This window comes from Molothrus ater, chromosome Z (genome assembly GCF_012460135.2).
Source record: "Molothrus ater isolate BHLD 08-10-18 breed brown headed cowbird chromosome Z, BPBGC_Mater_1.1, whole genome shotgun sequence".
NCBI lineage: Eukaryota > Metazoa > Chordata > Aves > Passeriformes > Icteridae > Molothrus > Molothrus ater.
In genome coordinates, this window is record NC_050511.2 from 20,458,468 (window position 1) to 20,598,258 (window position 139,791).

Consider the following 139,791-nt stretch of genomic DNA (forward strand, 5'->3'; position numbering starts at 1 on the left):
TCCTGCTCATCTCTCCAGAGCTATACAGCACACTTTACATGAGGAGAAGGATCAAAAGAGCTCTTCTTATGCTCCAAATCTTTTCTTTCTGTGAGTCCAACTGCTTTTGCTTTTAGCTTCTTTTCAGGGTACACTAGTCTAAGAATGATGAAAAGATAAAACTGAGGAAGGATTGCAAAAGCAGTTACATAAGTGGCTGTGTACTTCTTCTGAGGTATTTATTATTTGTGGAATATATGACTTGCAGTCATTTTGCAATATTTTTGCCTCCCTTTCTGTCAAATCCAAAAGAAGTAATTGTATTTCAAAAGACTTCCTAATACCTCATCCCTATGCAATTTTAACATGACTTTAATTATAAGGTGAAATGATGGAAATACACTCAACTTAAAAAAACAAATACAACATAGACTAAAGGCAGATACAGATATTGTCAATGAACAGACACCACACTAATATGCAATCCTCATTCCAGTTTTGTCTATATTTTGTATTAACTATCTTTAGAGGGAAGGAAAAAAATTTTGAAACTGGTATCTTCAAACAGATAATCCTTGAAACTACTGAAGTCTTCAAAACAGTTTTCCAGACAAGACAAAGAAATGCTGTTGAAAAATAGTCCCAGATCTCCTCACATATATATGTGGGAAGGTATAAGGCAGTAAAGTTCTAGCCACTCTTAATTCTGTACCTTCATTATTTGGCAGTTTGATTTTTTTAGCTAGAAGCTGCAACACCACAAATGTAGTATATGACAAGCAGAATACTGTGCTATTCAGGAGGAAGGATGAGGCTGCTCCAGGATGTAAGAAGGCATCAGGAAAAGGGATAAAGAATGCCTTAAGAACTAGTGATTACAAAATGAGACTGGTGTCTTAAAAAAGGAATTCTTTTACTATCGTTGGCAATGACATGAAATGTTTGACTACTTATCTTGGACTTTTGTAGAATCTATTTAACTTTGGCAGGTGTGATTAACTTGTAAATCTCTTTCCTTCTATATGCTTAAGAGTTTCTTTGATACCTTTATATTTAAGCATGTAGGAAATTGCCCTTGAGAATATAAGTTAATTATTTTCATTCAGCTACATCATTGTATTAGCAATTGTTTCTAAAGAAAACTAATTTATCTCCCTCACGTCAGAGTAGCTTGCAGTTTGATCATCTTCAGTAGTTGACCTAAATTGGATGGGTACGCACAGAACAGACAGGAACCTGTTTAAAAGTGATATTCAGAAACTTAGTTTGTACACTGCCTGGCTTATGTCTTTGGGATTTCTCTCTTATATGACCCAATGAACTTTCCTGCAATAACCTATATTGTCTGTTATTTTTAGCGTACATTTTCAGTTTTAGGTTGGTGTTTTCTGCCTAGTTTGAATGAGAAAAGGCACTCACAGATGCAATTTAAGAAGCAGGATTACTACTTTCACACTAGTAAATCTTATGACTAAGAGCTGGTAACTCTGTAACAAGGTTTCTTGCACCTTAAAAAGCATCATCACTTCTAGTTGAGATTTGAGGGAAGGAGATAAGACTTGTGTATCAGTGGTCTTAAGACACTCAGCCAGACATCAAGGAGACAAGGTCATTCTGGCTGGCTACTCTGAAAGGGGGAATAAGTGAGCCTTACAAAGTGAGATTGTTACTAGCCCTTCCTTATGCCAATGAAAAAAATCATGTAGTCTCTCTTGAGACTTTTCATATACTGCAAGTTTAGTTAAATGTGCCTGAGTTATGGCTGCTGACACCAAGTAGGAGAGAACAGCTTACTTCCACACTCCTAAATAATTTTAGCCTATAAAGGTGCTTGGGGGCATGCAAACTGACTAGTGGAAATGATCCATAATATATCACAAACTGAGCTTGGAAATTATTTGGAACAGTGCAATCTCATGTGGGAGAAAGATACACTAAAGACTTGTGCTGGCTTTGGCTAGGGTAGAGTTAATTTTCTTCATAGTGATTGCATGGGGATGTGTTTTGGATTTGTGCTGAGCAGTTAAGAATATAGGGATTTTTTTACCACTGAACAGTTCTTTGTCAGCACCAAGCGCCTTTCTGCTTTTTGTAGTGCCACACTGCTGAGGATGTTGAGGGTGCCTGGGACACTGGGAGAAGACACAGTCAGGGCAGGTGACCCCAACTGACCAAAGGGACATTCCAGACCTTATGACATCATGCTCAGTATGCATGTGGGGAGAAAAAAGGAGGAAGTGGGGGGATGTTTGGAGACATGCTGTTTGTCTTCCCAAGTCGCTGTTACATATGATAGGGCCCTGCACTCCTGGACATGCTGCCTGCCCTGCCTGCCCATGGGAAGCAGTGAATTCATTCCTTTGTTTTACTTTGTGTGCACAACTTTTGCTTTTCCTATTAAGCTGCCTTTACCTCAACCCATGAGTTTTTCAGCTTCTACCCTTCTGATTCTGTCCCAGATTCTGCTGGTGGGGAAGTGAGCAGGTGGCTGTGTGGTGCTTTGATTGTTGACTGCTGTTAAACCCCAACAGAACCCCAGCAAAAATTTCACAATATGTGCACTTGAATTTCAGCTCTCAGGAGCACTCCCCAGCACAGTTCAATTTACTAGAGGGTTTCAAAAAGACAAATCATAACAGTGATGTTCTTATGTCCCTTAGAACTGTTTGAGGTGGTTTATTCAGTTATTATAATTATTAACATAATCTAGACAATGATGCCAATGTCTCTGTGTATGAAGAGTAATGGCTACACTTTCTTCTTGTAATAACAAACACTAAGACAAGGCGTGTGTTAGGTAGGTATCACAATGAAAGAAAATGGTTTTTGTTTTTCTCTACAAGAAATTGATAGGTATAATTGCATCCTTGTTTGAGCAATTCCACACAATTTCTGTGCAAGAATACTAGTAGCTACAAGGTAAACAGTATTGAGAGGCTTTTTTTCCAACGCTCCTATTCACATCTGTGCAAAGTGCCAGAGAACCAGGCAGTCTCTGATACAGTAACAGTTGTCCAGACTTTCCTCAAAATTTAAGGAAGAAAGAAGGGGAAAAAAGCCTAGTCTGAAACATTCAGAATTCCCAAAGGTATTCTAAGCAAAAGAAAAGGGTTGATATTTAAGAAGTTCAACTTTTAACTGACTTAAGTATGTCTTTATGATCCATGCCCTTGCTGCTTATCTAAAAGTTTAAAGTGTTTGGGGTATTACTGCTAAAGCTGCATTTAGAAGGAAAAAGTATCTTAAAGATGAAAAGGATATACTCAGAATGAATTTTTTTATTCCCATCCACCTTCTAGGCCATCTCCTATATTCATATGAGCCTAAGAATTCTCAGACCAGGAAAAAGTAGAACTAATGAGCTTTCCAGCAGAAACCTTCAATGAGACAGAAAAAGGAATAAAATAATCTTACTTATGATTCTTTCACTGAGAAAATACTTTAAGAGAGATAAATGTCAAATGTTATGAAAATCCCATTCAACCAAACAGATCAATGGTCTATCTGTGCCTTTTTATTATATCTTAAAATTCTACCTAGTACCTAAGCTTTCTCACTTCCTCTTTCCTTTTGTTTGTTGGGGGTTTTTTCCCTCTTCTTTTTTCTTTTTTTTCTTTTTTTTTCCTTGTTTTCTATTTTTTTTTTTTTTTACTGAAGATGAGAAACTTCTCCATGTTTTCTGAATTTCAAAGATTTCTATCAGGACTTCCTTAAATTTTGTGTGCTTAGCAGTCTTGCAGATCAGGCCTTTCAGATTCTATTTCCTCTATATGCAGCTGTGATTCTGGGCTTGAAATGTCTGTGTGATCCAAATGAGAATGCAGATCAGTGATGGGGAACAAAAGTCCCAAGAAAAGACTTCAAATGGCTCATTTATGTCTGAGGTCTTAAATGTGGAGTCAAATGTAGACTTTTGAAATACCAATTTGAAATACCAATACTGTTAATTATGTTATATTCAGATGAGAAAAATTAATCCAAAAGGGCATTCTCGGGGTGGGGGAGGGATGATAAATCATTAGGCCTTCAGGGTGTTATGTCTCACTAAGAATACAATTACCAGCTCCAGAAGTAGAGGAAACGTGGATGTTACACTGGTGTGTTTGCCCAGGGCTGGGGACTCCTGTCCTCTGGTGAACTGTGACAGTTAACAGAGGGTAGAAATGGAAGAGTTAAGCTTTAGATATACTGATCAGATTTCTTCTACAGCACTTAGATTATTCCACATGTTTTCAATAGTTCTGGCAGCAAACCCATGCACAAGGAACAGGATTCTGTGAAAGGCAAGTAGCAACCACTTCTGAAGAGGTAGAAAATAGCTTCCTTCTGGTCTTGCTCTGCTGCATGAGCCTACCTCAAAAATAAGGAATTTTAACTGAGGCTTTGGAAAGTACAAAGCACTGAATGGTCTTTTTTTGCACAGAGGTAAATATTATATAGAAATTATGTTATATAAATATTATATAAATATTTTATGTAGAAGCAATCACATTATATTGCTGGGCAACACCTAGAACAAAAGGACTCTACTTTGCCATGATCCCAGTTTCAAAAAACAGCCACAGCAAGGTGAAGTATAACTTAAACAAGACACCAGTGTGCTTTCATTCTTGCATTTTCTAAATTGTAAATGTGGGTTTACAGCTGATTTGCCTTATTGCTAGATACTTTTGCCCACCTTCCCTTTCACCATACTTTAAGGAAGCACTAGCTGTTACAATGACTTTTGAGTAACACCTTTCATTGTGGGAAGGGAGACTGTTGTCTAAAATTAACATGTTAAACCTCTTCCATCCACTGAGGAAGCTCAGGTGACCAAGCCCAGGTATGAGGCAAATTTCAGCCCAGCTAATTTTATAACAAGACAACAGAAAAATTCTTTTTGTCATAGGTTAATAGGGTGGGTAATCTGTTTGCCATCCAGTTACCAAAAAGGGAGACTGTAAATCTTAGAGCAGATGGTAGATTTATGCTATAGCCTGTTTTCTTTTCAGGGGATTTGCTACCATATGTGCTTCTTCAATTTTACCATCCTTCTGTTTTGATTACTGATACTACTCTACTGGAATGAAAGAAGGTTTAGGTCTCCGTGTAATGAATCCAAGACAGGTTCCAAAAGAGCAATAAGCAGTGCACTCACTCCTAACACGAAGATGATATCCAACCAAAAGTTAAAATAATATTAAAGAAATTATCAAATTGATTTAGTTTTCTAGTATTTAATATGCTGTGACCTGGGATTTGAAGTCTCCAAAGAAGTGGGGAAAGGCAACCATAAGCTTTTAAGAATATTCATGTTAAATTAGCATTAATTAGCATTAATATCAGCATTTAGCTACACACTCAAATCCATAAGACAGCTGGCAACTTCAAGAAGCCTTCTTGGGTGCACTGTAAGACAAGCATCTCCTCTGTGCTTCTTCATTCCAAGCTGCAGTATTATTACTTCTACTCTTTCTCAATGCCTTCATCCTCTTCTTGTCTGTGCTGTTCTTCATTCAGGTAGTTGACTTCTACAGATGAGGGAGGAGCAGCCAAAAGGCAAACTCATTCCACCAAAGATAAAGACAAATACACCTTTATATCTATGAAAAAGTAAGGGCCTTTCATTGGGTTTCAGAATAAGAAAAAGAATTGGAATATCTCACTTAAAGTCAGAAATACTCTTGAAATAAAAATAGCCTAGAAGAGCTCTGTGATCTCCATATCAATTTTAGAATTTTAAGAAGGGCTCTATTTGACAACTTATGACTCAGTGTTCTTCTGTATATCTTCAAAATGAGGAAAAGGATGACCAGTATCTAGCCCTTAAAAAACAATGATGGTTGTGGTGCTATTTGTTTTGGGCTATGAAGTGTTTTAAGATGAGGCATAAAAGCCATCACCCTTCCTGATAGCCACTTGGTTTACTTTCATTGAAGAAAATGGGCATCCACCTTTAGTTTTTTTTTCATCAGCAATACTCTGGAAGGAAAGAGGTTCATTGAACACTATTGATGGCTCATCATGGTCTTTTGCTATTTACATAAAAATATGTGGCTTCTGGGCAGTATTGAAGAGCTAATAATCAAAATGTATGTGTTGATTTATTCTGCATGTTTGATGTGATGTAAATTCTAAAGTTATGGTAGGCATGTTGGGGAGGCCAATCACAGTGCACCCAAATACGCACACACTTCCCACAGGAAACCAGTCTGAACCACTAAAATTAGTAAATACACCCTTGGAGCACCCAGTACCAAGGCACATTCCAGTTGTACTTAAAGAGACACACTAGATAATTAGAGGTGTCCGAAGAAGATTTATTCTTCAAGTTTTTTATATTTTTGATGTCTAACATGTGAAAGTTTGGTGCTTGGGAAACCTCACATATACATGTCTGTGAATACTGATCCCCATTCAGCATAAGTGCTAGCAATCATCACGACAGCTTTAAAGAAATTAGATCAGGAACCTTTGACAGTCTAGCCGCAGCCACACAGCTCAGCAGAAAATTAATTTACCCTGGCAAATACTGGTTCTTAGCTTTCAGTGGACAGTTCTTGATTTTCAGGCTAGTTTTGGTATACCTCTACAGTTTAGAGCAGGTCATAACCTTTAAGAGCCTATGGAAAGAACCCCAGAATGATCAGCGCAGTATGTATTCCTGAAAGATACTCCACAAGAGGACACAAGTGACTTTTTGTAATGGACTGCTAACCCATATCGCTTCTTTTCATGGACATGCAGGAGTTTTGGTTGACTGATATCTATGTGTGATAATATTTGTTTACCATAATTCACACATTGAGCATTTCTTTGAGTGTTTCTCATTATTGGACTTAACTTCCTAAACATTGTTCCCTTAGACTTTTTAGAAACTACACAATTACCATACTTTGCAAACATATTGCTACTACATGATACTCCTACTAACAGTGTGCTCATGGGCACTAAATATTTTAAATCGCCATAAAAGTCAGTATCTTTTCAGGAATAATTTCTTCACTGAAAGGTTTGTCAAGTATTGAACTGGTCTGCCCAGGGAAGCAGTGCAGTCCCCACATAGCACTTGGTGCTATCATTTATTTGATGGTGGTGTCAGTCAGAAGTTGAACTCAATGATCTTGGATGTCTTTCCCAAACTTAATAGTGATTCTATGGCTGCATGATACAAAGCAAGCAAAAGCATCCATCTTCTTTTAAAGCTACAACAAGTTCTTCTCGAGGTAAATACTACTGGTATTGAGCTGACAGCTAAATATACCAAATATAAATGATAACTACAGAAAATCTAACAAAACCCACTAAATACACCTTAGGTAACTATCTAGAACAATGCTTGACAGAGCAAGGAAAGCCCTTCAGAAAGGTCTAATAGGGAAATAACACTTCTGAAAACACCAATTTTTACTAGTACTTGTTGCACTTGGGAAGACCTAATTATAAACACTAGGTTTTCCCATTTCTTTCATTAGATTCTGCTATCCCTTGAAGCCTGCCACAAGTATTTAATAAATGATATGTTATTAATTCCTGGGACTGGGGGGGGGGGGGGGGGGGGCAGGGGGAGGGGAGGGAACCACATGAATAATAATGTGTTGATCATTTCACAAACCATACATTTTTATTTCCCCTTGAAAGTATACAAAAGTTGAATACATGCTTTTTGGTCAATTTGCAATAGCAGTCTGCTCCAACATACACTATTTTCCTTGGAAAAAGTATCCCTAGAATATAAACATATAAACAATGCCATAATGCCAGTGCACTCTGTATTTCAGAGGATATTTTGGAGACAGTTTGATGGTGAGATGATGATGGGTGTTAACATATATGATTAAAATGTCATGATATATGTCACATTTTAAAAAGGTATTTCATTACACAATTATCAAAAACTTACTTAACCTTCTGGTGACACTGCAGGAGATGATTTTTGAGGATGAAAAATCAGTGCAAATTCATACAGTTTGTCAAAATATCCCTGTGGATGAAGATGAATTAAGTATAGATACATGTCTGAATAAAGTCTCTGTCTTGATCTTGTCCTCATATACACCTAAGCCATTTACATCATGCTATTGGGATGCTTTCCTCAGTCTGTTTATATCTATTTTTAAAGAAGAGCAACCTTCTGAAACACTGCTTAGTATTTTTTCTGATCATATCATTTAGCCTAAGATAAGCTATGAAAATGAAACCCTCCCTCAGCAACCTGTCCCCCCCTCCCCTAAAAAAAAGGAACTCTCCCAAATATAAAAAATATCCTAAGAATGACACCTGCTGCCAAAACACTTCCAAACACTCACTCTGTCAGAAGCATTCCTTCACATACTAATATCATACTATGTCTTTTAAACTCCATATTTATATTAGGAAAAAAAATCACAAGAATTGCTTTCCTTCATTCTATATAAAAATAATTACAGAGAAGATAGAGTCAAAAATAGCTAGTGGATCACCCACCAGTTATCACTCTGTCAGTATTTCAGTTTGCTCTTGTGAATGTTACATATTGTCCAGACCCAATGGTATAATGCGGAAATCTTCACGGAAATCTCAATAATCATCACATACTTTTGAGAGTTCCAGTGCATACAGTCTTTGCCATCTCTTAGTACTTCAGTTTTATTGTTTTTCACTGCTAAAAACTTCAATTTCCCTTATTTTTTTAAGTTTTGATTTTCTGTTTAGATCTAGATTATAGGTATTCTAGTCAAAAAAAGAAATAAAGAAAAATATTATCTAGTATCACCTTGCTTTCTGAGAAGAATACAAATTTGGCTAATGTTATCAAACCACTAAATTCCAAGCCTTATTTTCAGACTGCAACAGACTGTGAAAATAAGTCACAGGTGTTCATCACTTGATATCATGTTTCTATTTTATTAGATGACAATACCTGTATTACTCACTGATGGTTCACAGTTTCAGATGAGATTTTTGAGAAATATTCTGTCTTGATGTGGAGTGAAGCACAATCTGCCTCCCCGCCTCAGCTCTGGCTACTGTGAAATTACCACAATATTTTGCAAATAATTATGGTGAGCAAGATGCTTCTGAATTCTTCCTTTGAATTTTAATACCAGATATCCTTAATGTAGCTCCTAAAGATCAAAGCCATTCTGTGTTCTGTGGTGGCAGGTGCTGAACAAAAACATAGCAAGTCAGTAGGCAATGTTGATAATTTCCAGATAAATTTGCTGGGGGGTTCCATCTGCTTTGTGTTGAATTCTAGAAGTATTTCCAAATATTAAATGAGTAACATTTGTGCACACTTTATAACACGGGTTTTCATAAATTGAGAAAATGCTATAAAAACAATGTAATCCATTCTCCAACCAATTAAAATATCTTTTTGCTACCCATCCCACTGACAACAGTGTAGGTAAGTATTACTTTGGCATTTGGCATGACCTAAAGATCAAAAAGACTAAGCCTCCTTACTTTGCCCAAGTTTCAATCAATGGATACATATTATAGATTGGATTACTTATCCAGAACTCAACTAGGTGTGTTTTAAGTTGTAACTTAGCATTCCCTATTGTTAGCAAACATTGCTGCCTTATGCTTTTTGAAAATGGACACACTGTTCTATAATTTATTTTTATCTTGTGTTTTGATCTAAAATGTTATCCTAGAACATGGCAATCCATACATTAAAATGTTATTCGATTGATTAACAAGTTTGTATTTTTTTCTAACATTGACTTTTTTTGAATCTTGAAATTTACATCTGCAAAACAATTTGAATATTTTTTTTTTAGGTCATAATAACCAAGTTTCCAATCCAAGTTTTTTTTTCCAGTCTAGAGGTACTAAAGGATTGTTGCTCAGCAGCCTTTTTTTTTTTACAGAATCGAAAACTAATTTCAGTAAATTATGGAAGGGAGGAAGGATATCAAACATAATCAAAAGCTGCTTTGGGTAATTTAATTGCTGGGTTGCTTTTCAGGTTAGTTCACTTTTTCTGTCTCATCTCTATTCACCCTTGTCTGCTTCCAGTCAAAACTGAGAGAAAGCAATAGCTAAATACTTCAGTATAGTCAACACCTTTCTTAATGCTAATTACACCTAGAGATCAATGACTGCTTTCAAAATGTTGACAACTCACGGATAAGTCAATTTGACTTTTCTGTTCATTCCCAGGACGTTACCTCAGGAAAATCTTTGGAGCTATTAATAACAAGCATTATGCAAAACATTCAGAGATTCTCGCCTTGCTACTTGGTCAGTACAAACTGAAAAAAATCCAGGCACTACCAGTAAATTAATTTCTCTTTACAAACATCAGTTTTTATATGTTGGGGGTTTTTTATAATTTATTTACATAATTATCATAGTTAGTGGTAAAATTTTTGTTAACCAGTAAGTATTCCAACAAAAAGAGGTAGCATTTCAGTTTACACTTTAATGAACTGGTATGATAAATTATATTTTCCAGTAATTAAATAAATTTCCCTTTCACAGACTGAATATCACTTCATCAATATTTGATTTGTGGCAATCATGAAGACAAATATCACCACAACTGATTAAAAATATTTCTTGCACAATACTTCACACTTCTAGTTAGCTGGGGTTTGGCTGGCATAGAATGATTTTCTTCTTAGTCACTGGTTCAGCGCTGTGTTTGGAGTCAGCATGAGACTAATGCTGGCAGCACACTGATGTTTTAGCTGCTGCTGAGCAATGCTTACCCTTAGCCAAGGACTTTCAGTGTCCCATTCCCTGACAGTGACCACATGCACAAGGCACTGGAAGGGAGCACGGCCAGGACAGCTGACCTGAACAGGCCAAAGGGACGTTCCACAGCACAGAACATCGTGTCCAGGATGTAAACTGCAGGGAGCTGGCCAGGAGGGGCTGACTGCTGCTGGGGGCTGGGCTGGGCAGTGGTCAGCATCTTGTAAGCAATTGTATTGTGGGTCACTTGTTTCTCTTGGCTTTTATTCCTCTCTCTCTCTCTCTCTCCTTTTTGTTGTATTGTATTCTGCTAAAGTTGGACTGTTCTGTTCCCCCCATGCTTGGTAATGGTTCTGCCCTGGTTCTCTCTCCCCTCCCTGTTAGTGTCTGTCACCCTAACTCCACCCCAGTTGTCATTGTATCTTTTAAAACTCCTACCCAGTTTCCCTACAAACCAATGTATCCTTTCCTCAACCCCTCCCTGGTGCCCTGCCAGTCACTCTCCATTCCCACCTTTGTTGCTAGAAGTTTCCAGCTGGAGAGTTGGATAAATGGTCCAGGGACCGGGGCCCCTCCTCAGAATTGTCCCCATTGGTGTTTTCCCCATGTCAGTCCTTTGGACCCCACTCCCCACTGTGTCTTTATTGGTCCAAGGACTAGCACCTCCCTTACATTCTCCACCCTTTAAAAACTGCTGTAGCCCCCCCCCCCTCCCCGTCCTCTCCTGCTGGTTCCTGTGGGATCCATTAAAGCCTGGATTAACCACAGTTGGAGTCCGCCCTCTTATTCCACTGGTTGCAGCTCTGATACGGCCTCGTCCTGCACAAGGCAACGTCTACAGCCGCAACGCTGGGCATTGGCCTTAGGCGCTGTCCTGAAGCCGAGCTATCGGGACAAGTGCCCCCCTGTGCTGCTAGCGGTGCTGGCCAGCTAGCCAGACGTCTCTCTCGCAGCTGCACTGCTGCAGTTCCTGGCGCCCAACGTGGGGCCCGAGAGCATCGCTGGACCCTGCGGATGAGATTTTTAATCTCACTGGCCGCCAAACTACCCCTGTGGGAGCAGACCCCTTTCTGGTGGGTGGCGCTCCAGGGGACCGAGAACGGCGGCTCCTCGCACCCAAGGAGTCATTCCCCCAGCGGAAACCACGGTTTTCGGATTTCTTTTGGCCTCCACTGGATTTTGTAAGTATTTCTCTTTTCTCTCTCTGTCTTTTTAACCAGTTAGTCTCCAAAGGGGTTTTCTCTTTTCCTCTGCTGTGCAGCCCTCTCTTGACAGGGACTGGTGTGGGGCTCCTTCTTGTTTTCTTTAACCTTTTTCCGAGGCAGAGGGTGTTCTGAGTCGCGCAGTTTAAAACCTTTTTAATATGAGTGCTCGCTTGTCGGCGACTCAAAAAAGGGCTTCTGCCCAAGTTGTGGGGATCCTTGCAAGGGGGGGTTTTGTTATCCCAAAGAAAGAGTTAAGAAAATTAATAAAATGGATGTCTACCCAATTTCTGGAGGTTTCCCCGGACCAAGTTTGTGATCCCAATTTCTGGGACGTGGTTTACCTTAAATTACAAAATGCGATTAAATCAGGGGATTCCTCTTTGGCAGAAATCACCTATTGGACATTTCATATTGTATCAATATTAAAATCAGCATTGAAATTGGGAAGACAATCCTCAGTTACCAGTTTGTCCCCCAGTTCTCCTTGTTTCCCTGCTCCGAGCCCTCTTCCCTCCTCTGCTTTCCCTAAAGCTGGGATCTTGAGAGGAACAGCTTGCCCCAGCACGGCACAGGGTGTCCATTGTTCCCTGGCTCCCCTCAAGGTTCCCAATCCCCCCGCCTGAGGAGTCCTGGCCAGACTCCCCAGTGCTCATCTCCTTTCCTCTCTATCTAACAGTTTGTAAGTCCCCAGTTAGAAGACCTTCGGTTCAGTTTCGGCTCCCCTCACAAGATGGCTCCTATGGAGCTCAAGATGGAGGGACCCACATGGTTTTTCCCGCCCTTGCCACTTCTTCTTCCCATAACCCTTTTCACTCTCAAACTCCTTCCTGTCCCCTGACTCCTCCCAACTTCCCTCTGCCCCTCCTCCCTCGTTGGTCCCTCCCATTTCTCCTGCCTTGTACCAAGCTCTGCCTCCTGACTCCTCCCTTGAGGTGGGAACCCTAACATTTGAAATCCCCGCCCAGTTCTCTGCCCAGTCCTCCAACCACTCCCCTTCCCCTCCCTCTTCCAGTTCCCACGCTTCAGTGTTGGGGGGGTGGGGGGGGGACGACTGTGATGAGAACCCGAAATCCAGAGCCGGCTTCCATTCCATCTGCGGCTCCGGTCACCTACCACCCTGAGGGGAAACGAAGAACCCGGGCTCAGTGGACCCCTTTCCCCACCTTTCCCCACCACCAGATAAAGGAGCTCTGCAAGGCACAAAAGAATTTCTCCCAGGAGAGTGAATACTTCTGGGGGATCCTGAGGGCCACCATAGCAGGGTTGGAGGTCACTCCTTGTGATCTCTAGAGCCTTTTTTCATGCCTCCTCAACCCCACAGAGTTTGTAATGTGGGAGGTGACATGGAAAAGGGAGGTGGTGGAGGTCCTCCCATCTTTGTGGGAGAACCCCCGTACAGGACATGATGTAAACGGGGAGATCATTTCCATCGATCACCTGTGCAGGATGGGAAACTGGGCTGACAGGCACACTTAGGCCAGGGTCATCCCGCCTGAGGTCCTAAAAGAAAGTGGCAAAGTGGCTGAGAAGGCCTTCTTGAGGCTGCCATCAGCTGCACCTCACGTTTCATATTCTAAAATCATTCAGCACGCAGACGAGCTATTTGTTATTTTTGTCGAGCATCTTTGAAAAGCCATTGAGTTGCAGGTGAAGAGTGAGGAGACCAGGAGGGAGCTTCTTAAAGATGTGGCCTCTACGAATGCCAATGCTGCCTGCAGAGATGCCATCCTTAACCTTCCACTGGACCCTCCGCCCACTCTGCAGCAGATGCTCGATGTCTGCGCGTGCAGGGTCTCCTTAACACCAGGTGACCCCGACCACAAGGCCCGGCTACCGCCTCGGCGAGTTGCTGCCGCAGATACTGTGGATGTCTCACCGGTAGACTCTGCCACTCCTGCAACCAACCATCTGCCACAACCCAGCACCTCTGGACCGTCTAGGAAGACAACTTCCCCATGCCACCTGTGTGGAAAGTTGGGGCACTGGATGCCAGACTGTCCCCTGAGGCTGGAGTTTTTAGACTTTAGGAGAGGGAAAAGTCATCGGGGGAATCCCTCACAAAAAAACTAATATCCGAGCGCAGTCCCCCCCCTGCACAACGATACAAATAAGGTGGGCCTGGTAAAATCTTGCAGGGAGGGGAAAGGAGGAGAACCGCCTGCGTCCACAACCTCACACAACTTCATATTACCGGACTTGACTTGTTTGGATTGTGTCAAACCTAAACCGATTTTAACCACACTCTCAAAATCTGCTCCTTTCAGGTTGCAGCTTTCTCGACCGCTCCACCTAAGGAACTCCGACTTCCACCTCATGACTGTGTGCCCAGAGTGCCCAGGCCACTGCAGACAGATCAGATGCTGTAGGTATGTCGTGGTTGGAGACACAAATTTCACTCCACTTGAGATTAACGTTGTCCCGGATCTCCTAACATCAGACCCAGGGAAGTTCTCAATGGGGCTGTACTGTGTCCGCCCTCCCCTCTTCCTCCCCAGAGGCCAGGTGGTGGCTCAAGCCATCCCGCTGCCAGAACTAGGTTTGAGTCCAGAGCTACCTTTCCCATTTCGGCAGGGTAACCCTCCTACGGTAGCCTGGGCTCTGGTCTTGGGGAGAGAAAAACCTAGAATCACCTGTCAGCTTTTGAGGGGAGGAAATCAATCAAAGGTCCTCTGGAAAGAGGGACAGATGTGACGATCATTCCCTCTCGGGAATGGCCGTCACATTGGGAATTGCAAGACGTGGTTGGATGCGTGCAAGGTGTTGGGGGCATGCAATTGGCCCAACAATCGAAGAGCATCGTACAAATTCAGGGTCTGGATGGGCAATTGGCGTCTGTACGCCCATTTGTTTTAGACTACATGGAACTCCTGTGGGGGAGAGACCTCCTTGCCCAATAGGGAGCCAGAATTGACCTCTCAACAGCTCCCCAGGTTTTCGGGCAGTGATCACTGAGGAGCACTTTACCCAGAAACTGAATTGGAAGTCGGATGAACCAGTATGGGTAGAACAGTGGCCACTCAACAAACAAAAATTGAAAGTGCTCCATGAGCTCATCCAGGAGCAGCTACTTAAAGGAAACCTGGTGGAGTTCACGTCAGCCTGGAACTCTCCAGTGTTTGTAATCAAAAAACCTTATAAAGATAAGTGGCGGCTCCTTCACGACGTCCGCAAAATTAACAACATCATTGAAGATATGGGGCCTCTCCAACCAGGGATGCCGTCCCCACCGATGCTCCCACAAAATTGGAATCTGGCCATAGTGGATATAAAGGGTTGCTTTTTCCAAATTCCCCTACACCCTGACAACGCACCACGTTTTGCCTTCACAGTTCCTTCCATCAACCATGAAGCCCCAAGGAAACGCTACCATTGATATGTTCTCCCGCAGGGAATGAAAAACAGCCCTGTCATCTGCCAGTGGTACGTGGCTTCCTTGCTGCTTGCTGTCCCCAATTCATACAGCTGTGGAGGATGTCATCATTTACCATTACATGGATGACATATTAGTTTGTGTTCCGACTGACGACATACTTACCCACGCGCTTGACCTGATAATCAATGCATTGGTTGCTGCAGGGTTCGAGCTCCAACAGGACAAAATTCAGCAGATGCCACCCTGGAAGTACCTGGGTTTGGAAATCACTAGGCGGACCTTTGTTCTGCAAAAATTGGCCATCAAAACTAATGTTAAGACCTTGGCGGATGTCCACCAGCTGTGTGGATCTTTGAATTGGGTAAGGCCTTGGCTGGGCATTCCAACTGATGACCTAGCCCCCCTTTTCAATTTACTGAAAGGGGGAGAGGAGCTCAGTTCTCCCAGGTCGCTTACCTCGGAGCCACTGGCAGCACTAGAGAAAATCCAGGAATCCATCTCGACCAGGCAGGCCCAGAGGAATCAACTGGGTCTGCCATTTAAGTTCATTGTTCTGGGGAAACTGCCACACCTACACGGCATGATTTTTCAATGGGACAAGTCAGCTAGGGGCAAGGACCAAGGCTCGAGAAACTCTCTCTTGATTATAGAGTGGGTTTTTCTCAGTCACCATCGGTCCAAGAGAATGACACAGCCACAGGAGCTGGTGGCAGAACTGATCCGCAAGGCAAGATCACGGATCAGGGAGCTTGCAGGTTGTGATTTTGACTGCATTCACATTCCCATTCAATTACGATCGGGCCAGTTCAAAAAGGAAGTCTTTGATGGACTGCTGGAAGAAAACAAAATGTTACAATTTGCACTGGACAGCTACACTGGCCAAATTGCTGTTGATTGGCTGGCCCACAAATTATTCAATCAGGATGTCCAATTTACATTATCATTAAAAAGGGTTCAGAGCCGAACCCCTTTGAAGGTTTTTACTGACGCATCTGGATCATCCCACAAGTCTGTGATGACTTGGAAGGATCCTCAAACTCAGCAGTGGGAGGCTGATATTGCTAAGGTGGAGGGTTCTCCACAAGTAGCTGAGTTGGACGCAGTCATCAGAGCTTTTGAGAGGTTCTCCAAACCATTCAATTTGGCTACAGACTCCTCATATGTTGCAGGTGTAGTGTCCAGGGCAGAAAATGCAGTTTTTCAAGAGGTGTCCAACATCCCCTTGTTGAACTTGCTCTCGAAATTGGTTACATTAGTCTCCGGCCGAGAGCAACCCTTTTTTGTGATGCATGTCAGATCACGCACCGGCCTACCAGGGTTCATTGCAGAGGGCAATCGAAGAGCTGATGCCCTTGCTGCTCCAGTCCAGATGGCCCCGCTCCTGGATGTGTTCAGCCAAGCAAAGATTAGCCACCAGCTATTCCATCAGAACGCCCCTGGCCTCGTTCGTCAATTCAACTTACACGAGAACAGGCCAAGGCAATTGTGGCTACATGCCCCCAGTGCCAATCCCATCAGCTTCCGTCCCTCAGCTCGGGCGCAAATCCCAGAGGCTTGTCCAGCTGTGAGGTGTGGCAAACAGACGTGACTCACGTCCCTTCTATCGGCCGACTGGGTTATGTTCATGTTTCCGTGGACACTTTCTCTGGTGCAGTCTATGCTTCTGCCCACACAGAGGAGAGGGCAGTTGACATGGAAAAACATCTTTGGGCAGAGGGCAGTTGACGTGGAAAAACATCTTTGCTGTCCTGGGCATCCCCAAGGTCATCAAAACTGACAACGGCCCAGCGTACAAGTCCAGGGAGCTGAGGAGCTTCTTACAGCAATGGGGAATAGAGCACAAGACAGGCATCCCCTATTCCCTGACAGACCAAGCTGTGGTGGAGAGGACCCACCAGAGCCTAAAGAGGGTACTTGAGCAACAACGAACGGCTGTGAAGGTGGAGTCCCCTCACGTCCGGCTGTCAAAGGCACTTTTTACAATCAACTTTCTAAATTGCTCGTTTGATAACTTGAAGCCTCCTATTGTGCGGCACTTCAGTCACCATGAGCAGCTGCACCTAAAGGCCAGGCCTCTGGTCCTAGTTAAGGATCCAGAGACCTGGAAGACAGAAGGGCCTTATGTCCTAATTACTTGGGGGAGAGGGTACACTTGCGTATCCACTCCCTCAGGCTTAAAGTGGGTACCATCTAAGTGGGTCAGGCCCTTCCTCCCTAAGAAATCCAAGCAAGTCAGTGTTGTGGCACAGGTCGAGGAGGTCTGTTGGAGGAGGAAGCGCAAGCCTTTCACTTAAACCTCGACCTCCTCTAGGGGCAGAACCAAACTTATAAATCCTGTTTTTGTTAATTCTGTTCTCTTATCGTTCTAGTAACTCCCACCGGATGGCTCCTTTATCGGCTGTTCTGCTGGTCACAGCCCTCTGGTCCATTATTCCACCATCAGACCCATGGATCATCCCCCAGCCGAAAACCAGTGTCTGGCAGACCTTTGCCAAAACCCTCGGCCAGGACCATATATGCCTAGACACCAGCTCAGCAGAGGACCCGATGTCGTCGTGCCTTGTGGGGATCCCTCTCCCTCCCGATGACTTTCCCTTTCCTTTGGCCACCTCATTTTCCCCCTGATCTCTTAAAGAGATCATCCTCCCGTTACACTTAGATTACAGGGTGGCCTGGAGGAATGGAGTCAAAGGGCTGACCCCTTAAGATTCTGATCCCCTGGAATTTGAGTTGCTCGGCTCCGCCAACGCCTCTCTTTGTTTTCAGTTTCTTCTGCCCTTTACCCCAATTCCAACAAACCATAGATTTCAGGTGGTTCGGCAGTCTAAGAATGAGTATGATGCTGAGAAATGGTGTAGAAGTACCATCAAAATCAATGCACCATCTGCTCCTGGAAGCAAGCCCCTGGCTCTCCCCCGAGGTGTGTTTTTCATTTGCGGAGACTGAGCTTGGGCAGGCATCCCCTCTCACCTGGTCGGAGGTCCCTGCACAGCTGGGAGGCTGTTGCTGTTTACACCCAACATGACCCAAATTAGAGACTGGATAACGAAAAGTGTCACACAAAATTTGGCCTGTTCTAAAAGCAATCTTAAGGATCTCAACCCGGAGTGTGACTCTGAAATTAATCATGGGTCGACGGCAAAAAACGGTTGCAGTTACATTGTTTTTGCCCTGGGTATCTGCAGCTAAGTCTCTAGGTGAATTGGCCCACCTAGAGTGTTGGGTTGTTAAGCAGGCCAATCTTACATCAGCCACTCTATCGGACCTCCTAGCAGACGAGGAAATAACAAGGAAGGCGACTCTTCAAAAGAGAGCGGCAATTGACTTTCTACTCCTTCTACAGAACCATCATTGTGAAGAATTCGAGGGCCTCTGCTGTTTGAATTTGTTATCAAAGGCCGAGGACGTGAGAGCATCCATCAAAAGAATGCAGGATCTTGTCCATGACATTAAGCAAGAAACATCAGACTGGCTAGGGGACATTTTCAAAAATTGGGGCCTTTCTGGTTGGGTTGGTTCAATTTTAAGGACTGTTCTTTTGGTTCTTTTAATTTTATTTGTAGTTTCAGTTGCTGTTTCCATTATTTGGAGCTTAGTCAAGAGACTCTTTGTTAAGTTGACATCCTCCCCAGACATCAACCAGGTGATGGCCTCAGAGGATGGACAGCCAGCTGAGCTCAGGATGCTGAGGAAGAACAATGGGCGCCAGTCCCGATGAGCCACCCCTGGTTTACAGATCTCTATGCCAACTCAGAACTTGATAATCAAGAGCAGTTTGCTTCCTTTTAGGCCTTCATTTATTTTTCTTTTTTTTTAACGAAAAAGGGGGAGATGTTGACCTGTGTTCTGCTAAAGTTGGACTGTTCTGTTCCCCCCATGCTTGGTAATGGTTCTGCCCTGGTTCTCTCTCCCCTCCCTGTTAGTGTCTGTCACCCTAACTCCACCCCAGTTGTCATTGTATCTTTTAAAACTCCTACCCAGTTTCCCTACAAACCAATGTATCCTTTCCTCAACCCCTCCCTGGTGCCCTGCCAGTCACTCTCCATTCCCACCTTTGTTGCTAGAAGTTTCCAGCTGGAGAGTTGGATAAATGGTCCAGGGACCGGGGCCCCTCCTCAGAATTGTCCCCATTGGTGTTTTCCCCATGTCAGTCCTTTGGACCCCACTCCCCACTGTGTCTTTATTGGTCCAAGGACTAGCACCTCCCTTACATTCTCCACCCTTTAAAAACTGCTGTCGTTCCCCCCTCCCCGTCCTCTCCTGCTGGTTCCTGTGGGATCCATTAAAGCCTGGATTAACCACAGTTGGAGTCCGCCCTCTTATTCCACTGGTTGCAGCTCTGATACGGCCTCGTCCTGCACAAGGCAACGTCTACAGCCGCAACGCTGGGCGTTGGCCTTAGGCGCTGTCCTGAAGCCGAGCTATCGGGACAAGTGCCCCCCTGTGCTGCTAGCGGTGCTGGCCAGCTAGCCAGACGTCTCTCTCGCAGCTGCACTGCTGCACCTTTTCATCATGATGATTATTATTATTAGTAGTAGTAGTAGTAGGAAGAGTAGCAGCAGCAGTACTTGTAGTAGTAGTTGTAGTGTAATAATATTTTATTTTGTTTCAATTATTAAGCTGTTCTTATGTCCTAACATGAATTTACTTTTCCTTTATTCTGATTTTCCTCCCCACCAGGGGAATGTGGATCAAGGAGTGAGCAAGCAAGCAGCTGAGCAGTACTTAGTTGTCCACTGGGGTTAGACCACCATGCCAGTTAATCATTATTTTTGAATCTCCTCTTCTAAATTCTTCAAACTTTTTTACTAGTTAGATAAAAATTACAGCCATTTCAAGATAGTTCTTTTTTTCCGTTTAGGTAGTTTACATACTGTGTTTTAGCTCTCTGTTTTTGCTGCACATTTTACAAGTTCTACTCTCATGCCTCTGCCGACACGCTGATGCTCTGTCCTCGAGGCTGGAGTCAAGGCATGCCGAGCAGAGGGATATTAGCTGAGGAAATTACTCCCTCTGCTGGATATTCGAGCTTCTTGCACTTATTGCAATCTCAGTGCAGTGTTTATCAAATGGATCTCAGCTGAGGTTTTACATTTCCTCATGTGTTGGTGGCCCGCTGAAACCACAGCCAGTAGTCATCTCATAGGAATTCCTGTAATCAGCAAAAGATACAGTCTACATGTTTCTGCTCGGCTCAGAAATTAAGAGAGAAAGAGAGAAGTCTGATGGAAAGAGAAGATACTTTGTAAATAAATGAAAGAAAAAAGCACAGACAAATTAAAATAAAAAATAAAAATTGAATGCAAATAAGAAAATGGTAGGTAAAAACCAGAACAAAAGAATATTAGCACCTTGTGAAAATGAGAGATATATGTGCAAGTGGAATAAATGTTTTAAAATAGATACTGCAGAAAACACACAGAATCTAAGCAGGTATCAGAAGTGCCTAAAAAATGCAATTAGGTGAAACATGGAAAATTTAAAAAAACCCAAATGCACATACCTACACTGGACAGCAGACTCCTAGAACTTAGAGGGGCCTACAAGAAAGCAGGAGAGGGACTTTTTGCATGGGTGAGTAGTGATAGGACAAGGGGTAATGGCTTTAAAGTGAAAAGAGAGTAGGCTTAGGAATTTAGGCTATTAGGAAGAAATTATCTTCTGTGAGGGTGATGAGACACTGGAACCAGTCACCCAGAGAAGTTGTGCATGTCCCATCCCTGGAAGTGTTCAGGACAGGGCTGGAAGAGTCTCTGATCAACCTGGTCTAGTGGGAAGTATCCGTGCCCATGGTGGGGAGATGGAACTAGATGATCATTGTGGACCCTTCCAGCCCAAGCCATTCTGTGATTCTGTGGCTACCCCAAGCCTGTGCTTTTTGCAAGGCAAGGTTAGAAATGCATGTATCCTGTGCAGTGCAGGATCCTAACTGTGCAGGACCATCAGCTTACATCAAGGCTGTACTGCTGTCATTCACTGACAATCCAGGTTCTGGGAAGAATATGAATAGCTGAATTCAATTCAATTTTCCTGGCATTTATATTTCAAAATTGTAATGTTAAAAATATGCCAAAGCATACATCTAATTTCCCATCTTAGAAGATGTGTGAACATGGTTATGGACATGACTCAGACAATAAAATCTATTTGATGCAGAAGTAGCATCTTTGGTTCTTTTGGTCAGTGATGCAATATTTCAAGGCCTCAGCACAGATGGGTTGCTTCAGGAGGTGCCTGTGTCTCAGGATCATTCAGATGCATCCAGAGCAGTGTCAGATGTGCTGCCCACACTCAGAAAGAGAAAACTTTAGGGCAAGCATGTGCCTAGGAGGGAGAACTCCAGTCCACAAATTTCTCCAGCTATTCTCCTGGAGTACTAAAAACAATAATACACTCTACACCCTACAATAATACACTCTACAAACATTACAAAGGTGGGAAATGTGACTCTTTGACACATCACTGGTTTCAAATTGAAAGAAAGTAGGTTTAGATTAGATATTATGAAAAAATTGTTTACTGTGAGGATGGTGAGGAACTGAAACAGATTGCTCAGAGGATATGTGACTGCCCCATCCCTGGAAGTGTTTAGGTCTGGTTGGATGGTGCTCTGAGCAACCTAGGCTGGTGAAAGGTGTCCCTGCCCACAGCAGGAGGCTTGGAATTAGATGATTTCTAAGGTCAGTTCCAACCCAGGCCATCCTGTGATTCTCTGATTCTTTACTGTGAGGGTGACAGAGTTGTGGAACAGATTGCTTAGGGAGGCCATGGAGTCTCCCTCCCCAGAAATACTCAAAATCTGACTGGATGCAATACTATGCAACATGTTTTAGGTTAAGCTGCTTTAACAGGGCATTAGACTAGATGACATCCAGAGATCCCTTCCAACCCCAGCCATTCATTCTGCTCTTTGTGATTCTGTGAACAGACTCAGTTTCCCACCTATTATTTGCAGCAGGTATTTATGAACTCAGATATTTCTGGGGGCGTTTTATCTGTCTAACATAACAGACTCATATTCTCTTGTGGGGCCACTTCTCAGTCTCATTCCAGCTCCTCTGGATGACTTCCCATTTCTCAGGTGTGCCAGTCACACCACTCAGCTTGGTGTCATCTGCAAATTAGCTGAGGGTGCACTTGCTCTCTCTGTCCTGGTCCCAGTATGGACCCCTGGGGGACACCAGTCACCACTGATCTCTGTACAGACAATGAACTCTTGACCCTTACCCTCTGGATGCAGCCATCCAGTCAACCTCTTAACCACTGTCCACCCATCAAATCCAGCTTGGAGACAAGGATGATGTGGGGTACCCGGCCAAAGGCTTTACAGAAGCCCAGATAAATGACATCTTCTCTTATCTACTGAGTCACTCTATCATAGAAAGCCAGTGGGTTGATCAGGCAGGACTTGCTCTTGATGAAGCCATGCTGGCAGTCTCAAACCACTGTTGTCCACAACCATCCCTGTTGTCCGTGTGCCTTAGCACAGCTTCCAGAAGGATGTGTTATCATCTTCCCAGACACAGAAGTGATGCTGACAGGTTGGTAGCTCCTTTCATCCTTTTTAAAAATGGATTCCATGTTTTTCTTTTGTCCACACACCCAGGACATCACCTGACTGCCATGAATTCTCAAGTACCACAGAGAGAAGTTTGACAACTCCACTGGCCAACTCCCTCAAGACTCTAGGATGTACCTCATTGGGTCCCATAGACTCAAGTATGTTCAATTTCCTCAGGTGGTATCAAAATTGACTTTCTCTTACAGTAGGTATGACTTTGCTCCTGCAGGTGCTGCCTTGAGTTCCATCCACTTTAGAGATGTGAAAAGAGAGAGTTTCAGAGAAGGCTGAGGCAAAAAGTCTGTTAAGTACCTCAATTTTCTCCTTGTCTACTGGATGTGTTAACACATATTTTACTGATGGATTTGTTTTTCCATGGTAGACATCAGAAAGATGGGAGATTGTTCAATTCGGGAGATTGTTCTAAAAAAAAAAGATTGTTCTAAAAAAAACAATCTCTTTTAAATATACAGATTTGTCATTAAAAAAAGGCTCTGAGTTTAAATTATTTTTCCCAGTAGAAAATATGGATTTGAAAGTCAACAATATTTTTGTTTTAATAAGGAGCATGTCTCTGTTATTAAAACTTGAGAAATACAATAATTAGTTAGGGATGCTAGCGTCTGGATGTTTGTCTTCTACCAAAGATAATTTCTTTGGAGCAATTCCCATATTTCAAAGTTCAACAATTTTTCTACACATACAAAAGTATTTTCATATACCAGGATGTGAGAACATGCTACCACATAGAGAGATTTTATGAATGGTTTTATTTTTCATTTTTCCTTCATTTCCTTCTTCTCATCTTCCTTTTCCTTTTCCTTCTTTTCTCTTTTTTCATCCTTTCAATTTTTTAATCTATTTATTTTATGGCAATCATGATAATTAGGCCAAGTTTCAAACATACAAGGAAAGACAGGAAAAAGTTTCTTGAAGTTCAGTCTGCTATAGCTTTTCTGTCCCATATATTGTAAGATTCTTTTGATATATGTTAAATACTTATCACCTACCAGCTCAGTATAAATCCTGATATTTTTCTCATATTTGGAAAGTCTTGTGTATAAAATGTTGTGACTAACTACTATGTATTTTGGGCTCATTCAACAGTATCTGTGTCCTGAGACATGACAGGAAAGCATATTTATCACAGAATGAAATGTATGATGCATGCAGCCAACTCTACTGGACTAATGAGGCTGCCTAACTTCAGGTTCCTTAATCTATTTTAAAGTCTGGGTTTGGCAAAGCAAGCAGCAGTCAGGGGAGTGAAAGCAGATGGAAATAAAACTTAACTGCAGACAACTGTTGTCTTACAGAAGAACATTTTCATTATCTTCCCTGGAATGTTTTTTATCTGCAGATTTTCCCCCCACTATTAACAGCAGATATTTTTTCTGTGCCTTGTTAAAAATGTTGACACTACGCAAAGTTCGTAGTTTCAACTTAATAAGTTTCATGATAAAATTAATGGGCATGTTTTTCATATGTACACAAAAGAGGGAAATTACCTGTGATACCAATCTGCATTAGAAGTCCTGTATGATGTCCACAATTGCTGGAATTTTCTCTGGGTATAAGAAACTCAGGAAAGAGTTCTTATTGGTCCTCATGGACATACCTGGCCACATTTCAAAACAAGTCTTCCTACCCTAGTGATCTAAAGGTGGATTTTTGACACCTTCTTTCAAAAATGATGCAACAGTCAGTAGCTCCAGTGAGGAGGACAGTGTCCCTGTGTTCTCACTTCTGATGAGAAGGCAGACAGGAAAGAAATTTGGCTTTTGGGGGCTGACATAAGGGACAGACCCCAGAATGGAACAGATCAAGTACGTAGGCTTCTATGAACTGTGTGGTTTTTCCATCGTCAGGTCAGAGCAAGTTCCCAAGCATTTCTGGGTGCAAGCATTGGTTTTGAAAAACAAGATGGAAACAGGAAGTCTCTCCCCATAAAAGGCCACACAAACACTTGCAAAGACTGGGGATATAAGAAGACAGTACAGACTGATTGCAGATGCTGTGAGCTCCCATATGTTCAGAAGCTCTTGCCAGGTTCCTGGCTAGAAAAGCTCTCTTTTCACACACCACAAAGAGCTTCCACAGCAGAGTTCCACACAAAGACTGCTTGCAAGACACCCAGATTATGCTGGGAAGATGTTTACAGTGAAGAGCACCTTTGCTAAATTCAGAGCATCTGTGAGGAACAGCTTGATTTAAGTCACTCCTGTCCTCTGCCCAGGCGATGAAAGCAAATGGGATTATGGCTCTGATCTGAGCCCCATCCTGCCTGCCTTCCACATGCCTAGGGTGGAAAGGGAGATCCTGCATCCCCACCTTTGAGCCCCATAACAGAGGATCAGGCCACAGCCACTGCCAGCAGCAAGATACAGGCTCTGCATTCTGCTCAAGACCTCACAGACAGACTGCTCAGGCATGCTCTGCAGGATGTGGTCTGGCCAGCCTGGAGATGGGCTCCACCTGGCTGAGCTGCCATAACACTTCCCCTTCTGACCAGGCAGCCATGGTGCTTCTACTGTAGTCCTGCTCACCTCATCAGAGTACAGTGACAGTTCTGCACAAAGAGCAGCACAAAGTTGTGCTTCTGTGCAGAAGGAAGTACTGAGTGCAACCATATCAAGATTGTAGTGAACAGAAAAGGCTGGAGAAGAGCTTCAAGATGTCAGCACAGAGTGAGGCATGGAGGAGGCCAGGTCTAGGCTCATGAGCAATGAGGCATAGGCTGGACCTGAAGGCCTCCCTGTCCTGGCAAAGGAGTACGTGGCTGTACCCCATCCCACCAGACAGGCCCCATCCATCTCAGACTGCTGCAGACACATGAGGGGAAAGGTGTGCACAGAATCCAGAAAAAGAGGAAAAGACTTCACAAGAGGGCATAGCAATAACAGCTACACTATTTTAATGGGAGACCAAGGCTTTTCCTGCAGTTTCCATAGTTTTGTATTCTTTTACAAGTGCCTTCAGGTCCTCTTAGGGGCCAGCACGTTTCCCAGAACTGACCTGCCCCTGGTTTCACTGCCCTAGCGTTGCCAAAGGTATGACCTCCTGGAGGTGTTCTGGAGGCCACTGGCCCTTCTCTTTGTGGGGCACTTGCCTCCAGCAATGTTGATGAGCTGGCACACAAAAATGACTGTCTGGTTTTGTAGAAAGGTCTGCAACTTCCAAACCAAGGTCTCCTCACCCAGCACCACAGATTTACTCTTTTGCCATTTACGTGGCCAAAGCCACATCCACCAGTGGCCCCATACAGCAACTGTTTTAGCCAGGGCAGCAGGGCCACAAGGATCTCTGAGCAGTTCTAGAAAATGTCTGCTGAGACATCAGGCTGAAAGACACCCATGTAAGTCCTGGGCTCTTGCCCCACAGCACCTGGTGATCCTGGTGGCTGAAAACTGATGGATCTGAGGGTGCTGTTGAGCCATCTCAAAAAATTGAGTCCATTGAGTAAATGTTGGTGTTTACAGTCTGCCTGAAAAGGAGGAAACTCTGTTTTCCTCATTGTCCACCACACAATGCATCCCAGACAGGATTGGTAAAGCAGGGAGCAACATAAGCAAGATTCTATTGAGCAAGGTTCTATTGAGCAGATGGGCAGCTCCACCCAGTCTTCACAACCATGTTTGTGTCTTGAAAGAGGCCAGAGAAACCCAAGGACCAGGAGCTGCTCCCCTTGGCTAGCACCACAACACACTGCAGAATGGAGAAGACCATCTAAATTCACTGCTTCACAGAGGGAAGGAAGAAGAGCCCAGGTCCCTCAAGAAGGATACTTATCTAGCTCCCCATGGCCCAAGCACTTCCCAAGCAGTCCCCATATGGACAGCTTCAAGCTCCGTCTATGGGAACCACCAAGTCCTATTAGGAAGCTCAAAAACAAAGGCATAATTTACATGGAAAATGCCCTGAATTCAGCAGAAACACGTATCTCACTTTGCAGAGGTGTTCACTACTGGAAACTGATGCCCAAAAAAGGCATTCTCTGCTTTCGTTTTCCCAGTCGTCATTAAAAACTGAAATATTTAGGCAAATAAGAACAGTTACTTTTTAGGCATCTCAGATACACTTCAATGGAATATTCAGCTGCCAGTAAATAAACTCTTAGAGTCATATGAGATGCCCTCAGGTATGAAACCTGGCTTCTAAGTGCTGCTTTAGAGGACCATGTCATATGTTCCAATATCATAAACAAGAGAGAATTTTAAGTAGCACTGAAGACATATGTGTGGGTATCTCATTCAAGCCTTGCATTAAAATTGAAAAAGAGACTCAGAAGATGAGGTTTAAGCAATTCCTAAGTTGTTTGCAGTTTATAAAGTCCATAATATAAACTACAAGATTTTTAAAATATTTAAGCCTAGAGACTGGGGGGACATAGCTTTTACCTTAAGCATTTGTCCTATGGCTTAAGCCTGAAGTGAGAGTGTGACTAAACCATGTCAAAGGGAATAAAATCAGCTGCAGTGTTAGTTTGTGGCAGTACTGCTTCCACGTGGAGCTCAGAGTCATGGCTACATGGTTGGTTGCTCTTACTGAGAGCTTTGGCAGTGTCCTCCTCAGTTCCTGCTGGAACAGAGAACATTTTAAGGAATCTCACTCTGCACTGACTCTGCAAGAATCATAGGTAAAGCAGAGAGCTTCCTTTCAGCTCATCAGTACTTAGTTTTGGTAATTGAAATGGTTACTTTAAGAGGCCTGTTTGTTGGGATAAAACCAGAGCTTACATTCAAGGATTGGAGAAGGACTTCCACGGCAAAAGCAGTGAGGAAAAAATTATATAGAATCTGGTAAGATAAAAAACTAAAGTGAAAACACTATTTACTGTAGCATATTATATTACATTTTTTTGATAACTCTATTATAAGGATTTTGGATCTCTATGAGATCTGTCAGGAGAATTCCTAGGTATCATTTCTCAGTAATAATGAAAATAATATGCATAATGAGTGTAGGAGGTTCTTTCAACTACAACAAAAGAGTATTTGAACACAGTCTAATGTTAGAAAGCTTCAAAGATCTCTATTTTGGTTTTGTTGTGCCATCAAACTGCAAATAGCAAGTGCAACGTAGAATTTGTTCGACCAAAATTCTCAACTCAGAAACTGAAACAGAAATAATTTTCAAAAAAGTAACAGTGAGTGTTTTCAGACACTGGGACAGGTTGCCCAGACACTTTGTGGATGCCCCATCCCTGGGAGTGCTCAAGGCCAGGATGGACAGGGCTTTGAGCTACTTGGTCTCATGGGAGAAGTCCCTGCCCATGGCAGGAAGGTTTGGAACCAGATGATCTCTTAGGTATTTTTCAATCCAAACCATTCTATAGTAATTTCTTTATATCTCAGCCTAAGAACAAGCCTGGTACATGTAGGTATTAGGACTAATGACCGAAGGAAAATTTCACTCTTTTCTACCCATTCCTATTGAAAAGTTAAACTGATAATTCTAGAAAAGAAATGCATTTCAAACTGTTTCATATAATGCTGCAATAAAAATATATTTACAAAGATGTCATTTACAATGGTAAAACAGAGGATGATGCTGCAATGTTATGAAAGATTAAACTTCACCAAATAGAAATTATTATGCAGAGCTGTTCAGAATGTTTGAATGACAGCAACATTGAAAAAAACCTGAATTCCTTTATATTCCCTCTGAAGGAAGTAAAAGATGTTTTTACACTACTTAGGAAATATTATCTTTATATATGTACTAAGCACTGACAAGGCAGTGCCTCTCATGGGAAGGGAAATCAGGACTAAGAACACAGAGACAGAGTCATGAGGTAACAAATTACCAAGGATAATCTTATTTTCACAAAAACCATAAAATTAAAAATAAAAGTGCCACCACCAACTTTGGAAAACTTAGTTGGTGGTTTTTTTCTCCAATATTTTTCTTATGAAAGTTTTCCATTTATCTCCCTGGTAGTACAAATACAACTTTTCAACAACTAAATTTCTTATTGGTCAAATAATTTTGGGTGTTTGTTTTTTTTTTAATACATTTCCTAAGTTATACAAGGCTGCAATAATATTTTATTTCCTCAATGATGACCTCTCAAGAAAAACTTTGCACAGCATTTGTTTTGCTGAACTGAGTAGCAAAGCCAATTCTGTTTTCCCATAAGGCAGGCTCTATACATTTTTTATCACCTTAGTATTTTTCTTTGTGCCCAAACTTGCCCAAATTACCTTTTTAAAAAATTTATTATTATCATCACTATCCATATTATTTCAAATTAAAAATTACCAGAGCATGGATATTCACCTGCATGTACTAGAAATGCCAAGACAGAATTTTTTTTTCAGCACTACATCACACAGCCAATGGACAAACATCCTGTGATCAATTAATATACTCCATTACTTAACCTCTTTATTTCTTCCAATTGATGAGTCACCACCTGATAGCAGAAATTCTTGCCAGCAATCTCAAAGTGCATAAACTTATATATTATTCACCTGAATCTCATTCATTTTCCAACTCTGACAGCCAAGGTTATAAAGTAACATTCTTTGCAAGTTCAAATCCAGCTTCAATTTAAGCAGCTTTAATTGCTATTCCACATTCTCAAAAAAGATGTCATCTGCTGATCAGTATTTTTTGATTCCTTTCTGTTCTTTTCTATTTGTTGAAAGTCTGTTGAAAATACTGCTTCAAGTAACAATCCATTTCATTCTAACATTATTTCTGGAAGTATTATCCGTGCTGGGATAGAAATTCTTGGGTTTTTAAAGAAATTTAACTTCAGTTTCAGATATCTTCCCCAAATTCCTGAGCAGTACAGATTGGCTGAATTTCTTTAGCTTATGTAAGCTCACTTTACAAGTCAAGCACTTAATACTTTGTTTTTCTTCACTAAAAACTAAACTGAACCAACTTAATCAAAAGACTCGATGAAAATTTACAATGATTGGCTTAATGGTATTACTTACACAAACTAAATATTACATAGTACAAAACCTCCTTCAAAGAGTGGTTAGTGCAATTTCATGTCTATTTAGTGAAAAACACTCAAGTTCTTCCTTGGAGATCCCAGACATTCCCTTTCTGATGTAAGCTCCACAATTCTTTGGGCACAGACATTTTTCTCCATCCTGTATATTCCCACAGAACATAAATTCTTTGAAACCATGCCACCATGGAGGAAAAAACCCCCAGTGCTTTTATTTTCAGCTGGATAACTAGTATGTTCTCCCAGGTTAAGGGAAATGTAGGATAAACCTCTTTTCTGTATAAGTAGTTTCCCTTCTAGGAACTAGCTTTCAACAGCTGATAAGCAACAAAGTTCAGTGACTTACTATATTTGCAGTATATGGTTTTTTATGTTTTCTTTTGTTCTCTCTCAAGATGGCAGGATTGACTACCAGGATTGTGAAGTACAGAAAGGATCCCTACATTTAACACAGCTCTGGATTCCATCCCAGGGAATAAGCAACTACAAATTAAGAAAACTATATCAAAAATTACTTTATTAGTAGTCCTATGTGACTTAAAAATGTTTTTCCTAGCTATAATCCAGCTTATCATCACAATTTTAGATGGATTTGATTATTTTTCTAATAGAAGAGAAAGCAAAGCAAAGCAAATGTTTTGTTAATTGATGGTTATTCTGTATAGATTTTACATTTATTATAGGAGTATGACAAGATTTACAAAACAAATATAAACCATTATCTTCAAGTAAAAGAGTATGAAATGTCATTTTCTTACAATTTACCTTGTAATAGGAAAAGCTTTTCAGCAGTGTGCTGAATTGAAAGTCAAGCTGTATTCTCAATAGGATAAAAGTACACGAAAATATAATCTCCATACAGTAAAAATGTTATGTTTGATGGCTATTGTAGTGCCTAGTGTTAACAAAATTTTCCAACAGTTAATCATTGGATAGTGAAGGGTGAAAGAGGCCAAGGCTGCTCATTGGGCTTCTCCTGATACAATGCTGTTCAAATATGCAAGCTGCTTAGAAAAGAAAAGAAAAAGGGGGGGAGGGGGGGGCGGGGGGGAATGACAAACAAACAAACAAACAAACAAACAAAAACAACAGAAACCAAACAATAAACAAAAACCCAAACAAAACCAAACAAAAAAAAAAAAACCCAGCAGGTAATGGTAAAGATGATTTTCCTTCTATGCTCAATATCAAATCCCAAAAGTTCTACCCAACAATTTCTATTTCTTCATTCTTTTCTCCTAATGCTCCCGCTCTGGCCATTTTCCAGAACATGTGACCAAAATAATAGATACGCAGATAGATAATCTTAATAGATTATGACCACATAATGGAGCACCCTAATGTGTTGAAGAACCATGGATTACAGACTGGGTTAATGCCTTGGATGGTCATTAGTGCACTACTGAATAGCTGCAAAAATGTAACTTCTTCTAATAAAGAAGTAGTTTGGTAAAGAAAGGAGCTCTACAGGAATGACAATTAGGTCATCCCTCCCCCTAGGCAGTTGTATGAACACAACTGGAATGGAAACAACTTGTTCCTGGTGTGATTATTGGAATACATGACCACTTGTTAGAGGTTCCCATAGAGTACCTGTGAGCTGGATACACTCTCCATTGTCATGACATGAAAACAGAATGTGCCACTGTGTATGCAGCAGTCACTACAGCCCAGCAGGGTGTTTCAGTGCACAATGGCTCACTGCACAGGCCTTCAATGCAGTCCTCCCGAGACACGATCAATGCCTCAGAACAGCAAACACGCTCTCTGGCTGCTGACTAACTGTTTGGCACTGATCCTTCAACTTCCACCATAGACTTAAGGGGCTATCCCAGCATAAGGCATTTCATACATAGCCTGCCTTGGAATTAACTACTGCATCAGCCTGTCATGAGTCCTAAAGCCATAGCACAATTCATCCTCTCTAGCATTCCACAGTCCAGCTGCCCTGTGATAGACAAACACTATCTATAAGATAATTAATAAAGTTACCCACACAGTACAGCTGAATGGCTCTGAACATAGTCTTGTAGCCAGCAGCAAAGTTTCATTCTTCCTCATTCCATTTGCTGTTGCTGTGATGTAAGCCATATGGTCCTTTTCATCTCTTAACCCCAGAGCCACCTTCATGACTATTTCTTTTTATCTGTGGAATTCCATTAAACTCAAGTAGTCCAACCCTACATCCTACTTAAACTGAAGCAAATGAGATGAAAAAAAATTAAGATATCTCTCTCCTAACATTTCCAACATTATTCTATGTCAGAAGTTGAGGCCTGAAATGTCTTGAACTCATTATTTTAATCTGCATTTTATTTCTTCCGTTCATTGAGTTCATGTGTTGCTCTATAGTTTTATCAATTAAGTTTGCTAAAACTTGCCTTATAAGCTGCAATTCTTTATGACTGATAAATATTGCTTTTTCTAATAGTCATTTTAGTCTAAATTTGAGCATACTGTAGCACACTATAAATTATTTGAATATAATAGTCCATTTCTTCTATATATAGTTACTGTACTGCACGTGGCAGAATTAAACAGAATTTAATTACTGGGAGCATCCTACTTGTGATGTTCTTTACTGGGTCTACACTAAGAAAAAGTAGCAATTACCACAACATCTCACGTTGTAGTCTTTGTGTACTTTGTAACCTTTGCAGGGCACTTTGGTCTCCATGAGAGCCTAGATGTTACAGCCATCTAATTATATAATCTTGTCTTGACCTGCAGGGATTGTATATTGAAATACAAGAAAGATCACAGAAACTATATATCATAAATATAGGAGAAAGCCTGAAATAAAGGTTTCATTTTTCCAAATCACCTCCACAGGCAAAGAAGTGAACAGACTCTAATTTAATTTTCGTCAGCAATCTTCCAGCCTTTCTTACTCTCACATTGCTTTAAAAATGTTCCATTCTCGTGTTTGAAGATTGTCATTAGTCTCATGAGCAGATTGTCAGCACGTATCAGCTCCCGGTCAAGCCACAGTGTCACCGGGAGAGACGAAATCCCCGCTGAGGTGCAAGGGACGCCGCAGGGATGGAAGCGGCCAGCTCGGTTCTCTGGGCACACACGCTCACCGGCCTGGGGCCTGGGGCCGCCTTTCCTTCCATCATGGAGCCCCGCCTGATGTGCAGCAATTTCCTACACCGATTCATAAGTGTTCTTCACTCCCCCGCCCCATTTCATTTAATGCTTCCTCCTTTCTCTCGCTGTACATTAGGGCAGCCGGGGGCTCTGAGGACACCCAGCCTAGCAGGTGACGGCCGGCGGGCGCTCGCCCGTCTCTGCCATGTCCCTGGCCTCGCTCTATGAGATTACCATCTCTGGGTTTGGGTTGATTCCTCCGGCCTGAGGGAATGCAGTTTCTTCCCCAGTGCCCATTGAAAAGTTATAGTTCATTCCCTCAGCCTTAATTCTCTCCGCCTCTCTTCTCCCTGGTCACAGCTTGCCGCCGGCGCTGACCCCACCCCGCTCCATCTCTGCCAGTCAGGAGACGAGAGGACGTGCCGGCCTCAGGGCTCGGCGCAAGCTGGTGCGGGCATTGCCTTCGTCCCCGCGACAGCAGGACTGGCCCCGCCGCCGCCGAGGGCCCCCCGCTGGCCGTAGCAGCCGCCAGGGCGGCTCGGGCTACCGAGGGCAGGGGCCGCGCTGGCGGAGCGCTTTCCGACGCCGTTTGTCTCCCGTCTCTTCCCGTTCGCGGGAGCAGCTGCTGCTGCGCAGCCCCTTCCCCGCCCGCCCGGTCGCTCCAGTGCCGTCGCCTCCTCCTCGCAGCCTCGCACGGCGCGGCCCGGTGAGCTGAGCGGGGCCGGGGCGGCGGGAGGCGCCGCAGCCGCCCGTGGGGCCGAGGCGGGCCCGGGCCGGGGGCGCGGGGGGTGCGGGGTGAGCGCGGCGGTGCGGACTCCCGCCGGCAGCCGGGGGAGCGGCCGGGCTGTCCGCCCCCGGGTGAGCCCGGCCCCCGCCTGAGAGGCAGCCCCGTGCCTTCCCTCCCGGGGTTAACTCGGCGGGGCCGCCGCCGGCCCTCAGCACCCGGCGCGCCCTGTCGGGCCTGGGCGGGCTCGGGGTGTCCGGGGGCAGCGGCAGTGACAGCCCGGTGTCCTGCGCTGTGCTGGGACAGTGGCACCCCGTTCCTGCTTGTTTCGGTCTTTACTTTGTGCAACAACTAGTGCTAGTATGTGTAAGAGCATGAAACAGGCAGCTCTGACATTGGGATCTCTTGGAAAAACGAGATACCACGCCATCCGTGGTCTTCAGTGACCCGCCAGCTCTGTTCCCTGTCAAAGCCATTTACACGCTCTATATCCCAGCTGTGCCTGGACGACCTGTTGACTTAGGCAGCATGCAGCAGGGGATTCAGCAAGTCAAGAAATTTGTTGCAAGCAACTTTTTTTTTTTTTTTAACTCCGGTTTATTACATTGGTTAGTCTTGGTACAAAAGTATCATGCTGGCCACCCTCTTGACATTAACTTCCATCATACGGAAGCTGATTACACAACGGCTGAACTGCTAGAAGAATTTGTAGACAAGAAGGAGATGTCCAGAAGCAGATGGTGCATCTTTCTGCTTTTCTTCTTTGGCAGCCTGGAGACAGTCCTTTAAATTTTCTTTTCTGTCTCGCTGTCTTAGTGCTATTTTATTGAGAATCGTTGTTGAAGTAAGTTTTTTTAAGCATTTCTTTAATCAGAAATACTTTGGAGATCAGAAAGTAGCAGGAAGTTTTTAAAGCATACCCTGATGTCTTCCATGGTTGTCTCTCTGTCTGGTAAAGTATCAGTTCCTCCTTTTCTGGGAACAGGAACTTGGGATATGGACTCTTGTTGGCTAGGACAGCTCATTTAGCTTTTCTCTGTCATCTTCCTACAAAGCTGACTCTCATCAAATTTTTTTTAAGACTGTCAATAACTGTTGCTGAAGTTTCAGTGTGCTAGTTTCTTACTACGGTGTAAATAGTATTGTAATTTTAATGGCTGCAATGCTCTGAAGGGGTCATAGGTGATTTTTGAAGAAAAGGCATTGATAACCACTTGTGCTGCTACACTTATTTTCTCATTTTTATGTATTTTGAATGAAGGGCAAGTTGAAATTCTAGACCGGATTTAAACAGAAATTTAGGGGATTGTGTTTCCTTCTTCACTGTGAACATATGAGAATTTTTAATAGGAGTCCTACTTCATGTTTTTTAGCAATCTTTTTGAAGACAGAATGTCCAAAATTTAATATATTATACAATTTGAACTTTATAAGAAATTTAGATGATTTAGATAATTTAAAGTGTTTAAAGCTTTAAAATGTTCTGCACAAAAGAAAAGGAGCAATTTCGTTCTCTGTATTCACAGCAAATAAGGGAATTTAGAAGAAAATACCATTTAAGTATTAGGGAAAAAGTTAATAAAAGATAAGAAGACAATGAAATAGTTTGGGAAGGCTGTAAAATCTTCATCAAAGGTCTCTAAGAGAAGATTAGACCAATGAGTTCCGAGAAAGGGAACTGAGACTGACTTGGAAAGGAAGTCTTAGGACTCTGCTATTAGTTTTACTGGGACTAAATAATAAAAAAGAGTTTGAAGGTCATCAGACAGTCACCATGGAAGAATATAGGCTTTTAAACACTCTGATACATCTGCATGCTACTTGGGAGGCAAGCATGAGCTCACACAAAGCAACTGGCCTGAAAGCAGTACAGCCACACGTGACCTAGTACTGAGATAAAAAGGCCCACTCAGGGCCTGACACTATTTTTGGAGTTCCAAATGAAAAACTTTTTATGTAGACACTTTTTGCTGAAGGAGACCAAGACACTATGGTTAAACTGCATTTAACTAACTAAAAAACCTTCAAAATTCTGTGGTCATATGCATTCATTTGAGCTTACATGCAAAACAAAATAAAAGTGCATACTGATGCAATAAATGAGAAACATGATGTGTGTAGAAACTTCTGCAGTGTGTTGACATGCATCTGTAGAGTTTCTTCTCTCCTTTGTGAGGTCTGCAAAAGACAAGCAGATTTTTAATACACCTACTTACTTTTTAAATACTCCTAGGCCAGTAAAACACTTTAGCCTGCTGTACCGTAATATTTTAAAAAGTATACACTTGACTTGGATTTTTTCCATGTAGTTCACTATCAGCACTCTTGCTTACACAAAACACAACAAAATACAACCATGCTATGTATGTCATTACACTTACACTATGCACTCATTTCTCTTACGTAAGTGTAATTTTAAATAAAAAGTATATGCTGAACTAAGAAGAACCTCTCAAAGGGTATAACTAACTAAACAAAATAAATAATTAAAAGATGTGTTATTTTGGAGTAAAGCTTGGAAGACGTTATAGAGATGAGGAGGATGTTTACATCAGTTCAAATGCTATTGAGATCCTTAGAGAGCCTTTGTTTGCATGATTTGAACCCTGGCTTTTAAATAGAGCAAGTGCTCATCAGTCTTTTATCTGATTATTGAGAGGTCTATCCCCAAGTGGTTTTTGCCCTGCTCCAGTCATCAGCTTCAAATGAAGCAGCTGTTCAAAAGATAGCAAGACATCCTGTTCTCTAAGGGGAACAGAATGTATATAGAGACTTAAATATATCATTTGGATAAAAAAAATACAGCATAAAAAGTGATGCAAGTATGTATCACCTCATATCAAGAAGGTATTTGAGTAGATAAGGATATGGCTGTACCTAAAAAGAATGTCTGAGCTAGCTGTGTGCAAAATATCTTTCAGTCCATTCTGGCTGATCTTAGATTTGATGCTCACACTGAACTGTTGTAAAATTAAATTCATTCTAGAAGTGTGTTATGAATTTGTGAAGAATAAATTCATTAGAACAGCTTTAAAGTGTTTGAGTGATATAAAGAAATTCATAACTGATAATCATTCTCTCAATACGCTGTGGTGCCTAGGGTTATAACAGCAAAGGGATACAAAGTACTTCTAAAAATTTCCAGAGAATGAATTTACTTTTAAAAAAATCATTCATAGATAGGTTCATTATTTTATATGTTACATTCTGAAATGTGTCTGATACAGAAAGTAGCAGCACTGACAAAGGTAGCTTAGTAAAAACTAAGTTTTAGTTAAGTAAAAACTGAAGTTCTGCTTAAGTCAAAGTGTTTGAATCATTCCATTTTTGTCAGGAACAAGCAAGACAGGTTGCTAGTATAAGTTCTTAGCTTTTATGTATTGTCTCTTGCATGATCCTTTGCTTGTCTGTCCTAAGATTCTTTAATGGACCCTTAATAAAAATTCATTTTAATGGTGATATTGCAAGGAGATATTTAATGTTTACCTTAATTTCACTTCTTAAGCTGAGAGTGGATCCATCTGATTGTTAAAAATTGCGCATATACTCAGAGTCTACTATATGCGTACATGTTTCTGCTTGTCTTTGTCAGACTATATTTTGGACCTTTATTTTTGTAGAAAAGTAAAAAATGTGATGAATGAAGACCTCAGATGTAAATAAAAGATAATAAGTAACCTCTCTGTGTGTTTCATCGTCTTTAATTAAATCAGAAAACAAGGCAGAAAAAGGAAAGGTAGAAATGGGGAAAATGCAAAAGTCTGTATGTTTTCAATAAGGCAAACTGCTCTTCAGACAGCCTTTAGTGAAGACCTCAAAGTTTCTTTAGTTAGTGAAAACTAAAAAAATTTCAGTGTTAAAATAGTTGCAAAATTAGATGTTTGGACTCTGAAACTTTTTACACTGATTTTTAGTTTTATAGTCCAGCATGCCCATCAATGAGTGCTATGCACTTCAGCACTTGGAGTAGGCTTGACTCTACTATAGGGCTTGAATTGCTATGTAGATGAAAAAGATTTTCTTACTTTTTTTCATGTAGCTAGCACAAGGGGGTAAAAACATAAGTACTTTGAAAAAAAAGTTGGAGGGTCTTAAGAGAAAACATGACAAAAAGGGAAGACTTTGGAAGAAGCTAGAGAAGACCAGAGAGACAATCAGGATGCAGCAAGACCCAAAAAGAGAAAAATAGAATATTTGTCTTGTCCTTCTGGTGTCTTAATGTAGTCCTTGAAAAATGATTGCACCAGTAGTGTTCATCCTTGCACACAAAATAATTTAAGGGAGCAAGCCTCCAGGGGCATGTTGAGAAAGGAATCTGTCATCTATAGTTTTATGTTGGCATTCATTATTGTTATCTGGCATTATATCTGTGTATGTTTATTTATTGCTTAGGGTAGCAATGACTAATTGCTGTGGACATATTCCATAAAAACTGGAGTTCTCTTATCTTTTGTCCAAATATTGGACAAGCTTTTTGTTTGGTTGATTGGTCAGTTTTGGTTTATTTTATTTAGTTTTAGTTGTCTTGTTTTGTTGCTATTTAGTTCTTTTTGCAACCTGGAAATAAAACTAGCTGTTTCACATTACTATTAAAAACATCTAGATGCATGCTATGTAAGATCAGAGTATGTTTGTAAGTAGAGTATTAGTCTCCACTACAGTGGTGAGAGTATTTATAGACTTCAAGGTCTCAAGAGAAAACTGGTGTTTCAACGGGTGACCAAATTGTATGCTTTGTGGTCTTTACAGGTCAACATACAGAGCTGCAAAATCCCAAGCTGACATAATGAACAACCAAGAGGCTGGTGCTCTCTGTTGCTGGAGATGTAGAAAATATATAGCAAATTCTGTTTTTCTTGCAAAATGTAGTGGGAAGAAAACACCCAAAGTAAGTATAGCTTCTTCTGAGGGAGTTTGTAAGTTCTTCTGGTGCCATTTATTTTAAATGAAGGAGAAGTATTAGACTTAATGAAGGAGAAGTATTAGACTTAGCCTCACTTTGTAATTAATCTCTTGTATGTAGTAAAGAAGAGACAGTTCTGTAGAGAGTAGTGGAGGAAGTAATTTTAGTGAAGCCAAGTAGGCAGTGATCACCTTCATGTTCTGCCATATGCAGGCTGGTGCTCATGGACACTTGGCTACTAGCTTGTATAAAGCACTACCATTTCTAATATAAAAATGGGGTTTGGTTTTGATGGTTTTAAAGCAGTCTTTTTTTTTTGTTTTAAATCTCTTAATGGACAACTCTTTGTGTATAAGGTATATTTTAAAGACTGGCTCTAATTTCCATTGTGGTAGTTAACTGTGTGTAAAATATCCCTACATCAGAAAATTTTCCTCTTCATTTTTTAAATATGGGCCATAGTCTGTGCACAAAAATAGCTCAGAAGATTAGTCTGCCCTGAGCAGGGTTATACCCTGCTCAGTAATTTATATTGTTTTTATTAAAATAAACAGAAGGATAATTACACTAAATTAAATAAAATACACTACATTAAATAAAACCATGACAAAGTATTTCCTACTGTTTTATAATGGCAGCTGCTAATCATAAAGAGCTAGGGTCTTTCCAAATGTGCCAAAAAGGCTTACAGCCTCTTGAATCAAAGTTAAAAAGCAAATAGAAGAGAAGGTGGTGATGTTTTTTTATTAATGTGTTAGTAATGAAATAACATTCTTTTGCACACTAGAGAGGGGTACAGCCAATAGATGTAGAAACAAAGTTAGTTTTTAAGATTATGATAGTATTATCAATAAACCCCATTTTAATCACTCTGCTTACAGAGCTTGAAGTTTTAGAATAATTTTCTCACTTTATATTTGATGGTTCTTTTATGCATGGTTTGAAGTGATTTTTAGGGGGGGGAATGTGGAAATTCCAACTCCTTCCATGGAAAAAAAAATGTAGTGAAAATAAAAAGATATCTTTGTCCAAGTTCCCTATGGTGGAGCTTTTAGTTGTGAGTGGAGATCCACCCATCATTGCACATGGCTGAGGTAGTTTCTCCTCCATTTATGTAGATAGCAAATAAAAAAGTGTAATTTAACACTGTATCTAAAGAGGTTGGGAGGGAAAGACAGTACTAGGATGAGAAGACTAATGTTTTCATCTGCATAAGCGTGTTTTCACAGATCATTTTTAGACCTTCACACAAAGACATAACTGAGTAACGAATGAAAAAAAATGCAGAACAAATTTTAAAACAAATGTTGAATTTAAGAACACGGTCTAAGCACTAATAGTTAAATGCATATTGAAGTGCAGATGATCTTCACAGATAGGACAAAAAGCCAGCATAGACATGATAAATGGATCTGTCTTCTGTCAATACTTGGAAAATTTTTAAAAGCTTCTATCTTCTGTCTGTAGCCCCACTTCTAATTTTCAGCAGAATCATATTTTTATTTCAATGACTTTAATAACATGGGCGTTGACAACTTTCCTTATTCATAAATTTTAACAACTGATTTTAGGACTTTCTCACCAGTTTCCTTATAATTTTAGCCATCCCTGTAACACTTATATAGTTAGGCAATTGTTTTATTTTAGTATCAATTAGTGAAATGCTACAGGTTTTTAGATTTCTTTTCTCTTCACTTGATCACGTTATTGCTGTAAAAACTCTAAAGTTGATAAGATTACCTGGTTAGTCTGTTAGTTATTCTAAAAAAAATTAGAAAATTAATTCTACTCATTGCATTTGTGCATTGCTGATCACAGTCTTTATATAAATTATAACTTATATTTTTCTGTCTTTACTGAAAAATTATGCAGGCTCACAGTGATTCTAAAATCAATTTCCAGATATTCTTGGAAGGCCTGCAACAGCATACTTTCTGGTCTTTTAAACAAAACAAAACCACCTCCAGATGCCTACATTTCCATAGGAGTTGCCCAATATTTTTAGATTCAGAAATAGAGAATTACTGACAATATCTATCTGATTTTTAGCTTAAAGAAGCACATCATATTTGAGATTTTTTAATTGTTAATGTTTACTGGTTTTGGGGAACTGTCTTCTGGCTATATTCAAAGAATAAAAAGCTTACATAAATTTTGAGTAACAGTACAATTGTTTTATTAACAGATATCACAACCTTCAGCTGCTGCTCAGAATTCTTGCAATGTATGGCATGTGAGCTTAGAAGCCATTCCAGAGTGGGTGAAATGTGTGATTGAAAAGGTAGTAGATTTTTTTTTTCCTTGCATCTTCATTATTCAGCATGTAAAATAATTAAGGGGGACAAATTTCAAGGACACTATTCTGGCAAGGTCCATGTATGTTACAGAGACCTTGTTACTGAGGGAATTCTTCTCAGGAACTTCTATCGTTACCATTTACCATTACCGTTTTTTTCCTCTCTTAAATGCTGTTTAATTTTCTTTTGCTTTTTAATATATGCAGAAGTGCTACAAGTGATAAATTCCGTTTCCTACTCTTTAACAGATGATTGTGTTTATGGCTGTCCAAATAACTGTCATGGGCATCTCTGCATGTTTGTCAATGCTTAATATTGTATTTGTTACCTGGGCTTTGGGGTTTTCTTTGTTTTGAGCATCATATCTTGCAGTACTGACATACAGGTTGACAGGGACAACAGGAAGCATGTTTCCCCATAAAAGTGGACTCCAGATTTGTTAAGAGATCAGTTTTTGGAATATGATGTGTTTTATACTTAAGTCTTTTATACTTAATATGCTCTTATGTCATATGAATATAAAGTAGATACTTTTCTGCCAATTCAAGGGTCTGATGACAAGCCAGTGACTGCTTTTGAGTTTTAACTGCCCATTTGTAAATTACAAATCATCTCATAAATTTCCTGTTGTACTGACTGCTTCAGTTGGTATTTTCTCTAAGTTGTTGTAGATCTAGAAGTTAATGTTGTGACATAGATATCAATAAGCAGAAGCAGTGGGGTTTTTTGCCTCACTGATTTTCTTTTATGTATCTCTGATTTTGATAAGTAAATTTACTTGCATTCCTTAGACTTCTCCTTAGACTTCAGTGTAAAATTTTGCTGTATTTTAAGCAATTTCTGCCCTAAGCAAACCTATACTGAAAATAATGCGCAAAGAGAAAAAAATTGTTATGACTAGAACTAAGCATACAGAAATTTAGAAAACCTTCATCTTCCTTCTTTGTATTCCTCTATGTGGGATTTTTCTGTTAAACATTAATTAAACTTTTAAATTAGTGATCTACTCTACTTCAATGAATTAAACATTGTTATGTTATAATAGTTATGTTCAGAATACTTATGTTCTGAACAGTTATGTTCAGAAACACTAATCTTAAAGGTGTGTTTGAAAATTACGGTTCATGAGTTGAGTTATAGTATGAGTCACTTTACAGTATCGCCTAACCATGAATCTTTAATAATAAGAAGGCAGTTTTTTAGAGGTTTTTTTGCCTCTTAAATTATTTCAGTATAATTGAATTCAATATTGATAGTAGTATTATTCTTTTCACTTTTAGCTTTTAAATTATTATTTTGCACCTTTAGCTTTTGCATTTGAAAACCTGGAGGGTCAAACTGGGGACCGAGGAAATACAAAACCCATTGAATGCTTGATACATTTGCTTAAGGATGCAGAGGAGCAATTCTCCTCTGGTGAAAAAGGCAGACAATGCAATTCTCTGTGTACACCTGACATCTTTGTCATCTTTGTCAAAGTTCATTATGTCATTTAATATCCTTGGAACTCTTGCCTCATTCACTTTGTCTCCTCTGGCAAGATCCTGTGTTTTTATGGGTAAGTGCGGGGGTTGCAGGGTGTTAAACAATTCTGACTTACCTCCAGATCCTCCTGAGCTCTGAATAATTTTGTGATCATGTGTTATTTTCTCCTGTATGACTCCTGAATCAAAGGCTAAATCATTCTGCATAAGCGCAAAATCTATTTGCAGGCTGTAAAAACCCACTGCTTCCCAGCCGGTTCTTTTTTGCCATCTGTCCCTGTTCTTAACCAATCTCCTTGGATTTCATGTACATATTAGTATAGTTAATCTTCAATAATTATAAATACGTAGCTAGTGCTGCTAGTGACCTTTATTGACCTGGATTTTCTGTTACCCATCACTTATTTCTTGTTTTGGTTTCTTTTTCTTACCATTTCCATTTTTCCCTCTTTATGCAGTCCATCACTAAATCTATGTACCCTCAGCTCCCTTTCAGATCTTGCTGATTTTCCCCCTACCACCTCCTCCACTAGTAGGCTGTTTCTTCTTTTACTGAGTCAGTGCTTCCACACTCCATTGCCAAACTCATGCTAAATCAGTCCCAGGCTCCTTGGTACTACACCTCATCTCCCAGTCTCTGTGCACATGGGGCATGGAGGTGTCCTTTTCCCTCCTGTGTCTTGCATGTCCATTTTTTCCAGGCTTCTGGCCTTCTGTGAATCACTCCGCCTCTCCATTTGAAGATTGGATGCTATTCCATCCCAGAGAGACCCAATAAAGTCACGAGAAAGTGCTTTTCCCTTAATTTTAGTGTCTAGCCCCTGCCATCTGGGAAATGGACTGTGGGAGACTTAAGAGTAAATCTCTGAAGAAGCTTAACCCTTCTTTGGGAGTGGCCTGTGTACACATTGGTCAGTCTTAGTAAACTGAGAGCGATTGAGCATGTTTACAGAATCCTCAAGAATTTGAAAACCTGCGATTATGTGTAAACTATTCTTTTTGAAAATAACTTTTTCCACACAAGTTGCTGGAGTTTTTTTCTGAAACTGCTAAATTGGTCTTTCTGACATTTTCTGTACCTTTCAATGGGACAAGCATCAGTTATGGACATAGCTGTCCAAAATCCTTGAAGGGCATTTGCAACTGAAAGCAATGCTTAAACTAGAAAGGTTGTGTACCTTCTGTATTCATAGTTCTTCAGACACATAGTTCTTCAGTTAAGTGTGACTGGAGTTGATAATGTCATTTCTTATCTGGGCTTTGATCCTACAAACACTTGAATAACTTTAGTCCTCAACAGTACTGCTGACAAATGAATATAATTGCTGAAAATACTAATAGTTGTCTAAATATATAGGAGGACTAATAGTTGTATTAATATGTAGGCATTTATAGATCTTTGATATGTATTTCCTTTTGAAAAAGTGCCTTCAGTGTTGAAAAGAATTCATAGAATTATAAATAATGAAAATAACTGTCTCCCTATATATAGAGTATTAAGGATTTGTCATGGTTTCTGCACAGAGATTATGTTGTAATGCTACATACACCAAAATACAAATACCATTTTAAGCTTTTGTGGGGTAATCAAAGTGAAAAGCTATATTCTTTTCATAAGAAATCTTCTTCTACCATACTTAGTATGCAAGAAATGTATCAGTGCTCAGAACATTCAGCTGAGAAGCTGTCCTTGCCAGTTCCAGATTAACTTGGGAAATTGATTTCACTACTTTAAAGATCTAATGTTTTTATTAGTATTGCAGCATTATTCTATCTGTGGACAAATTTTAAACATATTTCAAAGCTCGTACATTTTACAATGTGTGTTTTAGTTTTCTTAGAATTTGTTATCCCTGCAGCAAGCCAAGCTTTGACCAGAACATTATTTATGGTGAATTTGCTTTCTGCTGTGAAGTATCTTTTATTCTATTTGAAAAAACAAGAAGAAAATCCTCTTACTAAAGGAGAAAATAACTTCAGTAATTATTTCTTGCACATTTATTTTCAGTGAACATGTTGTGTGTTTTATTTTTTTCTCTTTTTGTCAATAGGCGCAGTGGACAATTGGAAAACTGCACTGTCCATTCTGTGAGGCCTGCTTAGGGGGCTTTAATTTTGTTTGCAACAAAGAATGTTCCTGTGGACAGTTAGTAAATATACATTTCTTCAAAATTGGGACTGAGGATCAGCCACCTTTCTCTGTTAAATTGTCAAAATCATCAGAGAAACATTTGCTTCTCAAAATTCAGTCTGGTTTTAACAAGGATACCTGCCATGAAGTGGTAACTGCAACTTTGGAAATCATAAATCAAGGGCTTTCATACACAGCTGGAAGTAATAATGGTGCTGGAAGATTAACAGAAGCACTTTGTCTAGAAGTAAGAGCTCCCAGATATGAGGTAGAAAGTAAAAAACTGCCCTTAAAGACATTAAATCAAAAAAGAAATCTCCCTTCTTCCTATCCTATAAAAGATGCATGCGCTGTAAAACCTTTTCACAGATCATGTAGCTTGGACTTAAATATCAGAGAAAGACTTGTTTTGTCACCTGTGTTATATGAAACTTGCGGCATGGGACAACTTTACCATGGCCAAAGTGAAAATTCACCTGCTTATGTACAAGGGAGCTTGCAATTAGAGGCCAGTAGAAAAGATGGTATTTCTTTTCAGGATCTGTATAGTTCCAGGGCTGAGATACTACAAAACCAATTTCAAGTTACTTCTGTTACCACATTACTACACAGAGACACTGAAAGTGAGTGTGATTTTGAAGTTACTGGACAATCTTCTGGTAGTGTCATTGCTGATGGGTCACCATTTGCGATGAATCTTTCCTCACCTACAAGGGCTGTAGAAGACAAACAATACATCACACCTGGTGGTCTTGTGCAGCCTACGAGTATCTCCTTCAACCAAAAGCTGAGTAAGAGAGAAAGAAACAAGTCAAAAAGCCTGAGGAGAAAACAAAGAAGGCGAGAACAATGTCTACAGAAGCAGGTAAGTGTTTAAAATTAATTATGCTACTTTTTTGGTATAATTTGACTTGCTTTTAGAAATAATTCTGATTTTTTTTTAATGTTGTCTTTTAATATTGGCTTAATGTGGAACTGTCTACAGTTCCTACCTGACCTGCAGTCGGGTATCAGGCAAGCAAAGATGTATGAACCCTTCCTACATGTAGTTTTTTTCTAATTCCATCATATCAGGTTTTCTTTCTGTGCAAAATCAAAACATGATGGGTTTTCACTGGCCTTCTTATTGTTTTCTAATGTAATAGTAATTTGAAGTGGGAAAAAACACAATGAAATTTAATCTGTGGGATTAAAGAAAAACTAAAAATTTGAATCTTCTAAATGAGGAACCCTACCATAACAGAATTTTCTAACTAAATTAATGGCATTTTGAGTTAACTTTATAGTTAAGTATGTTTTAAATGCCTTTATTATTTCTTGTAAGATATTATTATAAGAAAATATTTTTCTATTAGTAAAGAGTTGATTACTGTTATTTAAAATATTAGTCCTTAATAGGTAAATTTTTGGCCTGCAAATCTTATCAAACTGTTACATTCTTATCAATTGTACAGTAATAGTTTCCTTCTTTAAGGCATGTAAAGCAGAATAGAATTAAAGGCAGTAGGCAGTCACAGTTTTTGGTGGAAGACTGGGAAGGAAAGCCAGTCTTGAAATGACTAACACAGTTTTGGTTTGCTCTCAAATTTAGTAGAATGACTAATGATAAACATGCCTTTAAAAGAAAATTTCTCATCATAAATTTCCTGCAAAAAAAACCTGTGTGGTAAGCAAGAGCAAACTTACTAAATAATCAGAGAAGAAGTATCTACTCAAGCAATTACTCCTCCTTTGAGTAGATTTGTCATTCTGCATTCAAGACTTAAGAAAGATACTCGGAGGGTGTCTCTCTCAATTATACATGAGAACCAACCTGAAAACGTAATGGGTCTGGGAAATATTATGAGTCTTTGCAGTATGGTGTGCATATATTCCTTCTTCTTTAAGAAGGCTTTTTGTTTTGCTTTAAGACTTAAACTGCTATTGAGACCTTTTGAAACCTTGTTCTTGTAAAATGCATCTATGAAGCTGAGAATGTTGATGTCTTAATATTGAATACTTGTTTTCTTATAAGCCTATAAAGATTCTTAGCTGTTCAGATCCTTAAAATGGCTTTAAAAATTCCAGATCTCATTGTTTTGGTAAATGAAATGATGATGCACAAGCACAATGTGTATTTTTCATTTTCATCATGTCACCTACAGTGTCTCCAGACACTTTAATCTTGAGATGTTACTTTCAAGAATAAGACATTGTACAGATTTTCTGAATTTTTCATAGCTAAGGAAGAAAGATACTTTGAGAATTTTTCTTGTTAAGACATGCTTAACCTATTCCAACATTATTTTAATTATATTTATTAAGATCTGATTATTGGAGAGATGCGTCTAGTCAAATTAAGGTGCAAACGAGACCATATGCTGAAGGCAATATCATGAACTTCATCTAACAGTAAATGGGAGGTAGAGAGAGATAGAAAGAAATAGGAGAGGAGGGGAGTGAAAAGAGTGAGACAGACAGATTAAGTAAAAAGGTGGTTCCAGACATCATCCCAATGGTCCTCTTCTGGTCTTCTCAGTAGTAGGAGTCCAAGGTCACTCAAAACTTCTCCCCATTTGTACATTTTAGCAAACAAAGGAATCAATGCTCATTGCATACAGAGTTCTCCCATTCTGTTGGTTAAATGATGTGCTTGTTTCCAATGCTGAGTGGTGCCATGCTCAGTTTTCCTCTTCTTTTGAGTCAGTGGGCCACAGCCTCTTCCTTCTGAGCTGAACCCAGTCAGAGCTGTCTGTCAGCACAGTTACTGAGCTGGCTTTTCTCACACCAGCCTGTGGCTCAAACACTGGGTTCCAGGGACTTTTCCTCAGTCATTAAAAATACAAATCCAATTCCACTTATTAACCCAATCCTGACTAGGCACTGCCCCCACCAGTGATACGCAAGGATCTGAGTGTTGTTTAATTGGTAGTGGATGTGATGGATTCTGCAATACTGTGTCTGTTGGATGTACGCCAACATTAGCCATAGAATTACAGAGAGAGTCTTGATTTTTAAATCCGATAGGCCAGTATCCCCAACAGATATATACATTATGTATTAAGATAGGTCAGTTGGCCTGCTCTGAAGTAGATTTTCAGGTCACTTAGTACAGCTGATTACACAGTTGCACACTGGGAATAAGTGTGAATGGATTTGTTGAAAAGGTGTGCGTACATACTTCAAATTTTTTCAAATAAACACTTCAAAGTGTTGTCTTTCAACAATATCCACTGTAGTTGAAAGAATTTTATAGGTAATGTTCCTGTCCAGCTGAGTAATTCTATAAACCGTGGAAAATTAACTTCTAGATTAAAACTTTCTGATTTAGTTATATTATGCTAGATTGCTTCTTAATTGGGGGGGGGGGGTGTTGATTTTTGTTTGTTTGTTTCAGGAGGTTGGTTGCTCGGTTGCTTGGTTACTTGGGGGTTTTTTGTTCGTTGGCTTTTGTTTGGTTGGGGGTTTTTTGGGTTTTTGTTTTCTTTAATTTTTATTTCAGGGTGCAAATGGCCCTCGTTGCTGCCAGAGTAAATTGCACCCACAACTGAGAAGCACATGTGGTGCAGAATGTACTAGAGTAACTATATTGATTAGCATAAATAAAATAAATTAGGTAAAGTTAAAATACTCTGTTAGGACACACAGTAAAAAGTCAGTGTATATCAGACACGTTCAACAGGGAATATAAGTCTCTGATTTGATTTGGAATGTCTCATGCTTGATAACATATTTGGTTCCAAAACGGGTCACAAGTAAAGTTGCTTAAGATCTGGTAAACAGCCTTTTTGTATTTTACCCATGCTCCTTTTTTGGTCCACGGCTGTCTGTCCTTCTGGTCTAAAAAGGAAATGTTCCATTTCTCATGGAACATTTGTTTTGTTAGGATTATTCAGCTCATGCATTAATATCTCTGTAAAATGTAGCCAAATCATCCTAAATCTTAAGCCTTTTGAGGCAGAAATGGTTAATACATATTTGTATGATTCCAAATATGCGTAAATTCTTATGCCAACTCCCAAGCTAATTTTGATTTAGACAAAATTATACATTTATGAGACAAAAGTAAAAGCTCTTCCCACACCATTTTCTTCCAGTAAAAGACAAAATAAGCTTGGCAAAAAAATCAAACTAACAACACATAAAATGGTTTGACTAATATGTGGTCTCCCAACAGGTTCACTCGCAATGAAAACACAAACAAATCACAAACATTAGTAAGTTGATACTACAAGCAATTATGGTGGCAATTAAAAGTTTCATTGGTTTCATGCAGCTTGGTCTCATATGTTGGCTGGTTCCCATAACAAGAAAAGTGAAAATTCAGTCGACTACAGACAGATTACTGGGAGGATGAAAAATCCATCCAGTGTTGATTCAGAGGTCCTGTGTCTACCAGGGAGGATAAAGGCCCTAAAGGAAAAGTCGTTATTGTATCTTAGCTGACTTCTGCAAACTTTCTCATGTAAATCCACTGATTCACCCAATCTGAGCTGGTTCTTTTGATCTTCAGTTTTGGCAGGGAATGCCAGCACTCCTAGAAAAAGAAAGCAACACAAACTTCCTGGCAGATTACCCCTTAGAGTTTTAACTTCTGTTTCATGAAGTGTTTGGTGCACTCCTCTTGTTGTTTCCTTCATCTTTTCATGGGGCAGTCCTCTAATTTATTTCGCATCTGGAGGAAATAAGACTGCTTGCAAAACTTTGAGAAGTGTTGAATTTGTGAATTAGGGAGTACTTAAATGGCTTAACCCAGATTTCTTTTAGAGTTAAGATTAGCAGACTTCAGTTTCTCATCCAGGAGCCATGAATTAACCTTATCAGTTTGGCAGATAACACTGGCTCAGTTTACTCCAGTGATTTTACCTCTTTGCCATCCTGAAAGTATACTCAGATTTTCAGTATCCTAATGAATTAGTATTAATGGATTTCAGTCTTGCCTGATGTATGACCAGGCTTTGATATCTTAGTAGATACATAAAGCACCATTTCAGTAGCTGTTTGCTGATCCTGGCAGTCATTTGGGGTTTCAATTTTAAGTATCAACATGCTACTGCCTTGTCATCAGACGTCAGTGTTAACCTTAATGTTACATTTTGCTCTTTTGCAGAACCACAGACTCATGCACTGTCTCCCAACTCCTCCACTGAACAAAATAATGTCGAGTTACAAGATCATGTTTTAGAGTATGTTAGAGGTTCTGCATCCTGCAGTTATCCCCCTAAGATTCTCCCTCTTTCTCATTCATATTCCAAAAGTTCTGCCTGAAGCATTTGGGCATCACCGTGCTTGACAGCTAGCAATTCCTCTACTTGCATTCTTTTTTCATTTTCCTTATTTGTCTGAAAGTGCTATTCTTTCACTAAATCTCATAAGGATACCATTATTTCATCTTCATATTTTTGAATAACCAATAGCTCATTATGAGGAACCAATAGCCTAATTTTCTTGTGTAAACCCATCTGACAGTTAGGAGGGAAACTAACAAATTTTTCAAGGAAGGATAAAAAAAATACTTTTTTTGCACTGACTACCCTGGACAGCCATTTTTTTGAAAGTTCCCACAGGAGAACACATATAACCTTCCTCAGAGGAAAGCTGTGGCAAAGTTTCCAGGTGTTCCCAGGGAAGGAACCACACAACCCCCCCCCCCCCCCCCCCCCCCAGGGAACTGTACTATTGTCAAAGACAATTCAGATCACAGTATCCTGCCAACTATGACAAAATAACGTTAAGATCCCATTATTTGAGAAAGGCCTCTGCCCAAATTAAGGTGCAAACAAGACCAAATGCTGAAGTCAATAGTATGAACTTCATCTAACAGTAAGTGGGAGGTAGAGAGAGATAGAAAGAAATAGGAGAGGAGGGGAGTGAAAGGAGTGAGACAGACAGATTAAGTAAAAAGGTATCACCAACCATGGCTCCAGACATCATCCCAATGGTCCTCTTCTGGTCTTCTCAGTAGTAGGAGTCCAAGGTCACTCAAAACTTCTCCCCATTTGTACATTTTAGCAAACAAAGGAATCAATGCTCATTGCATACAGAGTTCTCCCATTCTGTTGGTTAAATGATGTGCTTGTTTCCAATGCTGAGTGGTGCCATGCTCAGTTTTCCTCTTCTTTTGAGTCAGTGGGCCACAGCCTCTTCCTTCTGAGCTGAACCCAGTCAGAGCTGTCTGTCAGCACAGTTACTGAGCTGGCTTTCCTTGTGGATGCTTTTTGTTCATTATCAGTGCTCTCCCAGCTTGTTTACCTCTTCCTAGTCTGAGATAATTGGACAGTATTACCACCTTTATCTTATCCCTAGTTCCTGTCATGTGACTTAACTTACTGTCCAAATTTCCAGGAAGTCACAAAGGCATATCCAACAGTGGCAGGGTGGGTGGCAGGGGGACAGGGTCGTAACCAATGAACAGTTGCCTTGTGGTGTTGGTTTGCCAGAATGAGCAAAGTTCTTTGGTGATCTTAACAGTATTTGAGGCAATTTTGATCTTTAAGTCTCTTACAATATTATATAGAAAATTATATACAGTTTATAAATGTTAGTTCTCATCAGTAAGCATAGTTTACAAAATATAAAAATTTCAAAATTAGTGTGTAAACTAAGTGATTGCTTTCAAGTAGTAGCTTTCAGAAGAAGATACTTTGGTTTGGGTTGATTATTTTATCCTTGGTGAGAGGTTGCAATCATGGCATGGAATGTTTAAATGGGTCTACTTCTTAGACTGTGTCAAGCTGCACATGTGGCTAGTGCAGCTGTGTTTCCCAGTGCTGAGGGATCTTCCCAGGAGAATGTTATTCTAGAAAGTCACATCCTCTGTACAGCCTGACGTGTTGTAATGGTCCTCTGCCACGCACTCCATTTCATGGCTGCTTGCCTCTCATGTCAATCTGCTATCCTTTTTTTTTTTTTGCAAGTTTTACTTTTTTTTTTTTTTTTTTTTTTTGGTGCTCTAGCAATCCTCCTTGTAAAAATGTGGATTTTGTCACTCTGGTACTTCCAATAGAAAGCTGATCTGGGGTACTTTGTAACCATGACTGCTAACACACCTATGTGTTTAAGCAATCAGTAAAACTTCACAAAGAAAAATCCATAAACTTCTGGCTGGATGGAGTGAAAGAGTTTTAATAAATGGCAGTGAGAAGCATATAATTTAAGTACTTTTTTAAGAATTACTTTAATGCAGCCGAACCCTGATGTGACGTAAATATTTTCAAAGATGTCACAAAAGCACTGAGCATATCACTTTTATCTTTAATTTTCTGGAGAGCAGTCTAAGATAACAAGTCTGTTCAGACTTTGGAATTTCTTTGTAAATGCAAGGGCTGCTTTATTTTGTAATAAGATAAGTATCTGTCATAGGTTTTCTTCTATCTTGCAGAAAACCAAAGTGCAGCCACAAACATTATGTGGCAGCAGAATGCACTCTGTTATTAAACTGAACACAGGAACGTTCTGTGAGCTCCTGACCTGCACTTCTTGCAGAGGCTTGCAGTAATGCAGGTTTTGAGGTGTAGGAGCAGGACTGAACTAGCTAGCTAACAGTAGAGGGACCCAAGCTTCCTCTCTCTGTTCTGCAAAGGATGGCTCTTCATGCCTGTGCAGGGGATGCTTGCATTTCTAATGTGTGTGTGCACATCTGTGTTCATGGGGGATTTTTAGGCTTCTGTTAGGACATGATTATATATGGTTAGAACATGTTAATTATGTAAATTGTTGTGGTATGATAATAGCTGCTTAAGTCTAGGAGTTGCCAATATTAGTAATGATTCTTGTTATGGTTGCTGTAGCTAAGCAGATGAAGTACTTCTTTTATGAATTCCATTTTGTGTGTATCTTATATGTTTACATTGTTTGCTAATGAGGAAGCTTGTATTAGTTTTCTGGAAGATCTCAGAAAAATATGATTTGTGATTCCTCCAGATACATTGCATTTTTTCTCAAAATCATTTTACATAGAGGAAGGCTCTGTAATCAGCTTCAAAACTGCAGTATCCTCTTGGAAGGGATCCTAATTTGTAGGGAAAAATACTGGCAGTCTTGCTTCATTTCTTAATGACACTTCACTGGTTCTTTTGTATCTTTTCAAAAACATCAGTGTTTTCTCTGACAAAGATGGCTAGTGGTCAGTTTCTAAAAAGTCCATTTGCTTTTCATGCTCCCAGTGATAATCTAAACTCTGGACAAATAGGTGGGTGATACAGTGTTGTTTATCCACACTGTCAGGTGTTGTTATCTTGCCCCACAGCCTTGAGTTTTCAAGTTCATACTGATACCTTCTAGCATTTGAGAGTCTTGTAGTGAAAGTGCTAGACTTTGAAGGTTTAGCTTGTGACCAAAGTTATCTTCATCTATGTCAGTCTCTTGTTAATGAGCACAATAGTTTACGCACAGTCATATTTTTATTGCAATTGTAAATCTTTCACGTGTCCAGTTATGCATTTATGTACTTGGACTTCATTCACTCTTTCTGTGATGATGCTCATAAACAAGATTTGTTCTCAGACTGCATATGGATCTCTCAGCTGGTTGCTGGGGGGCTAAAACATACATGGAACAACTGCTGTTAGTTGTTGTATCATATAAAGATAAGAAAAGTAAAACAAATTAACTGCAGACATCTGGTCAATTAGAAAAATTGCTGTTGCAGCTAAACAAAGTAAAGCCAAGCAGCAGGCAGGGCAAGGGGAATCAGCCACAGCAAGTGTGGCTAGCCTCAGCCCTGATGCCTTTCAAGGTCAGTGCTGAGCTAGTGGTTGTTCTTACAGCAGCAATACTGCATTACAGGGCTATGTGGGTACATGAGGGCTATGTGGGTACATGAAGTAGTGTCTTTTTTAACTTCCTGAATAAAGGAGGGAATAAATTTCAGGGGTGGGTTGCTGCTGAGCCAAAGTTTCTCTTTGCTTTTGCTCTGGTTGTAACTATTGTTGCTACATGACCTTGGTTATTAGCACATTCATTCTGTCACTGATTAGGACTGGATGAAGAAGAAGGTATTAGGAATGATGGGTTCATGCCCAAATGCATGGCATACCTTTGTAAAACTGCAGTTGTGGTGTGTATGGAAGTTGTATCTGAGTAAAATAGCATGTAACAGCTACTGTTCTCTGAGGTGCACCTAAATCTCCTGTCTCAAGCATTTAAATGTCAACATTTAAGAGTTCTAATTACTTTTAGCTGCAGTCTTTTTATGCCATTATTTGCGATTACAGCTTTTAAGGGTATTTTCTGACCTGACTTCTTCTACTGTTTGACATGTCTTCTACACAGCTTGGTGTTAATAGTAAGTGGAATAGATAGTTTTGTGAATTTGCAGGAGGAACTTTTGCTTGCATTTGGTTATGAGTTGTGTTGTAAGCAACACTTGCGTTAAGAAGGAGAGAAAATTGCTCAGGATGCTACTGGATAGAAACACAATATATCACGATTGTCTGTATGGATTTTAATATATTTTATGATCATCTTGAAGCTAGATAATTTAGACTACAATATAGTGTAGCTGCACTGTCATAGTAGCTCTAATGAAGGCCAAAATAGCTGGCTGTGCTGTGAATTTATTCCTTAATTTAAATGAAATACAGGTTATTAAGCTGCTTGTCTATAAAACGCTTTTAGGATATATAGAATGATCCCAGCAGAGTGGAATTCAAGGAACTGTTACGCATTATGTGCCCATCTTACAAAAGACAGAGGGGATCATCTGCTATTTGCTGTGCCAGGCCAGCACTGGTGTTCAGAATGCTAGGATACAATAGTATTCACTGATCTATTTTGCTTTTCTTGCATCCTTAGTAATCTGTAGTTTTTCTGAAGAGAGACACAGAAAGTCTGCAAATGCAGACACCTCTTAAGTAATAATATACTCAAAGTGCTACAACCCAAAAGGGTCAATGGCTGGGGTAATGTCCCATGCCACAAATAAGATCCTAATCCATCCTCACAGGCACTGTATCTTGCTGAATGAAAACAATAAGAGAAAGAAACAGCCCATTGAAATTAATTAAATATTTTACTGTTGTCTGTAAAAAAAAACAAAAACAAAAACAAAAACAAAAAAACCAAAACAAAAAAAAAAAAAAAAAAAAAAAAAACAAACCCAAAAACCAGTGTGTTTTTTCAATAGATGATCACAGAATCTTTGCTGCTGTTCCAAGGCTCTATTGATTGCTATTCCAAGAAAATACTGATGATCAGCCTAGAAGCATAGAAGTACTGTACGCTCTTTTCTTTTATGAGCTGTAAGGTCTAGAAACTATAATTTTAGTTTCCCTAGAAGCTTACAGACAATTTAGATCATAAGAGTTTATGAAATTTGCAGTCTCTCAGCTGAGAAAGAAAATGACCAGTTCACAGAGGTAGGTTGCAGTATTGTGCAGTTAGGTGAATCCTATAATTTCAGCAAGGATTCTTATTACATAGATAGAGTGAAAAGCACACTAAATTACAGTTACATAAGATGCTTTGTGGCAGATGAAAATCAAAGTTCAACAATGCTAGGAACAATAATACAAGAGTGCTTTCATATTACGATTTTTCCTGTGTATAACCAGAAGAACAACATCAAATACACAGTAAGAAAAGAATTTTACAAAAAAAAAAAAACCAAATTTTGTGCTCCTAGTTCTTCCTTTCTATGAATTGTTACTGACTCATTCTCAGTGACTAAGAGTTTGAGTAGGTTTTGTATTTCTGATTAGCTTTCAGGGTATTAAACTCTCTCAATACATGTAACTGAAGTAAATTAAAGGTGGCTTGAATGGAAATTCGAGTGCAGGACTTGGTTCTCCAATTTTTTTTTTAATTTTTTTTAAAGAAAAAAATTCCTAAGATCTGGGAGAATTAAAGCTCTCTACTATTTCACAGAATCAGAATTATAGGATGGTTTGGATCAGAAGGGATCTTAAAGATAATCTCATTTTCACCCCTCTGCCCCTCTGTCTTCCTTCCAGTAGACCATGTTGCTCAAATCACATCCAGCCTGGCCCTGAACACTTCTGGGGATAAGGAAACCGCAGCTATTTCTTCATGCTTTATAGCAGTCAATGTGTCTATGAATGTTATTAATCCACAACCTCTCATTAAATATAATGGTATTCAACTCCAAAGCATTTTTTTTTTATCATCATCTCTTATGGGATAAAATAATGCTATCCAAAAATATTTTTTTTCTTTACATTTCTTTCATTATGGAGGCAATCACTGAGTAAAAGTCATTGTACACATCCAAAAGACATCACGCTAATAGAACAGATCAGATTTCATACAAACTGTTTCTGCAGTTGATAAGCAATCAGTGATTCTAGTAGGAAATGGCAAAGTTAAAGTAACGAATTAGTGAAAGTAATATATATAGTACTGCAAAATACTGAAGAGCTATTGTACGGTAACAGCATTTCAGAATTAAGGAAATAATTCCGAAGTAAGGAAAGATAGCACCTACTTCTACAGCTAAAGAAGCTGGCAGTCTTTCGGGCATGAGAATGTCTTTGTAACATCCAAAAAACAAGTTTGTACCAAAGATTTAGATAAAACAAAAGTTTCCTATGCTATGATGTAACACCCTTATGTCTGTAAAGCTGTGATGTCATTTTCTAAAGCTAGCTGTTGCCAAGGTTTTATTTGAAACACTGCTTTTTCTGATATCACATGATCATCTAATGCTTTATATCAACACCTAAATTATAACGATTTGTAATTTGCTAATGTTTTATATCAACACCTAAATTATAATGATTACACATCAGAAGGGAATTATTTTCTTTATAGATGATTTAGCTAAACATGCTTCTCATTTACTACAGTTTAGAATTATGGAGGATAGAATGTGTGGGGAGTTTGTTTCTCTTTTAATTTGCATTCAAGAGCATATGTGCTTTATGTGAGAATGCTAAAAATTTGTCACTTCCCCTTATTAGTATTTGTAATCAAGTTTCTATTTTACCTTTCATTTGAGCATTAGGAGATAGGATGTATTGTTTCTAAAGGGTAGAGATTGGAGTATGAGCAAGAAATCATTTGCACATATTGAAAATGAGGAAAGTAAATGTCCTCATTCATTAAAGATCTTACCTTTTTGAAAATGCTACCAGTCTGAAGAAACTTATTCATTGGATGAGGCTTTCTCCCTATAGTCTTTATAAAAACAATCTTAAACTTTGACAAAATGTTAATCAAATCTAAATATTTGTAGGTCAAAAAGTTGAAGATGTCTTATTTTCATATCATGTATATCTCATTTTCTTCTGTCTAGAGTGTGAGGAGAGATTGCAGTACTTAGACTAATCAATCTTGTATGATTAGTAGAACTATGTACAATCAAATAAATATTTGACATTATGAACACTCAACTAAATAAATAATTTGATGCTTCTCTCTAATGTAATGGCATTGTTTCTTTCATTTGTATTTTGTTCAATAGCTTTTAAAAGCTATTTTGAGTTTTACTTTGGATTTAGACTTTTTGCTAAAGTGCACTGCTAATACAGATTCTGAAGCAAACTGAAAATAATTAGCTAGCAGCTTGGGAACTAATACGGGATTTTACCTAAGGGGAACTGAGAGGAAGCAACTGGTGAAGAGAGATGATTCTCACCTTCTTCCATAAATGCAAAAATTTTAAATGATGTTTTGGTAAAACATGTATAGAAATTGGTGAAATGACTAACCAAAAAAAAATTTACCAAACAAAAACAAACACACACACACACACACACACACACACACACCAAAAATGTGTAAGAAACAAGAATTTTAGGGACTTTTTAAAAAGTAAAATTAGAAAATCAAAAGTAGATGTAATCTAGAATATCTAAGTTTCCATTTTCAGATTAAAATTAGTATGTCTCAGGAAGAGGAGAGCTAGAATTATAGTGCAACTCTGAAATGCTCTTTACTAGAAAAAAAAAACTCCATCTGTCTGTTTATCCCGCTGTTTTTCTTGTCATACTAATTTTCAAGCCAAGCAATTTAGAGATTAAGAAAGTAAGTAATGGAAATTATTTAATTAATAGGAAACAGAGGAAATAACATTCATTAAAACATCAAAAAGGTCAGACATGGTGAAGGAACTAAAATACATTAAATAATGAAAGAAACCAGGAAATGTGGAGTGTTGCATTGAGTAGGCTCCCTGAATTGGAAAGAATAGATGACTGTGGAGCATTCTGACTCTGCTCCAATTGGATGTAGCAAAATGTTTGTTAAAAAAACAACAAACACATATGAATAGCATGAAACATTACACTTGTGATTCTTGGAAGAAGGTAAAAACTGCATGCCAGTCATTTTTCTGGAAAAAAAATAAAAACTGTGGGCTGATCAGTTGTATGGAAAAAAATTTACAATCTTCCTTTTTGTGTGTTTCCTCAATGTTTTCTGACCTCTTTTTTCATTCTAGCTACAATTTATCATGTGGTAAGTTTTATTCAGATAACTGCTAATATTTAGGAAATTTTAGGAAATTAGATATACATGGAAGACTCCTAAATACTCTATGTAAAATGCTGTACAGGAGCTTTGTTATAGGGAAAGATACAAGTCACAAGGCAAAAATCTGTAGACATCAAGCCCCACTGCAGCAGACCAGTCAGCACTGGTACATCCAGAAGGAGCGTGTCCTCCTGCATAGGACCTGCTCTTCTTCAGTTAGATTAATTTGCTTTTATTCCTCTACTCTGATGCATATCAAATATGTGGTTTAGAGAATTTCTTGTTTGTTTTATTGACAGTATTGGAAAATAGAATTCTAGAATAGCAAAGAGAAAAAGACAGCATTGCATGTGGGCAATTGCATATGGTTTTTATAATTAGCATTTTTCCAGAAAAACCCATGAAGTGGGTTTGGTGTTCCGTATCACTTTCTACAGGACAGACAAGGCTATAGAAGAAATAACGTGAAGAGATTTTTTAAAAGAGTAGACATGGACACACCTGGTAGTTCCTCTTGGCTGCATAGCGACGCGGCCTGTATTATTGAGCAGTCCTTTTGAGGTGGGTCCAAAATCCAGACTGAATGGGTTATGTCAATTATGTTATGGTAAAGAGGAGTACTGTTTTTGGTGTATTAGCGAACTGAATTTTGGGTTTATGCTTTAGAAAAATTGCTGAACAGAAAGAATTCTAATAGATAATCAATTCTCTTCATCAGGGAACCACTAAACTGAAAGGCAGAACACCATTTTTGCAGTTGCTGTGACAATATGCTGCTCTTTCTATCTGTAGCACAGCACAACAGACTGATCTGGTTTCTAAAAGCTGTTTTATGAGGATATAAATAATGTATTAGAATTACTACTAGATTAATCTTTCTGGATTGAAATCTGTTAATCTATAGAATACACATTTAGAACGGTATTAACTATCGTGGGGATGTGTGGGTTTTGGATTCCTTTTGTTCTAAAAGTAACCCAATTCCCTTTACCTTAAGTATAAATGTAACATTGATTAGTGCATGGAGACTGTTTTAATACAAATGTGTGCACAGTACTGAATTTTTGGGATAAATGTGGAAAGCATAGTATGTGACCCAACACAGTGGGGACAGAATGTTTTGAGGATGTCATTGGCTTAACTTGAGCCACAATTAGTATAATATAATCTTACTTTATAATAGAAAGATGCAGTAGAATTTAGTTGCTCAGCCCTAGTGCTAAGATGTGCTCCCAGTTGTTCTCTGCATTTTCTCTAGATTGAACTTATGTAAAACCTGTTAGGGGCAGCAGCAGTGAACATCTTATTGTCTCTAACAAAACATTCTATGATTCTCTGTTTTTCTTTATCTATACCACTATTTCATCAGTTAAATCTACAGAAATACATTGTTCCCTTGCTTCTCATGTCAATTCTTGACAGATTTCATTTGGCATTTTGAACCTCAATACATCCAGTGATCTGATTAAGTGAGATTCACAGCATCTGTTTATCTGTCCTAAGTTTCTCTACCTAGTATTCTACCTGTGTTCTTGGCAGCAGTTCGCCTTTCTTGTCCTTCTATATGCTTGCTGTACATGATACCATATCAAAAGGCTTCAGACCATTGCAGCTGCTTTTTTGAATTCTCATGTGTTTTCTCAGCACTTTATCTTCAACTTCTTATTTGAACTTTAAAATACCTTGGGGTATTTTTCCACTTGTCTTCCATCAATCTTTTGCCATTTTTCAAATATGGTTGTGCATGTGCTGTGGGAACAGACTTGCTGTACTTTTGTAGGCAGTGTGCTTTTTATCATCATTTATTGTACATAGAATGCAATTGTTCAAGTAATTCTTCAGAAAAAACAGGCAGAAAATGGGATTTTGTGCATAGTGGAAAAAAACAGTTCTTATACCTCAAAATGGATACCATAAGAAACTTTGTCAGTATTTTCCAACCATAAACATGGTGTATGGAATGTGAACTGCTGCATTTTAGTGCCATAGGTATAGAAACTCTGCAGCAAAACCCCTCAGCTAGTGAATTATGACCCAAATGTCGCTCACATCACTGTCTGCACTCCTTTGTGTCCCATTCTAGTTTGCAGTCCTTTATATACGGAGAGGGAAGAGACCTGGCACAGGCAAAGCTGATTGGAAGTTCATTGACAAACTGTACCTCTGGAATCCAAGAGTGAGAATACTTAGCCTAAGAAATAAATTCAGGTTTTTTCTTTCGCTGGGTTCTGTCTCTTTCTTTAGCTCTCCTGCTATGATGCATGGAACTGCAGCTGAAGATGGAGGAACAACAAAAGGTAGTGGAGCTTGAGTGCAAATGCATGTACCTTCCCTGCTTCTACTGTGCTTTGTTGTGAAGCTAGACTATAAAAAAATAAAAGGGGAATGGTGTGAAACAGAGCAAACTCACTGGAGGCTATGACTACTTACAGCAGTGAAATCTAAGTAGAAAACAGGGTGGTGCCCATCAATTTGCACTTATGTTGAAGCTGAAGAAATAGACCATAAACCTGTGGGTATATATAGAACACAGGATGGAGTATGTCTTTTATTCATTTAGCTCTATCCTTTTACTTTTGAGAAACAAGTTAAGACATATTAGTAAAAACCAAAGTGAAGCCATTCCATAGTTGCACCAGAACTTCGCCTGTTTTTTTGTCTGATCTAGGGAATTTTTCTAAGGACACAACGCCCCCTAATTTAGTGTAGAATGTTTATGTTTATGAAATTTTTGTGGTTAGTGTCAAATTTATTTAGAAACAAGACAGTGCTTTGTTTAAATTTTGTTCCACCAAAAATTTGTGCTGAAGTACAAACTTCCTATCAATGCCGGTAGCTCATCCTTCCTGATTTGGAGCCTGTTGGTGTAAGATGAATCTCCCATGACACATGATTGTGGAAGCTCACTGAGAGTTCAAGGTCTCTGTTACTTTACAGAATAGTCCTTTTGACAAGTTGCTAGCCAAGCTAGATCTTTGGCACAAGAAAGAATAAAAGGTATGATATTGTATTATGCTGCATCATGTTCCCTTCTGTGAGGCTCCTACTAGTGATTTTTTTAGACTGTTGGAACAACACGAGGCTGTCAGAATGGTGGACGGGCACAGGGTGTTTGTGACTGAACCAGAAATTTCCAGGAATTATGTTTTGTTTTTCTCAAGCATGAACATCAATGAAAGGTGAATGACTCACCATCCTGCTGATACGCTATTGCAATTTAGTTTTATGAATTATATTCTGGGAAACTTGCACAGTTATTTGTTCAAAATACCGACACAATCAGAACCACATAGCAGAGCCAGAACATGCCAGTATCTGATGGCTTTTTTAGTTTAAATGATAGTGTGCGTAGGCAGCGTAGGTGGTGGTTTCAAGTTAAAGTGGATGAAAAGGAACCCACATACAATTCCGGCCAGAACTGGCTGCTTCTCTTGTCTCATCTGACCCATGTTGTCCAGGTTCAGAGAGGAAAAAACCTAAAATTAAATATTTCTCTATTGCTTCTTCTGCCATATCAGATCCTGTTGAGTTTACTAGTTTGCTGTAGCCAGCATAATACTATAATTGAAATGGTGTGATTGGAGGTAAACAAATGTTAGCTGGTAGATCAGCTAAGCTAGAACATGAAAATATGGCTTATACTTTTGAGTTTTGCTACTAATTTGTTCCATAGTCTAATCTTGATAGGAAATGTTCTTGTGTTAAAGTCTTGGTTGTTTGGAGTCATACTATTTCCTATCAGCTAATCATCTTCACTTGCTGGATGTTTCCTATGATGGCTATAAAAAAATGTAATTCTTCTCAGTGGAAGTGTGTGAGACATTATCCAGAACTGATTTGCTGTGAACAGAATTAAGTTGACGGCTAGAGTATTATCATTGTGTATTGAAACCCGTTATAATGTGAATATGAAACTGATCAGCTTCTGTCTCTCTAAATTTTGAAGGTGGACTTTTGTATCTGCTTTTGAGATTTTCTAGCTTCACATATTTAATGTATTTAACCATCTGTGCTTAAATCATATGGCATATATGGTGATACATTGCTTTGCTGCATGGTCAGGGAGTTTGTATTTTGCCTCTATAGCATTTCTATACTGCTATAGAAATTATAGGGATTACTGGGTGGGAGTAATGTTGGGAAGGACTACTTTTTCTGCAACAGAGTCTAAAATGTAATTTCAAAATTTAAAAACTATGAAAGTAAATTTCCTCCTATGTTATGTAAGAAATCTTATAATACCTGGGAGGTGGGGAGGAGGGATGGGGGAGAGCGGGGATAGGGAGAACCAGTCTTGTGGAAAATTGTGTTGTTTCCAATTTAATTAAGATCAGTTTAAGCACCTGCACACTACCATTTATGAAGGGAATTTAGAAAAGATATTAATACAAGTATTTGTTTTTTCATTTACAAAAAGACACATCTGAACCCCCAGTTCCAGCTGTCTGTTCCACTTCTGTAATGCAAAGTATTTAACAGTTAACACTTTAGAGAGCACTTCTTAGGCACTAAGAACAGCCTGCTCATCTAGTCATGCAATTGCCCTCTTTCCACAAGGCACTGAGGTTATTTTTGGGTTAAAAAATGATATGGTAACACAGCAAAAGTACAATACAAACTATGTATCTGGTGAATCCAGTATTTCCTAAAATACTACAATAGTTAGAGGGCATAAATTTTTATTTATACTTAATGATGCAAGAGCAATGAAAAGGAGCATCCTACTTAGCAGTTGTGCCTGGGTGACCTTCATGCTGATAGTGTTGGGTAACCAAAGTCTGAACCCTAACGTCCTTAGGACACGAAAGAGCACAAGCGAACACCGCTGTTCTCAAGGTAAAGAAAAAAGGGCAGTTTATTTTCTGACTCCAACATTTATAGTTTTCCAAAAGCGACAGCAGATTGGAAGGTGACAGTGACACCTCTCCAATGACACTGGTCAAACCAACAGTGCATCAACTCTCTCCTCCTCCATAAAAGAATGCAAAACAATGAGTTATTTACAGGAAGTGTGTGATAAAGTTCACTGCAAGAATGTCAACATCAGAAGGCTTAGAAAATCTTAAAAAACCAGGGTGACATCCTAAGACAGAACTTAGTCCTCAGTTTATTCTAGGAAAGACAGTTTTTCACTCTTGTTTTTGGCTCCTTGCTTTGTACTAAATTTGGTTTGAGTGGACATGATTGTACATCATAAGCATATTAACTATAGAACTATAGAATTAAAACCTCTCTACAAGCATTTTTAAAACTGAATTGAAACTACAGAACTGACTGTATTTTTAACATTTGATAGCAGAAAAATTGCCTAGCCATTTTTCAGAGAACTTCAAGGCTTGAGGAGTTGGTTGCATTTTAATTTTATCTCTGTAGAAAAATTTTAGTGTCATATCAGAATTTTGGAAAATTAAAAATATTGTCTGAAAAAGAGAGTGTGTTCTGGAAATCATAGAATCAGAATGGTTTGGTTTAGAAAAGACCTTAAAAGCCATCTGTTTCCCTGCCATTGGCAGGGCACTTTCCATTAGACCAGGTTGCTCAGAACCCTATCCAACTTGGCCTTGAACCCTTCCAGGGACGGACACCTACAGCGTTTCTGGGCAACCTGTGCCAGTGCCTCACTTCCCCACAGTGAACAATTTCTGCCAAGTATCTGATTTAAATCGACCCTCTTTTGTTTTATAGCCATTCTGCAGCTGTCCAGCCAGAGAAAAGCGTCCCAGCTAGCAGCACAGGGGGCACTTAACCGGACAGCCGTGCTTCGGCCAGCGCCTCAGGCAAATGCCCAGCGTTATAGCTGAAGACATTGCCAGATGCAGGACGAGGCCGAGGAGGGGCTGCGGGCAGCAGGGAAAGAAGAGAGCGCTCTCCGGTCAGGGCAATGTCCAGGTTTACTGAAGATCCTAGGCAGGCCAGCAACGGAAGAGGGCGGGGGAGGGATTACATGAGGTTATAAAGGGTGTGGGAGGCAGGGGTAGAACCAGTCGGGAGCAAATAGGAATCCAGGGGGAAGTGGGGTACACGGAATTGACATACAGAAAAGACCAATGAAAATAACTTGAGGGAGGGTCCCCGGCCCCTGATCCAATCACTCCGAGCGCTAGACAGAAGTTTCTGGAGAAAAAGGTGGTGGCAGGGAGTGACTGGCAGGGCACGGGGGTGGGGTTGAGGAAAGGATACATTCGGTTACTAGGGAAACTGGGGTGGAGTGTAAAAAGATACAATGGTCGCTATAACAACTGGGGTGACAGGCAGCAACTGGGAGGGGAGGGATAACCAGGGCAGAACCATTTTAACCTAGAGGGGGAATGGAACAAACCAACACAATACAACACCATTCCTCCTCATCTGTCACAGTAAGCTCTTGTGAAAAGTCCCTCCCCGTCTTTCTAGTAGGTCCCTTTAGGTGCTGGAAGGTGCTATGAGGTCTCCCTGGAGCCTTCTCTTCTCCAGGCTGAACAACTCCGGCTGTCTGAGGCTCTCCTGAAAGGAGAGGTGCTCCAGCCCTCTGATCAACTTAGTGGCTCTGCTCTGAAGACCACTAGTTAGTTCTGGAGAAAGTTTTTAGAGACTGGTGTGAGAGCAATGACATGCTATGGTGAGGCTGGAAGACCAGGATATGCCAATTCAAATTTTAGTTTGAACTGATGCAAAATTAAGCATGTCGCATTTTCCAGGCAGTATTTTCTTTGAGACTGTTGAGTACAGTGTAGGTACTTCATCGGAGCACTAGGAATCCTGGGGTATTTCAAGAGACAAAAATGATTAAAAACCCAAACATTGATTGAATTATCATCTTACCCAATTGAGAGAATTTTTTTTTGCATATATGTATGTATATAGGTATATGCCTGGTGCAAACCACAAATCATCTCCAGTCTTGGAGATTGTAATTTTATGTAGTATTTTTCTCAGATGCAGGAATGATACTACATTGATTTTGGTAATGTGGAGCAGTCTGAATTATTAATTTAGTTTCATTTTACAGGTAAAATAGTTTTTAATTGATTATGCTATAAATTACAACATATGCTTTCATTGAGCTGTTATCTGTATTTGAAAGTTTTAAATGAATATCTAATTTTGATATTCATAAATCAGGATGCTCAGAGCCAGTATAATCAAAACCTAAAAATAAATATTATCAGAAGTGTTTAAAAGGCTCTGATTCAGGGAATAGATTTTAAGTTCCAAGAGATTAATTGTTTGCTGGGTTACTGTTGCAAATATCTTTGGAATGAGTAATTTTATTTAAAGCTTTAATTGGCAAATAACCTTTGTTAATTAGGTAAAACAAATTCACACTTAACTGTCTAAGAGCACAGACAGTAGCTCCCTATAAGGATAGTTTCTAATGATAACATACATTTGTTTTGCTGTACTGAAAACTGAAGTTAAAACAGATAAATTCAAATTTGGAGAACCTGTGTTCTGTGAGGAGTTTTCCTGGATTTTTATGCCTTGTAAAAATTGTTGTAATTTTTAACTGAAATGAGTCATAGTTCTTCTAAGAATCTTGTTAACCTTTGAATTCTTGAAAGAATTGCAGCTCTAGAGCAAGGAACTATATCAGATAGCCATATGATGATTTTTACTATGTGTACAGCTACACATTTTATAAAATAATATTTGAGAGTATTTTTTCCATTATAAAGTAACTTTTTCCATTATAAAATATTTTTCCATTATAGAGTAACTTCATTTGATACAAGTAGAGAGCCAAATTATGGTATTTGTTCTATAAACGAGTGTAAAGAGAAAAATGAGATGCCAGCATCTGTTTGATGTTAGTGTGTATACATTTTAAACTTCTGCAAGATTGTCCTTTTGAAATACAGACCTAGAAAACTTTATCATTTAGATTGTCAGATTATGTGCTTTTGTTGTAAACACAGAAAATTAAATGCTCTTCCTGGGAAAAATGAGAACAAAGTCATAATCTTTGTCAAGGGCGATGTCTGTGGTCCTTTCTTTTCAAAGTGTCATTGCTACCAAGGCAGTGATGTATTGTTTGCACTATTTGATTTAAATTTTTGTTTGTACCACATTTAGGCACTCAGAAAGTCACCAGTCATTGGAAATCTACAACACCCAGAGACAAGGCAGGCATCATATTTTGGCATTAATTTATCAGATTCTGTGTTGCTGTGTTATCTTTGCAATCTCAGGAGTATCTTAGTGAATAGATTTGGTGCTGGGAAGAACATAGATTGATCTAGTGAGAGCAGGTATATAATGCAGACCTAGGGACAAGTTCATAATCTCCTTTGCAATGTTATCTGTCATTGATCTCCTTCCTCTTAGTTTGAGGGGGCTTATGATAATGCGTTTTATGAAAATCATAGAAGTAAGATTTCACTGGGTTTTATTACATTATGGAATTGGTTTGGGCTTTTGACAAGATATTTTTACATAAAGTTTTAAAGCACTTAATATTAATTGGTCTCTTCTGGCATTGAAAAAATAACTGTTGAAACTCAAAGTTTACATACAGTAATCTAAGGAGCAACATGAATGAACTGTGATTGAAGGCTGAAGAACTATTAAAAACTTGTGTACATCATTTAACCTAGTATTATAATGGTTTCTTATTTTTATTGTGCAATTATTATCCCTCATTATGGAACAAATGACTAGTTTTGTTTTGTTTGTTTGTTTGTTGTTTTGGGAGATTTTGTTTGTTTGGTTGGTTTTTAATAAAATTATTTATGTATGCCTCTTTATTCCTGTCAAGATACAGTCTTTGGAAGAATAATTAAACACTTATATCTGCTCAGTTCTTTCAGAGCTGTGATATGCTGACCCCAGCCAGCAGCCAAACACCCACCCAGCCAGCCTCTTGCTTGCTCATCTCTCTTGCAAAGGCAAATAGGGGGTCCATTCTTGTGGGGGCACACGGAAGGAAGATGAGAACACTCACAGATCAAGATAGTGAGAATTTAACAGGCAAGGTAAAAGCTCTGTGTGCAAGCAGAGCAAAAAGAGGAGTTTATTCACTCTTTTCTATCAGCAGTTAGATGTCCATCTGCTTCCTAGGAATCAGGGATTCAGCACATGTAATGGTTGCTTGCACAGAGAAATACAACCACAAACATTCACCCCTTCCTCCTCAACTCTCTGAACATGACACTCAGTGGTATGGGTCACCTGTCTTGACTCTATCAGCTCCCAACCTCAAGCCCAGTCTCTGCCTGTTTGAAACAGGAAAGGAAGCATTCCAAGGAATGAAGCAATAGCCAAAACACAGGTGTGCTATCAGCACTACTTTGGCCACAAATACAAAGCACAGACAGATGTCTATGCCATATATCTTTATACTATGTATGAGGAAATTTTTTTATTTCTGCATTTGGTTCATTTTTTGACACACCTTCCAGCTTTTCACTGCATTTTCTTCCCCCCAGCAACCCCTCCAGTTCCTGAGTCTCTTTCATACACCATGTATCCACTAAATGATCAAGGTTAAATGACTACAGTTGACATTGATGGACTTCAGAACTAAGACTGCACTCAGGCTTAAGCAGGGCAGAGCTCGCATCACTGAGTTTTTCTTTCAGGTTGTCTCCATCAGTTAAATTTTATTACTTTTGAAGGTTTATCTGAGTACTAAAACTTCTTTTTAGCAACAGAATATTAGGTACTAGAACATTTGAATTTGTCATGCACTCTAAGAATTTGTGCTGGTTGTACCCTTCACAAAGGCTTTATGTTACATCTTCTGCTTAAAGGCTTTAGCTTGTGTCCTTTAAGATCCAAAATCAAGTGCTACCCTTGCATGGAGTGCACTGTGAAAGTCATAAAATGAAAAGTTTGTAGATGAACAAGTTTTATTCTTTGTAAGATTGGCAGGCTTTTGAACAGTGTAAAAGTGAGCTTTGTTGCTCCAATCATGCCCTGCTTTTGCCTGAAGAATGACATAAATAATACATCTAAAAATGCTCAGTTTGTCAGCTACAAACTTACATTAAGGAGGCAACCAACCCAGCACAATCAAATTAAAGGGCATTTGTTTGCTTTGTGTGCTTTACTCTGTTGGGTCTTTTGTCTTTGCCTATTACTTTTCCTCATTAGAAAATACTTTCTCTGTCCTGCTAAACTAGGACATAGCATGCTGCCCACATTAAGGAGATGAAAATTATTAGCTAACATCAGAAAGTTTCTAAGACCTTACTAGAGAGCCCTAGAAATTTGAGGGAGGCTATTGGGTGATGTCTGTCCTCTACCTCGGTCTGCTAGGATTATTTTTATAGTAACTGCAGTTTTCCCCTCACTGTTATACTATATGCAAAGTATGTCATGTCTTTTCTTAATGTCACTATGGATAATTAAAAATGAAACAATCTTTACTTAATATGTTAATGGTAGTGGGCATCTCTTGGATTTTTCAGAAAAGGGATAGATAATTTAATATCAAACTATAGTACAGTACTTTGCCACAAAAATAAATTGCAGTTTATTTTACACCATGTAGAACAATAAGTCTGAAATAACCTTTCCTGGTGTTTTTTTTTTCATGTATATATTTTGAACTGTTCTTCAGTTCAAACTACATGAAAACATTGTAAGCTGTGTGTTCTAGTTTCTTTGTATTTCTACAAATTTCCAAATTCTTTTATATCTTCTTGATGTCAGTCTTGCAAGTATTTTTAGAATGTCAGCAGTGAAATTTTTGAGATGCCTTGTATTTTGATGATTAATTATTTTACATGTTGGCTATCATGGCCAGATCCAAGTATTCATTATGTCATATATCTAAATTGGGTCAAATATGTGAAGTATTAGGGCAGTGCATTCACTTTAGTAAATCCATGTATTTTGAGAATTTTAATGAATGTAGATAGCAATTTGTTGCATGAGCAGTTAAGCTTTTTAGATAAGGTTTACCAGTGCCAAGCTAAATACAAAACTATTCATTTTAGACATGAGAAGATGACCATGCTTATGATGATGGTTATGAAAGTGATTATGCTTATGAGTTTTTTTCTAGTCTACTTTTTGAAAAGTTTTAACCCTCAAACAAGAATTTTGCCTTCATCTAAAGCAAATCATATTTTGTGGTAATGTTGTTGAAAGGTAAGTAGCAGCTACTTAGATTCAGTTTTCTGTTGGTGTGTTGCAACAACATTTGTAGTTGTATCCTAATTTTTTTAATCCAGGCAGAGAAATGTGAAATAGCAGATGTTCACTTTGATTTTTCTGTTTCAGCATCCTGCAATTCCAAAGAAAAGCTTTACAGACTCCATTTTTTTTTTCTGGGAGGGTGGATTTTCATAATCAGTTTCTGAAAGACTTTGTGGGATACTTCATTAGAAGAAAAATCTGAACTATTAAACTGTTGCAAAGAGAAAAGATCGAAATCTTTAGAGGTCATTATTCAGACCCCTCAAGGCTTTTGTAGGAAGGCTCATGAGGAAGGATGTCACCCTAGAATTTAAAATGGCCTCACTGTCTTTGTAAATAACATCTGGGGAAAATGAAATAGGGTGCAATATCTTGCTTATACAACAGAGAAAATTTATGTCTTGCATAAAATAGAGTGACAGTGGTTCAATAGCTGTTCAGGGAATGTAGTTTGCTCTTCATGAGATGAAGTGTTTATAGATGTGTATATGAAATTACTAATAATTACAGAAAGATGCATGCATACAAAATTGTTCACTTGTACTATGAAATAAAAAGTTAGCAATATTTTCTGCTCTGTTTATCAGACAGAAAAGATAACAGCAGCTTAATTTAAGTATCTGGAAAGTGAATTTATTCAGGTACCAGAATACTGACAGCTGACCCCTTTGAATCCATCAATGTTTAGCACTTTCAGATTGTGGCATCTAACAGTTACATTTGAGGGAAATAAGCTTTTGCACAATTTGGATGACTTTGAATATGACCAAATAAAATACCAAGGAAAGAATGTATTGCTTATTGCTGATTGCTACCGATACAGAACCACAGTTTACAATAGTATTTCTGACAAAGTATCATAAAGATTAAGAGTTGAAGAGACAAGGATTAATCAAACTGAACATCTAGATATTATTTGTCAGAAAGAAACAACGTATACAACATTTGGGCTGCACTTTATTACTGCAGGTCTGCCTGGATTATTTTCTTCCATAGCTCAGGATAAAATTTCAGTGTCAGTCACCAAGGTTTGCTTGAAAAGAAGAAACAAAAGGGACGTATTTTTTTTCTATTGCTGCATGAGAACATCTGAAGCACTTTTGTATTTTGGTTGTTTATTGTTTTAATTTAGCATTGCAATGTCTACTACAGGAGGATTACAAACTGTAAGTTTTACTGAGTCAGATAATTATGTTATGAAAATGGAGATAAAGGTCTTGTTGTGGATGACTCTTAACCTTAAATGACTTTTTACTTTTAAAAATGTTTTTTACAACTTTGAGAAAATCTCCAGAAAGGCAATACAGCTTCTGTACGAAATCAAACAGATTTTTGCTTCTTTTATGTTTGTAGTAATGGAAAATCTAATGTAATTTTCATTATTTTTTTCTAAGTAGAAACAAATACTTGTATATTTTGGGGATTTGTTTGTTTGCATTTTGAGGGAAAACTGTACATTAATTTTTCCAAGTCATACTGAACTGCGTAAGAAGTGAATTAAATTATTTGATTCTGATGAATCTAGGATTATTCCATAGTCATCTTAGTAGATATTAAAAAAAGCAACAGTGATGCAATCTGCTAACCTTTATCTAAGTTTCTCATATATATAATTTTTTTTAAACCCTTTGTTTATCTTAATTTTCCTTCAGAACGGTTGAATGCTGTACTCTAAACATTGTTTAGTGATGGACTCTATTTAAGTAATCAATATTTAAATTGATTTTTAAAAACTTAGCCAACACACTTTAAATCAGTGGCCTGATTGTTCTAAGGAAGATGATCACCCAGTTGCTCCAGCCAGATAAGGAAACTCTTTGAAAACTGGGACAGTCCTTTAATTGTCTAAATATAGCTCTAGGTTCCTAATTTTAGGCAACTTATTTTAAAGCAATTCATCTCACTAAGTGAATCTTTCTTTTAATGTGATATCTCACAAACTATATCGCAGTTGTGGAAACAGAGGATGCTTGCAGATTCATAACTCTTGATTTTGGGGTGAGCAGTGAGCTCAATCTAAGGCACACAATGGTCACCCATCCCCAGAAAGAAGGATGTCACCTTCCACAGGTGTCCAAAAGAAGGGTCAGAGGTGGTTGTACCATAATGCACATCCTGGTGAATAAAAATAAAAGAGTTAATTTATCTGGGTTAAATACCTCCTTTGGTCACAGTTGTTATGAATCCTAACTAAAATCTCTTCTATCTGATGAATAAAAGGGAAGAATTTTGTGACTTCTACCCCAGTCTTTTGAACTTTTTCCAACCTATGTTTGACATGTTATTATTGTATTAATAAAATTTGGGTGATCATGTTACCACCACAGCTGATGACTGAAAGGATGGTAATGGCTACATAATAATACTGAGGAATTAGTTTAAAAATCATTTGAAGATATTTTTGAAAAAGTTTGTACTGAGAGTTCAGTTCAGCAAACTCATCTTTCTGTCCCAAATGGTAAGAAGTCTTCTGTAACTAGCAGCCAAAGACTGTGCAACTCTCATTATGTTGATCTTTTGCTAATTGCTAGCAGACAGATCTTTGTACTTGCTGTAGACTTTTTGAGTATAAAGAACCTTACCTTCGAGCAGGCAAATGCCAGGAGCAGTAAGACTGGTAAGAAACTAAAAATCTGTACATTTATCTTACTATTTTGGAAAGCAGTGTTCCACAAATGGAGTGACATTGAGTTATAAACAGTTTATAAACACTGTTCAGAACAGGAACCAACCTCCACATCTGACCAACACTCTTCCATGTTGCCTACTCCACTTTCTGCTGTATAGTGCTGGGGGAGAGACCTTTGTAAATGGTAAGAGTTGGTATTCTTCACTAAGTGTCTGTTGTATGGTATTACCTCAGATCATGTCGTGCATTGCTGTAATTTGCCTTTAATTTATACTGAATGACCAGAAGCATTTCAAATGCATTCTTTCCTGTACTATACTTATGCAAAGATGCCAAAATGTAGCAGCACTGTTCAAGATATGCTTTTACAGACATTTTGTTATGAGCATTTCCCCTAAAAGTAATAGTGTATACTTTCACGCAAATCCTAGAGAAAGAATTAAAAAATAAGCATTGTCTGTTATTTCAGTGCTGTAAATTTTTTTGCTAAAATAAAAAAAAAAAAAAAAAGAAAACAAAATCTGGTTTTGCAGGTAAAAAATTAAACTAAAGCCGAAATATTTTCTGATTCTTCATCTCAGTTGTATGTAAACTGACAGGACTATATCAGGACCAGAACAGGACTATACCAGGAACCAGAACAACTACAGGTTTGTACCTAGAGGGGAGTTGCACTCACTGTACTATAGAGGTGGGCTTCAGGCGTAGATATCAGCTGTTTTGCTCTAACGAAAACCAATAATTTTTTACTTCTTTAGGACTCTAATTTGACCTTCCAGCTCTAATATATTTGTAAAACATACAACATCTGTAAAAAGAGAAAAGAAGTTGTTAAAAAAGTTTTCTCTGCAATTCACGCCAGAAGGGCCAACAGATCCTTTTATCTATCATTGAGTCATCATGTCAAGGTTCTGTGAGATTCACAGAAGTTTCTGCAGGCCTCTGGGAATGAATTTTCCTTCTCTTTGTTTGAAATAGTGGTTATAATAAAGATGAATAATTGTTAATACTTGCTTTATTCTTAGATCTAGTAACACTAATAGCTGTGCCTGGATGTTTATTTCTGGTGGGAAGCTTCATTTGCTACTTAACTATAAAGCTGACATTGTCTTTTTACATGCCTGTATAAACTATGTATGTGTTTTATGAAATGCAAAATGAAAACAAAGATAAGCTTGTAACATGGCACTAATTTCTTATATACTGGTTAAGGGTAAATATTAAGGTGTTTATATGAGTGTGGTACAAGAATTTTGAGTAATATTTATTCCAGTGGCCCATCTCTCAATTATTCTTTATAATTGAATTATTTTAATAGGAATAAAACCTTATTATAAGCCTATAAATTAGTTGCAGGGATCTTCAAAATATTTTCATAAAAGCTGTGTTTAGAGATGTTCCTTAAATACGAATGTTCTTAGAGAAATTTCCAAAAAGGGTAATAATATGCCAGTTTAGATGTGTATTTCAAAAGCCTAAAGTCTGGTACTCCACAGAAGGAAGTGCAGAGATTAACCAAATTGCATAACAAAAAATGCTTTAAAAATTTCAAATCTGTCATAATGAGAAACTGAAGTATATTATATAAGATGCTTGGAAAGAAAGGGGATAAGTGCATAATACTTATGTACAGTGTCTAGCACAAGATACATTCAGTTTTGTATGGCCTGTTTCAACTTGATTAAAAAAATATGAATCAGCAATAAATGAAAATAGTTGGTTTTATTTTATGCGGTATGGACACAAATGAAAAGTTACTAGATCATTTTCTTCCCCTTTGTTTGGTTTTTTTGTGGTCTTTTCCCACTTCTTCAACAAAATAAGCCTTTGTCTCCTGACAAAGTAAAAATATTTCTTTGAGCCAAACTGGTTAACTTGCTATGTCTCAGCTATTTTATAATTCTTTTCTTTCTTAAAGTACTCTAGTATATGTGTCCTCTCAGTAGTTGCCTTAGAAGCCTTGGTCTACAATGCACTTAATCACCCAAGATCATAGTATGCTTTGCATCGGAATCTACTTCCAACCCTTTTCCATGGACAGAGATGCCACTCACTAGACTGGATCACTCAGTACTCCATCCAGTCTGTACTTGTCCTTGATGAACAACTCCAGTGCCTAAGGCAACTTCTAAATGAGGCTGAATGAAAAAACAAGCAAACAAATAAAAAAAAAAACAAAACAACCTCTTCCCCCCACAAAAGAAAAAAAAAAACCTACAACAAAAATACAACCAAAATAAAACATAAATAAAAAATACCACTGTTAGCTTCTTAGCTCTAGAAAGAAATTTCTCTAGAAAAATAATGAACAAAGTATCTTTCAGTTGTTTCCCCTAGAGTAATTTATCAATCCCAAATGCAGCAGAGAGAGTCTGAATGAGCCAGCAGTGCAGTGCCCAAGACTGTCCTGGATGCATTAGGGAAAACATTGCCAGCAGGTCATGGGAGGTGATCCTGCCCCTGTACTCAGTCCTGGTGAGGCCTCACCTGAGTGCTGTGTCCAGTTCTGGGCTCCTCAGGACAACAGAGACATGGGACTCCTGGAGTGGGTCCAGTAGAGGGTTACAAAGATGATTAAAGAGCTGGAGCATCTCTCTTATAAGGAAGGGCTGGGGAACTGGTCCTGTTCAGCCTCACAGAGATGATTGAGAGGGAGCCTTATCAATGTACACAGGTGTCTGACAGGAGGGTGTCAATGGGATGGATCCAGGCTCTTCTATGAGGTGCTGAGTAATGGGACAAGAGCTGTGGCCAGGAATTGATGCACAAGAAGTTCCACCTGAACATGAGGAAGAGCTTCTTCACTGTGCAGGGGAGAAAGCACTGGAGCAGGTTATCTGGAGAGGTTGTGAGTCTCCTTCACTGGAGACACTCAAGAACTGTCTGGACACATCCCTGTGTCAATCCTACTCCCTGCTGGAGTTGGTTGAAATGAACCACTGTGGTCCCTCCCAACCTGACTCAGCCTGTGGTTCTGTGATTCTGAATGGAGAACATGGCAATAGGTGGCTCCTCAGAGCTGCTTGGGCAGCTTGGCTCTGCTTTGAAGTTTTTGGCTTGCCTTTGAGCCTTTCTGAAATGTTGTATGGTGAGAAATTTAAAGTGTGGGGAATTTAGACTCAGTTATTCATTTGTAAAGATGTTTAAGCCATGGGCATTGATCTCTCTACCCTATTTTGATTTTTATGTTTCAGGCTTAGTTCTGCCAGACACTGGAAAATATGTCCTTTTGTATTCATTATACCAGTCAACTGAAACAGTGTTCAAAGGCATACAAACCCTGGCATACCTTATGGCCTGATTTGGAAGAACTTCTGCTAGTATAGCTAGCAACATTTTTGAGTAGGATTTTTCTGCATTTTAATATTGGGTCTATTTTTTTTTCTGAGTTTACTTTTGAAATGCCATTAGAAGTCACTAATTTATTCTACAGAAATAAGTCTAGTTAAATTCCATTTGAAGCAAAAGAACACTTGAAAATTTTCTCATAACGACAGTCATTTCAGTCCCTGTACCCAATATACCTGTCAATTTTAAGACATTTTCAGGAAGCAATGTACCTGATGTAATAAGTCTTGTACCAGTTCTGTTTGCAATTGTCTAAGAGGTTTAAAGCTGTTGTGGGACAATGTGAAGCAACTGATATTTTTGTCCAGCAGCAACCAAGAAGCATTTATTTCTTTTTGTTCTGTTTTTGTATTAAACCGCATCAATATTCATTCTTTCTCACTTTTTCAGACCTGAGGTGTATGATTCCAATTCTGCATTATAATTGAAGAGTTAAAGTCTGGTTTAGGCTAAAAATCATTCTAGAGGTAGTTTTCTTTGCAAGATAATAATATGAAATATATAACTGATTTTCCCTCAGTCATCATTCCTTTCAACTGTGGACATTTTTGAGCTAACAAGGTATTCTGAATAGGTCATTTTAAAATGAATGGTTTTGCAGGTTGGGTTTTTTTTCATAATAGGGCAGCTTTGTCAAATGACATATGTGCCTTATTTGGTTTTGCCACTGTTTTGATCATACTTCCAGGTTTTACTCTGAACTCCCTTTTACTGATAGCTTTCATACAAAATCTTTTCTTGTGTGTATGACCACTTGGTCTAGGTCTTTCATATGATTACAGGTAAACCATACATTAGATATTGTGTTGCATTAGATATCCAGTGATGCATGTATTCTTTCTGAATGTGAAACTGATCAACTACTTTCCTGTAGTCCAGTAGCAGAGACTTCTCACAAGCTCCAATATCCAAATTTCATAGCTTCATGCCCCTTCTCAACCACTGCTGTATCAGACTCCTTGTTCCTTAACATGCTTTATAGGCTTCTCAAGCAGAAGTTGATTCCTCTCTTTTCTTTCGTTAATATCCTTCAGATGTCCCACTATAGATGTCCCCCTATATAGGGGTTACTGTCAAAGCCGCATTAGCAGCTCCCAATAATGTGGGAAGATGAAAGGCTCTTACCTTTCCTTCATTTCTCAGGAGTAATTGTTTTGCTTTCAAGCCTTTTCTGTTATTATTTGACAATCTTTCACTGTCCTTGATGTTTACATGTACTTTCTTAATTTTGTTCGTACTATAATCCTGTGAGAAAACCAACCTGGTTTATGCTTGTTTTCATACACCAAAGCCCTGACTCTAGTAATATATATAGGCACCACTTAATTGCAAACCAAAAAAATAATGACTTTTTAAATTTTTGTGCATTACCTTCTTGCATAAGGAAGTTGCTCTGGTTTTAGCTTTACAGTACTGAATAATGCCATGTGCCTACATAGATCTTTTGAAAAGGGGTGCAAAGCTGTAGAAAAGACGTCTCTTCCACTAAGAAAATTACTCCTAATTAGATCTTGTTTGCACATTAGAATAATTTTGATATTTTGATCAAATTGCAACCTTTGATAGTTGCAATTGGTTCTGAGATACCTCTGTCCGTGCACCTTACCATGATTGCAAACCTGTCTCAGAACCAGCTGTTACCTGTGAGTCCTCAGCAGTTTTGCCTCTAGCTGTCTTAGTTACTTAATTGCCATTTGAAAGACATTTATCTTGCAGTCAGCTCTAGACACTAGGTATATTTTCTTTCCAAACAATTCTCATCGAAACCAGTTAGCAAAAGCTTTCTGTTCCCTGTATATTGTTTTCATGCTAGATTTTTGTTTTTGACATTTTTGACATTGCATAGAATCATAGAGTCACTTAGGTTGGAAAAGACCTTTAAGATCAAGTTCAATCACTTAATTCAGCCCTGCCAAGCCCATGTGGCAGCATTGGAGGGGACTTTCACAATGTATTAGTGTTTCCTGATTTCTGCTGAAGTCATCAGTCATGTAATTACCTGAGATTACTTTCCTCACTTTCTCTGCGAAATTATTTGCCATTTTTTTTCCCAAAGAAATGGTATTATGAAGCTTCCTTCATTTTAAATTACTTAGCTGTAATTAATTCTTTTACCCTTTGCCATTCTGTTCTGGTGTGGGTTTTCTGTGCTGTAAGTGTAGAGACAGTCTGAGTTAAACAGTTTTACAGATAGTTGTAATACTCTAGTATTTAATGTTGCCTTAAGAACCTTTCCTACATCATGGAGCTGGAAGTAATGGTCCCAAGCTCTTCCTGTCTGTATCTAGCTTCTGTGGCTGCTCGTGCAGCCAGACTTATGCTTCCTGCTTATCAGTACATCCTAGTTGCCCCTGTTGTAAATTTCAGTACACACCAAAGTTTTCTGCGGCCCTGTCAAGTGTAGAAAATCAAACTGGAGCAGTAAGTTCTAAGGTAATAGAAACTGTTGCTGACAGTTCTTAGACCAAATTCTAAGGTAAGAGAAACAGTTACTGACAATCATGGTTGTACAAGAGCTTGTGATTGAACACAGTGCAATGTGGTTTTGGCACAGCAGCTCAGAATTTACAAGCACTCTTGCCACATAATATCTTGGAAAGTGCCATGCAAAGGCTAAGGTAGAATGACAGAACAAGTGTTTGTCCAGAACTGATAAATCCTGGCTAAATCTTTCTGTATTTTTAATGCGATCCACAGTATTGGATTGCATACTGTTAAGGATTTACTCACTATTTGCAGAGTTCAGTAACTCCCATAGAGAGAGATACCCGTTGGGAGTAACGAGAAACACAGCAATCCAAACCATAAGCCATAAATGTAATAAGCATAAATGTAATCTCTGAAACATCTATAGATTCCCATATCTACATAACCACAATATTAACAATTGTCATTAACGTTTGGTACCAGTGTCAGGCAGTAGTGGTCTGTCATGGCCTATGAGTGTCAAAAGTGGTCTCTGTAATGCATAGTGGGTTGGATTGACCCTGGCTGGATTCCAGGCAGCCACCAAAGCTTCTCTATCACTTCCCACCACAGCTGCACAGGGGAGGCAAGGATTGGGAGTTTAGAGTAAGGGGGATGAGAGAAGTGTCTTGATATGCTCCTATCTTGGTTTTTCGTGGTGGATCTCTTCGTTATTGCAGTATATTGGGTTCTGTGATCTGTGAACGAGAAAACCAGAAACAGAAACAAAGAAGATGGATAGAAGAGGCAGAGCATAGTAAATTTTTCCTGAGTGTCTCCCATAATGATTAAAAGATTGGTTGCTTCTTTAACCCAATATCCTCATTCCAATCAAGATAGGGTTAACTTTTGCAGTAGTCAGGAGGGGGCATGGCTAAGCTCTTCAGGGATTATTCTATTTTACCTTGTGTCATTGCTGGGGTCAGGGAAAGAGAGTCTTTTCCAAAGAGAAGGGCTTCCTTCCAGTTGAGTAAGTGTGGTGCAGGTTCTGAGCTGGAGGGAGGGTTGGATAACATCAGTTCCAAGCTGGAGGGGGCTGTCAGGTGGCACTGGTTGTGAGCCAGAGGGAGCAGTGTGGTATTTATGTCAGGGGTTTCCACAGTGAACAATAACCATGTTTTTCCTTATACTCTCCGCCTTTAGCATTGTTGCTGTTACTGTTCATATTCTTATCTCACTGCCATTCCCAGTTTTTGTTCTTACCTCAGTCAGTGATCTTCACCTTTTGTGCCTCGCATTCTCCTCTCCAGCACTCCACAGAGGGGAGGGGGAGAGTTGAGTAGCACATGGTTTGGAGAATCTCAGTGGGAGCACTAAATTGAAGAGTACCATTCCTAAATCATGACAGCCAAAAACCCAGGGTGCCATAAATACCAGATCTTCAGATTACTTGGAAAGGTTTAGTCATCTTACAGGAGCAAAGCTGGAACATGGTAATGCACACAAGTTGTTACATTCATATGGGATGAGCACCATTTGGGAAGTCCAGCTATATCTTCCTACAAATATAGCAGTGCAAGGAAATTTGGAGCACATGTGCTGACAAAAGCAAGCAGTTACCAAAGATGATAGGAGTTCCTAGACTTTCTACTCTAAGGTGCTTTGTAGTAATAAAGTTGTGGCTTGTTTTGAACTCATTCTCGCTGGAACATGAAATAATTATTACAAACATAAACATTCACAAATTAATTTTTTTATTTTTGCCTTTCTTGGCACAGTAAAGGTATTTTCACACCTGAAGGATGGGATGCCATCCAGAGGAGCATGCACAAACTCAAAAAATGGGTGTACAGGAATCTCTTGAGGGTTTAGTAAGACCAAGTGAAATGTGCACTGGTTGGAGCAAGTCCTGATATCAGTACAAGCTGAGGTATGAAGGAATCAAGAGCAGCCCTGCCCAGAAGGGCTTGTGGGTGCTGGTGGCTGAGAGGCTGGACATGACCCAGTCCCATGTTTGACACTCACAGCCCAGAGAGCCAAACGTGTCCTGGGCTGCATCCAGAGCAGTGTGGGCAGCAGGGCCAGGGAGGGGATTCTGCCCCTCTGCTCTGCTCTGCTGAGACCCCACCTGCAGGGCTGCATCAGCTCTGGGCTCCCAGCACAGGAAGGACATGGACCTGCTGGAGCAGGTTCCGGCAAGGCCGCCAAAATAATTAGAGGAATGGAGGAAAGACTGAGTATTTGGTTTGTTCAAAGTCTGGTTTTGTTTGTTGAGTATTTGGTTGGAAAAGAGAAGGCTTAAGGGTGACGTAATTGTGGCCATTCAGTGCCTGAAGGGAGCGTAAAGGATGGAGAGAGATTATTTACAAGGACATGTAGTGATAGAACAAGGAGGCATGACTTCAGTCTGCAATAGGGTAAATGCAGATTTGATACTAGGTAAAAAAATTTTTATTGTGAGGGTGGTGAGGCACTGGAACAGTTTGACCAGAGAAGTTATGGATGTGCCATTACTGGAAATGCTCAGGGCCAGGTTGGATGGAACTCTGATCAGCCTAGTCTCAAGAAAGGTGTCTTGCACATGGCAGGAAGGTAGGAACTAGATGATCTTTAAGGTCCCATTCAAGCCATACCATTCTATGTTTCTGCCTTTTTGTAATGCAGATACATATAAACTGTAAAAATTAATTTTAAAAGAAGAAATCTGATCATAATACAGTTTTACTTAGCCGTTTTGGTTTTGTTACTTCCTTCTTTTACTGCCTTGTGATTTTTCGTCTTTCCCACAGAGGACTTTTTTCTGATATTCCTGTTTTATATTTCATCATCTTTTTAAAAGTATTAACCTGTATTAAATTTAAGAATATCACATGTTTGTACTGTCTTCTTAACCAGTACTGAAAATGATCTTCTGGACAATTGTTTTATCCAAAATAGTTATGAGCTGAATGTGAAAATATGTTGTCTTTTTCTTCTTGCAGCCTGCAAATGATAACCTGCATACAGATGATGAGCATGAACTCAGAGGAGATAAAGAAAGCTATCTCTGTGCTGTGTGTCTGGATGTTTATTTCAACCCTTACATGTGCTATCCCTGCCACCATATCTTTTGTGAACCTTGCTTAAGGATGCTTGCCAAAGACAATCCAGCCAGCACTCCATGTCCACTGTGTCGCACTACAATTGCCAGAGTCTTTTTCCAAAAAGGTATAGAAATGAAGGTTTTTGCAATTATTTATTTTTTACAAATAAAAATTATTTGTACTTTTCCTTCCTGTATGCATTCAGAGCAAATTTTGGTAATGTTAATCCACTGTGAGATTTTCTTTCCATTTACCTCCTCCTAAGAACATTCCATGCAGGTTCTCTTCAATGTCAAGAAGCTATTCAGGACATGTACTTTTAAACTTTTTATTTTAGAAATGAGATTCCGATTGCTTTCTTTTCTGGTAGAATTCTTTGTTTCTTCTTCCTGAATAATAACAAGCTCCAAACATAATAAACATTTCTCAAACTATCCTACTGGAAAAGTATTTTCAAAATTGCCCACTTCATGGCACACACAAAAAATGCTCTTTTCATTTATGACATTAAATTTGGAGACAAGTGAAATTAAAGGCTGGGAGAACCCTTGATCATCTCTTAAATTCTTGTGTCCTAGCCTCCTATACCCTCATCTCTAGTGTTCCTTACTCTTAACAGTAGGAAAATATGGTGGGTAGGGTGTTTGGTGTCAGATTGGGTATAGAAATAGAAGAGGGTAAGTAGTTCTGCAGATAGAATGTCTGGAACAGCATGAGTCAGTCTTTTATGTCCAAAGTTTATATGGTAGATTCAAGTGCCATTGATAAAATTGCACCATGTATCTGGAGTTAGATCATTTACAGCACTTAAAACTGTGCATAGACAGTTCACAAAGTAATGGAAATGACTCAGCCATGCAGGAGTGTTTGTTTCATTTTAGATGCTACAGAGATCTTGCAGAGATCTTCTTTAAGCTGTTGTGAGTGCTGTGATGATGACAGGTTAGGGATGCAGACTGAAGTATAGTTTCACATTGATCAGCAGAGCTGCCCACTTCTGTTTCTGGTTGTTCACAGACTCTGACAGACTCTGTTGTCCACAGGCCTAACTTTGTATGATTTGATCACAGGTCAGTTTGAGGAACTGACTGGATAAAGAAGAACTCATTAGGGTGGGAAGGAAGCAGTTTTCAGGTGAACCTATTTCCCCAAGGTGATTCACTGAGCAGCTGCTGGTTGCCAGGGATAGAGACTGGCTATCCCTGCACTGATGCACTGCAGCAGAGAAAATGGGTGGAAAGCTGCAGCCTGAGCACTCTCAACTCCCTGCCTGTCTGCTGTATAGAGATTTCAAGCTGTTCTCATTTCATTTTCCTAATGTTTGATGCTCCCTTCAATTTGATGTACAGATGAAGTATGTTTCACTGATAGATAGTTAGGTTTTTCTAGGGCTATTTAAATTTTAAAAAAACAATTTAGCAGATTTGCTGCAGAAAATTACCACTGGGAGAGCACAAAAGGAGAATAAAGATGCTTTCTAAAATGTATTTGCAAAACTTTTCAACATGTTACAGTTTTCTAAGTGAAATATTACTAGGATTATTTGTAGCCTTTGAGTACCTAACATGCAATGTGTAAAAATGCCTGGTGGGAGGGAATGAAGAAGAAGGAGCCAGATTCTTCTGAGTGGTGCTCACTGCCAGCACAAGAGGCATTTGGCATGAATTCAAACACATGAGATCCCATCTGAACACAAGAAAGAGCTTTTTGTGTGTGAGGATCTCAAGCAGTCTGGTCAGAGAGGCTGTGTAACACCCATCAAAACCCAACTGATTCGGGGCCCCTGTGCAGCTGACCCTGCCTTAGCAGGTTGGACTAGCTGTTCTCAAGACATCCCATTCAACTTTACTTACTCTTAAAATATTAAATAGGTATGTAGCTCTTTTGAGGAAAAGGGTTTATGTGCCTAAGGAGGACATGAGGTGTCATAGATTTGTAGATAGAGTCTACTATAAATAGTGGACCATAACAGTATATATGTTTTGTATTAACTACTTCAGATGAGAGAAATCTACAACTATTTGTATATTGCCATTCAGTATATAGCAATATGTGCTTGACTTAGCAATATATTTAAAAATAGCTACAGTAATTTAGCTTTGTTTTATTATATATACTACAAAAAATATTTTGAAATTTTTCAGTGTATAACATACTGAACAACTTTTAAATTAACTAAGGGGTATTGATGATGATATTGTATCCTCAGAGAAGTTAGTAAAATCAGCACATTAAGAAGATGAATGGCACCAGAGCAATGTAAAGCATAGTAATTTATTTTTTTTCCACTCAGAAGAGTTATCAAGCCTTTAAAAACTTATGCTAAAGTCACTGCTGCTATAGGTTTGTGCTGGCAGCAAAGCAAAGTTGCTTGTAGTCTTTATATACTTCTCTAATGATGCAGCTGGGATATCTTATTTCCATCATTAATTTATTTTGGATGCTCTCTGCAGCTTTCCTTTTGTGTGAGTGCATTTATTTTACAAAGATATGTCAAAAAGAAAAACATTTAAGGATATACTCAGAAGTTCACTTTTTAGCTTGTACGGTTTTGCAGAACATAACTGCAACAGAAGGATGCATGTAACAGGTCAAAAAAAGGGCTAAGAGGTCAATTATCCATCAATTATGGAGAAAATCAGTGTTTAACTGAGAGCTACAAAGCCATATTTGACTCACAAAGGTAATTCCTCTGGCCAGTTGCCTTGGTCAGCTGAGCCTTTTTTAGAGGATCCCTTAAGCATGAGTTCCAGTCCAGATGGGTTGCTCTGATGGTGCTTACTATGTGTTCCCATCTTTCTTAAAGGCTTTCTTAGAAGCCCTTCTCCCATCAGTCTAAACTCACATCTGATCAGATGACAACGTGCCCAGGATACACCTAAGAAAACAGCTCTTGAGCTGATTCCACCAAGTAACTTTCTAAGTTAGCAAGTATCTTTTAAATGCTTCACTTACAGGGACAGAGTGATCTTCTACACTTCCATTAATAAAAATTTAATTTATGTTGTTTGCAAGAAGGGCCAGATCTGACACACATGTGCAATAAATCCACCACTTTGGAGAAATGCAGATTGAGGGTAGTGGTTTTGCAAGGGAGGTCCAGGCACGTGGCAGGGAAAGAGGGTCATGTGCATACAGAGGGACAGGTGACCTGGCCAGCTTGAGGGGATCTTTCATTGAAAGCCCAGCCAAGCAGGCTTCTAGAAGCCAGTAAGACTTGTCACCACTGTCTTTTCTGAGAAACAGGAATTAGATGCCTCACCAGAGGTTTCAGTTTTCAAAATTGAATAAAATTGAAAGATCTGTGTTGATTTCTGTGGTCTGTAGCAGGAAAATAAAATGTTCTCCGTGCTGTGAGAAGCAAGCAGAGTCTCATCAGAAGCCTGAATCTGAATAATACTTAATCCAAATATGTTCAGTAGCATATAAAGATCTTTCATAAAAATTTAAAAATACTAGTGAAAAATACACAGTTTGTTCATTTTACATTTTGGAGAGAAAAGGCCCTTTTTCCTTCAGGGACAGCAGTTTATATGTGAATTAGCTCTATTTTCACATAATGGGATGGAGGATTTGAAGATTCTATGCTCTTCATGTATTGTGTAGCTTCATTCCACCTGCATTGTGACATGGTGAAATAAAGGATAATTTTTAGAATCAAACTAGCATGGGGTTTTTACTTCAAATCTGTTAATGTCTTCATCTTACACAGAAAAAGCTACTGGAAGCAAAGGCATTTTTTCTTCTTTTTGGAGCCTGCTCACAAAAAGCTTAGCTTTCTTAAATTTGCCAGAGAAAAAGATTTTATCCTTTCATAAAATATTTATTATTGGAAAAGTATGTTCCATTACATTGGACCACATGAAGTAATAAGAAAAGCCTTCTCAAAAATCCTGTGAATGTCTTTTCTTACTTGGTAGGTACAGAAAGAATTATGGTACCAGCTACTATTAATATTTATCTGGAGCCATCTTGGTTTGGAGGCAGAAATTGATGAGCAGGGGGTTGAAGTTTTTCCTGTTAACTACTAGCTTAGCAACCCTGTTTGTTATCAGTAGATCAATTCTATGGTAGGAAAATACTGTTGTTTTTAGTTTTCCATTGCATTGCTATGAATATTTTAGTTTGGCAGTTTTAAGTTGCAATCATATAGGTATTTCCCCAAATTATACCCTGAGAAGATGTTGATTTCTTGAGATTAGTCCATAATGCCAACTCCTGCAATGTGTCATGAATCATTCTACAAATGTTTTCTTAAAAACTTATAAAATAATTAATTAACAGGATTAATTAATTAACAGGATTAACTTCCTGTTAATCCAAAGTACTTTTTTAAATCTAAAAAAAATGTCAGGCTCTTCCCCTTCCTTTGCATTACTGACTATTACTGAATGGTGATGTTAAACAAAAAGCTGAGAATTAATACCACAGTCATTTTTATGGATATAATTTTTATTAAGAGAGATCATCATAGTTTTGTAAGTTAAATAGCTTGATTTCTTCAATGCATAATTTTGCCAGAAATTATCATAATGACATCATCTTTTCTAATTTATTTTTTTTCCAAAAAAGTAGAATGTTTACAACTTGCTCTTGCTATGTATGGAAATGGTTGTGTAAATGTGACTTTTAAAAAATAGTTGTTATAATCAGAAGAATTACACAGTAGGTATGGCATTTTTATTTTGTGTAAATTTGTGCTCATTATTATTATGCTTTATTTAGGGCATTGATGTATGTATTCTTTCCCCTTAATTATTGTAGATCTGAATAACTCTACCAGATCTTTTTTCCCTATGGAATATTTGAATCTAAAGGAAAATTTTCAAAAATCCAATTCTGCTAAATGGCCTCTACCAAGCTGCAAGAAAGCATTCAGAGTTTTTGAAGGTAAGATTTTTAATTTTTTGCCTAAATGTCATTCAAACTCAAGTGCAATATTTGAAAATAAGACTCTGATTAATACATGCCATTGGCAAACAGACAGATGATTCTTAAAGTAGAGATGAGTTTAATTCTCATGGGTGATTCATACACAGTGCTCTGAATCTAAAGATAAACTGCAAACTGTAAAAAGACAATTGTGCTTGTACCTTTTCATTTATTTTTGAATCTTTAATTCTGCGCACATTATCAGGATAATTTTATGTAGCGTCCTTCTTAGAAAAATGTCTGTCTGCATAGTGGAATAAAGAAAATTACTCTAGGAGAAAAGTTGCTAGTTCTGAGTGTGGTAAATAAAGACCTCTCAAAAAAAAAATCAAAAGAATCAGTATTTTATAAAAGAAGTCAAATAAAAATTTTGAATAATATATATTATTCCATATATAATGCATACAAAATAGAGTAATGGGTATGGGTGTTTTCATTTCATTTTCTCTTTATTATATGAAGAAAACTTAGGCCTCTTGTTGCTACTTTAACACTAAACATTTTCAGGATTAACTGATCATGAACTGAACAAATTTAAGTTAGACCACCTAAATGCAGGATTCACCATTTACCCATATTTCCCAGCTTTCAGTCTAATGGCCTTTCTTCACCAGGCCTCATGTAAATTTACTTGTAGTTACTTGATATACTTTTCATAGTGCTGATTCTAGCTAGCAGATGTACTTTTCCTGTTTGTAAGAGCAGATGCCTTCTAAAAGTATGTGGAAAAAATAAAACAGGAGTTGCATTTTATATTCCTTTTATAAGTCTACCCAGGGCTTTGTAAAGGTGAAATTTGATAAATTCTGGAACTCTACTTATAAAATCATGTCAAGTAATGTCACAATTTGATACTGATAATATCAAGAAATATTCTTGGCTATCAAAAGTAGCAGACTTGAGAAATTTGAGGACTCATAGATTATCTTTGGTATTACTCAGAGAAAAAAACTGTTGGCAGGACAATGAGGATGACTATTTACTTTCTCTAACAGGAGTTAATACAGTATGAGTGTTAATGCTGGGCTTATGGGTTTATTTTAATATATGTTATGCATGTGACATAGTTCCTTTATGTTTTGTAGTCTTATACAAATTATGCCTTTCATAAATATCTTTCACAATACTAAGCATTGTACAAAGCATAAATAAGTAGAAATAAAAGAAAGATCTGGAGACATCATAAAGTTTCAGTATTGTGCCACCTGAAAATTTGCCAAAGGTAATTTTGAATGCTGGAATTATGTGTCTCCAAAGTATAGTCTAAAAGTCCCGCACTAAATGGAAACATGGTTAAATCTAGTTAATGAGACACACAAACCACAAAGCTGTCTGAAACTTTGTCCTTGCATTTCTCAATAAGAGGATTGCTGCCTTGTCTGTCTTCTGACTTTTTATTTCAATAAAAACTAATGCAGGTTGTGTGCTTTCAAAATGCAAATATATTGTATTTTCTACCTGGACTATGTATTTGCCTTATATCTAAATTGTGCTTGGCAACACCTAAAGTTCTATATTTGGTTTCCATAATTGGTTTTGTTCACTGCCTCAGGACACTGCTCAAACTTAACAGGCATAAAATGCTGAGAATAGTGGCAGCAAAAGTCTTCTGACATCATATTAGATTCCATTGCAAAGGGAAACCCTGATACCACTGAGATCTGAAGGGATAAAGAGGGCACTTAGATTAATTTTCTTTTAATTAAGAACCTAATAGCCTAATAAGATGTTATAATTTCAGAAGTCAAATATAAAGAATGGGAAGAGGAATAGGGTGGGTACATGAGTAGAGTGACTGGAGTGAAAAGGGATGTCATTTCAGTGCTTAGAAAGCAATGAAATCCTGCAAATTTGAACATGAAAATAACCACCTCTATATAAGAGTGCACTGTCAAATACTGCAGTACAATAACTACATTGGCAAAGAAGAAATTCTGTATCCGTGTTAGAAATGCATATGCTCTTTCACTTTCATATCCAGCAGGTCCAGTGTTCATGGAGTATCTGGAAGCTCTTTTCATATTATTCTAGCTTTCATTGGGACAAAACCTCTTCCACAATATCATTTTAATACCAGAGATGTAAAAATAGTATACCTTAGCCAGTAAATCACTCATTAGATATGCTAGATAAAATCAGACCTCAGAACTAGATTGGGACATGAGGAGACAAAAATTACTGTTAGGAAGTTTAGATGATATACAAAATTTATCAGGTTAACTAATTTTGACTTAATGAACATTGCAGGACTGCTAGATAAAATCAAGCATTTCTTCTTTTTCCTTACTTTTTTTCCTGAACTTATTCACTTAGCCAAATATATTTGCTCATCTACATGTGAGACTTCTTTCATATGAGATTTTCCATAGGGAATGTAGAATTATCTTTCATAATACAAACAACCATAACTTTTCAGTTCTTATACAAAAAGAAAGAAACCTCAGCAATGCGGCACTTTTGGGCTTTACACTGATGAAAATTTCTCCAGATTAGATTGCCCTTGTAATGCACTGTATTTTTTTCCAATCAAATAATCAACAGAATTCCCACTTGTTTCATAAACATTGCTTATGGTATTGCTGTCTATATGGTGTTTGGTCAAGGATAAGTTAATGGGGAAATGGCAATGCCGTTCACAAAGGAAAGCAATTCTTCTTTTCCCATTCAGATTTTTAATACATGGAAAAGTTAACAAACTAATTTTAAATATTTCCCTAAAATATCTCTGGTTTCATATGAGATAAACAAAGATATTATATTAGTTATTCTTTTGAGTACTGACAACTTTAAAAAATTGCAATTTCACGATAGAAATAACAATTAATCGTTTTCTTAAATAGATTTTATAACAGATAAATAGTGTAGTTTGAACAGAAAAGTTAAATAGCAAACACACTCAATTGGATCTTATTATCATATATCATAATTGAATACCTTAAGTGTGGCCTTTGCATGCCATTAAAGTGGAATTGCATTCTGTAAGAGCAGTACAGTCACAGGAAGTTCACCAACTAAAGGTAGGCCCCAACAGTAATTTGATACAGAAATGAGAGCTAAAATAAGAGATTAGAATAATTTAAATTGCAAATATGATACTTAATTTGACATTGACTTCGGTGTAATCAAGTGCAGAAATTACAAATGACTGAGATATTTAGTACACTGTGCCTGAAAGTGTTATTTCTAAAGCTTTTGCATAAATCTGAGATAGAAATACATTGCAGAGATGAAGGATAAAGTAGTCAGGATAATGATGATTGCATTGTAGATAGATGCTGGCTGCCTGCATGTAGAGTAAGGTTGTAGAGATGGCTCAAGAAAAGTAGAAGTAGATGCTCAGAAGAGCAGAAGGGGATTATGGAACCTCTGAGTTACAGCCTTTGGTTACTATTTGGAATCATAATTATTCCTTGGCTAATAGGAATCCCCTCCATCTGTTAATGTTGCTGATGTTTTTATCTAAAACTCGGCAATTAAATTGAAAGTCTAGTTAAAAATAGAATGTTTGTTTCTATCTTTTTAAATGTTTAATCTAGAAAACATTCCTCTAGTGTTGTATACGATGAAATCTGTGCAGATTCTTTCCTGATCTCATCTCTTTAGGTACTTAATAAAAATATTGACTTCTGCATCAGGATTGCAACAGAGTGTTTTCCAAGCCTACTAAAACCTGGTGGAAATTACCATCACTTCAGTAGGTCACATCTGCTATGACCCTTTATGTAATCATTCTCTAAAGAAAATGGTGAACCATTTCCTTTAGAGAAAACTTTTAATAATGCCAGTTGGTACATTTCTTTGTCTCTCTGTCTTTAAAATAGGGGTACAATACTAAAATTTACTTTTTTGATTCAAGATTCTTCTTATCGTGATTTCAGTTTGATAGGTAACAAAGGCAGGATGTTGGAAACAAAAAAATGTACAAGTTTTAAGTTAAATCTTCCTTGTATAAATAACCAAATAAAGTGATACTGGTTTTCAAGTTCAGATAACTGTGATCTACTGAGAAGAAACAAGACAGGTGTTACTGAAAATAGAAGGTGCAGCGTGTAATTTTAGCTATAAAGAGTAATGCTGGCAGAAGGCTCCCAGAATAATCCTTATTTTGGACTATTCTTCTCAATTTCTTCTATTCCATCCCATCAGGGTCACCCAGAGCACATGACTCAGGAACTCATCCAACTGGGTTTTGAATATCTCTGGAGAGGGAGGCTATACAACCTCCCTGGGCAGCCTGTTTCAGTGTTCTGCCACCTTCAACACAAAGTTCTTCCTCATGTTGAGGTGGAACTTCTCGTGTTTTAGTTCATGGCGATTGCTCTTTTCCCAGTCTCTGGAAACCACTGAACAGCCGGGCATCATCCTCTTGACACTCACTTTTGGGATATTTATATATGTTACTGATCTTCCCTCTCAGCCTTCTCCTCTCTAGACTAAATGGGCCCAGCTCTCTCAGCCTCTCTTCACAAAATTCTTCAGTAGAGCTTGTCAAATCACAAAAGTTAATTTGCACACATCTATTTGTCACAAAATGCATTTGTGATCTGCAGTCTTCACATAGAGTGAATTTTCTGCCCAAAAAAGACACACTTCACTGGGAAGTGTTGTCTCAGTATCTGCTAGGCTTATAGTACACTAATACAGAAAAGACAGAATCCGAACCTGCTGGTTGAGTGTCTTAGCTCAGCTCCACCGATGGCCACTTTGTCATTTTACTGATTTTTCAGCACTTGGGCCCTAACTCTTGCACCCATTTTCCTTGCCCACAAGTTCTGTCAGCTCCTGCTGGTAAAAAATGCAAGACTGATTTCTTGATTCCAGAGTCCCCCTTGGGTCCCATGGACCAGCTATGCTCTAAATAGCCTTTATTCTTCTCCTTCTGCATCTTGCCAAGTAGAAGTCAATCTGAAAGGAAAAGAAAATGGAAGGGAAGTTTTAAAATAAAAAGGTCTTTGCTACAGAGAAGTCTTAAGCTTCAGCTTCAGGGCTGCCACTTCCTTCCCTGTTACTTTGCCAACAGTGTTAGAACTAAATCTTGTGTATCAATAGCCTTGTTTATATTTTAAGCAGTTTTGCAGAGGCTGTTCTTTAGGGACTCCTTCAGAGCCACATTCTCGTTGAAAAGGATGTTCCAGTCCTAAAGACTGCCTCCAGCACTAGCCTGTGTAGGAGAGTAATTTACTACTCAGAAATTATGGTTGCTGTTTTGTCTCTATTGGTTCATCAATGCACTGGAGGGAATCAAATTCTATCTAGTATGTATGTGTCATCAGGATTGCTTGTTTCCATTTAACCGTGGTACTGTAAGACTGGTGTGGCAGGAATATTGGTAGCTGTAATTATGCAACACCAAGGGTTGTGCTAGAATGGCCATGGCAAAAAGGTATACTGTAGCCTTTCCCCATTTGACATGTCCCTGAATGGATGTTATATTGGCATCTTTAGTTCTGCTTAGGCAGCCAAGTGTTCATGCTGGTCAGTGAGACAAACCAAGAACATCTTGGACCTCCTTTGGAGCCATGGCCCACAGGTCTACCAGAGACACCCAAATTAACTTGTAGGGGAGTTACAGATATCAGGGTTTTGACTCTGCAGCTAACAATTCCTAAAAACTCTTAAGGTCTTTTTCTAAAGATGCTTGATAAAATATAGCTGTGTTCAGGATAAGAGGGAAAGTCCTTTGAAGCATTAATAGCCAGTTAAAAGATACCAAACAAAGAATACAAATATATGATTAATTTTTCTCACTGAAGAGATATCATATGGGTCCTGTATGGGTCTAAATTACAGCTTGTATTATCCAGCGTATTTTTTACAAGACATGAAGATGTAAGATTTGCTTGCAGTATGAAATATTTGGGATAATAAAAATTAAAACCAAGTGCAATCAGTGGCAGGAGATTGTCTTGGAACCTAGTGTTCTTCAGCAATGTTTACATTGTTTTCTTTTCATCACAAAACAAGGTAGTTAGCAGGAAGGGTACCGAAAAGATAAAAGAGAAAGTCAGTTTTAAATTGTTTCCTGATGAGGATTATGTAAATGGACTAGAATACTTCACACAAAGAAATCGATTACTAAAAGAGGGGGGATGATTGCGGTAATTAAGATCACGAAAGGAATGACAGAAGTGTATGTCTGCTGCTGTTATTCACTGTCTCATAATAAAAGAACTAGAACTCTGCAAAAGAACTAAGAGACATTAAATAAAATTATCATTACCCCAAAGCATGGATTCAAATAAAGACAGATTCTTGTTCCTGTTAAACTCAAAGGTACCACATTTGTCTGCAGAGATCATGGAAATGCGGTCCCTGGGACTGAGAGGGAAAAATGTTGCAATATGCTTGCCTTGTTCTTACTTTTTTTCAATCCTGACCAATTCCTCATAGTCTGACTTGTCAGGGAAAGAACGATAGGGTAGGAAGACCTTTAGACTACTCAGTATGCCTGTTTTATAAGATGTTCTGCAGTTTGATAAAATAGTCTCTTTCATTATGATTTTATTTAAGCCATCATAAAAGGGTTTCATTTTATTTATTTATTAAATAAGATCACATAAATATTTACTATTTGGTCTCTAGAGACAACTGAAAACAATACATAATCTTAGTTTAACCACATTGGGTAAACTTTGAATAATTAATTTTTTTAAGTGGTAGTCTTTCATTACAGAATTTGTTTAGAGCATAAAATATCTCTTGATTTTAATATTTATGTTTTGTGTAAAGTTCTGCTGTGATTAGTTCAGGTTCAGATTGGTCTCTGTGAACAAGTGAGAGCAAAGATGCCTTTTTTCTTCACCAATGACAGGAAATAACAAGTATTTTTTATGTGTTTTAGTGGAAGTGGAGAGTAATCCTTGGCAGCTACGCCAAGAAGAATAGGGATAGGGAAAAAAATGATTATATTATATTCTTAATTAGCTGTTAGCTCTACTATTACTGTTAGCTATAGCAGCTATAGCTGTTAACTATTATGTTTAATAAATTTTATGTTGTGCATTCTTCCCCAGCGCTGAAATGCACGGCCTAGAGACCAGTTTGTACTCACGCAACCACTAAAGAGTTTCAACTCTGATGGTGTAAATATATCTTAAATTAAAATTAAGTTTGCCTGGTGTTCAGTTTGTTTCTTTGATACCTCACAGAAACTCTGTTTGCTATAAAAATAATAAATTTTGGTTGATAATAGATGGTAGATGTATTAGTTGGCTTCATCTCTGTCAATGAGTGGATAGGGAAGAAAGAAGGACAACCACATACAGTGTTTTTCCTGCCTAATATGCTGTGATTACTACTTCATACGCCTGTACCAGTGACAGATAACTCTGTACCCATTCCAAAGCTGTACATAAGCAAAAATTCACTTTGATCCTGGAGCATTTATTGGACAGAAACTTGACAAGATTTTTGGAAGAATGTGGTGCTTGCACAGCATAATTGTAAAAAGATAGGCAACATTTTTTAGGCAATACAGAGTCATGGAGACCCTTTAAAGTGAAAACAAAAGCTGACACTTTGATTTGATGAAGGACAAAAGAAGAACCATGAAAGCACTCAAGGTGATGAGTGAGAATAATAAACATGAAAAGGTGATAATATTTTAATTAGTCCAGAGCCAGACTAGCCATACCTTCTTAAAGAAGCCAGAGATTTGCAAACAACAGAGCAAATTCAGGAGCTTTGGTGCATATACTTACTGAGTAGATAAAGCTGAATGTTTGAAATTGCATCAGAAAAAATCAGAGGTAAAAACCATTACACAACTAAACAAGGATTAAAGGAAGGAATTTTTAACAGTTCATAAGCACTTTCTTTTTATTTCAAATTACTTCTTTCCAGTTAACTTTTTAATAAATCTGCTTTGTGAAAATTTATTTTTATTTTATTTTTATGTTGAACAACTATGAAGGCTTTTTAGACAGCTCATTCTGTGAAGTCTTGGCTAACTTCCTAAAAACTGGTTAAGTACTGTCAGCATCAGAAAAGTTTCAGTTCAGAAAAACTGTGCCAGCTTTCTAAAGATACAATCTTGTACTTTGGATTTTTTCATTATCTGGAGGAACATTTCTTTTATTTTCTCAGATGGGAAATAAAAATTTTGAGCATTGATAATAGCTAAAGCTGATCATGCCTTTTTTAAAGACAGATGCTTTTTTAAAGACAGATGCATGGGTCCAAGAAAGGTAATTCACCAGTTTCTCTAGAGAAACTGCCCCTGTCTTAGGAGAAGTAGGGATGATTCATTAATTTATTTTAAAGAAAGTATTTGCCTTACTATTATCTACTGTTATCACTGACACTGGCTTAAAATATTGAAGCCTTAAGCACTGAAAGGGTTTTAACAGTAGTTACAAAACTCTGCAAAGTTTTTTCTTAAATCATCATTAGTATTAAATATTATGTTTTGAAAAAATACAGCAATCATGGAGGTTACAAAATAAGAATCTAGAGAGAATTAAGCATCATGCCAAGTAGCATTCACATCAAAGACAAGAAACAATATGACATATTTTTTAAATGCTATTCTATACTTATTCAGTCATCTCTTATTATATAATAAGTCTACCTATCAATATCGATAGTGTTTGCCTCTCTATCTATTGTGAGGTAGCAGTCTGTACAAATAGAGCCTAAAGGGATGTAAGTACTTAGTGAGGGAAGAATGAAGCTAGAGGTAGCCAATGCTATTACAGCAATATGACACAAACAGGGGAAGGCTTTTGTGATGATAACTTAGCAAGAGTTGCTGGCAGCTGAAATACAGTATTTGGTCATCTGGGAAGATGACAAATACAACACGATGTACAGAAACGTTCAGTGGTAAAATGTAGGAACAGCAGGAGAGAGATGAATGATGTTGATGATGAGTAAGAGATTAGATAGAACGGAAGAGAAACAGAAAGTAGATGAAAAATAAGAGGAAATCTCATTGATTTAGAATATTCAGAATACTTTTTAAAATTATTTTTCATATAGATTATTGATGCACATACCGCAGAAGCAGAAGCAACCTCAAGTTGCTGTTTGAAATTCCCTGGTTTTTATTGTCTGCATGGTCACGGTAAAGAGAGAAATTGTCCACAAGTTAAATTCACTGTTAAGATACAATTTATTTACAAGCAAATGTGAGCAAAAGTCATTACAACTCCCCCTCCTGAAGGCAAATGTATGAAAATTACCATAACTGTAACTTGTATGTCATCAATATGCATGTACAAGTCTTACCTTTAAAATCAAAGTAAGACATTTTATGGTCTAGAATGTATGCAACCTATGCATTTAGATCTCTATGACATGCATGAGACCATGCAGCTTCATTCCTTGATATCAGTCCTCGGCTGTTACATAATATTCTGACTGTTTGGTATTTTTGTGTTATGATTTGGGGGAAGAAAAAAAAGCAAACAGGTAATCCACCTAGTTACTTAAGAAAAAAAGGGATCTGCTTGCTGACTATCTTCCAAAATTCCTTCAAGTCTCCCAAAGTCAAGTGACTTTTACACTGAGATATGTGAATTAATTACTCCCATTTTAGTACGTATCCTAGCAATTGAACTAGCCAAGTGGCTTCTATTTGTGAGTATTGATAATTATAGAATAATCACAGATGATTATGTTTTCTGTGATAATAATCACAGGCTGAGCATGTTTTCTAAGGTCATTATGCCCTCCCACAGTCCTCTCGTTTCTTGATTCCGTTATTTTCAGGAAAATAAACAGCCCAAGACAGAAATTATGAGTTCTATTTTTTCTTTGAATTTCTGAGAGGGACTGGACACAGTAGCTATTGAATAATTTTCATAAAATTGATAAATATATTTCTTATTTATTAAAGAGTGAGATATTTAGTTATGCAGAATAGCCTATGCAAAATGTGTATGCATGCATTTAATGTGGCTTTATGGCTTTTGGAATTAATTTTCAAACTCATTTTCTCACAATCTGCTTATTTTTCACAATATACAAGCTAACTTAATATGGGTTCATATTTTAATTTGTAAAAGCTGAATTATTTATCTATAAAATAGCAAGAGGTAACTGTCTTCAGACTTTTTATTTCTTTATTTGCTTAGTATTCTGAACATCATTGCTAAGTGGTAAAGTGGTGCTATATTTTATTCTTAGAATTCAAACTAATAGTAGGAATGTGCGAAAAACTTCACTTTTAAATAATTCTCACTGAAATCTGACAAGCTGTATTTGAATGGAAGAAGATCTTATATTTATTTCCACTCTAGAGTAAAACCATCAAATTTGTCAAGTGAAAATAATTGTAATTGTGATGGAATGCAATTTACAGTATTTCACAGAGGAAAAAGTCCAAATTATAAGTTGTCACTCTGTCCTAAAGGCCTGAGAGATGTTAATTTAAGGGATTGACCATAAATGATCCAAAGAAATGCCAAATTTAAGTATGGCTTTTATGTGTTGATTTGTAATTAATAACCTTAAATTCTGCATTTATTTTGTTTACACACCTCTGAAGAAAAACTCTGAGATTAGCTACCAAAAAAATTGAACTTATAATTTTGAAAATAATATGGAAAGTTAGAGCTGTATGAAATAAATATTTTATTTTTAAGAACTGTTATTGCCGTTGGAACCTCTATTAATTGTTTTGGTTGGGGTTTTTTATCCTTTTAATTTTGTATATTTCTGGTTCATTTTGTTATATTCTCTTCTCAGATCCACAAAGGATTTATAAAGTTTTAAGAGAGGGGAGATTATTCTTAGATATAAATCCCAATAGTTTTGCTAATACCAGACAGCAGGAAGCATTGTTTGGCTGGTGCTTGATTCTGTAGGACTGATGTTTTTGCAAGCCTTTTGTTTTGACAAATGATATGTACATCAGTGACACTTCCACGTTTTGGGATTTCTACATAGTTTTGTCTGTAGCATGTTGTTCTTCTTTTCATGTTAAATGCCTTACAAAAGTGACAAAGCAGACATCTAGCTGTAGCAGTGGTTCCCAGCTCTGCCTTATGGAAAGGTGTGTCCCTTATGGAATCAAGTCTTGTCCCATATGAAAGGCTTCAGGACATGGCATTTTCAGATTTTCACAGTAACTGATTGCTTATGTAGACTCTTTCAGATGGGGGTCTTTGACACCTTTAAAAAGCAGTTTCTGTGTCTTTCTCATTAAATTGCTGCGTGCAACTGATTTATTAATGTGCAGAGGCCATCAGTATCATATGCACAGTGAGTTCAATAAATCACATTTTAAGCATGCACAAATTACTGCTTAAACACAATTTACCTCTCTGAGACTGCAATAGAATTTAACACTTAAAACAAAAGCCCAGAAAAAGTCTATAACTGGTAAGACAGACAACATAGTGGAAGTAAAAATGGTTTCAGGAAAGGAAAGTACATTTTTACACCTTAAGTACATTTTACATCCAGGTTTTCTAGAGCCCAACAGCTGTCAGAAAGTAGGACTTGGATTTTGGTGATGGAAAAGAAAAGGGGAGATGTTTAAGCTATCATGTAAGTTTAGTCATGGGTATAAGGTGCTGGCAGCCAGCAAGAGACCACAGATAATATCAGAAGGGCAAGAGGAGTGAAATATGCAAGGAAAGCAGAGAGAAAGTGCGAGGAAGGTAAGAGCAGGATAGTGAGAAAGATGATTTTGCTGTGGAAAAGGCCTTGGAAGATGACAGTAGAAGTTTTAACATAGGAAAGCTGAAGGTTCTGGTATGCATCCTGGAGAAAGAAGTTTATAATTTGATATGTCTCTCTCTAGATGAAAAGACTTCTGAGACAACAGGTCTGTGGAGCTGAAATACTGAGGCAAGAGGGTGGTGAGGTTCAAGCTTTTCATGCAGAAGAAGTAGACCTCTGGATCTGAGAAGGATGGTAGTTTCATTAAATGGTCTTAGTTTGGGGAAGGAACTGAATATTTTGGGAACTTGAGTCTCAGTGGAGAGCTTGAGACTAAAAGTTTGGGGCATGAGATGAGAAGTTAATGGGACATGCTTGCAGTCATTCACACAGAATAAGTGCTGCTCTCTCATAAACCTTTCCAGCAATATATGATTTTTCTTTCTTGGAAATACAAATCTCACAGCTCATCTTAACTAGCAAATCTCGCAATTTAGCTATTATGTTAGCATAATCAGAATATAATGCCTCTTGATGTGCATATGGGAGAAAGCTGGCGTTTATGCAAGAAGTTTGGGATGATACCTTGTTTGTCAAAGCATGAAAGCAACATAAAAACACCTGTATACTTGAAAAATTATAGAATACTTGGAAATTTTGTTCTTTTCCTCCATGCTGTCATCAAGTCTGCAGGTGACAACAAATTGGTAGACTCAGTGGTGGGGCTGCTATTCAGAAAGGACAAGAAGTTGGAGAAAAGCAGGTGCTGCATCAGACAAAGACCCTTTTGCCAGGCGCCTAAAAAAGAAAAACAGACCCAAGTAGGAGATGGGAAGTACAGTGTAAAAGAGCACGTAGCAAGTCAAACTGAGACCTTGTCAGAATGACACAGTGGTCTGTGTAAAGTGATACATATACTGCTGGTAAAATTTATAGTGATATTAAGTTATTCACTTCACTAATGATAGTAAATATGAACTTGACAACTAATAGTTGTCAAGTTTTGATCTGTGACCTAGAGATAGCAACAGAACACATTTTCATCAGGCCTGCAGAGAACAGCAAAGTTAAGGACAGATTGATAGACTCAGCACAGGGCTACCATTCAGAGATACATTGACAAGCTGTAGAAATGTTTGGAAAGGACTCTGAAATTCAAAAAGACAAATGCTGAGACCGGCACCTGGGAAGGAAGAGCCCTTGGCAATGAGACAGGTTGTGCACTGAAAGCCTGAGGACAGATCTCTGGAAAGAGCCTGGGCATCCTGGTGGAGAGCAAGCTGTGGGTGAGCTGGAAGTATGCCCTGGCAGTGAAGAAAGCCAGCAGCATCCTGGCTGTACGATGATTTTCATACATCCAGTATGATGTATGAAAACCTGTAGATGAAGCTTTTATCCCCTACTGCTCAAGACACCACATCTAAAATCCTGCAGTTTTGCCTTCCTTCCTTGTACAGGGAAGACAGCAGTAGACTGGAGCAGGTTTAGCAGAGCGACCCAGGTTTAGCTGGGATGCTCAGAGGCCTGGAGAACCTGACCTGGAAGGAGAGGCTGAAAGAACTGGCTTCTTCAGAAAGGGAAAGGGTACGCTTTCGGGAGGATCTCCAGTCAGCCTTATCATACCTATAAGGAGACCACCAAGAGGACAGACCACCTGTTCACAGTGGTGTGTGGCAAGAGGATGAGCATTAAGGCATATGAAAAGTTCAGATTGCAAGTAAAACCCTTTCACTATGAGGACAGTCAGGTGTACACAGAGGCATTAGTCATCTCCATAATCCATAATATTCACTGTAGTGTGCTGTAAATCAGCTATTGCCATTTAAAAAAAGACATTTGGATAGTACTGGGATTAATTTTTTGAAAACATTTCATGCACAGCCACAGTAAAAAGGTAAGCAGGAATAATAACAAAATCTTTTGTCATTGTCTGGATTTGTGGTGATCCCACAACTCAAATTTTGCACATAATTTTAGATTACATCTCAGAGAAAAATAAAGGAGGGTGGAGCATAATGTGGAAAGGATAGTCTGAAGTTTTGAAGCTTTTTCCATACAAAGGAAATTCACAAGTTCTTTTGTTTGGAAAGCATATTAAAGAAAACAGATACTAGAGATCTGTAAAATTATGAATAGCATAAAGATGTTGTAGGAAAGATTATTCCCCGTCTCTCAGAGGCATTCTTGCATTAGCAATTATATCAGCTATAATAGAGCACAAAAATTGATGCTCTGAGGTCAGATGTCCACATTTGCATGTGAGGCAACTTGCAGTCCCAAGGGCTAAATGCCCATTAGTGGTTGAAGCATATTACTGGAACACTTCTGAGCTCTTGGAGCTCATCTTCTGTTTCTAGTTTTACCTGAAAGGAAAACAATTTATTTACTCCAAAACTGCTCCACCAAGGGACATAAAGTGCAGTAAATGGAGTCAGTGTGAGATCTGGTTCACAAGCATGCAGAGACACATGCAATGCTGTTTTAACACATTGTTCTGGAAAAAACTTCCAAAGATCTAGCTCACCAAGCTGCCAGGTGCTGCAAGGGCACATATGGGAAGGTCTCAGTCTGTACTTGCATTTTTTCTCACAGTCTTTCAATAGCTTTTCTCATCCATGCAGAAAGAAGAGGCTGTGCCAAAATTATGTACTTTGGTATATCTGATAACCTTAGAACACTTGTTCATACATAATTTAATTTTACATGAGCACTTTTAATGTAAATGGTTATTGTAGCTTGCATATTATTCATTTAGGAACATTTTTAGAGTAAAATTTTCTATCTGGTACCTTTTATTTTTGAGTTTAAAAAAAGTAGGTCAATTTATAAAATTGGGAGGATATTTTAATTTTTTTGTAGTTTTATTTTGTGCTTTGCTAGTACTTCATCAGAAGGTTGCAAAGTGCAACAGATGTGCCTACTGATTCTTACTGAAAACCTTTTTGGTTTGCACACTTTGGTGCATATAAAAGTGTGATTTGCACACAACGTTGTTTTTGTTATCTAGTAACAGGTTCCCACTAACAGTCTGCCAGATTCTGCCAGCACTGTGCATGCATATTCATGTGATTTCAGTAGAAGTTCTTGTTCAGAGTATAGCAACACAGGCATACGCAAGAAAGTTAAATAAAATATACTTTTGCACAAATACATGCCCATACATTAATTATTTGGGGACTATATTAGGGATTGAAATCATGTATGATAGGATTTTTTTTAAGAAGTAGAAAAATACATTAAAAGGTGTTTGGTGCTCCCTCAGGTCTTCTGTTTCATAATTCAAACCTCTACTCTATGTTGCTGTTCAGTTTTTGAGCAGCTCTACAGCTCTCAGCTTTTATCAGCAGATGGTTAAGAAATGTGGTTTACACTCTAGCTGTAAATACAAAAGGTATTTTTCTGTCAGAAATTATTAAAGAATACAGAATGCATCATAAAAATTTCTCATTACATGAAAACAGAGGAAAAATCCAGAGTACAACTGTCCTTTATCAGAATTGGACAGATTTTCTGCCTTTGCACCACAGCTCCCAGGCTCTTTTTTGTGCCACAGCCTACTGTTTGACACAGCTGCACAGACTCTTCTCCAAACTCATGTCTTGACACAGGAAAGAGGTCTGCTTCCACAGTACCTCACTTGCTACATGGAGAAGTCTGGCGGACAATGAAGAGGAGGACCCCACCCTCAGGCCATCTTGGAGACACAGGATTTTTACTTCCACTTGACTTGTTTGCATCTGCCTATATATTTTTAAGGTGTTATCAGCGTACAAACAGTGATTTAAAAGTTGAATTTTCACCTGGTATGCATTATATTAAGCAATGAACATTCTATTTAAGCAAGCACAATTCATTTAGAAGATTTATTTATTTTATCTTTGAAAAATAATCTCAGATTCTAGTAAAAAGGAATTCAAATGTGTATCAGCTGTTGAACTATGTATGTACAGATCTGGATATTTTTGATTACTGAAGAATTCAGATGAGTAGAACCCATCTTAGGGAACCCATTTTAACCAATTGCTGAAGAGATTCATTACAGTATATGGAGCCTTTCACTTCTAGACCACTGAGTCAAACTCAGTGCAAGAAGGCACCAAAAGAGGTGTTGATAAATCTGGAAACTTAAGCAGATATCATTACTTTATTATGGTAGAGAATTCCATATTCAAACAAACAAACATATTATTTTCTAGACATGGAACACAGAGCTACTTTTTAAGGAACACAGTGTTACTTTTTAAATCCTTCAAAATCAATTCCAAAGATAGCTTCTTGTCCAACAAAGTGATGAAACTTAGCAGTGAGGTGTGAGATTTCCTGCTTCTATTTGTCTTTTTGATAACTGGAGGAAGGAGTGTTAACTTTTTTTGCTAGTCAATCTGGTTCCTTTTAAAAAGATTTTTAACTCCTTGTCTGTTTTTCAGCAGGTTTTCGAAGGCGCTCAAATACTGTGACCAGGAGGCATTTCCCACATGCTGCTCACAGGATGGACTTCATGGACTTCGAGGATGATAGCCGTGGATGGCGGTTTGATATGGACTTGGTGATCATCTACATTTATTCAATCAACTGGATAATAGGATTTATTGTTTTCTGTTTCCTTTGTTATTTCTTTTTCCCTCTTTAGGCTGTAGAAATAACAGTTAAGGAAAATGAGAGTCATGTGAACAGAAAAATTGTGACTAGAAAAATATTGAAAAAAGGTTAAAATGTCTGATATTGCATTTTTATCATTCAGAATTGGAATAGACTGCGTCAAGCATGCTGTGAAGCTGTTCGTTACTTCTCCTATATGTGACAAAGTGCTTGAGTTTGGTTACAAATGTAATGTGAAATCCACATCATACTTCATTCAGTGGGAGTTTTGCCTTTGGGAAATTTTGATGGGAAAAGAATTTACCCCTAATTTATAAAATGATTACTCTGTAGAAGTACTCCCAGTTTTTAGGGAGGTCTGTGTACTACAAAAGAATGTAATCTATAGAGTCATTTAGGGGTTTGACTCTGTGTTGACACATTTCACTCACTCATTGGTGCTTCAATTCCTCATACATAAAAGCAATAAAGATGCTTACCATTTTTACTCAGATCTTTTGGGAGCAGGAGAAGTGCTGTACATACACTGCATAGACATTCATCAGAGCTATTTCAGTGCCATGATCCAAATCCTGGAAAATTTTGACAACTTATAGACCTGTCAGCATTCCACTGTGATATTTTGAGCCTATTAACCAAAAAGAAAAATTACACTGCAGTGTGCTGCCAGTTCATCTTTTCAGCAAATATTATTCAGAAGGAATCAACTAACAACCACAAGTTCTGCACAATAACAGGACCATTTTTGTGCAGATTCCCAGTGTAGCACCATACCTTTTTTACCCATTCAGATGAGTGTGTTTGGACCCTGCAAGACTAATGGAGGGCAAGCAGCAGGCCTGTTGGCTATGATGCTGTGAAACACTGACCCAAATAAATAATGGAAACAAAAGCATTCTCCAGTATAAGAAATCAGTATCATTATTAAATTGCTGTAAAAATTGAAGATACTTTTAAATGTGGGTTCTCCATGACTTTATGTCTCATGGGACAGGACATAAGAGGGCACAGTATTTATTTGCACCTTTCTTGTGAAACTATTCTAAAGCACTTTATAGTTACTCTAAATACAAATTGATGAGTTACAGTAACAAACTGCAGCCAGTTCAACAATAATTCCAGACTTGTTATTTACACAGTATTTTCAAGTGGAAGAGCATCTATTAAATTATAGTACAAGATACTAGAAATGAATGTAGGAATCAGGTTCTGAAGAATGGCACACAGTAGTTTGGGGCTTCACTTTTCAGGGAGGTACAAGGAAGTTTTTATTTCTAGTGGCATGACTCTTCAAAGTACACTGTACTTTCATTTAGAAAAGCATGTGAGTGTAGGTATATTGTCCTTCTAGTATTGGAATTTGTGTGGGAGACCTGTGGTTTTTCAGTAGGTGGTGTACTCCCCTGTTCTAGCAGAGAACAAGGAGAAATATGTTGTGGAAGGTGCCATCTGCCAAATGTGATGGAATGAAATCAGAGTTTTATTAAGAATGATCTTATATTCCTTTACTGGAGCAGCTCCAGCATGGTCAGCCTCTTACAGGCTATGAAGAGATCAGGAAAAGAAACTTTCACTTAATCTGAAAATCAGCAGTAAATCAACTACAAATATTTCATTTTCTAACAGGCTGCATAAAACAATCTTTTCAAAAACATATTAGTAGAATTAAAAATTACAGTAACTACACTGATTAGACTAAATAATCTGTTGTCTTTTTTAATATGTGCAAATTTAAAGAGATGTAAGAACTGAAATTCACTATCACCACATACTCGTGGCTTTGCCAAAAATACATTTTTGTAATACGAATAATCCACGTCCAGTTACTTTGTCTCTTCCTAAAAGTGACTAGCTCTATTATTAGTGACATTAAGCATAATGTTTTAAAAGCTTTAAGGCTGTAATAAAACATTTGGTGGAAGTATTTTAGAAACTAGGGGGTATAAGTCATAGGCTCCTGTTTGGCTACATGCAGATGTGTGGGTGTGTATGCTAAAATATTATCCACAAATTTAAACAGTTCTCTCATATATGCCAGGACTGCCATTCTAACTGCAATTTTTGTTTGCCTCTCTAAACTTCTGAAATTACAGTTCATATGTCAGAAAAGGGAGACAAACTCCCTGTTAAGACAAAATTGCTTCTACATTTTGATCTCAAAAAACCTAAAATAAAAAAATGTCATGAAAAATTACATTAAGTGATATAGTCTAAAATTCCAGTAATAATATTATTTAAATTTTTTAACCAGGATGTCTGGTAAAGCAATATCCTTCAGTAAATATTCAAAAATATATTAATACATAAGAAATGTAATATAGAAGCTAACTAGTTATATAAGAAAAAGTTACATCATTTTTAATAGCATGTTACCATGGCTTTATTTGAAAAAGGGTCACAAAGAAGAGTAAAAATACAATCTAATATTGGCTTCTTTTGTACATTTTCAACAAGAATTGATGACTGAGAGAGACATTTTTCTAAAGTTAGTCGGACTCACAATTTTGCAGGACATTTCTAATTGTTTAACTCTACCTTTCTTCAAGGCCTAAACTGTTTCTTGAGCAATATTGTTTTATTTTATATGGATTGTTATTAATTCCAGAGGAAGATTATGCTTAAATTATCAAAAACGTACATTATGAAGACTACTCCAACTCTTTGGATCAATATGGATTGATATGGATCAATCCAACTCTTTGGATCAATATGGATTGATATGGATCAATCCTCCATAAGAGGAAAACACCTAAGAAGCATAGAGTGGAGATGCACATTTTTTGTCATATATTGGGGTTTTTTGAGCTACATACTTTTGTAAAAAAGCAGAAACAGTTTAAAGGCTTAAATTTGTTTTTTCTTGAAGTCTGCTGTAAAATGCTGTCAATATCTCTTCAAGCAAGAGCAGGTCCTTTGTAGGCTATTTTCTGGTTAAATTGATCCTGATCAGCAAGCTTGTATTTCTTAATTACATAGTATTAAAATGTTTACAATAAAATTTGAGTTGTTTTTAATATTTTGCAGTCATTTCACTAGATTTTGCTTGGTGGAGTTATTTTCTTTCATTCATTGTCTTCTGTGGTATCCCTTTTGTTTCTGCTTGGGGAGCATCAAAGGTTTGCTGATTTTTTTCACTACTGGGATTAACTTTTTTTATATTAGCAGCCTTTTATTTGTTCCATTACTTTCCAGGCATCTTTTGTCAGAAATCATCCGGGGGCATGGTCTGGTTCTTAACATATTCCGATAATGAAGAATTCTCAGTACTGGTGCTGTTAGTCAAGACCATTTAGCTGTTGAAGACAGCAGAAATCCAGGACAAGACTTAGGTATCACTTTTACAGGAAAAGGACCTTCATGCCTACTCAGAAGTGTGTGAGTTTTTTGTCAACCAGTGGGTATGTTTGTAGCTCCCCTACCTGCCAAAGGTTCAGTCATCTTGCTTCTCTCATGAGACAATTCTAAAAAAAAATCCCAAAAAATAGCTGCTCAGGGAGCAGCTGCTGTGAAGCACAACAGAGTCTTTCATGGCTTGTGCCTGCCTACAGAAGCTCAGATCCAAGTGAAGCTTTTCCCAGTATTCTGCATATACACCTCGTGTTTTTATCACATGTCAACTGCCTCACTTAGTGATACTGAGATGGAAAAGAAGGAAGAACCAGTGTGTTTTGTCATTTTTAGAGAAAATCATTGCTGATAACATGAAAGTCTGGGGGTAAGATTATCTATTGTAGCTATCATCTGACAAGTAACTGTCTTCATGGTGTGTAGTGTTGCTTTTTGGATGTGTTTTCAGGATCTTCTGTTCTTTGCTATCCTGACAACATTATGAGATGCACACTCTACTTGGGGAATTCTAGGTCACAGATGAACAGAAAAGAAAGATAGGACATCGAGAGCATCTGCTGGTGTTCAGCCCCGTACCCAGGCAGAGGCTGTGAGGAAAGATGCTTTGGATTGCTCTGCATATGGACCAAGAGCAATCCAAAGCTATCCTTAGAGATGCCTTTTATTTACCAGAAAGTTCTAAGGCAGACAGGACTAGTATAAGGACTTAAAGATCACAGTTTTCCATCTCAAACACAGTTACCAAAAAAAGACTTTTCCATGAAATAAGCACAGACTGGAGTGACAGAATGACCTGACTCCAAGCCTGCAAGATCTAGCTATCACATCCTGGGTAATCAGACAAAAATTCACACTGTGACAAAGTGTGTAAAGAATCTGCTGCTCGTATGCTTGCACTGGTCAAACAAAGATCCTGATCAGCAGGTTATGGGACAACTGGCATCTGCAACCAATGCCTCTGTGGATACCTGAAACCTGGGCTGTGAATTAAGACATTATGAGGAATACATGAGACAAGATAAGATGTTGTCTGAGTGTTATCTCAGGCCTAGAGGGAAGTTAACAAAGCTGGGGAAGAAGAATGTATCAGTGATAATGGCTGAATCTATGGGCCACAAGGAAAGCCAACTCACCTACTGTGCTGAAGCCAGCTCAGGCTGGGTAAAAGTTAATTCTGGCAGGCAGAGGTTGCAGCCACCAACTCTCAACCCAGAGGAAGACTGAGCATGGGACTAATTAGCATTAGAAGTGAGGGAATCCTTTAAGCATTAGAATAAGAGAACTATGTAACCAATGACTATTAGTTCCTTTGCTTACAAAAATGTATAAACAGTGAAAAGCTTTGAATGACCTCAGAACACTACCACCAAGAACCCTGGGTTAAGAAGGACCAAAAGGACACTTCTGGATCCATGGGTGGTGACTATCTTCTGCTCTCTCTCGCTTTCTTCTCACTTGCTCTCTCCCTCTCCTTCTGCCTCTCATTTTATTGTTAAATAAAATCTGTTTGTTGTTAAATAAAGTCCATATGGTCCCATTTGCACCTTAGTTCAGGCCAAGGCTTCTGTCAGTAATAGTATCCTTAACAAACTGTGAGGTGGATTTAAAACTGACTTGAAGAGCAAGCTCATAGTGCTGTGATTAGTGGCACAAAGTCTACCTGAAGGCAAGTAGCTAGTGGTATATCCCAGAGAACAAACCTGCATCCTATCCTGTTCATCATCTTCATTAGTGACCTGGATTCTGGGGCAGAGCACACCCTCAGCAAGCTGCAGAGGACAAAATAGGAAGAAGTGGATAGTACACCAGAGGGTTGTGCTGCTGTCCAGTGGAACTTTGGCTGGAGAAATGGACTGACCAGAACATCATGCTGTTCATCAAGAGCAGTCCTGCACCTGGGAACAGCTCCCCCATGCCTCAATACATGCAGGAGGTAACCCAGCTGGAAAGCAGCTCTACACTCCCAGAAAACCTGGGAGTTCTGGTAGACTTCAAAATATGAGCCAGCAGTGCATCCTTGTGTCAAGAAGGCTGATGGTGTCACAGAAGACGGTCCTGCCACTCTGCTCAGCACTGGTGAGGCCATCTCTGGGGGACTCTGTCCAGTTCAGGTCTGCCCTGTACAATAGGAATACAGAGTTATTAGTGAGATGCCAGCAAAGGACCACGGAAATTATTAAGGGAATGAAGTCTCTCTCATATGAGTAATTCTGTGAAGTCATCACACAAGAATTGACTGGTTGAGGACTAGAATAAGTTAATTCCTCAATAAGGGGTAAATAAAACAGAAATGTCTGAAGAGAACATCATGTTTTCCCTTAAAACCAAAAAGTAGTACAATGCTAGAAAAACTTGGCCTACATTTTTGTCCCTTTCTGTACTTTTCTGTACATATCCATCTAGAATTAATTACAATTTTCTCTTCTTTCACTGTTATTTTGATTCAATACAACCAGTCTCTCTTTGGTAACCAGTTCAATCTTTAAAGAGTTATTTTTCTTCCTACTGATTGAAATCTGTGGTTGTTGCAGTTCTCTGCAGTACTCAGAAAAGTACTAAGGAAAGAATCACAGAAGGTTTAGTTATATTATTTCCGTATTAGTAATCTTAGTGTCAGAAATTGATATGCCAACTTTATATCTAAACTTATTATTTAAATGTTCAAATGTAAAATCTAATTTTTTACAGTAAGGGTTTGAATTCAAATTTCAAACAGTACCTCCTAATTTTTTTTGCCTCAATTTGTCATTCCCAATATGAGACCTTCCTTTTAAAGTGACCTGATGCAGAATAGAAGATCACATTTCTTCAAAATGGGTTCTTTAGGATTTCAAACGCTGGGATCTTAAGCCTTAAATAGGTGTGTTTAGGATGGATTTCAGCAGTGATCTGGATCCCAGCAGAATCAATGAGAGTCATCACTGTAGAATATGGTTTCTCATATACATGTGCAGCTGGATTTGTGTCTTACAAACTTTTTGTATTACTGTAAAACGTATTTTGATGGCATTTCTGGAGTTTTCAGAATTTCTCATGAAAGCAAGTTCAAATTTTATGTTTACTTATATTTGATTATTCTATGACTGAAACTAAACTGAACCTCCAGAGTGTTAAATGTATTAGGATTTCTTTGTTGCTGTGATATAACCCTGGAAAAAAATACTGTCTATAATAGCTTAGTAAAATTACTTAGTTAAAAATAACTTAATAATAATCTATTTAATTTTATACCAGACATCTTCTTTGGTTGAAATATTTCTACATTTCTGATGAGGCACTAAAATGTAGACCTATTTGAAAGTACTTTCCACCATTACACTGTGGAAGTTTAATCATAAAATGTAATAATGTGTAATTGAGGACATTCAAGTTTTCACTTGATCATAATTTTTACAGGTTTTTTTTTATTGTTAAAAAAAAGTTCCTAAATGAAGACCAAGGGTATGTATAAGCCCACATTAGGTTTTACTAAAATTATTTTATTACAGACAAATCCTACATGACAAACTTCATCTCTGATGAATACTGCAGAAAATGTCCTGACTAAGCCGACAAATTTGATCAGAGGAACGCTTCTGGATAAGTCATCAGACTGACACTGGGGGAAAAAAAAATCTCAGGGCTTGCTTCTCAAGGAAAGACTCTCATCAGGGCAGAGTTATGTAGGAGACCAAATGGATTTCCTTGTCCTTTGAGTGCCGTCCAGGGCACTCTCTCGTCTCCCCTGGCACTTTGGGGTCCTCAACTGAGCAGGTGTCCTATAACAAGTCCTCAGGAGCTATCCAGGGCATCTGACAGCACACACTGATTTTCCATTTCTGCTACATTAAAAGATTCCCCAATATTCCCAGGTTTCTTAAGGTATTTAGGTTCACCTATGACTGCTGGAATCTATCCAAAGAAGGCAAGATTATGTACTGTTATTTTTCATTGCTTTCTGTCCTCTGGAGCTGCTCTTCTATTTCAATCAGTTGGTTTTGTTAAGGCATGACATACCACTCTCCCAAAATTCTGAACTTATAACCAGGTGGGAATCCTAACCTGACTTATTCCACAGCCTTTAATGAAAGTTGTGGCATAAATAAATGGAAGGAAAATATATATGCATGACAAAGAGGAACAAAACACCTTGTTGTACTAGATATAAATAAAACCTCAGGATGTTTTCAAAGGAACTTCTGTGTCCCTGTAAAAAAGATGCCAGGAGCCAGAGTATGGTTGGTTCTTGCAAGAAAGCAACCATGAAGGTGTAAAATAGCAGATAAGCAAAGGACAGCAAAGCAACTGCTTCCAGGGAGGTACTGGATATCAGTACTGGGTAGCAGTGCCAGGATAAATGCCCTTCAGCCTGGCTTAGAAAACTCAAGATCAATATTAATAACACAAGATTATTTTACTGACTGCTGCCTAGAAAACAACTGACTGTTCCCTCAGTGTTGTGGTTTGTGTTTGGTTTGTTCCGTTCCCCCCTCTCCTAGCTTGGCAAGTTGGTCTGGCTCAAACCCCCAGTTATGTCAATCACGGTTTTCCCCTCCTCATTTTCCCTCATTATCCCTTATTTGTCCTTGTATCCCCTCCCCAGGCCTTCTGCCAATCACCGGCACCCCGCCCCAAGTTCCAGAATCTTCCAGCTAGGGTGTCGAGTGATTGGCTGGTAGGCCTGGGCTCCTCCCCTGACCTATCCCCATTGATCCACACCACCCATCAGTCTTCAATGTATGCAAATTTTCGTTCTGTGATTGGTTTCTTGTGTACCCACCCCTTCCCTGTAAAACCTGGTCCCCGGAGGGGCCCGGGGCTCCTCCTCCGCTCGCCACCTTTGGGTGGCCACCCTGCACTTCCCCTACCCTGGATTAAACCAAGTTAATTCACCCAGCAGAGGAGGGCCGTCTCTTTTCTTCACTCCTGCGGCGTGGTTGCTTCAATATCGGTGACTGTTTCCTCTCACCCCACCCACGGTCGGCACATGCTTCTGGCTTCGTGCCAGGGGAGTGCCGGTGTAGCTGAAGGTGGCTGGACTCTAAATCCCTTTAGCCGGGCCCCCCTTAAAAACAGCCACAGCTTCAGTTGCTGGCGCCCACGTGGGGCCCCTCTGCATCGATTGCCTGCTCCTGGTCGGCCGGATTCGGGACCAGTAGAGCCTGGACTTACAATCTTCGCAAGGACCCTACGGATTTTGGACTCCGTCCTTTGGACGCAGCAGCACCCCGAGGTGAGCAGGCCCTCTGAGGCAGCGCTCCCCGGGGACCGGACGGGACCTCGAGCACCCCGAGCCGTCCGGCCGCAGGACCCGCTTCGCCGCGCTTTCCTTTGATAGCCCACCGGACACGTGAGTGTTTCGCCGCTCTCCCTGTCGTCCTCCCCAGTCCCCAGGGTGTTCTGCCGCCCTCCCTTGATTTTACAGGCAGGGGCCGGTGGGTGGTCACCTTTTAGTTTTCGTTTTTCCTTTTGCGTGGCAGATTGGGCTCGAAGTTCTTAGTAGTGGACATTTGACTTCGTGGGAAGTCTCTACTAGCTATGGGTGCTAAGCTGTCCACTGCCCAAAAGAGACTTATTATCCAAGTTGAGGGAATCCTTGTTGGGGGGGGAATTGTTTATGAAAAACCTGTTGTTGGAAAATTAATAAAATGGGTCTCTTCTGAGTTCCCGGAGGTTTCGCCTGACCTGATCAAAAATCCGGCCTTTTGGCGGAGGGTTAAAACTCGACTCTCGGAGTTGTTCAGGCCAGGCGACGCTTCCCTCATACAATTGGCCAGGCTTGTTGCCCAAATTAGAAAAATATTAAAAGAAGAAGGGAGCTCAGAACAGACCACAGTTCGAGTTAAACGTTGCCCCAGTTCGGTTTCGCACCCCAGTTCGGTTTCCTCACCCTCTGTCCCAAATACCCCTTCCCGTATACCCAAACTTAAAACCGGGATTCTGGAGGGGGCACCCCCCCAGACCAGCCAGGCGCAGGGCGTTCCATCATCCCCTGGCCCTCTCCAGAATACCCGGTCCCCCCGCCCCGAGAGTTCTGGCCAAACTCTCGGGGGCTCCTCGACTTGTCCTGCCTCCCCTGCTCCTGTCCCCAAACCCCAGAGTTATGTACCCCAGTTCGTTGAATCCCCAGTTTGCCCCGGGTCGCCTCTGGTTTCACAAGATGGCCGCGGCGTGGCCCAAAATGGAGGCGACCGCATGGTCGAGATGGCGGGAAAACCCCCATCCTCATCCCAGAATCCTTTTCTTCCAAGTTCCAACCCCTTCCTGCCTCTCGGCCACTCCCCCTTCCCCGCCCCTTCCCTCCCGACCTCCCCCCAGCTCCACCCTCTATCTGACCCCTCCCATCTCGTTTCCCCGCCTCCCTTTCCCATGATAGCTCCTCCCATCGTTCCTCCCACAATCCCGCCCCTTTCCCCGCCCACCGCTTGGCACTGTGCCCTGCCTCCTGCTCCCGCCTCCGGGGATGGCCCCTCGTCATCGGGCCACCCAGTCTCCCGCCACGCCCCCTCCTCCCCTTCTTCCGGTTCCCACGCCCCTCCCTCCGGTTCCCACGGTTCGGGGCCCGGGGGGGGGGGGGGGGGCAAAGGCCAGGAACCGGAGCCGGCCACTGTACCATCGGCGGCTCCGGTTGTTTACCAGCCAGAAGCGGGTGGGGGAGTGCGTCGCCAATGGGTCCCATTAAGTCATTCACAAATTAAGGAGCTGGTCAAGGCCCAAAAGGAGTACGGCCGGGAGAGTGAATACTTCCGGGGAGTTTTGGAAGCAACACTCTCCGAAGCAGAGATCACCCCCTTCGATGTCCGGCGGCTTTTCACTTGCCTGCTGAATCCATCCGAGCGGGTAATGTGGGAGGCCGCCTGGAGGAGGGGGGTGACTGAAGCCCTCCCAAGCCTGTGGAGTCAACCCCAATCGGGAGTTGATTTCACAGGTCGCCCTTTGGCCATCGACCAGCTCCTGGGGACCGGGGACTGGGAAGATGGGTACTCCCAGGCGAGTACCCTTCCCCGGGAGGCTCTTAAAGCGTCGGCAGCTGCCGCAGAAAAAGCCTTTTTGTTGCTGCCGGGGGGCGCGCCCCCAACTGCCTTTTCTAGAATCTTTCAGGGTCCAGACGAGGCCTTCCTTGACTTCGTGGAGAAGTTGAGGAAGGCCATTGAACATCAGGTGTCGGACGAAGGAGCTAGAAGCACCATCTTGCGGGAGGTGGCGTCCTCAAATGCCAACCAGGCATGCAGGGATGCCATCCTCAGCCTGCCCCTCCACCCGGCACCGCAGATGGCTGATATGTTGGAAGTGTGCACGCGCAAGGTCCCGCTATTGACCACCAGGGACAGCGAAAAGAGGAGGATTCAACCTCCCCGGGTCGCCGCGGCAGAAGAGCCCTCCACCGAGCAGGGTGTTGCAGCAGCTGTTTCGTCGAAGTCCTCCGCACCCTGCCATTTGTGTGGGAGGACTGGACATTGGATGCCGGACTGCCCCCTACGGGCAGAATTTTACAAATTTAAAAGGGAGCAGGGACAGTTGGGGGCCAACCCCCCAAAAAACTAAAATCGGAGCGCAGTGCCCCCCTGCGCGCTGACAAAAATCAGGCGGGCCATTTATCATCATCGCGTAGGGGGAAGGGAGATCAGGGACCGCCGCCAACTAAATGTGACCAATACTTACCGGACTTGACTTCTGTTTTACCAATTCAAACAAGACCTGTGCTAACGACCGCTTCTGCTTTTGCACCCTATAGGTTGCGGCTCTCGGAGGCTCTCCACCTGAGGACCTCCGACCTTCAACTCGTTGCTGTCGACCCGGAGTGCCCAGGTAACTGGGGACGGATTCGCTGCAAGTATGTTGTGGTCGGTGATACTAAGCACACACCACCGACGGTGAACATTATCCCGGGCCTCTTACCATCGGACCCGGGGGTGTTCGCCGTCGGCCTGCACTGTGTCCAGCCCCCCATCTTTTTGCCTAAAGGGCAGATTGTAGCTCAGGCAATCCCAGTGCCTGAAATAACCTGGGATTTACATCAAACATCAGAAAACACCACGCCGACCATCGCATGGGCCCAGGTTTTGGGGCACGAAAGACCTTGCCTCGATTGTTATATTACAAAAGGGGGGGAAGGCAAACAGCTAAAAGGCCTTTTGGACACTGGGGCGGATGTCACGGTCATTCCTTCTCGGGAGTGGCCGTCGCATTGGGAGTTGCAAACTGCGCCTGGACACGTCCGTGGTGTTGGGGGTTTACAATTGGCCAGACAATCTAAGAGCATCGTGCAAATTACGGGGCCTGATGGGCAATTGGCTTCTATACGCCCATTCGTTTTAGATTATACGGAGCCCCTGTGGGGGAGAGACCTCCTAGCCCAGTGGGGAGCCCGAATTGACCTTCCAGCGGCTCCCCAGGTTTTTCGGGCGGCGGTCACTGATGAGCGCCCTACCTGGAAGCTCAATTGGAAATCAGATAAGCTAGTCCAGGTAGTGCAGTGGCCGCTTAATAAACAGAAATTGGCGGCGCTCAAGGAGCTCGTTGAGGAGCAACTACTTAAGGGCAATATCGTGGAGACCACGTCACCGTGGAATTCTCCCGTGTTTGTCATCAAAAAGCCCAATAAGGACAAGTGGCGGCTTCTCCACGACCTCCGCCAAATCAACAACATTATAGAAGATATGGGGCCTCTCCAACCAGGGATGCCCTCCCCAACGATGCTCCCACAAAATTGGGAATTGGCTGTGATTGATATAAAGGATTGCTTTTTTCAAATTCCCCTCCACCCGGACGATGCCCCGCGTTTTGCGTTCACGGTTCCTTCCATCAACCGTGAGTCCCCAAGCAAGCGCTACCATTGGCGGGTCCTTCCACAAGGCCTAAAGTGCAGCCCAGTGATCTGCCAATGGTACGTCGCTTCCTTGCTGTCCCCAATACGTGCAGTGGTAAACGATGCCATCATTTACCATTACATGGATGACATCCTGGTGTGTGCCCCGACCGCTGACATACTTGGCCACGCCCTTGACCTGACAGTCGATGCGCTGGTTGCTGCAGGGTTCAAGCTCCAACAGGAAAAAATTCAAAGGGTGCCGCCTTGGAAGTATCTGGGCCTGGAAATTACTAAGAGGACCATTGTTCCTCAGAAATTGGCTATTGTAACAACTATCAAAACCTTGGCGGATGTTCACCAGCTGTGTGGATCTTTGAATTGGGTAAGACCTTGGCTGGGCATACCAACAGAAGACCTGGCCCCCCTTTTCAATTTATTGAAAGGGGGAGAGGAGCTAAGTTCTCCCAGGACCCTTACCCCAGAGGCGAGGATTGCACTAGAGAAAATCCAGAGACTCATTTCGGCTAGGCAGGCCCACCGCTGTCATCCGGGCCTGCCATTTAAATTCATTATTTGCGGCAAACTGCCACACCTCCACGGGGTGATTTTTCAGTGGGACAAGGCCACCAAAGGCAGGGACCGGGGCTCGAGTGACCCCCTCTTAATCATTGAGTGGGTGTTCCTCAGCCACCATCGGTCCAAGAGAATGACACAGCCCGCTGAACTGGTGGCAGAGTTGATCCGGAAAGCTAGGCTGAGGATCAGAGAGCTGGCAGGCGTTGATCTTGCGTGCATATACATTCCTCTTAAATTAAATTCGGGCCACCTAAAACAAAAGGTAATTGACAGCCTCCTGCAAACGAATGCAGCTTTGCAGTTCGCTCTAGACAGCTACCCCGGCCAAATTAGTGTTCATCGGCCGGCCCATAAATTATTCAATCAGGAGTTCGTATTATCTATAAAATCGATCCAGAGCAGAACTCCTCTAAAGGCAATGACCATTTTTACTGACGCGTCCGGGAGATCCCACAAGTCAGTCATGACTTGGAGGAATCCCCAAACTCGGGAGTGGGAGTCCGATGTCACCGAGGTTGAAGGTTCACCTCAAATTGCCGAGTTGGACGCAGTCGTCAGAGCCTTTGAGAGGTTCCCTGGACCTTTCAATTTAGTTACGGATTCAGCCTATGTAGCGGGTGTAGTGTCCAGAGCTGAAAATGCTGTGCTGCAGGAGGTGTCAAACCCAAAATTGTACGACTTGCTCTCCAAATTGGTTCAATTGGTCTCCCACCGAGAGCAACCCTTTTATGTCATGCACGTGAGATCACACACCGATTTGCCGGGGTTCATAGCGGAGGGCAACCGGCGTGCCGATGCCCTTGCCGCCCCTGTTCAAGTGGCCCCGCTCCCTGATCTCTTCAGTCAAGCCAAGATCAGCCACCAGTTGTTCCATCAGAATGCGCCTGGCCTGGTTCGGCAGTTCCATCTGACGCGCGAACAGGCCAAGGCCATTGTGGCTACATGTCCTCACTGCCAGTCCCACCAGCTCCCTTCTGTCCCTCTCGGAGCTAACCCCCGTGGTTTGTCCAGCTGCGAGGTGTGGCAGATGGACGTAACCCATTATCCATCATTCGGCCGCTTTAAGTTTGTACATGTCTCTGTGGACACTTTCTCTAGTGCTGTCTTTGCCTCTGCCCACACAGGTGAGAGGGCTGCAGATTGCAGGAAGCATATGCTTCAGGCATTCGCGGTCCTGGGCATCCCTAAGGTAATCAAAACAGATAACGGCCCAGCTTACAAATCCAAGGAACTGCGGAGCTTCCTACAGCAATGGGGAATAGAACACAAGACCGGCATCCCCTATTCCCCGACAGGCCAAGCCGTGGTGGAGAGGACCCACCAGAGCCTTAAAAGGGTTTTGGAGCAACAGCATTCGGCAGTGAAGGTGGAGTCCCCTCACATCCGTCTCGCACGGGCGTTGTATACTATCAACTTTCTAAATTGCTCCTTTGAAAATCTCAACCCGCCCATAGTGCGACACTTCGGGAAGCACGAGGAGCTGCGACCTAGGGCCAGGCCTCCGGTCCTCATTAAGGATCCGGAGACCTGGAAAACGGAAGGGCCATTTGATCTCATGACCTGGGGTAGGGGTTACGCTTGCGTGTCCACTCCCTCAGGTCCGAGATGGATTCCATCAAAGTGGGTCAAGCCCTACCGCCCTAAGCGGGGTGCAAAACCGGAACCGGCCCCACAGGTAGCAGAGGCGTGCTGGCGGCGGAAACGGAGGAACTGGTGGGTGAGCCACCATTGACCACGGTCCTGACCCCCCCCTCTCGAGCCAAACCTTCTTGACTTATATTTCTGTTTCTTTTTAGTTGATCTCCCGTCAGGATGGGCCGGGTCCATAGTTCGGTCCGTCTTATATTTTGTTTTAGTTATATTCATAATTGTCATCGCCTGCTCCCTACTGTGGGGATTGGTTAAGAGACTTCTGCTGAATGCCTCAGCGGCCAACATAAACCATCTGGAGCTTTCAGATGTCGAGGAGGACCCTGCCTCGACTTCAGACTCTGAAAGCGTGAGCGGTGGAAGCCTGGACTTTAAAACAGCACAAGAGACAGCTGCCGCCTGATTATAAGGGACTGTTTGTTTTCTCCCTTCCTTTTCTTTTTAAAACAAAAAAGGGGGAGATGTTGTGGTTTGTGTTTGGTTTGTTCCGTTCCCCCCTCTCCTAGCTTGGCAAGTTGGTCTGGCTCAAACCCCCAGTTATGTCAATCACGGTTTTCCCCTCCTCATTTTCCCTCATTATCCCTTATTTGTCCTTGTATCCCCTCCCCAGGCCTTCTGCCAATCACCGGCACCCCGCCCCAAGTTCCAGAATCTTCCAGCTAGGGTGTCGAGTGATTGGCTGGTAGGCCTGGGCTCCTCCCCTGACCTATCCCCATTGATCCACACCACCCATCAGTCTTCAATGTATGCAAATTTTCGTTCTGTGATTGGTTTCTTGTGTACCCACCCCTTCCCTGTAAAACCTGGTCCCCGGAGGGGCCTGGGGCTCCTCCTCCGCTCGCCACCTTTGGGTGGCCACCCTGCACTTCCCCTACCCTGGATTAAACCAAGTTAATTCACCCAGCAGAGGAGGGCCGTCTCTTTTCTTCACTCCTGCGGCGTGGTTGCTTCAATATCGGTGACTGTTTCCTCTCACCCCACCCACGGTCGGCACATGCTTCTGGCTTCGTGCCAGGGGAGTGCCGGTGTAGCTGAAGGTGGCTGGACTCTAAATCCCTTTAGCCGGGCCCCCCTTAAAAACAGCCACAGCTTCACCCTCAGTTCTGTTTGAGGCTGGTAAGAACAGAAGAGTGGCTTATGAGCCTGTTTGCTCATTGTGTCTGTGAAGATGAAACCCCTCAAGGTCTTGGCTCAGCCTGGCTAGACCTGATCTTCTTAAGGGCTCTTTACACATTGGTCCTTGGTCAGGAAAGTATGCCGCTTCATTCAGGATTGTTCATGATACATGGAAATGTTACTGAAAAGGCCCCATGGGACTGCTTGAAATTTAAAATCTATCTGTTAGCACTTCCTGTAATATTGTAGCAGCAGACATTGTCCTGTGTGCATGTATCTAACTAGTTTTTGAGTTTGAAAAGTATTCTGGAACTCAATACTACAGAATATTACTCTGGTACTCAACGGTAATGCTGCCTTCCCTCAGTCACATTTTTTATTGTCCACTCTACTTTACAATGTAATGAAAGACTCCTTCAGCTTCATGCCCTTGACATCTCAATACTAATTTACAAATTAAATAAATTTTCTCCCAGGATTTCTAGATTGATGATATACAAGTGATACAAATCATTATGCTACTGTATTAGTGATGGCTTATTTAAATTTGTACTTTGGTTTTAGGATGAGAAAACTGCAGTAATTATATTCTGACTTTTCAGTAGATACCATTTTAATTTATGAAAAATCTATTTCATTTTCCATCAAACATTTTCAACATTTAGTTGAAGTATTTTCACATTTCCATTAAATCATTAAAATGTAATCAGGCAATAACTTGAAAATACTCCATATGCAATATTTTATCCTCAAACAAGACAATGAAGCAGAGAATGTAAATGCCACCAATAAAAGGATTATGATAAGTCATTTGATACTGATGAAAACATGAAAAATTAATTATTTCAAATCCTTTTTTATCTGTCATTCAAAAAAATAGTATTAAAATGCTAATCATGTAATATATTCCACTGTTTCTGAGCTGGAGAATGAAATTCAGACTATAGAGACAGGAAGTCTCATTTAGCTTTACTGTATTACCTGTATAAAGTGAAGGATATTAGATATTGACAGAAAAAATTAGCTGACCATCCTGGTAAATTAAAATGGAAATGAAATACTTTAAAAATCCTATGTAATACCTATCTACCTAAAGTAACCCCTGGTTTGGGGGAGAGTAACATTTCATATAATCAGGCTGCTACCCAAGAAATGATGTTTACACTTACAATCAAAGTGAGAAAATAACTGAAATTCTCAAAAACCTGTCCTTAATCCATGCAGTATAAATCCTTGGGGAGATGCATGATTCCAGAATTCATTACCAGTCAGAGCATGGCATCAAAGGGTGCCTACAAGACAACACGTTCTAATTAGAAACATATGAGGTAAGAATGTGTTTGCCTTGCAGATGGCTCTAGATGGCTAATGTATGCATTTCAGCTGTCAGAAGTTAAACTAGTTCTAAAATAATTTGAATTAAATTTCAGGGGAGGAAGAATATGCTAATTTTCTTTTACATTTTATCAAGCAGAGAATGTGTGTAAGAAGTTAATATTACAGTCAAATTATATCCCTCTCTGGTTCCATCTTATAGAATTAGATTCCACCTTTTATCTTTTTTAAAATTTGGGAATTAAAAAATTAATAAACGTTAGTAAAACAGCTCTATGGTCACAGATTTTTCCAATTCATATACTGCAATTTCACATGAACAGCAATTGCAAGACCTACAAAATCATCTGATAGTTTTCTTTACACTCACCTGGGAATCAAGCCTCACAAACTAATTTTTATTTGTCATGTAGGTTATGATTTAAATTCTAAACTACAAAAATTACATAATGGTATTAAACTGTCAAGCCATACTACTATTTTATCTCTAATTCTGCTTAAGAGAGGAATCTAGTCTAATGGTAACAATAGCATAAATGAAGATATCCTTCTCTTTCCCTGGGTATTCCTGAATTGTTTTATTTTCAGAGTAATTTGCAGGTTTGATTCTCATTATTTTTAATCTCTATTTTCATGCAGAGTCTAGTAGAATGTTCAATGTGCAAATCACTTGGGGCTTCTCAAGTTAAAGGCACTCTTACAAACACTGGGGAATATACAAATGTAAGTATTACTGTGTTACTATAACAGGTTAACACATTTTTTGGCAACAATAACAAAATTATCCTCTTACCATAATTTAAATCAAAGGGCAGCCAAATTATATATGCATGACTTGTATAGATACTAACTAAATTCTTTATCTACATTAAAAAAAAAACCCACAACACACCCCTACCCCTAGGGTAGCATTTACTGCTTTACAAGAACTTTAACATTAAAAGCCTTTCAGGAATGTCTGTGACCCACTGGCTGGAAGGACATTTCTGGAAGATTCCTACTAGCTTCCACATACTGCTTAGCTAAGTACCCTCATCAAGAAAAAGGGAGAATGTCTAAACCCTTAAATAGAGCAGAGAGCAAATTGCTTCAGGCAGCAAACTATAAATCACAATGTTATTTAGTAAACAGAGTTTCTGGCTTTTGCACCAACTGAAAAGAAAGTTGAGTTTATTTCACATCTCAGCTTTTTTACAAATACAAGTAAAGCAATCCAAGAATTATTACACAAAGTCAAGAAATATTTCCATTGTCAGCATCATCAGTAATCAGCAATGAGATCATAGCAATCATACTTCTTTATTTAAAAGGATGTTAGTAAAGACTTGGGACTGTCTCTTTGAAAAGCACTGCCATAATCAGCATTATGTCAGAAAAACATTACAGCTGTTACATAGAATTAATATAGAAATTATATTTTTAATTTTATTGAAATTATTTGGGTTTTAAACATTAATAATGGACAGGTTTCATTATCAGGTAACATTATCAGGTAACATTAATCAAAATGTAGTAATAGTGCTAAAATTTTTTAAATCTTCAAAATGCAATAACAACTGTGGGTAATTTTCTTCCTGAAAGGCGAAGCAGTAGGTTGAATGACTGCACAGTAAACACGTCACAGCAAAAGTACAAAATCAAGGACTTAAAAGAGAAAATATCAAGTCCTAGAAGAGAGTCTTCCAAAGAGATAAGGATGAAGTCCTGATTCAGCAATGAACATTGTCCATCAGCTCCCTCTTTTTAACCTACTGTGACAGACAAATCTACTCTCTCACTAGGCCATTTTATGTGCTGTTGCAGCAGCCATGCTGCACCTGAAATTGCTCTGCTTTTCCCACCTTTTGGTGCAGGAATCCTCATGTGGACTAGAGCCAGCATAGCTGGCTGTGTGCTGTACCACTTGGCATTAGGAATCCTACAGATGGCAGGCAGGGTGGTCAGGTGACAATGCAAAGTGCCTGTGGTCTGCCAGAATAGGCTCTAAGTGACTGTTTTAAAAGTGGATATTGAGTGTCTGCACTTACCCAAATATTTTTTGTTTACTCAGAGGAATGAACAGTAATATAAAATTAAGTCTATATTTTCCAAAGATCCTTGACACCTAACTGCCCTTAGAATAACAGTGTCTGTGATGGATAATAATGCCTGTGTTAATCACAGATAACAATAATCTTTTTCTGCGGTTTGGTGGCCAGAGTGTTTCAGGAAAATGGGTTAAACATATCCTCCTTCAATCAAAACTTTCCTTGTCCAGAGAAAATGCTCTAAGCACTAGATAAACATATAGATATGTCAGGGAGAAACACCACTTTCTTTCATTGTCAAATGAAAGAAAGGCTCTGTATTCGTTGGACTTTATGATCCTTAAGGGTTCCTTGCAGCCATAATAACACTATCTGAATTTAAATTCTTTATTAAGTACAGAAGATGGAGTTTCTAAGTTTCAGTTTCACTGAAATTTATTCTGTAAGTTAAATACTTTAGTCAGGAATATATGGGAGAAGGGGAAGAGAGACAAATGCTGCTCTTGGATATGCCTTTCACATTCTAGAGACTGTTTCCCCAAGTCATCAAACTACTGTTGTCATCTGTGTCGAAAAACTAGATGATCTCAGTATATTGATACCTTAAGCTTTTTTAAATCATGATCTTTTATTAACTCAGCTCCTAGACAACAACTATTGTTTTACATCTTAGAAGAAACTAAGTGTTCCAAAAGCAACAACTTGATGAGGCTACTTTATGTGAAATCTTTTAAAAATTAAATAAATGCAGCTAAAACCACTGTCTATTTAAAATGTCTTCATATTTAATTAATGCAATAGTATATATGAATGTGCTTACTAGGTCTTTTTATAGTTGGTATATGTTGGCAGAAGATATAATTATAATACTAAGAATATCAAAACCAGAGTATATCAAATTAAAACCCTGCAGATTTAAAATTGTCATAAGGAAAAATATTGTGAGATGAGTGGATTGAGAGCAGCCCTGCCCAGAAGGGCTTGGGGGTGCTGGTGGCTGAGAGGCTGGACATGACCCAGCCATGGGCACTCCCAGCCCAGAGAGCCACACGTGTCCTGGGCTGCATCCAGAGCAGGGTGGGCAGCAGGGCCAGGGAGGGGATTCTGCCCCTCTGCCCTGCCCTGCTGAGACCCCACCTGCAGGGCTGCATCAGCTCTGGGCTCCCAGCACAGGAAGGACACATGGACCTGCTAGAACACATCCAGAGGAGGCCACCAAGATGGTCAGAGGGATGGAGCACCTCTCCTATGAGGAAAGACTGAGAGAGCTGGTCTGTTCAGCCTGGAGAAGAGGAAGCTCCAGGGACATCTTACTGTGGCTTTTCAGTAGGATCATCTAAAAAAGATGGTGACAAACTGTTAAGTAGGACCTGTTGTGACAGGACAAGGGATAATGGTTTTAAATGGGGAAAGAGTATGCTACAGGTGGTGAGGCACAGGAACACATTGCCCAAAGAAACTGGGGATGCCCCATCCCTGGAAGTGTTCAAGACTAGGTTGGATGGAGCTTTGAGCAACTTGGTCTAATGGAAGGTGTCCCTATCCACGGCAGGGGGTTGGAACAAGACGATCTTTAAGGTTCCTTCCAGTCCAAACCAGTCCATTCTATCATTCTATGAGTTTTAACTAAAAGTTAATCTTCACTTTAACTACTACTGCTTTTTTTCTAAGCATTTCTTACATGCCAGGTATATACAACCCTGTTTTAAGATTTTGGACTGCAAATGCACAGCTTGAAAGAAGGTGTGCTGCAGTGTGATGTAATAGCCTGTCTCAGTCATCCTGGTTCTTTCCCAAGGTGTGCCAATACCCTCTCCCTTCCCTCCCCTTGCCCCCTGCTGACTGCTATCCATCAATCTTGGCATTCTAGAAAGGGCATCGTGTGATCGGCAGAGTTCAAAAGATGCCTTTCAACCCTGGGGAACATTGGGCCATCCAGGTGTCATTTGTCCCCTGAGACTCCCCCCCTTACCTGGTCGGCGGGATCCCTACCCCTTCCCGCCCCCTCTCCCGGGGTTCAAAGGCACAGCAACCACGCGGTTCTCTGTTCTGTTGGAGCTGTTCCTGCATTCAGAGGCCTGTGTGCCAGGAATAAAGCTCTGGATCAAAACCCTCCAGCAGAACCCGACTCCTTTTCCTTCACCTTGCCTTGAAGCCTCTCCGCCAGAGGTAAACCTGAGCTCCTGCATGCCTGGACTTGTCCCAAGTGCCCAGCTGCAGCATCCAGCCAGCCAAAGGTGTCTCTGAGGTGAAACCGCCACAGCTGCCGCCTTTGGTCAAGCAGCAAGGGCCAGACGAACCCAGGCACGTTCCATCCGGCTATATTGGTATTTAATTCCAATAAAGGTGCTTCAGAAATACCATTAACATACCATGCTGTGAGTTGACTAGAGATCTCTGTACATGCTGAGTCTAATGCATAGGGTGGACATGAGAATTTAGTGCCCAGGAGCTTTTCAAAGTTCAAAACCTGCTGATACATAGACTCAAAACAGTACATGTATTGTGCAAAGTGAATATGGTGATCAATTAATTCATAGAGGAGAGTGAGTTGAAAAAGTACAACAAGAAATAAGAGAGAGAAAATTGTGAAAAAGAGAAATTTAATTTTCACTGTCAGGAAAAGGAGTTTAAATATGATGTGGTGATGATGAGGGAGCCAGTATGGAATTCAGGGAGGGAGATTAAGGTGGCTTGTCCTGTATTCATGTATTAGGAAGAGAGCCCCAGCCCACTGTTCTCATGAGCTATTTAAAGGAATGTGTGGACTATGTCAGCTTTGCCCAGGCTGTGAAGAGAATGACTTGCTGCAAGAGGATCAATAGGGAAAAGAAGGCCCCTTTTATCATCCATCAAAAGATGCTTGTGTTAGGAGTGGGTACAGTGGGAGGGAAAAAAAAAAGATCACATTTTTTTCATTAGCTTTTCAAAGAGAAAAAAAATGAGAATTGAGGCATTCACACAGCAGTACAGACATAAAGAGGCACAGCCAATAAACCTAAGGGAAGACAGCAAAAGAAAAGGTTTAGAGGGAAAATGAAGAGCTTCTGTTTCCCACTGAACTTTGAGACATCTACTTTAATCAGCAATTAATTCATTATTACATTATCTGGAGTTCTCAATTGCAAAATCCTAATAGCGTTTCCAGTTTTCTTTTGTAGCTTTGACCTGATTTCCTTCATCCTTTCTAAAAATAAAGCCATCTACTGCCAAAAGAAGTTTTGAAACATTTAAAGAAATCGGTTAAAAATTACTTGACCAAAATTACAAATAGATGATTTTAGCTTATATGAATGCTTTGAGACAGACTTTTTGGTGTTTTCAAACACCATTCATGTGACTTGGCTTACATAATTTAGACCTGTGAAAATGGTTTCAGCTGTCTTTGCTTTTCACACCCTTCTTTGGATCAAACGTGTGTGTGTGTAACACATACTTATCACAGCATGTCAGGTAGAATATAGACTTCCCCATCTTGTTCCGGATGAGATTAAAACAAAAGTCTCTTACAGAGAACACCTCTAAGTATTGCAGTCATCTAAAGAATTTCTTAAATCAACATTAATCCCTTCTTGTAAGTAAAAAGTGCTTGGAAAGAAACAACTTCATTCAACCATTAAAAAAAACCTAAGAAATCCCTTTAGAGCTGTGTTTATGATGGTAAAAAATAAAATTGTAGGTGGGCTTATTTAGACCTCCCCAAGTGAGTTAGGCCTTAAAGTCCACGTACCCCACCTTAATCTCATGTATATCAAAGGTGGATGTGTTTTTCAAGAAACAGTAAGGTCATAGCTTCCTTTGAAACCTTTTTTGGCATTAAATTATTTTAAATTAACTTCAACTTTTGTAACCATGGAAATCATGGTACAATAAAACTTCAGCCATTGGTGTCTGGAGGAGATAGAGCAGTAAATCTTTGCTCTCTGAAGATATTTATAAATTTTTATTAAAAGTTTTTAGAGGCTAACAAAGAAATGGAGATAGATGGTGAAAATGCTAGGATGTATCAGCAGACCTACATCCTGCAAAAAATTTCTGCCACAGATTTTTTGTGAGGGTAAAGAGGCAAATTTTTCAGAAAGGTTTTGTTCCTTGAAAGCCTTATGTGCTGAATCCAAAGCCTCTGTATGTCTAATCCCTGCAAGGAGACTAGGATTTCAAAACAGGTTTTAACATTCTTAAGAGTCTTTTTTATCTCCTCCATTTCCATATCTCTTCAGAACACATCTCTACATGCATGCAGGAGTAGTTGTCCCAAAATGATCAACTGTGAAAAGCCTGTGAAGCAGATTTTATCTGAGGAATTATTACCATATTCATAACATAGCAGCTCTGTGGACTTAGAGTGTCAAGTACTCAAAAGCTGTCACATATCTTTTCTGCCTTTTCTCAGCTACACTCTGAAAAAGTGTGTGAAGTTCCCATCGACTGGTGCCCAAATATTTTCTATTTTCTGTATTACATATCTTTATTTGCTTTATTCCCGCGATTCTGGATGACTAAAAGATGATCATAAAACCCAAGTCTCTTGGAGAAATAGTCACAGTCTTATATATGACAATTGTGTAAAAGTACACATTTAAATGGCTATTTGAAAATTACTTTAAATTGTAAGGTTCTAAAAGCATTAGTAAGAAAAGCATTCAATTTTTGATTTAGTATTTTTTTTTATTTATTCCTTTGAAAAGTAAATTGAAATTGCTTGGAGCTACCTTCTTAAATAACTTCTCAATTGAACATGTGCATTTTGCCTGCAAATAAGATAAAGAGACTGCGACTACAAGTAGCTATACTTGATTTGAATATGCAAAAATAGTACTTGCGTGTGTGAACTTTACTAGAAGGCAAGTAGGAGAGTTTTAAAAACAAGGTATGTTTTTTAATCTTCTGCAGGATGAATACTTATCAAACTAAAGGCACACATAGGAGTGTCAGGAAATCAACAAATTTGAAAACTGATGGAGAAAAAAAGGAAAACATCAAATTATAATCCAATATATTGTCATGATTTAGCACTCAATCGTATTTTACTTGCTTCACAAGCACAAATAATAATAATAATAATAATAATAATAATAATAATAATAATAATAATAATAATAATAAACATATCAAAACTTAAATTAGCCAAATATTTCTTAATAACAAGTTGGTAGATGTTGCTCTCCTTCAAATGTAGTCCCTGATCTTTTACTGAGTCTCCTACAGCTCTATGTCCCGATTCTGCATCTGGATGGAACTCAAATTCTATTCCTGCTACCTGAGGAAATCTGGAAGCTCAAAGGTTTTCCCATCCACAAATACTGGATAGGAAAAAGGAATAAATCAAATCAATGAGCCATTCAGAAAAATAGTGTAAGAGCCAGACTCAGAGAAAATAAGACGTTGCTCTTAAAATAAGACTAATCATCATACTTGCACCAAATATTCAATATTTTAAGCTTATTTGAAGCCGCAGCTGTTAGCTTTTTTGCCAGCAGTCTCTAACTGATTATCTCTGTTAAGACACTACCAAATGGAAGGTGTCTACATTTTTATATTCCCATGTTAGTAATGTTTATTATAGGGAAGTAATAATCATACTTTGCAAAAGTGTAACACAAGTTTCGTGATACCATTATTACCATTAAATCAAACTGTGTGAAAATCTTTTAAGTATCTAAAAAAATTAATTTTATTATACACAGGTCAAACAGACTGGATGATAACAGACTTTCCGTCAAGAGCTCAGTATCTGTAAAACACCTTTTAAAAAACTTCCAATACTTTTCTTCACTGGATTTCCAACTCTTAGCAGGGGATTTAAAACAGTGAATATAGCAAAAAGAACATACATTGTAAAATCTTTGGCAGGTTATACTCAGTTTAAACAAAGGGTATGTACGAAATCAAAACAGATAATTATGAAATTTCTAGTAAGATTGTTCTTCCATAAATATTTGGCTACATAATACATTATCTTGTTGAAAGATATCAAGTCAGCTGTAGTTTGAGGTTATCCTAAATGAGAGGCAATGTGTATTAAAAAGCTGTTCAATTTACAGTGATATAGGAGTCAATACCACAAAGATGTATACACATATTCATGTGCAGGAAATAGCCTTAGAAAATTAGGCAAGCATCTTGAGTTAATGACTTTTTATTAAAAAACATGTTGTTTGATTTTGTAAAATTTTGCACACGTGGGAATGTGGACAAGCCAAATCTCAATCATAATTCCATAATAAAAATGATATAAAGAGAGTAATTAGCTAAGAAGAAGAGGTAATTAGAGATAGAGATACCATCCAAAAATATTGTATATGAAGATTTGTTGATAATTTCATTTTTTAAATAGTTTGGTAGCATTTTGGTTTCAAGCATGTTTGGCAATTACAATTGTCCTGCAGATTCAGTTCAAGCACATAAAAATGTGAGAAATTTATTCTCAAATTTCTTCTTATTTGATTGAGTAATGGAAATAATTCTGGTCTTTCAAGACCAGATTTAGGATTTTACCAAGATTTTTGTCTCATTGCATTACTGCTGTACTTTTACCTAGCATAATTCTTAACTCTGACCATATTTGTTCTACAGAGACCATGTGCTTGATTTCTGTCTTAGATGTGGTATTTTAAAATGAAAAAAATAAGAGAAAACAAGAAAAAAACATAACAAAACAAAAGAAAAAAAAATCCAAAACCAACCAAACAACCCCCCCACCAACAACAAAAATCACCAAAAAAACCCCACATAGAGAAGGTACAGAAAAGTAGATATTTAACTTATAAGACTCACCAATACACTATAACCTATATAGACCAATTTTTAAATTATTTATTTTAAGAATATGTGTTGATTTATACCAATATATTGTTGTACTTCAGTAATAACCTGTAGCAGTTAGCCTATGTGATTAGTTCATGTGTTAACATGCTGATATTTTCAGTATACATATTGATAGACAAAACATTAAGATTTTCTTTTTTTTTTTTGCTAATTTTAAATTCCTAATTTCTTCAGACGTTTCTTTTAATAGAACTATATTTTAATGCTTCCTTTTGTGTTACAAGTCCCTGACTTCTGGATTTGCTCTTACTCAGATATTTTGGAAGAACTGCTCCAAACCAAATCATTAAGACACATTTCTAAAGTTAAATATTAATATATTCAGAAGATTTTAGATTTCTAAAAATGTTTTAAATGATGACCTGAAGTAGTTACTGCTATATCAGCATAAGCACCTTCTAGTATGATGCTGGCTATAGAACTTCCTAGAATGCTTTCTACTCTCACAGTGTTGATGACCATCTACTTCTCTATCAGCTGAGCAAAGGACTACTTCAAAAGGCTGATGAATGATAAGATTTTCAATATACACATTTACAGCAAACATTCCTTAATTGTAGAAATATTTTTTTAAAATAGATTCATTTTGTAAGTTTCAGCAGAAATACAAAACCATGAAAAATATGTAGTATCTCTTTAGTCCCATAAATCTGAATAGCCATACAAAGCATCATTAGTTTTGCCCCTAATTAGTGCCAACATTTCTGAAGCTGGAGCAGCGGCCAGGAAATGAGTGAAAAGCCCAGGCTAGGAGAGAAGTCCAGCCGGTCTCCAGCCAATAGGGCACTGCCCAGACTCGAAGTCCAGGCCCTGTGCCCAAGCGATGTTAGGCTTGAGGGCAGTTGGTCGCAGATGAGAAAACTCCGAGGCTGCAGGCGTGGAAGAAAGGGCGACTCAGATCTTCGTGGGGAAGAAGGTTTTATTGGAAGGGGTAGTGATGGGTCGGGGAGCCGAAGTCTGAGCCCCGAGGCAGGGAAATGCCTCAGGTTTTATAAGGAATGGGTGGAGCCAGGAACAACGAATCAGAAGAGGGGTACAAAAGATACATTGAAGACTGACAAACATAAACAGCCAACGGGAGAAGGTTGCGGGTGGGGCCTTGGCCCCTGAACCAATCACCCAACACCCCAGCCAGAAGCTTCTGGAAAAGGAGGCAGGGGTGCCGAGTGACGGGCAGGTAGCCAGAGGAGGGGACATAACAGGTAACTAGGGGAACAGGGGAGGGGTACAATGACTGACAAATACCCGAACACTGGACTAGACCATAAACCTGAACCAGAGGGGGAAACCAAACAGGCAAGCGCAAACCACAACATCTCCCCCTTTTTTGTTTAAAAAGAGAAAAAGGAAAGGGGGGGAACAAACGAGTCTTTAAAACTAAATGGCTGTCATCTCGCGTGCTGTCTCAGAGTCTAAACTTCCGTTGCTCGCACTGTCAGAGCCCACCGCTGAGGCAAGGTCCTCCTCGACCTCCTGGAGCTCCAAATGATTTACGTTGATTGTTGGTGCCTTTAACAAGAGTCCCTTAATCAGTCCCCACATTAAGGAGCAAGCGGCAATGATTACAGCCACAACTAAAACTACATACAGAACGGATCTGAGCACGGACCCAGCCCATCCCGACAGTCCCCAGCCTTTAAACAGATTCCCCAGCCAGTCCGATGTTTCATTCTTGATCTCGTGGACGAGCTCTTTTATCTTACGTATGGAGACCCTCGCATCTTCGGCTTTAGATGATAGATTCAAACAGCACAGGCCCTCGAATTCCTCGCAGCTATGGTGGTGAAGCAGCAGGAGGAAATCGATGGCCGCCCGATTTTGTAGAGTCGCCTTCCTAGTTATCTCCTCGTCTGTGAGGAGGTCAGTCAAAGCAGCTGAGGTAAAATTTGCTTGCTTCGCCACCCAACACTCTAGGCGGCCCAATTCGCCCAGAGACTTTGCGATTGACACCCATGGCAGAAAGATGGTGAGTGCAATCGATTTTGGTCTGGCCCAATGTTCGATTTTGGAATCACAGTCTGGGTCAAAATCTCGGAGATCTCTTTTAGAAACGGCCAATTCAGACTGTGATTTTTTGTACTTCCAATCTCTAATTTGGGTAACGTTGGGGGAAAGCAGCGTCAGCTTGCCGAAAGTACAGACGCCTCCGGCCAGACGAGGGGGGATGCCGGCCCACGCCCGGTCTCCGCAAATAAAAAAGATTCCTCTGGGCAGCGCTAATGGTTTTACACCAAGGGTGGAAGCCAACGGCAATCTGATGGTGAAATTGCACCATCGCGCTGCCTGGTACTCCGGACTAGATGGTCTGATGTCCGAGTATTTCGAGGAACCGAACAGGGGGGCATACTGAAACCAAATACAAACAGAAGACTTAGCGGAGCCAACTAAATGAAGCTCTGGAGGGTCGGACTGCAGGGGGGTCAATTTCCTGAGTCCATCCCTCCAGGCGTTTTGGGCGTCAACCATTAAAGGGGGGTTGCGATGAAGTAAGGAGCTTAAAGTAACATTAAAAAGAAAGGGAAACTCAAAAAGAGGCAGAGGGATCCCCACTAGGCAAGACGACATCAGGTCCTCAGCCGAGCCCAGGTCCAGGCAGATGTGCTCCTGGCCCATGGCTTGAGCGAGGGTTCTCCACACGTTCGCCCTTGGCTGGGGAACTATCCAGGGACTCGCGGACGGTGGTAGAGTCCCGACGAGGAGGACTATCGGGAGAGCCATGATGACCATCGGGTCCATGCGGGCGGAGAAACAACTAAAAGCAAACAGAGATCAAATATGAGAAGGGGCAGAAATAAGAGGTGTCTAGTCCAGGATAACAGAAGTTGAAATCAGGGTGGTCCCTTTCCTACGTCTTCCGCCGCCGCCGCCAACACGCTTCACTGACTTGATTCACCTTTTCTGGTTTCGGACCCCTCTCAGGGCGGAAGGGCTTCACCCATTTGGATGGAATCCATTTCGGACCCGAGGGAGTGGACACGCAAGCGTACCCCCTTCCCCAGGTCACGAGATCAAAGGGCCCTTCCGTTTTCCAGGTCTCCGGATCCCTAATGAGGACAGGAGGCCTGGCCCTGGGTTGCAGCTGCTCGTGCTTCCCGAAATGTCGCACTATGGGCGGATTTAAATTTTCGAACGAACAATTTAGGAAATTGATCGTGAAAAGTGCCCGTGCGAGACGGATGTGGGGGGACTCCACCTTCACAGCTGAGCGTTGTTGCTCTAAAACTCTTTTTAGGCTCTGGTGGGTCCTCTCCACCACGGCTTGGCCTGTTGGGGAATAGGGGATGCCGGTCTTATGCTCTATTCCCCATTGCTGCAGGAAGCTTCGCAGCTCCCTGGACTTATACGCTGGGCCATTGTCAGTTTTAAGAACCTTCGGGATGCCCAGGACAGCGAATGCTTGAAGCAAATGCTTTTCACAATCCGCTGCCCTTTCCCCTGTGTAGGCGGAGGCATAAACTGCGCCGGAGAAAGTATCCACCGATACATGAACATATTGAAGACGGCCAAAGGAAGGACAATGAGTGACATCCATCTGCCACACCTCGCAGCTGGATAGACCTCGGGGGTTCGCTCCAAGGGGGATGGTCGGGAGCTGGTGGGACTGGCAGTGGGGACATGTGGCCACAATGGCCTTGGCCTGTTCGCGCGTGAGATGGAATTGCCGAACCAGACCAGGCGCATTTTGATGGAAACGCTGGTGGCTGATCTTCGCTTGACCAAAGAGATCAGGAAGCGGGGCGGCTTGAACAGGAGCGGCAAGGGTGTCAGCACGCCTGTTGCCCTCCGCAATGAACCCCGGCAAGTCAGTGTGCGACCTGACGTGCATCACATAAAACGGTTGCTCTCGGTGGGAGACTAGATAAACAAGTTTGGAGAGCAAGTTGTATAAAGGGATGTTTGCCACCTCCTGCAAGATAGCATTTTCAGCTCTGGATACCACACCGGCGACATAAGCCGAATCAGTAACTAAATTGAATGGTTCAGAGAACCTCTCGAAAGCCCTGACGACTGCGTCTAACTTGGCAACTTGAGGCGAGCCCTCTACTTCAGTGACATCGGCCTCCCACCTCTGAGTTCGAGGATCCCTCCAAGTCATTACCGACTTGTGGGATGCTCCAGACGCGTCCGTGAAAATGGTCAGAGCCTTCAAAGGGGTTCTGCTCTGAACAGATTTTGTAGATAATGTAAATTCTTGGTTAAACAATTTATGGGCCGGACGATCAACTGCAACCCAGCCGGTGTAACTATCCAAAGCTAGTTGCAACATTTCGTTGGTTTCGAGGAGATGGTCAAGCATTTTTTGTTTTAGTTGGCCCGATTCGAATTTCAGAGGGATGTGAATGCACTCAAAATCGACACCTGCCAGCTCCCTGATCCTTGATCTAGCTTTTCTGATCAGCTCCGCCACCAGCTCGGCGGGCCGCGTCATCCTTTTGGACCTGTGATGGCTAAGGAACACCCACTCTATGATCAAGAGGGGATCCCTTAAGCCCCGGTCCTTGCCCTTGATGTTATTGTCCCATTGAAAGATCACCCCGTGGAGGTGCGGCAGTCTTCCTAAAATAACAAATTTGAATGGCAGGCCCGGGTGACATCTGTGGGCCTGCCTGGCCGAGATGGACTTTTGGATTTTCTCCAGAGCAGCTTGGGCCTCTGGGGTGAGGGACCTCGGAGAACTAAGCTCCTCTCCCCCTTTCAATAAATTGAAAAGGGGGGCCAGGTCTTCAGTTGGTATACCCAGCCAAGGCCTCACCCAATTCAAGGACCCACACAGCTGGTGGACATCCGCTAGGTTTTTTATGTTTGTTTTAATAGCCAATTTTTGGGGAACAATGGTCCGCCTGGTTATCTCGAGACCCAGGTACTTCCAGGGTGGCATCCTTTGAATTTTTTCATGCTGGAGCTCAAACCCTGCAGCAACCAATGCATTGATTGTCAGGTCAAGCACGTGTGTAAGTAGGTCTGTGGTCGGGGCACACACCAAGATATCGTCCATATAATGGTAGATAATTGCGTCTTTTGTGGCTGCGCGAATTGGGGACAGCAGGGAAGCAACGTACCATTGGCAGATCACCGGGCTGTTCTTCATGCCTTGTGGAAGAACCTGCCAATGGTAGCGCTTGCCTGGGGACTCACGGTTGATGGCGGGAACCGTGAACGCAAAACGCGGGGCATCGTCCGGGTGTAGGGGAATTTGAAAGAAGCAATCTTTAATATCTACAACTGCCAAATTCCAATTTTGGGGGAGCATCGTTGGGGACGGCATCCCTGGCTGGAGAGGCCCCATGTCTTCTATAATATTGTTAATTTGGCGGAGGTCGTGAAGGAGCCGCCACTTATCCTTGTTGGGCTTTTTGATGACAAATACTGGGGAGTTCCACGGGGACGTGGTCTCCACCAGATTGCCCTTAAGTAACTGCTCCTTTACGAGCTCATTGAGCGCCGCCAATTTTTGTTTGTTGAGCGGCCACTGTACTACCTGTACTGGTTTATCTGATCTCCAATTCAGCTTCCAGGTAGGGCGCTCATCAGTGACCGCTGCCTGAAAAACCTGGGGAGCCACTGGGAGGTCAATTCGGGCTCCCCATTGGGCCAAGAGGTCTCTCCCCCACAAGGGCTCCGTATAATCTAAAACGAACGGGCGCACTGATGCAAATTGCCCGTCCGGCCCCGTAATTTGCACGATGCTCTTCGATTGCTTAGCCAATTGTAAACCCCTGACACCGCGGATGTGTCCTGGCGCGTTTTGCAACTCCCAGTGTGACGGCCATTCCCGAGAGGGAATGATCGTCACATCTGCCCCTGTGTCCAACAAACCTTTGAGCGGCTTGCCTTCTCCCCCTTTTGAAATATAACAACTAAGGTGTGGTCTCTCTTGCCCCAAGACTTGGGCCCATGCTACCGTAAGACTTTGGTCAGGTGGTGGATGACCAATGGCCCAAGTCACTTCAGGAACAGGGATTGCTTGCACAATCACCTGCCCTTTGGGTAGGAAGACAGGGGGTTGGACACAATGCAGCCCGACAGCGAACATCTCCGGGTCCGATGGCAAGAGACCCGGGATGATGTTCACTGCCAGTGGTGTGTGCTTGGTGTCGCCGACCACGACGTACTTACATCTGATCCGTCCCCAGTTACCTGGGCATTCCGGGTTCACAGCAACGAGGTGAAGATCGGAGTTCTGAAGGTGTAGCGACTCCGAAAGCTGCAACCTGAAAGGTCCGAAAGCAGAAAAGGTGGTTAGGATCGGCTTAGCTTGAAGTGTGTTTGCAAAAGTCACGTCCGGTAAAGAAATGTCTAATTTTGCGGGCGGCGGTCCCTGATTTCTCCCCTCCCTGCGAGTTGTTGCATTCCCCGCCTTATTTATGTCTTGGCGCAGGGGGGCACTGCGCTCTGCTTTTAGTTTTTTGGCGGGAGTGTCCCCCTCTGTCCCTTAGCCCTCTTAAACTCATAAAATTCCTGCCGCAACGGGCAGTCTGGCATCCAGTGCCTGAGCTGGCCGCACAGATGGCAAGGTGCGGTGGCAGCGGTAGCTCCAGGGGTGGGTTGACGGCTAGTGGCTCCGGCGAAAGCGTCTCCCGGCGTCTCCTCTGCGGCGCCGACTTGGGGCGGTGGTGGTCTTCTCCTCTCTCCCTCTCTAGCTGGTATAATGTGGACCTTCCGGGCGCAGACCTCGAGCAGGTCATGCAGCGAGGGGGCCGGGTGCACCGGGAGGCTAAGGATGGCGTCCCTACACGCGGTGTTGCAGTTGGAGGACGCCACCTCCCTGATGATGTGTTCCCGGGCACCTTCGTCGGCCACCTGCTGCTCGACAGCTCTCCTCAACTTCTCAACGAAGTCGAGGAATGGCTCTTCTGCGCCCTGGAAGATCTTTGAAAATGAGAGGGAGGGGGCCGCCCCCGGCAGCGCCAGGAACGCTTTCTCGGCCGCACGGGCCGTCACCCGGAGCGCCTCCTGGGGTAGGGTACTCGCCTGCGAGTGCCCATCCTCCCAGTTCCCGGTCCCCAAGAGCTGGTCAATAGCCAGGACATTGCCCATGAGGTCCACCCCAGTATGGGGTTGACCCCACAGGCCCGGGAGAGCTTCTGTCACTCCCCTCTTCCAGGCGGCCTCCCACATCGCCCGCTCGGTAGGATTGAGCAGGCATGTGAAGAGGCACCGGATGTCATAGAGGGTGACATCGGCCTCGGAGAGTGTTGCCTGCAACACTCCCCGGAAATACTCGTTGTCCCGGCCATAGTCTTTTTGGGCCTTGACCAGCTCTTTGATTTGAGTATGGTTAAGGGGGACCCACTGCCTGCGCACCCCACCGTCCCCCTCAGGGTGGTAAACGACCGGGGCTGCCGATGGTATGGCAGCAGACCTCGGTCCCTGGTTCCCGACCCCCCCCCCCCCCCCGGACCCCGGACCGTGGGAACCGGAAGGGGGAGCGTGGGAACCGGAAGAGAGGGAGGCAGGGGCGTGGCTGGGAACCTGGGGAGGGAGGTCCGATGTTGAAGGACCCTCCCAGGAGGCGGAGTCAGGAGGTGGGACACGGTGATCGACAGGAGGCGGAGCGACAGGGGGTGGAGTCATGGGAGGTGCCAGGGGAGGAGCCATGGTGGGAAACGGGGGAGGAGAAATGGGTGGGTAGGTGGGAGGAGGAGTGGGAGGTACAGAGGAGGGACTGAAAAAGGGGCAGGGTAGAAGGGCGGGACTATGGGAGTGGCTGAGTGGCAGGAAAGGGTTGGGACTCTGTAGGAAGGGGTTCTGGGAAGAAGAAGGGGGTTTTCCCACCAACTCAGCCATGCGGTCGCCTCCATCTTGGGCTCCCTGGGAGCCATTTTGAGTCATTGGAGGCAACCGGGGATAAACTGGGGATTTAGCAACTGGGGAGCATGAACTTGGGGATTCAACAACCGGGGACTGTGAACACGGGGGACTAGAAACTGGGGATTTCGGTACAGGGACTGGGGAACCAGGAGAAGATGAGGAGTCCCTAGGAGTCTGGCCAGGACTCTTAGGGTGGGGGGACGGGGAATTCCGAAAGGGGCCAGGGGACGACTGAATCCCCTGCGCCTGGCTGGAAGGGCGAGCTGCACCCTTCAGAATCCCGGATTTGCTTTTAGGGTGATGGGGAGGAGGGTTAGGGGTAGAGGGAGCCGAACTTGAACTGGGGAGACAACTAAACGTAACTTTTGGTCTCTCTGAGTCCCCTTTTGCTCTCAAAATGTTTTTAATTTGAACTGCCAAAAATGCCAATTGGGAGAGCGAGGCGTCCCCTGACCTAACCAACTCCGAGAGTCTCTTAGAGACTCTCCGCCAAAAGGCAGGGTCTTGGATCAAGGCAGGGGAGACCTCGGGGAACTCAGAGGAGATCCATTTAACTAATTTCTTAACTTCCTTTTTATTAAACGAAATACCCCCCCCAGCAAGGACACCCGCAACTTGGAAAAAGAGCCCTTTCTGGGCTGCTGAGAGCTTAGCACCCATAGCTCTATAAGGCGTTACAAATCAGCAGCCTCAGCCAAGCCTTCCCCGCACCAGTTAAGGAAAACGAAAAAGCAAAAAGGGTGCTACCCACCGGCCCCTGTCTGGAACACTAAAGGGAAGGTGACAGAACACCGGGGGAGAAAGGAGGCGACAGGGAGAGAGACGGAACACTCACCAGTCCGGGGGGTGGCAAACAGAAAACCGGGGCGGAGAAGGTCCTGCAGCAGGGACGACTCCGGGTGCTGGAGCTGCCGTCCGGGGTCCCCGGGGAGCGCTACCTCAAAAGTGAGGTCTGCTCAACCTCGGGGTAGTTCTGCGACCAAGGGATTTTGTAATCCTGCCCGTGGGGTCCGCGGGCCGATGGTCTTCTGGGCTCTACTGACCCGGAATGCTGGTCAGGAGCTGTCTGACGAGGGGCCCCACGTTGGGCGCCAGAACTGGAGCAGCGGCCAGGAAATGAGTGAAAAGCCCAAGCTAGGAGAGGAGTCCAGCCAGTCTCCAGCCAATAGGGCACTGCCCAGACTCGAAGTCCAGGTCCTGTGCCCAAGCGATGTTAGGCTTGAGGGCAGTTGGTCGCAGGTGGGAAAACTCCGAGGCTGCAGGCGTGGAAGAAAGGGCGACTCAGATCTTCGTGGGAAGGAAGGTTTTATTGGAAGGGGTAGTGATGGGTCGGGGAGCCGAAGTCTGAGCCCCGAGGCAGGGAAATGCCTCAGGTTTTATAAGGAATGGGTGGAGCCAGGAACAACGAATCAGAAGAGGGGTACAAAAGATACATTGAAGACTGACAAACATAAACAGCCAACGGGAGAAGGTTGCGGGTGGGGCCTTGGCCCCTGAACCAATCACCCAACACCCCAGCCAGAAGCTTCTGGAAAAGGAGGCAGGGGTGCCGAGTGACGGGCAGGTAGCCAGAGGAGGGGACATAACAGGTAACTAGGGGAACAGGGGAGGGGTACAATGACTGACAAATACCCGAACACTGGACTAGACCATAAACCTGAACCAGAGGGGGAAACCAAACAGGCAAGCGCAAACCACAACACTGAAGCCACCTAGCTTATGCTCCTGCTTTTGAGAAATTTAGCAAAACCAGCAAACCCACAAAATCAAGTTCAAGTTTATCTAAGCAGGGGGGAATTCCAGTCCAGCATTTCTTTTTTGATCCCATGCACGTAATAATAGTAGACAGTAGAAGTGATGAAGACCTGCTGTAAAATGATAAATCCAAGGTATTTCCCCAAGAGTAAAAAATAAAGTTTTATCTATCATTGTACTTAGGAAGAAAGACTGATTGAGTGGCAAGAGACAACTTGGAAGATGAATGAACTAGGGGAATTTGTTCTCATGTGGGGAGTCGGTTTTGACCTGCAAAGAGTACGTGGGATTTTACTTATGAGCTTTGAAAAGTCAAAATCATCCTTTTTTTTGTTTGCTTGTTTCATGCTTCCTCTTCAAAAGGAAGGTAAAAGGATTCTAATTATGTTAATGACTCCTATAGAGAAGACTGAAGAATTGAGAATATATGAAAACAGCACATAGTCACGTACATCAAATTAACAGATTGTAGCTTGGTGCTTAAATCCATTCTTGGAACCATCCTCACCCACAAGCATTTCCTGAGCAATTTTCTTAACTATTCTCCCAGTTAAAGGTTCAAAACAAACTCACCTGTGGTAAACAACAGAAACACTTCTGCAGGTTTAAGATCAGGAACTGCTGACAACTTCACAATCAATCTAACAAGCTCAAAGTTTTACTGTAATGCTTGGTGGGTTTTAGCATCCCTTGTGAGTACCAATGATCTAATTTAAACTGTCTTGTGTTCTCCAGAGTCCCCTCTGAGACTGTGAGAGATATAATTCTCTGTATAGAGCATTTGACATGCTAGTCCAGTATGTTTTAGGCATGGGTCTTATAGGAATGTACCTGTGGTAGACTGTGAATGGTATGAGTGCTGTATATCAGAGAAATTTGACTATTTTAAAGTGATATTTTGTAAGAAATATTTTATTCACAGTAAGAATGCACAATGAAACTCAAGAGCAATAACCACATAGGTAATTAAAGTTTAAAGGTCTAGGGATTGGATTATGTGCTACTAATACATAATTATATAAAAAGAAATCCTTATAAATGTTAACCTTTCAATTAGAAAGTCCCATCATCTATAAAACAGAATGTTATTGGAAGCTGTATTCTTTTACTCTGCCATATAACAGTCTCCAACTGTTTAATGAGTAACTGTCAAGAATAAATTTCCTCCTATTAATTCATATACTATTCACATAATTCCTATGCCATATAATTCATATGCTCTTATCAACAAATTCTCTCAACAAGTCAGCAAGTAACAGACAGGATACTGATTTTTACTATCTGCTTTCATATATTATGCAGATGAAGTAATAATTTAGAATCAAACTGCATAAATTGCAAGATTTCTGAATCTCATTTTCATAGTTGAGCTTAAGACTCAATTGATGTGATGTTGGCTGGGTGATCACAAACCATATGAAGTTTACCAAGGACATGGACCAGGTTCTGCACTTGGGATGGGACAACACTGAATGTACAGACAGACTGGGACTGAGAGGCTGGAGAGCAGTGCCATGGAAAGGAGCCCTGGGCAAGCTGATGGCAAGCTGAACATGAGCCAGCAGTGCCCTGGCAGCCAGGAGGGCCACCCGTGTCCTGTGGGGCATCAGGGACAGCATCACCAGCCAGGCAAGGGAGGGGATTGTCCTGCTCTGCTCTGCACTGGGGCAGCCTCACCTCCAGTGCTGGGGGCAGCTCTGGGTGCTCCAGTGTAAGAAGGACAGTACTGGAGAGGGTCCAGCGAGGGCATGGAGGGGTGAAGGGCACTGAGGGGAAGCAGGATGAGGAGTGGCTGAGGTCACTTGGTCTGTTCAGCCTGGAGGGGACTGAGGGGAGACACCATTGCAGTCACAACTTCCTCCTGAGGGGAAGAGGAGGGGCAGGCACTGATCTCTTATCTCTGGCAAGCTGTGACAGGACCTGAGGGAATGTCATCAAGCTGTGTCAGGAGAGGTTTAGGTTAGATATCAGGAAAAGGTTCTTCATCCAGGGGATGTTCAAGCAGTGGAACAGGCTCCTCAGGGTAGTGGTCACATCAACAAACCTGCCAGAACTTAAGAAGCATTTGGCAAGCCTCTCAGGCATGATCACACAAGGTGTGATTTTTGGGGTTGCTTTGTGTAGGGTCAGGAGTTGGACTCAGTGATCATTATGAGATCTTATGGGCCCCTTTCAGCTCAGGATATTCTATGATTCTATGGTTTTTAAGGGTAATCAATTCATAGAACCACTTGCATAATGTTCCATTAATAATTAAACTGAAAAAATACATAAATAATAGACTACATTCCTCTGTGGTCCAAGTTTACTGAAGTAAGTCAAGTTGTATTAGGAGACAGTGCAGATCTCATCCCAAGATAGACAGGTAAACTAATTCAAATATTCCTGCTAAAAATAAATATAAACTGCTTTAAAAAAGCAGGAGAATCCCAGGACCATAATGTTAACACAGTACAGTTAATTGCAACTAGAATAATAGAGAATATAGGAGTACTTAGGGCTTCCCACCACCTAAATTCATGCTCAGATGTGAAGTCAAGGTACAGATCTTATAAAACTCTACATCCAAGGATATGGAGCTGCTTTGTGGCCCAGTATGCATAGAATCATATAATGTGCTAAGGTGGAAGGGATCCATCAGGATAACTGAGCCCAGCTCCTGGCCCTGCACAGGAAACCCCAAGAGTCTCACCCATGCCTGGCAGCCTTGTTGAAGCACTTCTTGAACTGTCAGGCTTGATGTGCGACCACCTCCCAGGGGAGCCTGTCCCGGTATTATTGACATGGACTTTTGTGTTTCACAAATCTAAAGGCTGGTTTACTTACATATGTCATTGCCAAACAAACTAACTTATGCTTTATCATTTCCTGGGTTACTGCACTGCTGTTCTCAACAGCCAGTTCTGTTGGTTGCTATTTGTCAAATTCTCATTTGTGAATCTGAACACTTTCTGCCTACAATTAAAGCAAAGTCTGTTACAACTAAGACTTAATTACTCTGTTTATTAAAAAGTATTTCTGCACAAAAGCACACTT

The 139,791-nt window shown here is 40.2% G+C and overlaps 1 protein-coding gene and 1 long non-coding RNA gene across 3 annotated transcripts; both read left to right on the top strand.

The window, feature by feature from the left end:
- The first annotated feature begins 11,794 nt into the window (after nt 1–11,794).
- On the top strand, nt 11,795–19,482 carry LOC129047028 (uncharacterized). The gene is made up of 3 exons (XR_008508974.1): nt 11,795–11,828; nt 14,117–14,218; nt 17,595–19,482. It is a non-coding gene; the product is annotated as an uncharacterized LOC129047028 (long non-coding RNA).
- Nucleotides 19,483–33,334: 13,852 nt separating this feature from the next.
- On the top strand, nt 33,335–104,531 carry RNF180 (ring finger protein 180). Of its 2 annotated transcripts, none has more exons than XM_036403938.2 (7): nt 33,335–33,549; nt 38,317–38,455; nt 40,656–40,751; nt 44,303–45,247; nt 80,278–80,503; nt 85,144–85,269; nt 101,346–104,531. In XM_036403938.2, the coding sequence occupies exons 2-7, from the start codon at nt 38,354–38,356 to the stop codon at nt 101,546–101,548; spliced, it is 1,698 nt and encodes a 565-aa protein (XP_036259831.1). In that variant the 5' UTR covers nt 33,335–33,549; nt 38,317–38,353; the 3' UTR covers nt 101,549–104,531. The 2 variants fall into 2 exon arrangements, with proteins under 2 accessions (XP_036259831.1, XP_036259830.1); XM_036403937.2 differs by having other exon boundaries at nt 33,468–33,549; nt 101,349–104,531.
- Nucleotides 104,532–139,791: the final 35,260 nt, after the last annotated feature.

Excerpts from the sequence above, each read along its gene's own strand:
- RNF180 (XM_036403938.2), top strand. The coding sequence starts at position 38,354 with ATGAACAACCAAGAGGCTGGTGCTCTCTGTTGCTGGAGATGTAGAAAA. Across the intron at positions 80,504-85,143 it reads CAGAGTCTTTTTCCAAAAAG|ATCTGAATAACTCTACCAGA; the intron begins GTATAGAAATGA and ends TAATTATTGTAG. Across the intron at positions 85,270-101,345 it reads AGCATTCAGAGTTTTTGAAG|CAGGTTTTCGAAGGCGCTCA; the intron begins GTAAGATTTTTA and ends TCTGTTTTTCAG.